Here is a 144,179-nt window from a genome sequence, read left to right as displayed (position 1 = left end):
ACCTCAGAGTTAGCTGGCACATACAAATAAGTTTAATGTACTCGATAGAGATATACTGACCTCAGTCCTATGTAAAATCTATAGTGCATATTATTCCAATTCGCAGAGCCTATTAGGGATATAGTAACTACACTACATGGCGCCCAACGTTTGGTAGGGCACTCATTTAACGCTAGATACTGAAGTATCGCAGTCGTGCTTTTCTCAGAGACCCCCTACTCATAATACTCCAATAGATGTCTGGAGTGGGTAAGGGATAATATCCGCCATAGCTGAGTAGGACAAAAACTCAAATGTTTTTTTGGTTGTTCAACGTTGAAGGATACAGTGTTCCAAAATATTGTGCACCGTATTTTTGTTCCCTTGAAACTTGCTCTGCAGTTTTCATTAAACAAAAAAAAAGATGTCTCTAAAGAGGGATAACAACACCAAAGCCGATGGAGCTACAGGCGACAATACCAAAGCAGCTCTTAACATCACAGGTTTCTAAGAAACCGATGCAAATGCTGTAATAATTCCTCAAAATTTAAGGAAAGCCATCACTATAAAACTTATAAAACATGGTCTAACATCAAGAGGTGGTATGGCAGTTTTTGTGAAAGAGGCACATGAATATCACCAGACAGAGGTATTCTATTCATGGATAATCTTCCCTGAAGCAAATCCAGTAACACATATGGTTCACTTCTACAAAGAAGATGATCCACTGGATGAATATATTCCTTTTGAGGATATTGAAATTCCACTCACATACCAGGAGCATAAGCTCTGGTTTAAAGGTGCCCTAAAACATTTAAATCACATAACCAAGCTCGCTTCACTAGGTAGACCAGGAGCTACATGGCCGGTTTTAGCAGGTTACACACCTCATCCTGAAATCGAAGGCATGATGGATGTAGAGTTACTTGCTCAGCTCAAAGAGTTAATCACAATCTACAGACAATTGGTCCAATACGTCATGCAGACTCTTACAGTCAAACCTACAACAGTTATTCGACAACAAAACTCTCACCAAGGGAATACACAAAAAATGACACCACTGACTTTACAAGCAGTCATGGGTAAATTACCCACAAAACGTGAACAAATCCTATTCCGGACAAACAACAAGCAAATAGAGAGGCAGCAGTAGAAGTAATTGTACAATGCTTCAATACACCAAAACGAGACACGTGTCCTTCAATAATGTGAAAAAAATCCTTTTTAATATGTCCTCTTGGTACAAGATGTTAACACAAACAGCCAGTATTCTTTGTACAGGATGATCAAAGAGACAGCCAACACGTTTCGCCTGTTTTGGGCTTCCTCAGGGCAGATCTTCAGGTTAACTGTAATAGCACTGGTTTCCCAATGTAAAAGTAGACAGATGTATAAGCTTATTAATAAAGGTATCCAGTGCATCTGACAACGAAACGGAAAAGGGGAACGTAAGATGGACACAATGTAAATCCAAAGAAGTTATTTTACCAACGTGATTCTGTTCAAGTCTTCCTTATCTTTCCACTGCGAATAATCGGCTAGGCAATATGGGTGTATGCTATGATATGCAACACTCCAATATAATCACATATTTCTCAGAACGCCCCCATGTTGTACTGGGTCTCTCGACTCACCAGTCTGTCAGGTCAAATTTCGCGCGAAACACTGTTTGTGTTAACATCTTGTACCAAGAGGACATATTAAAAAAGGACTTTTTTCACATTATTGAAGGGCAAGTGTCTCGTTTTGATGTATTGAAGCATTGTACAATTACTTCTATTGCTGCCTCTCTATTTGCTTGTTGTTTGTTTATATGTGTATGGTCCTGTGGCAGTGGACCAGAGAGGTGGGCAGCATTTGCAGAGCAACCTACAGCAATTTCTGTTTATAACTAGGTGGTGCAACAAAAAAATCCCTTAGTGCCATTCCTTGCTGTTTTGTTAAATTCCATTCTGGATAGCTCAAAAATTTACTCAGATTGAAGCAGTATTTCCTAATACTAGCCCTCATGAGAAACACAGAATTTTAACAATCTGTCTACCAATGGGGATAACACCACATCTGGAGTACTGCACCACTCGGGGTACAGTCTTTGCTGCAATCTACACTAAAACACATGGTGTTCCGTCTATGGCGGTAATATCTGATGTCCTGAAACAGACTCAAAATGGATATGGGTCAGAGCCTGCTCTAAATTCAGGTATGAAACTACTGAAAGATTTCAAACAGGTCTCTACAATAATATTGTCTAATATTAAAGGAGAAGCAGGATCAGTGGTGATCTGCCATAAGTTGAGGGAATTTGATGTAACAGAGCAACCACAAGAACTAGCCAGAATAATTAAAAAATCTTATGAAGAATTAGGTAGAGACAGTTTGGGTGGGAAACCAGTGAAACCACAACTGTCTGAAAGTCCTGCAAAGTCTTTTCTAAAAACACTCCTACATCTTCTAAAAAGAAGTGGGAAAATAGCAAACAACCTTCCAAAGGGAAGCGTTCTCATTCCAGAGGTAGGTCTCCTCAAAAGGAGCCCTCTGAAAGGAGGTAAAATCTCAGGAATAGGGATAATTTGACAAAACCTGATAGATATCAAGATACTGATACACGTTCCTCTCGGACCTTTCAGACTTTGTCACAGAAATCCGAACGGAGAGGACGGTCAGAAAACAAGGAAGAAAGTGTGAAGTCCAAAGACGATTAACATGTTCAGAAAAACAAAAAAACTCAATTCACCAAGAAGAAGGTAGCAGGTCTAAAAATCTGACATGCCGAGGATCTTGAGGACACCACTCAAGAACGGAGAATGGGCTCAGACAATGTTGGTCAGCGCAGCAGAAGTAACAATAGCTCAAAAGAACCTGAGGGGACTTTTGGAGACAGTGGACTTGAATGAAGACATTCAAGTTGAGACTGCAGACACCAGGGTTAGCTCTCCACATAGGTTATATGAAATAACACTCTGGATGGAGGGAGACATACCAAGAAAAGTTAAAGCACTCTTTTGGGAGCGACTTTCCAAAAGTTATAATATACTTCTAGCTGAACAAGACTGGCCACCAGAATTTGTCAGGGAGTGCCCACATGGCGAAGACATCATCATGCCAGCCTTATCTAACAACATTCCAAAACATTAAAAAAAACGTATACCAGGAAATGGGCAGTTGCCCAAGCCCCAGCATTATACAAAAATCATGTAGGGTGGGATGAGGATTCTCCTCACCATAAAATCCAGTTAAAAAATCCACCAACTGCACAAAGGCAGTACCCAGTTAAGCAAGAAGCTAAAAAACAGGTCAGGGAGATCTTAGATCAACTTGAATATCAAAGGGTGATTGAAACATGCACCTCATCAATAAACAATCCTTTGTTTCCTGTCTCCAAACCAGACAATACATATCGTCTAGTATTGGATTACAGACATCTAAACTCTTGTTGAAAAACATTTGCTGTGCAAAATGCACACAGGTCAGCATTAATGAATAACATTGTGCGTAAAAAACTATAAAACCACATTAGACATTTCTAACGGTTTCTTTTGTCAAAAAATTGCACCTGAAAGTAGGTATTTAACCCCTTTCTCAATAATGGGGACACAGCTTCACTTCTGACGTCTCCCTCAAGGATTCAAGAATAGTCCTGGGTTATTCTCAGCAAAGGTAACAGAGTTACTACAAACTTATGATGATGAGGCATTGTTATATGTCGACAATATTTATCTGAAAGACGATGACTTAGATAGGCACTTGAGCAGGGTGAACACCATTATACTGGGCTTCGCCTCTGAAGGGTAAAAAATCAATTTAAAAAATAGAGAATTGCCCATCCAGACGTCATTTTTCTAGGATATGAATTATCAAGTGAAGGCAAAAGCCTGGCAGCCAACTTTTTAGAAAAGTGTGCGCTGCTCCAACATCCAAAAACGCTGAAGAATTTACAGTCAATTCTAGGCTTCCTAAATTTCGGAAGAACTTACATTCTAAACTATGCAGAAAGGGTAAAACTCTACGAATTAATCAAACCTGATTTTAAAATCATTCATTGGAAAAAAGAACACACAGAAATTTTGCGCTCACTCCTAACAGACATGTTAGCAACCAAACATTTACAAACACACGTAAATGTATGCAACTTAGTGATCCGAATCATTCCGGGTCAATGCGGATTCAGCTACTTAACTATTAGCGAAGGTGAAAAAGTACCAATAGCATACAAATGCTGATTGTTGTGGAAGGTGTTGGGTGTGTGCTCACTCTCACGATCGATCGCAGCTGACGGGGCTCGGTGGGGGCGGAGCTCTGACGGTCACGTGACCTAGAGCTTCCCTCTACTTTAGTCAATGCCATTTCTCACGCGCAGCGGACGCGCACAGAACCAGGATCTGTGACTTCTTACGTGAGTTTTACTTGCGGGGCTTTCTTAGTGTTCTCGCCATCTTTTAATCAAAATTGAGACTTTCCTCACGTTTCTAAAAACGTACTTCATGTTAAGAATTTGCTTTTGATCTCTGCACCAGCACTTTGCTTCTACTCCGCACTCTCACCTCGGTCCACCTCAGGGCTACTACCCTGATTGTTATGGAAGGTGTTGGGTGTGTACTCACTCTTACGATCGATTGCAGCTGGCGGGGCTCGGTGGGGTCGGCGCTCTGACGGTCACATGACCTAGAGCTTCCATCTACTTTAGTCAATGCCATTTTTTACGCGTAGCGGACGCGCGCAGCTGGCGCGCCAAAGGCAAGGCCGTCTGCATGACCACTGGTCAAAAACACTTAAAACTGATTGTATTTACTTCCGATCAACTCCTAGCCCTTCGCCCCCTAATTTAACAAGATTGCACTCGGCTTTCAGCTGATAGCACAACCTTTGAAGCATGCCCCTACTGCAACTTTTCCCCGTCACCTCCCAGCCTGCTTCCCTTCCACGTCAATGATTAGACCCAACCCTCTTTCGTCAGCCCAGTCCACTAAAGACTTCACCTTGCTCAGTCTTAACTGCTGCTCACTACCTAAACACAAAAGGGACGTATTTGACCTTCTCTCAGATGAACAACCAGATGCCCTATTCCTTACAGAGACCTGGCTTTATGAGAGTGCGGGCCCGGATGTTGTAGCAGCTTTACCTCTCAACTATGCCATTGTCAGGAAGGACAGAGGTATTAAAACAGGGGGAGGTATAGCTATCATTTTTAAAAACCATATCTAATGCAAATTTAATCCGTTAGTACTTGATAATTGTGAAGCCGCCCTATTTAAATTATCCCTTAACACCAATTTCACATTCTCTGGTCTTTTAGTTTACCGCCCGCCAGGACCCCCCCTACTGGGCCACATCTTTTCCCTAAGCAAATAACCCCCTTTCTTATGAGCTCCAAAAATTTCTCAGTCCTAGGTGACCTAAATCTTCACCTCGATGATCCCCTTAACGCTACTTGCAGTAACTTCATCTCTTACTTAGCAGCTATGAATATCAACCTATTTAATTTGGGCCCTACTCACATAGCTGGACATCTCCTTGACCCTATTTTTTTTAACCTTCCTCAGGTCCACTGTACCCCTGCAGTGACCATAGACTGGTCTGATCATTTTTTATCTAAATTCAGTTTAGCTCCTCCTTCTGCCCCCACCCTGTCCTTCCCGTCCATCAAAATTGCAAAAAGAGACTGGAAAAAATTGGATCTGAACGCTTTTAATAAACTCTTATACTCACATGTACCCTCATAAGATTCAAGTGTCGATGTGCTGACAGGAAATGTACATGATTGGCTCTCAGGCGCTATAAACTCATGTCTCCCTCTCACTAATAAAAAACGTAATAACCATCGCCCCCTGGTTTAATGAAACCTTAAAAGCCGAGAAATCTAAATGTGAAGCCTTAGAATGGAGATGGAGGAAAGACTATGCACCTGACTCCAAAGACAATTACAAGAGAGCAAAAAAACTTTACCACAATCTCTGCAATTCTGCTAAGACCAGCTTTGTCTCCAAAACCATCTCTGATGCTACAAATTGTTCTAGAACTCTCTTTGGACTAGCTTGCCGGCTCTGAGACAATTGAAAAACCGCCCCCCCTAAACAAAAGTACGTGCGGAGAGCTTGCACAATTCTTCACACATAAAATTGAGAAAATTTACCAAGAAATCGCTAACCCAACTATTAACAGGACTACACTGTCACAATCAAACACCCCGCCTCCCACCACACCACACCACACCTGCCCCTTTCCCAACTGTTTCACCCCACATCAGTTCACACCTGGACTCTTGGCCCCTCTTCAACCTGAATTCTCTGAAAGCCATCTTAGAGAAAGTAAAGTCTGGTTCTCCGAAGGATCCCCTCCCAATCCAAATACTAAAACAGCTTGACAGCCCTCATCTATTTGTCATTCTAAATGTTCTCAACTCCTCCCTGCTTGAATCCACAGTCCCTGCACATTGGAAGCACGCCATGGTAAACCCTCTCCTGAAAAAGCCCACTGCCATCCCAGGTGTTCTCTCCAACTATCGTCCAATCTCCCTTCTGCCAGCTTTCTCCGAAATCCCTGAGAGACAGAGCCACTCCCATCTTTCCCAGTTCATCGAATCTAACAAAATCCTTCACCCCTCTCAATCCGGCTTTAGAACCGGTTTTCCTACCACTGCTGGGGGTTACTGAGAAGCTGCGACATCATCTCGATAGAGGTGACAGAGTTGCGCTCATATTGCTTGACCTCAGCGCGGCGTTCGACACAATCTCCCATGCCATAATCATCAACAGACTGAGTTCTCTGGGCATTTGTGGCCCATCATTGGACTGGATCTCTTCCTTCCTGGCCAACCGCGCCTTTCAAATTTTCTCTGCCATGGCTAATTCCAACATTCATTTTTCAACTTACAGTGTACCCCAGGGCTCAATCCGTAGCCCTCTGCTTTTTAATTTATGCGTCAGGCCTCTAGCACACCTAGCCAAACAAGCAGGACTGACTCTATTTTCTTACCCTGATGATTCCCAGATCACCTTTTCCCTTTCTAGCACTGACCCAGGCTCAACATCTCTTCTTCAGACAGGCCTAGGGAAAATCGCTACATGGATGAACTCCAACCTCCTTAAATTGAATAGTGATAAGACTGAGGTCCCGATTCTGGGTAAAAAGAAAGATCTGTGGGGCCTGTTACACTGGCCTGCCGAGATGGGTGCCATCCCCCTGCCCTCCAGCCATGTCCGTAACCTAGGGGTCATTATTGATGACTCCCTAACCATGCACCATCAGGCAGTCAAGATCTCAGGTGTCTGTTTTTCCATCCTGAAATGGCTTAGGACAATCATTTTGATGCTGCCAGGTGACACCCAGAAAATCAGTGGTCCATGCCCTTATCACCTCTCGGCTGGACTACGATAATGTCCTTTATCTGGGTGCGAACAAGGCAGTGACCAGAAGACTTCAGCTGGTACAGAACTCTGCAGCAAGACTACTGTGTAAGATTCCGAAAGCAACCCCTATCTCTGGCTACCTCCGTGACCTACATTGGCTAAGGGTTGAGAGCCGTATTAAGTTCAAAACCCGGAGCTATATGTATAAAATCAAAATGGGCACGGCTCCACAGTATTTACAATCTCTTGTTTGTTCCTATGCGCCCACGCGCCACTTACGGTCTGCAACTCAAGGAAACTTCACTATACCTAGGTTCAAACTAGCCAGGATGGGAGGTAGATCTTTTTCCTATCTCGGACCATCATTTTGGAATTCTCTTTCCCCCGACATCCACAAAGAAACTATCTACACACGGTTCCGCAGATCCCTCAAGACCTGGCTATTTAACCAGTAACGCAGTTTCTGTATATATATGCTACAACCTGCACTTAGTCCGTCCGGTGCCGGGAAACCCTTTTTGGGTAGCTGCTGCACCTTACAAGTTCAATAAATAAAATAATAAATACAAATCACATTTGTACACACAAGCAGAAATGAAATTCACTTCTGCAGAAAAAATTCTGACAGCTGTTCAAACAGCTGTAGCAAAAGAAAGAGCCCTAGCACAGGGGAAAAGCATAATGAGCATAACTCCTGTACCTGCCTTAGAGGCAGTGACAAAAGAGAGCATTACGACTGCTAAAGCTTTACATCCAAGATGGGTACAATGGGTTAAATCTCTTGTTGCAACTGATGTTGAATACGTTTTTGATCCTTATTTAAAAACACAAGCATTACTGCAATATGAACAAGAATGTCCTCAGCTTAATGAAATTCTAGCTCTAGAAGAGTATGAATGTATAATTTATACTGACAGATCAGCACAACCCGCTACAGGGGGTGAACAAGCTGCATGCGCTATCGTTAAAGGTCATATGCGCGATGGCAAATTCAGACCTATGGTCACAAAAACGCAATCTCTAGGAGATTGTATAGCTCAGCGAGCAGAACCACAAGCATTCAATGTGGCACTTTAAAATACGGATCGCGAAGTCCCCACACTCATAGTGTGCGATTCTTTCTATTGAGTCCAATCTTATAATGAATATTTACAGAATTGGCTTCAAAACGGGTTCAAAGATGCAAAACGTGGCACAATCAAACATAAAACGCTTTGGGAACAAGTAGTTCAGTTACAAACGCTGAGTCATCAACGTGATGGCGTTCACGTTGAAGGTAATTCATTGGCTGATGAAGCAGCGAAGGCAGCTGTGCAAACGGCTTCTGTGGCTGCAATCACTCATTCAAAAACGAAAATGGACAGTGAAATAATGCTGGCTGTCAATGCTACAAGCAAAGGCAGCGGGGCAGTGTTACCCAAAGGGTTTCCACTCAAATGCTCATACATAACTGATACAAATAATGTTCGGTTTGCTCGAAACCCAGGAGTGGGGGATAGGGTAATTCCAAACATGGAACATAGATTAGGACTAATCTTAGCAGCCCATGAAGGGCTCGCCTCTGCTCATGCAGGTGTTTCTGCCACATTATCATTATTAAAACAGAGTTATTGGTGGCCAGGTATTAGGAAACAAACTCAAAACTATGTTTTGGATTGTGAAATATGCCAGAAGATGAAAGTCTTGACTGTGAAACGACCTGCACAAACACCCCCGTTGATCTCAGATAAACCATTAGCGTGTGTTTACCTTGACCACTGCGGTCCCTTACAAAGGGATTATAACTATAAATATATCATGGTCGCAGTGGATTCATGTTTAAGGTTCCTTTGAATGTGGCCTCAGCGCTCGGCTGACGCTCGAACTGTTATAAAAGATTTGCGAGTCTTTATCGGCACATACGCAAATGGCATGCTACATTCTGACTAGAGTCCTGTGTTTAGCTCTCGAGCTTATAAACAGGCCATGGCCAGTTTGGGCATTGCATTGTGGTATTCTAGTCCATTCCATCCTGAAGGAAATTCGGTTGTGGAGAGAAAAAAACGGGACATAAAGCAATCTATAACAGCTAGGGTATTAGGTTCGGGTGACGGGTGGGTCAAACATCTAATAAGTGTCAACGTAGTCTTAATAACTTGCCAAGATGTTCTCTAAGTGGTATCACTCCATATGAGGTCCTTTTTAGGACAAGAATGTTCGTATCGGATCTTGGTTGTCGCACATCTGTGGTGGAACAAAAGAAATTTGATATCAAAGATCGTTTGGCTGTTTTACAGGACTTAAATGAACTAAGAACGAAACAGAGCAACGTGTTCCTGAAGCCAACCACCACTTGGTGATCTAGTCAGAAAAAAGATCGTGGACAAGAAGGACTTTGGGCACTCTTACAGACAACCAGTACCTGTCCTATCAATCCACGGATCAAGAACAGTTTTGCTGCTTCCCCCTTGCCGGTAAAAAGGAGAACTGCTTCGTATCTATCGACCTGATCAAACCACACTATGTGGTCGATACTAAGCAGTAGGCCAAGTGGACTCCGACAATGTAGCTGACGCACTCCTCTAGCTACAATCCAAGAGGTTCAAACTGAGCAACTCGTCACCATTGAAGAATCTGCAGTGAGAAAAGATGGACTAAGCAACAAAGCTATGGAACTCGTTCCTCTTGAGACTCAAATAACAGTTCGTCATGAAACACCTGTCTACAATGAAGTAGTGGTTCCAGCGATTTCAACAAATCCTGATGCAATTCCAACCATTGACAGAAATGCCTCTGGCTATTTCATTAACTTTGATAAGTTTTGTGAGGATCTCAGCGAACCTGAAACGACACCAGCAAAAAGAACTTTCAAAGAACAAGCAACTGACTTTTTTCATCACCTGGAAAAGACTTATCTGGTTTCACCATGGATTGAACTTTGGATTGTGTTGGGAATATTTTTTCTTCTACTTTGGTTAGGTATAGTAAAAACTCTGGGTATGCTGATGAATGGAAGATATGTCAAAATCGACACAGCAAGTAAGAAAGTCAACTTACTCCTCAAACCACACAAATCATCCCATCGTGAACAATGAGACTTGTCGTCAGTGGACATCACAGCAGTTCCTGTACCTGATGGTATAGCTTGGGACAAAACAGAATGTGACAATTTTGGCCCGTCGGAGCTGTTGAAGATTCCACACTTATTCAAGATTTCATTAAGTGACCTACCTTTTCTGATGATTGGACTTCAAGACTATTAATAATATGATGTCTGATCTAGAAATGGCAGCAGTATTCACAAATCATGAATACTTAGAAGGTTCATCAGAATAAGAACAAATGTATTGTTATAACCATAATGGTCATAATTTCTTGCACAAATCTGCAAGTCATAGAAATGTATTAATGTATAACCAATGGGAATATTTTCCCACGCCACCAAAGGAAGAAAATCCTAAGATGCATGGTATTTAGTATAGGGATTTTGGCGCCTCTTGGTGGAATTGCACAAAGTGTGATGTTTGAAAAAGTATATCAACGGTGCTCAAAGGTGAGGAGAACCACTAAACTCCACAAACACAAAGCCTAAGATCTATACAAAATGTACTTCACTCCCAAGCACAAGTTACGTGTTGTAAATGGTTTCCACGTTAAAGTAAAGACACATTCATTTTCAAAGAACAATTTCTTTTGGTCCTTTCTTTCAGGCTTTTATTCTTTTGGGTTCAGCCACAGCCAACACTTGTTTCATCGCAATTGGGGCATGATCCCACGATTTCATCAAGGCTATATCTTTCAAAGTGTTGATATTTGAAATGTGGTGATATTTCCAATCCACATTGGGGTTTCAAGTTGTGTCGCGTTATTCCAGATTATATGTCTAGATCCACATATCCTTTGCTATTCACGTAGTATTCTTTAAAGTTGCAGAGTACGGCACCTCATAACATCCTGTCGATTTAGATTCCGTATGAATTTTCCGATTCATGCCCTTATATAGGTACATTTCACATTGCCCTTAAATAGTCATAGAAATCCAGTCCTTATTTAGGCATAGTCCATACTACCCAAATACAGGCATGGCTACTTACATCTGTTCATCTACGTCACAAAGATGTCTTGGAAAACCAGACTCTTAAGCCGTTAGGGACATCCCCTTGCTTGAATATTGATTTCTCCAAGAAACTCATTATTATGCATGAACATCTATTCCCTAGAGGTTCTTTCATGACGTTCATATACCCGACTTTTACATCAATACTGGCATTCCAAAAACACCTTCAAGGTATAAATATACCTTCACTTGCTATGGAAAAGCATGGTGTGGTTCAGTGCAGTTCGACTACCTACTTGCATGGCGTAGCTCGGTACAGCAAGGACCGAAGGAAGTCAACTTTCCAGCTGATGCACTGACCAGACGCTGTCATTCTCCTGCCCAGAATCCAGCTCCAGTGTTTCTGACTCCCTTGCGGGGTGTTGGGAAATCGAGTCCCGAGAAAGAGATACCCACCTCTCTCATTCTAAAGTATGGAGCTGATTATAACCTAGAGAAACCTTTGGCAAATTCTTGGCAAAACTAAACCTATGCTAAAACAGCACCTACTTCTTTCCTCGTACTAGACCTATGTTACGTACACTGGGGTAGGATTATTTTAGAAGCACCAGTTGAGTATTTTAGCCTGTGTTATTTATTTATGTATTTTTATATATATCATAGCAACAGACAATGCTATTACAGTATTATTTTATATTACTGTTTACGCTGTACACATTATTCTTCGCATTCTGTCTAACGATTGTAACAGTTCATATCGCTTGCATGAGAAATAAGACTGTTCAATAAACCCCTTTTTATTGAAATGCCCTTCTCTCTATTTCTATGCAACTCTGTAGAAACGAAGCATACACGATTGACTGAGTGAAATAGTTATCTATTGTTTCCACAACTCTGAAGATATTGTTCCAACTCTAAGGCAAACAAAGTTGTCATGTTTATGTGGTTGTCAGAGACTTATCCCTTCTTGTTCATTTGAGAAAGTTAATAGTGACCTCTGAGTTAGCTGTAGGAATAGGGAAAGGGTCCCAGTACACATTTATTAAAAACAGGGAAAACAATTGGTGCAAGAATCAAGAAAAACATAAACAAAAGTCAGACAATCAAATAGGTACACTGTTGTTTAATCACAATGTGCCTTTGGATTCTGTTGATCAAAAAACATCACATAATTTATTCAGAAAACATTTGTGCCCCAATGGGAGAGGGAGGGGCCTTGGAGGGTGTCAGTGAAATTGAGTGAAAGGAATGGGATGGAATAACGTGTAGGTCAAGTGACCCTTATCAACAGAAAATGCTAATAACTAGCTTCAACACAGGGGCAAAATTCAATGCAAAAAATGTCCACAATTTCTACAAGGCCATGCTTGAAGAACCTTTTTGAATATCTTCTGGTTGCGGCAAAAGTTGGCAAGTATGCAGGTTGTCGATGTTTCGACCCCAAAATAGTTCTAGGTATCAATTAAACCTTACTGGGGGTCTTCCTCAGGACAAAGGTGAAGTGGGGGGCAGATTTCCTCGAGTGTGAGATAAAAACAAGGATTCAGTACTCAGGACACATGGATGTGAATTAAAAAAGGAGACGCATAGGGCAGAAGGATTACAGTGAAAGGTGAGTTAGTCATGGGTACATGGGCATGTAAGCTCTGTTTTAAGAGAATGGATGAGGCAACAAATTGGACCTGCAACAAACAAGAAATACAGGGCTAAGAAACCTCAGATCAGAGATACGCAGTGGGACGAAGCACAGACTACTGCTGTCACACTTTTTAGGGCTGGAAGAAATCCAACGTCCCTGTGGAGTGAATAATCACTGAATAGCCGCGAACATTGGTCAACTACATACGTTCTGAGAATACATAAAAGAAGGGACCCATCATTTGAAATGCCAAGCCCTACTAACTGCCAAAACGAGATGAAGCATGAAGACAGAAGCCGATCGGCTGCCGCGCTGTATATACCTGAGGGTGGTCTAATGTCAAATGTCCCGAGATTCCCAAAAGCCGTGATCATTCAGGGGCAGATATCCGTGTGTTGTGTGGGCCGGTTCATATGCCGAGAAAGCTATTGTATTCTGAGTTAGCTGGCACACACAATTAAGTTTAATGTACTCGATAGAGACATACTGACCTCAGTCCTATGTCAAATCTATAGTGTATATTATTCCAATGCGCAGAGTCTATTAGGGATAGAGGAACTACACTACAGCATCACTTTCAGCCAACTGAATTTCATTGGAATAGCTCTAGAATTAAATACCTAGGTTTATGGTTTACTCATTACATTTCAGACTGGATTAAAATAAATATGAAAGAAAGTCTTGATTGGATTTCCAAGATGATGGTCACTCCTATTATGTTATACATCTTTTCAATTATACCAGTCCACATTCCTTATATATATTTTTAAAAAAAACATGATTCCCTTCTTTCCAAATTTCTGTGGAGCAGTAAAAAATCCAGAGTTTCTTGATCTCATCTTAAAAATCCAAAATCTATCGGAGGTGTGAATTTTCCACATTTTAGATTGTATTATAAAGCCTTTTGTCTTAAACAAACTTCTTATTGGCTACATGTGGGCGTTTCCTCTTTCACCCCTTTATGGGTCAGTATTGAACACTGCTTATTTTCCCCTTTCTCTATACCGGAGATTCTCGCTTTTCCGGCCAAAGCTAGTGTAATAGTCTCAGTTTAACTCTATAGCTTTGCTTCATGTATTAGCTACCTATGATGTCATTGTCATGGTGATAGAACTCTGCAGTTTCAATCCCAGTGAGACTGGAGTCAGTTCCTGGAAGATGTGGAGACATACATTCAATAAAGTCTGTGTTCCTGTAACTACCTGTGTAGAGTGACTACTTCAAATTGGCGACGAGGACTGTCCCTGTCTCCACCCATGCATGTATGTGTAGAGCCTGCGTGTCAAGTTCCTGCTTTAAAATTCCAAAGATGAAGCATTTTCATAATTTATGGAAAAGTCTCTGAAGTTGGCAACTTTGTGACACCATCCAACCCGACGAGAGACTTGTGCTGGGCATTTCTATTTTATGGACTTAGCTGTGGACTTTAGTTGAGCAAGTTTTATTCCCTCCCTTTTGTCCTACACTTGTGTGGTCCATTGGAAGATAAAAAAAAGGGGAAAGCTTACCTGCACCTCTTGCATAAACAGACCGTTTCCCGCTTATCCTGATATGTTGTGAGCATCTAACCCATCGAGTGCAATTAGTGGCAGTTGAGCATAGTGACTATCTCCACAGTGACAGTTTAATTCTCCGTGCAGAGAGATCTTACCCATTTCGATTCCTCCGTTGAATGGTGATGTCATAGAATCTTCCGGAGGAGATGGCGCAGGGAAGACTATCATCACGTATTGTTTAAAGGTTCTACGGTAATCCTGCATTTGCTTGTGCGCATGCGTTAATATCCGGTAAAATGCACACCAAGGTGAGAGAGCATTGAACATGATCCTGCATTTGCTTGTACGCATGCGTTAATGTCCGGTGAAACGCACTACAAGGTGAGAAAGCATTCAACGTTCCTACGCTCTTGTTTTGTGCGCATGAGCAAATCAAAAGCCAACGATCTCTTTTCTGCGCATGAGCATACAGGTAGTTCTGTACAACGTGGAAAAAGTTGTGGATGTCCAGTGAAACGTGCAACAAGGTCAGAGAGCATTCTATGTGCCTCTGCTCTCGTTTTGTGCGCATGAGCTAATTGGAAGGTTTTTTTTACAACGAGGCAAGAGTTTCTTGGGAACTTGGCGAAGGAAGTATAGGATTTCAGCGCTACATCACAAAAGTAAGAAGTAGGAAGTTGGTCATTTTTTTTTTTTGTAAAGTTTTTTTTCGGGCACAGCTATCCAAGTCAGAGGCTTAGTCGACCAAGTCCGTTCAAGCCTCCAAGCGGCCCGGCCATAAGGAAGACAATACAGCAAGGCCGATCATGAAAAATCAAATGTCTTCATCTCCCTCCAGGAAAGAAAAACAAACCAAACCCCCCCCCCCCAGAGGCTCCAACCTCCCCGGTACTTCCCTCCCCCCGTTGGTGGCAGCCTGACAACAACCATTCACACAAGCTCAGTTCACACCTGAAACAGATGTAGGGCGCGTATGGTGGGAGGGCAAACCGCTGACAGCAACCCTCGGAGAGAAAGCAGACCAGTGGACCCCATCTGAAAGTAAAGTTCTTAAAGTTATTTCTGAAAATGTCCGCCATGCGCTCCACACTCAGCAACTTCCACAACCTAGCGAACCAAAGGGAAAGAGCTGGGGCCTCCCTCTTCTTCCATGCAGCAGCCAGAGTCAATTTGGCCGCACCCAAACAGAGCCAAAGGATGTGTTTGTCAGCCCTGGTCTGGTGCTCCAGAAGCGGGTCCCGAAGGCCCAGGAGCATGAAGCCAATGGAATCTGGAATCGGGTAGCCCAGGATCTCCCTAATATGAGACAGAATCTCCTCCCAATAGGGGCGTATGATGGGGCAATCCCACCAGATATGGCGAAAGTCCCCCAGGAGACCACAGCCCCGCCAACATCTGTCAGACGCAGAAGGAAAAATCTTTATCAACCGGGTCGGATACAGATACCAATCCAGCATGGTCTTCATATGGGCTTCTCGCAGATCGATAGAATGATTAAATTTGTGCAGATCTCGCCAAAGATGAGACCACTCTTCGTCGGAGATATCCCGCCCCAGGTGCTCCTCCCACAAACCCATGTATCTAGGGCGAGGTGAGATAGCAGTGGTTAATAGTAAATCATAGAGGAATGAAATCACCCCCTTCATAGATGATGTGCGTGTGATGTAAGATTCGAAATCCGTGGGAGGCCTCATCGCGGCATCCCGTACCTCAGGAGACAATGCCCAATGCAGCAGCTGGGCGTGCCGGTAGCGCTCAGTAGGTGGCACCCCATAGTCACGCATGCAATTTTGGAAGGTGAGCTGCTCATAGCCATGGAACAAATGTGTAAGTGCGTGGCAGCCCCCCGCCCTCCACCCATCAAAGGGCCCCTCAACAAGAGCCGGCGGAAACGCTGGGTTAAAGTGAATAGGCGTGAAGGGGGAGGGAAAGGAGGTCCATCTTTCATCACTAGAGACCGAATCCCAGACCTTCAGAGTAGTGCTCGTAGGGGTGCTAATGTATGCGTTGCGAGGCCGATCCCCCTTCACCTTCCAAACCAGGTCCCATATAGAACGACCCGCCACACTCCTATCCATATGGAGCCAGTGCTTCTCCGACTCCATTTGGGTCCATTCAGACAGCACCCGGAGTTGTGCCGCTTTGTAGTAAAGAAGCATGTCTGGAAGGCCAGCCCCGCCCTTCCTCAACGGCCGGCGAAGCGTAAGAAAGGAGAGTCTAGCACGGCCCCCCTGCCAGACGTAACGCAGAACCATAGACTTTAGACGTCGAAACCCCCCCCCGTCCAAGGCAATGGGGAGGGCTTGGAACAGATAAAGGAGCTTGGGGAGCAGCGTCATCTTGACGGCATGCACGCGTCCCAGCCAGGAGATAAACAGAGGCTTCCAGCGATTCAGCTCAGCCTGTATCTGAGTCAGCAGAGGAGGGAAGTTAGGTGCATACAAGGTGGCGACGGAGGAGGTCAGCCGGATCCCGAGATATTGTATGGAGGAGCTAGACCAGGACAGGGGCGTAAGCGGTCGAATGCGCGCTACCTCAGAGGGTGGCAGCGTGAGGTTGAGAATGTATGATTTGCCAGGATTCACCCGAAATCCCGCCACTGCTTCGAACTGGGATAGCACGTCCTGCACCCGCGGGAGGGAAGTCCCGGGGTCAGCTAGCGACAATAGGACATCGTCAGCAAACAGAGATATTTTGTGCTGTTCCCCCGAAAAGGGGAGGCCCACAATATCCGGGTCCTCTCGTACCCTAATGGCAAGAGGCTCAATGCTGAGCGCAAAAAGTAAGGGAGATAGGGGGCAGCCCTGCCTCGTGCCCCGGGAATGTGCAAAAAAGGGTGAGACATGACCATTCACCATAACCCTCGAGCGCGGGCCATGATAATTGGCCCGAAGCATATCTATAAATTTGGGAGAAAAGCCAAAGCTTGTAGAGTATTAAAGAGGAAGTCCCAGTCCACCCGATCAAACGCCTTTTCAGCGTCAAGGCCTAGCAGAACATCTGGAATCTTAAAGCGCTCAGCTTTCTCGATCAGATGGATTAGCCGTCTAGTGTTATCATGGGTCTGGCGACCCTTTATAAAGCCCGATTGATCCGGGTGGATGAGGGCAGGCATAAGGTCCTGGAGCCGGGTAGCTAAGATAGAGGAATACAATTTGGCATCAACGTTTAATAGGGCTATGGGCCGGTACGATTCGCATTTAGAGGGGTCCTTCCCCGCCTTGGGAATGATCGAGATCATAGCTTCCGCCATAGTGCCCGTAGTGTGGCCCACCTCCCTCATGCTGTTGAAAAGAGTCACCAAGTGGTCCCCCAACTCGGACGCGAACGTCTGATAGAAGGAAGCCGTATAGCCGTCCGGGCCCGGAGCCTTTTGCGGTTTAAGGGACCGAATGGCGGACAGCACCTCCTCCCTAGTAAAGGGGGCCTCCAAGAGTTCGTTCCATTCCTTGGAAACCTGTGGAAGCGACAGGGCTTCCAAGTATTCTCGCTGAGCGGCTGGCGCCAGGCGGTCTGCCGAGTATAAGGCGGCATAGAAGTCGCCGAAGAGCTCTGCCTTAACCGCATCCCTATGTTCCACGACGCCGGAGGGGGCCCGAATGCCACCCACATATTCCCTCTCACGTTTATCACGGAGCTGCCATGCCAGGTGCTTTCCCACTTTGTTGCCCTGAGCATAGGAGAGGCGCCGTAGGCGCAAGAGGGTATATTAAGCTTGATTAGTATAGTGCGCCCTAAGCTTCCCTCGCACCGCAGCAAGAGGGCGAAGGGTCTTTCTAGAAGGATTCTGCTTATGCGCAGTTTCCAACGCCGCCAGTTCCGCCTCCAGCGCCGCCCTCTCCTCGCGCCGAAGCTTGTTCAGGGCAGAGTTCAATGCAATGCACGTGCCCCGTATCGTCGCCTTGAAGGCGTCCTATTGGGTGAAGACCGAGGTGTCACCGATCTTGTTAAGCTCAAAGAACTCACCAATGGCCGCCCTAAGCTTTTTGCAGGATTCCTCATCCCGCGTAAGGGATGTCTGGAAATACCATTTGCGGTGAGGGGACGACTCTGGGGCCCAGATCAAGCATGTCGCCAAAAGGCTATGATCAGAAACCAAAAGTGGAAAAATGTTGCTATCGCGCAAGTCACCCTGTAGAGATTGATGTACAAAAATGTGGTGAAGACGGGAATATGTGTGGTGCACATGTGAATAGAACGTGTAGTCCCTAGTGCGGGGGTGGAGGGAGCGCCCGCTATCAATAAGGCCCAGACTCAACAAAGTATCGCGCAGCTCCGGGGAGAAGAGACCCGTCTCCGTCCTCTGTTGATGTGAACAATCAAGACATTTATCCCAAACCAAATTGAAATCCCCCATCACAATCAATGCTCCCTCCCCGAACTCCCCCACCACCCTCAGAAGAGCCTCAAGGAACCCATGTTGGCCCGTGTTTGGCGCATATACAACCACCCATGTGCAAAGCTTACCCATGAGCATCCCCTTCACCATCAACCACCGCCCCTCCTTGTCCCCCCGCACACCCACAGGCTGAAATTGAAGGGAAGAGCGGAACAAAAGCGCAACCCCTCGGTGCTTAGTAGCGGCTGAGGATTTATAAATCAGGGGATACTGCCTGTGCTTAAGTCTATATTCATCTTTACGGGCCAAATGAGTCTCCTGTAGGCCCACCACATCTAGCTGATGATCAAGAATATACTTCCACACTTTCTGACGCTTTTGAGGAGAATTAAGGCCTTTAACATTCCAGGAGCCTATTGTAACAGGCGACATTAAGTCCAACACCTCCCCCCATCGCTCCAATCAATGCAGCCCACAGCCAGATACAGACCAGACACACCACAGCCATACCAAGTCCCCAGCCACCACCACCGGGACCCATCCCCAGCAACCCTACCAAAACCCACAGGAGCCTCAAAAACAAAACTTAAAAAAGGAAAAGCGAGAACTAGAAAGAGAACAATGAAAGTCGGACATGACCATAAGGGTCGGGGGTAGAAGACCCTGGTAATGCCCCCCCCGAGTCCAGGGTCGGGGTAAACCTCCAGTGGAGAACTGTCCCACAGAGTACCTGAGATGGTAGAGCCCCCCCGGCTCCCACGGTCCGCTGTCGAGGGGGCCTAAGCCGCTGAGGAGCTGTCCACTCGGCTTGACTCAGTCACCTGGGCCACCGAGGCTAAAGCATCTCCCCTTTCAGTCTGGCTTGCCGATGGAGACGGACCCTCTGCTACGCCATGTCGGCCCACTCTCTGCCATGCTGGGGAGCGGGAACGGCGACGTCTTCTTGGGGAGGCGCTGGCGTCGGCCGACGCAGTTGTTTCCTCCATTCCGAGCAGCTCCCTGGCGGCTGCTAGAGTTCGCACTTGCACCAGTCTATTTTGCCACCTGAAGATAAGCCGAAAGGGGTGACCCCAAGAGTAGGATACCCCGTGCTCCCTCAGGAAGGCCGTGATCGGGCAGAAGTCCCGTCGCTTTTGCAAGGTGGAAGCCGCCAGGTCTTGAAAAAGTTGAGGGCTATGCCCACGAAAAAGCAGGTTGTTGGTGTCCCTTGCCTTCCGCAAGATCGTCTCCTTCAGCTGGAAGTCGTGGACACAAACCAAGATGTCGGGAGGCGGCGAGCGCGCGCCACGTGGCAGGCCCACCCGATGTACTCTGTCCATCTTGACCTCAGTGCGATCGTCCTCCGCCAAAATTAGCAAAAAGAGAGCCTCCACATATTCCCGTAGGTTCCCACCGTCTCCATCCCACGGCACCGCTCGTATTCGGATATTATTACGGCGGGACCGGTTTTCCAAGTCCTCGCAGTGGGTCTGGAGATCCAGATTTTGCTCGCGGAGCTAGAGCAAATCTTGCTGTAGCTGATGGACATCCCCACTGAGGCCCAAGTCGTGGTCCTCTAAGGTCGCTACACGCTCGCCGATGCCGTCCACATCTCGGTGGACCTCTCGGAGGTCGGAGGCTAGTTGTGCTTTCAGCTCCGTAATATCTTCCTTGATGGAGGAGAAAAGCTCTATCAGGAAGGCCTTCTTGACTGGGCCATCAGTGTCGTCCTTGGCCGGCGACTTGCTAGGGCCGGGGGGCGATCCAGACGCCCCCTTACCAGGACCATCCTTCCCCGGTTTATTCAGGCGATTCCTTGTCGACATGGTGCGACACCTCAGCTCAGATCCAGGCTCCTCACGACCTCCCAAAGCGTCCCGGAGAGCCAGCTATGTTCTTCCACCTTCAGCTAATTTCGCTCCGTAGACACCGGGGGACCGATGCGATCAGAGGGCAGCACTTGCCCCTTCGCCCCAAGTCCGTTGGGCCGTCTGATGGGTCGCCCCCAGGACACAGATGGTGAGAGGCAAGATGGCACCACCTCTCCTTCCGTTAGCCTTCTGCGCTGTCCAGCAACCTCCAGACAGGCCGGCGCCTCTTCGTCACCTCCGCTCGGCGACAACAGCCAGATAGGACGCCGGGATCACAGGCAGGCTCGCTACAATCCCAGTGGGGGTGACTCGTAAAGCAAGCGCTTCAATCGTTAGCTTGCTAGACTTCAGGGTCCCCTCGTGTGAAGAGCCGATGTCGCCCAGACGAAGCCCCGTAGGCCGCTCCGGTACTCGTGCGTCACCACACTAACACCTCGGCTAAGTCCGCCGTCCTAGGTCGTAGCTCGACGGGAGAAGGGGCAAACCAATTCAGGACACCTCAGCGACCCGAGGAGAGTCAAAGCCGAAGCAAAAATCGCCCCAGTGCAGCTAAACAAAGCTATGAAAGGCTCGGGGTGCCGGAGGAGCTCGCAGGCACGTCTTACTCTGTCGCCATCTTGGCCACGCCCCCGAAGTTGGTCAGTTTTACAAACTGGTTTATTAAATGTAGGTGTGAAACCTTTACTCCATGGAATTCTACTTGGATTTTTGAGTTTATGGTTGATATTTCTCAAGTACATTTTACGGAAAAAGTAATATTTTCACGGGCATCAAGTTTTTTTTGCTGATAGTTGCAAGTGACAGTTTAAGGAGCAAGTAGTATTATCACAAGCTTCTTTTTGTTTTTCTCAGAGCCCTAGAGTTTTAAGTGGATAAATACCAGTTTTAAATGGATAAATACCTGAATGAATAATTTTTTATGTACTGCAGCACAGTCCTGGATCATTCAAAGTTTTTTTTTTTTTTTTTTTGTAAATTGAATAGTATATATTTTTGCAGGTGTAATTTGTGTGGTTAACTAATTTAATTTTCCTTTTCAGGTATTTATTTATAAAACATACTATTTTGTGTAAACTATTTTGTATAAACTTGCAATATGCAAAATGTGCAAGCTCCTCCAGCGTCCTTACAGCTTCAAGGCGATCCTCCGGTGAAGTGGAAGGTTTGGCATAGAGCTTTTGAAAAGTAAATCGGGGCCATAGGGGGTTCAAGATTCAGTGCAGAAAGGAAACGTTTTATTTTTAGAACACAATTTGGGTTTTGAGGGCCAAGCTGTTTTAGAACACTTACCTCCTATTGTTACAGAAGCAGGGGAGGAAAAGCTGAATGTTTATGAAACAATTTGATGTTGAGAGTAGTCTCGTAGTTTCTAGGCACAGATTTTTCACAAGAAAACAGGCGTCTGATGAAAGCATAGTATTCTATGTTGCAGCTCTTAGAATTTCGACGTCTGAATGTGAGTTTCAACATTTTTGTTTGCAACTTATTCAGGATCAAATTGTTGTGCATTGTTAGGATAGTAAAGTTCAAGAAAAGCTTCTTACTTTAAAGAATCCCACTTTAGATGAAACAATTAGCATTGTAAAAAGCATTGAATTGTCGCAAAAATCCAAAAAAGAGCTTAAAACGGAAAAGAACACAATTGGTGTAGTCAAAGAACAGAAAGAATTGGTTGAGAAAAAAACGCACGGAGAAAAAGTCAAGTCTAATTTTGAACAAAAGAGTAATATGTTCTCCACCAATAGAATAGTGGGGAAGAGTAATCATCTTAAAAATGCGGATGTATGTCGATACGACGCATACCGTTACAACGCGGTATGTTACAACGTGATTTTAACAACGCAAGTCATTATGTCGACTTGCACTGGGGGGTGCTGGATTTAGGAATAGTGCAAATTACTATTCCAACTCCAGCCTACGTACAGTAGGGAAGGTGTTGGAATAGTAATTCACACTATTCCTTAGTCTAGAGCGCCCTCCAGTGCAAGTCGACATAATGACTTGCGTTGTTAAAACCACGTTGTTACATACCGCGTTGTAACGGTTGCGTGGTAAAGGATGTTTCCCTAAAAATGCATGCAATAAATGTGGTTTTCCAAAACATTTTCCATACTCAGAATTTGTCCAGCAAAATTTGCAGCATCCAGGAAATGTGGGAAACAAGGACATTTTGCAAAAATTTGTAACTCCCGTAGTGGTGTCAATGTTGTGTATTCTGATGAATCTAGGAATGATCGTGGATGTGAAGTAGTTCTCTTACTGACTTTGTAGTTGTAGTTAAGGATGAATTGGAAGAATGTGAAGATCCTATTATTGATATTCTGGTGCATGATATATGTCTACAACTATTGGTTGATTCAGGTGAGAGAATAACCAGGATTACAGAAGAACTATTTGGTAATACTTGGAGAAACAAGGTTCTTAGTCCTCCTGATAGAAGTCCAGTTTCTTATGAAGGTAGGCGTATTGAATTATCGGGATTTTTTTGAAGCTGTCTTAATTTTTAAGGAGAAATCTATTCAGGGAAAAATTTATGTTGCAAAAAAAGGACTTAATATTCTTGGCTGGTACCATCAAGGCCTATTTGGCATAACCCTCAGACCTGGTACTAAAGAACAGGTTTTGATTGTAAATGACCAACCGATGGAAGAATCTTTAGCTCATTGGTCAAGAAAATTTCCAAAAGTATTCGGAGAAATACTAGGGTGTATCACTGGTTTTAAACATTTGATAAAAGTTAAAGATGGAGCGTCACCAGTTAAACATAAACTAAGGAATGTGCCATATAGCATAAGAGATGATTTGTCATTAGAACTTAAAAAAATTGTGTGAAAGTGGAGTTAATGAACCCATTGAGTCATCTCTCTGCTTGAGTCCCTGGAGGAGAATTTGTGCGAATTAGCAGATTTCTTTTTTTTGCGTGTTCGCGCGTTTTTTTGCTTATTCGCGGACCGCTTGCAGTGCACCGACCCTGAGGTTGCCCATGCGGTCGTGTATGGGCGCGGCCATCTTGTTTGCATGACGTGTTTCTGTTTCCGGCCGCTAGTTGCATGCTCGCGTCGTATGCGGCGCGCGATTACATATTCGCAAGCGTTTTCGCGTGCTCGCAAGGGAAATATCGCGCAAACTCACCCACGCGGTCCTCAATGGGCGCGACCATATTGTTTTTCATTCATTGCTATGGTTCTGTGCATGCTTTCTAATCCTCCTTTCATCTGTGCAATCCTTTGTTTCTTTGGACTTTTTTTTAATCTTTACTACTCTATATCTATCCCTTTTTTTTTCTAGATCTATATTTTGTGTTTTCTTCAACTTTTCGTTACTTTTAAAGCTACTTTAAAAAAAAATACTTTACTTTTTCTCTATTCTTTCCCTTTTTTTTCTCTTCCTGCTGTACAGGACCACGGCAAAGGGAGCCAGGAAGGATAAGGGGAAGGGTCCCGCAGCCCGGACCCGGCTCCCATGCGGGCGATTGTGGGGGGAGAACGTCACAGTCCGGGAGATCTTTAGCGCGGAGGAGGTGGCTGTGCTGCTTTTTTATGTCCAGCGCCGCCTCCCCAAGACCATCGCGGCAGGCGGCAGGATCGCTGGTGGGTACGGGCTCCGGGAGCGTCGGAAGCGGTGGGAGAAGGTGTGCCGGGCCATGTATCAACACTCTCGGGTCTGGTGCACCTACAACCAGGCCACGCACCGGTGGTCCGACATCCTGGACCATGAACGCGACCTGCTCGACCAGCTAGGCAGCGAGATCCCCGGGCTTGGTGAGTAGTAGTAGCTATTTAACACCTTGGCTGCTAGGGGGTTTTCCCCTCCTGTGCTGGGTGACTTTGAATACCATTGTTTCATGACAAGGTCAGCTCGTCATAAGCACAGCTCAACCGTGCCTCATGATGAGCTGACCTTGTCATGAGCATGGATGGGGTTAATCACTACTCTGTTTTCTCCTGCTCTATGTGCTATCATATTGTATAAAATCTTTTGTTTCCGAAGAGCAATAATGCTGCCGATTATATTGTAGGTAAATTATGTTTCAAAATGTTCTGTGATTGCATTTTAGGTGCTAGACACCAAGGGGCAGATTTACAATTACTGATGCATCGCTGCAAACTAGCAGGGCTGTGCCAGTAATTGTGCGCCACGCCTCCACCACCCATGGTGCGCCGCATTTACAATGCGGCGCACCATGGGGCAAAAACGACACAGAAGCGTCATGCATCTGTGCCCTAAAGTCAGCGCATTGCTGGAGTTGCGTCACAACCACGACGCAGCTCCAGCAATGCTCTTGGGTGCCCTATCTCCCCAATGCTGCGTCAAGCCATACGTCTGCTTCAAGCAGCCGCAGGGTTTAGAGTGACGTAGCATTGGCCTAAAAGTGACTGAGTGAAATCTTGTAGATTTCACTCAGCCACTTTTAGGATGTGTTCCTGCGGAGGAACGCCCTCCCTTGCGCCGGAACGCCCCCTGATGGCGCAGGGCTTTACAACGTGATGCATCTCCCAAATGCGTCACGTTGTTAATATACCCCGCACCATAGCGCCTCTTTTGCGCTGCCGCTGCATCACAAAAGTCACGCAACGATGGAGCAAAAGAGCCGCAAGGGACTTGTAAATCTGCCCCTAGAGACTCAAGTCCAGTCCTTCCTTTGTACACCTGCCACTAATAAGAGTGGTGGTGGATTGATAGTTTGAGTATTTTAATGACTGGTTATGTAATAGGAAACTTACTTTTTAGCGTTCTCACTGGTCTGTAATCACGATGGACTTTGTCTGTCACTTCGCATGCTGCGGAGTGCTGCCTGCCAGTCCTAATTGAACCTTTTTGTAGTTGGTTTAGTGAGTTACATAACTTTCCAAGTCAACGGTCCACGAATCCCGCAAAACTAATATCCTAGTAGACCACACCAGATAGGTCAATAAATGTAGTGCAATTGTTGTCTATTTGCTATTTCCCCGTAATAATTTGTTATTGTTCTTTTAAAATGTTTGATTTGGTTGACAACAATCATCCATGTTTGGGTCTTTCTTTCATGTTGTACATCAGCTCCCCCCAGGGGCAAGAGGACAGAGGAGTATGAGGTAGCGGCGCCGGCGGACGAAGACCAAGAAGGCCAGGATCGGTCTGTCGAGGGCTCCTCTGCTGGCCCCAGTAAGTTTTCATGTTAATATTAATAATTATACCTCCCTACCTTTTAGAGTACCTATATTTTACTAACGTTCCTCATTCGATTTTTCCTACATCGTCTTTGATCTTCTTGTAGACTGTTTCTAAATTCTTATCCTGCCTCTACTATGACTCCCTTTGGTACTACTAGATTATTATTATTAGTCTGTCTGTGTAGCTAACTAAGCTTGCACAGTTGGCAAAAGGTGTTAAACGAAACTCCCATTCTATTCATCAATAGCTCTATGCACTGAGTGCAGTCCTCTGGGTTGCCATAATGTCTTTTGAAGTCTTCTAAATGTTTATGCTTTTAACAATTCCCAACAACAAACTGTCAATGACCACCAAGAAAGAATAAGATACTAGTTTACTTTTTGATTGGATAGGAGGACAATCCATACTACTATTGTTGCAGGGACAATTCTGCACAAACAGAACAATGGACACTAAATAGTGCATTGTTCATCAATTTATAATAGGCGCAGTTAGAGTTTCCACATACCTCAGTCATAACAGAATTTGAAACCCCCATCTCCTCACTGACTAGCTAGTGTGACTGAGTCATTTAGCTCCCTAATTCATCGATGATTGAGCCCCAATGATGATTATCCAACTCAGGACATTAGACTACGGAGTCAGAGTCCAGAACTGTCAGAGCCACAGACTCATGCTTGCAAATTGCAAACCCTTTCGCTCACTCACTCATGACTAAAAACCTCAGAGTCTATGTAAGTTTTAAAGCTTTATTAAAAGTAAAAACATTTATTAAAATCAAGTTCATCATACAACATAAACGGTGGATTGAAAATGGAAAAAGTGCTTAATGATTTCACACATTAATTGTGGGTGAGCCCTTACCTGATTGGAACTTCAAATCTTCTTTGTGGTGCTGAATCGTTGCTGACTCCGTCCTAGTGATGATGATCTGATGTTGCTCTTGTTCTTAGAAGAGAAGCTTCTGTTTGTTATGAGAAAAACGGTGCATGTTAAAAAGCAAGCATTCATCAGTTGTGCCAAAAACTGTAGCAAGACAAGCAACACCCTTCCCTGAAAAAAAGTGCAATTTTTAGTTTTGACTAGACAGTCACAAATTATTACATTTCTTTGTGTAGTTGTAGTGACATTTTTTTTATTCCTAGACAAAATACTAGGGAGTGGTGTATATGGCATCTAAGAATCTGAAATGTATTTTCTAGGCAGAAAATCGGCAGAACCATCCACCGGTGCCGGGGCCAGTGCGGAGGTGGGTACTCCTGGGGCGGAGGCGGTGCAACAGCCAGCGGAAGCTGCTGTGGGGGATGCCATGGTAGTAATATATTCCTTACTTATTGAGATATCAGACTGCAGAGTGTGCTCTCTGCACGGGTGTATATTGTACAGTACAAGTATACTATACTGTTAAGAAGACTTACAAATTTAGAAAAAGTTTTTATTAACCAGGTAGTAGCCTCCTCTAAATTGACTTCAACTCAGCTGTGAAAGTTTTTTAGAGAATCCAAGTCAGATCAGAGATGAACTTAATGGATGGGATGAACTAAAAGGGAAAGAAGGGTTGAAGTAAGTGTGGAAGGACGAGCAAGTTAAAAAGTAATGATGACTGGCAAAGAATGATACGTGTTTTTGAATGCTGCCCGAGGTGGCTGGGAAATGGGAATATGATGCATGGCCGGTTGAAGGATGAAGCAAGGATGGGTGGAAGGAGAAAGGAAAGAGGACTGCCTGGGTGGGTGAAACAGAAACTGTATGTGTGCGCAATATATCCTTTGGTTGAAATTCAAATGCACGTCAAGCACAGATGCATGGCTTGCGGTTTCCAAAATAAAATGAAAAAGTTGTTTTCCCGTGAGAAAAAGTAAGGTTTGTCCACTTGAGACATTAAGAAGAATGATTGACATTTACTTTGAATGGATGGATGCCTTTTTTCATGGTACTATCTGACTCATAGATAGCATATGTCTATGTAGAGAGAGTAGACGGTCACTGGTTGAACTAAGTGTTACTTTAAAGAGCTTGTAACACCGCACCCGCACGTCCGTTCCAGTGTAGGAAAGGCAAGAAAAAGAAGTTGTAATTTTTCCGAATACTACCATGAATAGTAGCAGTACTTTGTATTGCTAGCACAGCATATATCCGGCGAATACGGGAGCCACTCACTACCTCTGTTAATAATTTTAGTACAACTCTGTCATTCATGTGTGACCTATCAGTGTTCACTCAATAAAAAAGAAATCACCTAAAGTCATCCCATATGTAATCGAATACATATCCTGTGAAGGGATATATAATCATATTATTTATCTTCTTCATTTTCCTTTTCTAGTAGTCATTGGCACTGTAGGGTGAAAGTTAAATTAATTAAACAGTAGCCCTTGTAACAGAGTATTCTCAGTACCACCCGTAATAGAAAAGTAAGAGCTTCACCACCTGCATGTACTGGACTGGTACAGTAACGCAAGCCCGTGTCATCATGGCGTGCGTCTGTTTTTCTCGGGTGCAAGTTGACTGCGCTGGCATTATGCCGGACTCCAGAAGTTTACGTACCAATTTCGCGAAACAAGAGAGAAGAAGAAGAAGAAGACTGGTGTACTGTCATAGTCGACTCTAATGTAGTGAGTCCATAGTGCTCATAGAATTGATTCCTGAAACTCCCACTAATGTTAGAGCAAGGCTGAAGAAGTGGGAGGTTAGATAGATACAGGCCACAAATGTTATGTACTGGGCTTGCAAGTTGCTAGTCCTACCGTGACACAACTTTCTGCTGAATTATTTTGTGTTAATCTTAAAGAGCATTGGTTACAGACTATGGGGGCAGATTTATGAGGCCCTTGCGCCACGTTTACGCCGCTGTTGCGTCACGCAAGGCGGCGTAAACGTGGCGCATCCCTACGAACGATTTACAATGTGACGCATCTAGGCAGATGCGTCACGTTGTAAAGCCCTGTGCCGCTTGTGGGCGTTCCGGCGCAGGGTGGGCGTTCCGGGGCAGGGGCGCCTCGCAAAAGTGGCTGAGTGAAATCTATGAGATTTCACTCAGTCACTTTTAAGCCAATGCTTCGTCAAAAGCCTGCGCCTGCTCGAAGCAGGCGTAGGTCTTGACGCAGCATTGTTAAAATGGGGCACCCCCGAGCCTTGCTGGAGCTGCGTCGCACTTGCGACGCAACTCCAGCAATGCGACACATTTCCGGCACAGATGCGTCACGCATCTGTGCCGTTTTTGCACCATGGTGCGCCGCATTATAAATGCGATTTACAAAAGGGGGTGGTGATGAACAGAGTGTCTGAATTGAGCAGACCACTCTTACCCAGTCCAAAGATCAGGGCTTGATCCATCACCGTTATTTATCTCACTGCCCCATCCCAGCTCAGAACCTGGCTATATGCAAATCAGTCTGTCCCTGGCCCAGTGCATCATGGGAACAGGGCAGACTAAACTACCAAGCCAATTCTTTACCAGAAAGGAGACAAGCTACCGGGGACCGGTTTCTGGCATTTCAGCCTCTTCGGCCCGGCTTGCTTGAATCCTGATGGAGCAGTGAGAAAGGGACTCATGTCTGAGTATACCCTGCCACACCTATAGTGGCCAAAATCGATTTACAAAAGGGGGTGGTGATGAACAGAGTGTCTGAATTGAGCAGACCACTCTTACCCAGTCCAAAGATCAGGGCTTGATCCATCACCGTTATTTATCTCACTGCCCCATCCCAGCTCAGAACCTGGCTATATGCAAATCAGTCTGTCCCTGGCCCAGTGCATCATGGGAACAGGGCAGACTAAACTACCAAGCCAATTCTTTACCAGAAAGGAGACAAGCTACCGGGGACCGGTTTCTGGCATTTCAGCCTCTTCGGCCCGGCTTGCTTGAATCCTGATGGGGCAGTGAGAAAGGGACTCATGTCTGAGTATACCCTGCCACACCTATAGTGGCCAAAATCGATTTACAAAAGGGGGTGGTGATGATCCCTCACCACCCCTTGTTGTAAATATTTTTGTCCACCCTAAGCGTGGAAGGGTATTCTCAGATGTGAGACCCTTGCTCATTGCACCATCAGGATTCAAGCAAACCGGGCCGAAGACGGCTGTAATGCCAGAAACCGGTCCCCGGGAGCTTGTTTCCTTCCCAGTGTAAGAATTGGCTTTTGTAGTTTGGTTTGCCCTGTTCCCATCATGCACTGGGACAGGAACAGACTAATTTGCATACAGCCAGGTTCTGAAACTGGGATGGTGCAGTGAGCTAAAAAACGGTGTTGGATCTAGCCCTGATCTCTTGACTGGGTGAGAGCTTTCTGTTTAATTCAGAGACTCTGTCCCTCACCACCCCTTGTTGTAAATATTTTTGTCCACCCTAAGCGTGGAAGGGTATTCTCAGATGTGAGACCCTTGCTCATTGCACCATCAGGATTCAAGCAAACCGGGCCGAAGACGGCTGTAATGCCAGAAACCGGTCCCCGGGAGCTTGTTTCCTTCCCAGTGTAAGAATTGGCTTTTGTAGTTTGGTTTGCCCTGTTCCCATCATGCACTGGGACAGGAACAGACTAATTTGCATACAGCCAGGTTCTGAAACTGGGATGGTGCAGTGAGCTAAAAAACGGTGTTGGATCTAGCCCTGATCTCTTGACTGGGTGAGAGCTTTCTGTTTAATTCAGAGACTCTGTCCCTCACCACCCCTTGTTGTAAATAGCATTATAAATGCGGCGCACCATGGGTGGCGGAGCTGTGGCGCACTGTGGCGCATGTTAACTGGCGCATCCTTGGGGATGCGCCAGTTAACATAAATCTGCCCCATTGTTTTTCTTTCTTCATGTAGATGCTCCTTCCAAACTGTCACGGAAGGAGCTGGCTAGACGGGCCCGGCAAAGGAAACTGGAGGTGACTGTTGCCGAATATCGGCGGCCGGTGCCCCAGGAGGAGGAGGAAACGCAGTCGCAGACCACCACAACATCTACAGTGACAGCTGCATCCTCCTCCGTGCTCCCTGGGTCAGCCACTCAGCGCAGGCCTCCAGCGGTACGGAGCCGCGGTACCGCAGCCACCCGCCACCGCCAAGCAGCCAAAAAATCAGCTGCCCCCCACAGCAGGTGCAAGGCACGCGTGTACCGCCGAACACTCAGGGTGTCCTACCTTGAGCAGGAGCAGAAGAAGCTGAGAATCCTGCTCAAGAATCTCCGCAAGGAGCATGACCACCTGGCCCAGAAAGTACGCCGCCGGCGGCATTAGAGAAGGAGAGACTATCCCTTGCCCCTTTTTTAAAGACTTTTGGGGGGTGGAAATTGGGAGTTGGGTTTTTTGGACTTTGAGACTTTTTATTTGGCAGGCATTCTTTGGGGTTAGGGAGTGCGGGTGGGTCGGGTCTTGCAGGATAGTTTAGTTTTGTTAGGGATATAAATAATTATTACTTTCAATTTAAACATAGCATACATGTTTTTACTGCAGTTGAGGCTGGAGGGGGGGGGTTAACTGTAAGTTGGTTTTCCGGAAACTTAAGTGGCTTCTTGATTCAAATTGTGTAAGTAATTGCCCAAATGTTTACAAAAGTCAGTGCCTCTCACAGAGTTAGTGAATTCAATTGTCCTAGGACTTTACTAGTACTACTGCCAGTCTCTCATCTCTCATACTACTCCATTATTCTTGCTCCCCCCAAACGCTTATCTTACCTGTAATTTGTGTTTGAAATTAGGGCTAGGCACAGGGCTGGCTGCATGGTACTTGGCGATTAAGGTTGGCAATCCTTGGCGGTTGAAATGGCATCATTGCGGTGGTACTAGTGGTGGTACACAGTGGCAGTTGCAGCATATGAAAAAAAAGAATTTGAAACCTTGATTGGCCTTAGCGGAGCATTAGAACGGTACGATAGATACTATAGCACGTGACAGTACACTAGAACAGTGCCAAAATGTAGCCTTACAAATGCCAAAGTATTGAAAGTATAACTACTACTTGCGTGGAATTTGATATTCGCTACTACTACAAGAAATAGTACTGAAGGTGAAGGACACAGCAGCGTAATCATTTGCCACGTGTAGGAGGAGGATGTTCTTCATGATCAATCCATTTCATGGCACCCATGAAAATCTGCTTTGATTTGCCAATAGTCATGGGTCTGTGTCAAGCTGACTAAGATTATATCCTTCGATTCCTTCACCAGCCTTGAACTGTAATTCATTTTCAGTTGCTATGACCTTATCCTCCCCAGCAAGTGTGTGGAATTATTGCTGTCATTTACTCACACATCATTGAAAACCACACAGCCCGGGGGAAGAGGGTTAGGGTTTGGAAATTGGATGGGAATGGGGTTTTTTGGGAACTTTTTTTGTGAGAGAGGAAAAAAAAACACAGCATGGACAAACAACAAATGAAGATAAACAAACCTTTGGATACGAAGATATCCATACAGGGGCATAAAGGAAGTCCTTGTACTTCGGCAGGCATGAAGTTGATTGCTACATGGATGGTTAGGTTACTTTAACTAAGTAAAAATTTCTAATGAATGAAAGAATGCGACAGTACTGGGCTGCAGTAATTATGCATTTTCACTTGGTTATCTGCACTCGGAGCAACACTTTGTTCATTAAATTAGTTTGAAAAATAGCAAAGTAAAAGTAAACAATGGCTGGAGGGATGAATTTAGAAGCAGAGAGCAGAGAAATGCCGAGTCACACTCAAAGAAGTTCACAGCAATAACATTACTTAAAAGACAAGTAGAAATGAATGGATACTGTTACTGTATGTTGTTGTACTTGTCCTGTTGAATTTGGGAAGTTGCATGCATTAGGCCATTCCTCTTTTTTGCGGTACTCCACTGTTTCATCTGACGCTCCGTTGATCAATGTTGGTGACCAGAAGACACCCTGTCCACTGCCTGCCTGGCGGATGCTGAATTGCGGGTCGCTAATGTGAAGCCTGACTTCATCCTTTGTTCAATTGCACAGGGTGAAAGCCGCCCTGTAAATGTTGATGGAAAAACAAGAAGTGATATTAAAACACCACAGAGAAAAAAATATAAGGTACGTACGCTGTGTAGTTGAAAAAGTCATACTTTCAGTTTCAGAATCGACAGTACAATAGTTTCGAAAGGGCGTACTCTGAGTCTCCATTTGAAGGATAAATAAGTATGGGCGAATTTTGTGGATCTTTCCCTCAAGCTAGGTGTAGTGTAAACTAAGATTTTAGAACAAAATTAGACCTTCCCAGCAGTGCTCCCAGACCCTTAAACACAGACGCTAAAATGTAGAATACCCCCAATCAGACCCCAAAACCGTGCGATACTGCTACCTGTCTGAGGCCTAGTGGAAAATGGTGACAAAACGTACTTTGAAAGTAAAGTAGGCCCAAATCGGAAATCCCCCCTTTCCCACCATGGATGTTCTTCAAACCACTTGCAACCAAAATTAGACATTTCTCGACAAGTGCTCCGCCAAGAGTAGACTCCAGAACCCAGTGGCAAAATCTCGAACACCCCAAAACCCATGCAATACTGCTAACCCTAACTAGCCCTAAGTTAAAAATATTGTCAGACGCTTTCTTCAACTAGGCCCTAACTCCCCTTTGCCACCATGGATTTGCTTCAAACCTCTTGCAATCAAAGGTATCCATACCCAGCGTTGCTCCAAGACCCCAAAACCCACCCCCAAACACCAGGAACCCCACAAACAGCACGCCAAAGAGAAGCAAGTGAGAAAAAACGCAAACACTTTTTTTCTCCAAAACACTTTTATCCGGTATTAGACATTCCCAGCAATGGCCCCAGACCCTTCAACCCAGGCGGAAACAAGTAGAAGACACCCAAACAGCCAAAAAGCAAAAATACAAAAATGGGGACTTAGAAATTTGGAGGCAAATTTCCAAAATCACTCTGCGCGCGCTGTGCAGCTAGGCCCTAACTCCCCTTTGCCAGCATGGATTTGCTTCAAACCTCTTGCAATCAAAATTATCCATACCCAGCATTGCTCCAAGACCCCCAAACCCACCCCCAAACACCAGGAACCCCCCAAACAGGCCCCCAAAAACACAAAAGTGAGCGAAAACTCTAAAAAGTGAAAAACTTTTTCACCATGTATTTTATCCAAAACACTTTTATCCGGTATTAGACATTCCCAGCAATGGCCCCAGACCCGTCAACCCAGGAGGAAACAAGTAAAAGACCCTCAAACAGCCAAAAAGCAAAAATACAAAAATGGGGACTTAAAATTTTTGAGGCAAATTTCCAAAATCACTATGCGCGCGCTCTGCAGCTAGGCCCTAACTCCCCTTTGCCACCATGGATTTGCTTCAAACCTCTTGCAATCAAAAGTATCCATACCCAGCATTGCTCCAAGACCCCAAAACTCACCCCAAACACCAGGAACCCCCCCAAACAGGCCCCCAAAAACACGAAAGTTAGCGAAAACTCTAAATAGTGAAAAACTTTTTTACCATGCATTTTATCCAAAACACTTTTATCCAGTATTAGACATTCCCAGCAATGGCTCCAGACCCGTCAACCCAGGCAAAAAAAGTAGAAGACCCCCAAACAGGCAAAAAACGGAAAAACACACTTTGAAATAGCTAGGCCCTAACTCCCCTTTTCCACAATGGATTTCCTGAAAAACAAATGCAATCAACATTAGACTGTGCCAGCAGTGCTCCCAGACCCCAAAACCCACCCACAAAAACCTGGAAGCCCCCCAAACACATGCAAGTGAGCAAAAACGCAAAAAAGTCACCATGGATTTGGTCCAAAACACTTGATTCCAATATTAGACCTTCCGAGCTATGCCCCCAGACCCCTGCAGCCACCTGCAAAAAAGCAGAACACCCCCAAACAGGCAAAAAGCAAAAATGGGCCTACTACCTTCCATTAAGTCCAAATACGCTGTGCAGCTAGGCCCTAACTCCCCTTTTCCACCATGGATTTCCTGAAAAACAAATGCAATCAACATTAGACTGTGACAGCAGTGCTCCCAGACCCCAAAACCCACCCACAGAAACCCAGAAGCCCCCCAAACAGCACCCCAAACACAGGCAAGTGAGCAAAAACGCAAAAAACATTTCACCATGGATTTGGTCCAAAACACTTGATTCCGATATTAGACCTTTCGAGCTATGCCCCCAGACCCCTGCAGCCACCCGCAAAAAAGCAGAACACCCCCAAACAGGCAAAAAGCAAAAATGGGCCTACTACCTTCCATTCAGTCCAAATACGCTGTGCAGCTAGGCCCTAACTCCCCTTTTCCACCATGGATTTCCAGAAAAACAAATGCAATCAACATTAGACTGTGCCAGCAGTGCTTCGAGACCCCACGACCCAGCACAGCAAATCTAGAACACCCCAAAGAAACACCCAAAAACCTGCAATACTGGTATATTCAAAACATGGCAAATTACGCTGTTCACAAAAAACAAACAGCAATTGCTTTCAACAGAGACAGACAGCCATTGCTGTCCACTGCATGCCATCTTCTCCAGCCTCTCCTTTAAATTTCAGAAGTATGTCTGTCAACAATCAGAAAGCATGTAGTCAGTCAGTTATTTCAGTCCCACTTGAGGGGACTCGTCTACGAAGACAAAGTTTGTTTTTTCTCCATAATACATCCATCTGCCTTGAGGGAAATGGATAGGGGGAGTCTGGAGGAGGAGGATAGAGGAGCATGATTGAGTTGTGAACTTGTGAACATCTGAATGCAGACTGCGGCACCTTCAAATCAATAAGGAAAGTAAGATGAAGACAGTGCTGATGATGGACTTATCGTGATTAGCTGATTAGTGTCTTGTTGTGGTAAAAGTAGCAAAACAAAGAAAGACACACAGGAATAAAAGTGAATAAGTACGGAAAAAAAGGAAGTCATTTTCAGGCCTCGGTGTCAGGGAAGCAGAGCTCGTCCTCCAAGTCTACGAATTGAGACGGAAGTAGGTCTGGTGACCGAGAAGAACTTCCGTCGGCCTCACCTAAGTCGGTGTCCTCTTCTTCCTGCGTGCATTCACGTATTTTGTAATCGGGTGGTATGAAGTGCTGATTCATCTTGATTATTGTTAACCTCTCCACATTTTTGGGCAAAAGGCGGGTCCTTTTTGAAGTAACAATGGCACCAGCAGCACTGAAAACACGTTCAGAAGACACACTTGCGAGTGGGCAAGACAAATAATTTAGAGCCAGGTTGGTGATCAGTCGCCATACAGAGCTTTTCGTATACCAATATCCCAATGGGTTCTAATTATGACAGACCTCTGTTGGGTCATCCAGATAGGCCTGCACCACCGACTCAAGGCTCTCCAGGGTTGATCCACTTTGCGTACCATCTGCGACCTTTTCATCAGTGGACCGAGCTAACCCTTTCTGAGTTAGCCAATCCCCTTCCGGCAATATTTGTTTGCGGCCTGGTGCAGGTAAGGATGATCATATGGTTGCTGGTGTCGTTAACGGCTTCGAGGGAAAGTGACTCCTTTTGGCCACGGATTGAGAAGTGGAACTTAATGCCGGATAGCCTGCTGATTCAGTTGTACTTGTGCTGCCTCCTTGAAGGTTCTGCCGCTCTCTTTCGAACCGAGTGGCTGACACAGCTAGCCAATGTTTGTACTTTGAAACATCTGCTTCATCAAAAGGAATGCATGCTTTGCTAGCCACTGCCTTTTTGTACCGTGGATCAAGAATAGTGGCACAAATGTAATGTTGTTCTGTATGTATCATTTTAAGCCTTTCATTGTCAAGTAGGCACCTTAAAAACTTCTCCAGCAAATCATATGCTTCTCGCTTTTCACCATAATCTCGGAACGTTGAACACACCTCCTTCAGTTGGTGCTCTAGCATGCGCAACAATGGGATAGCTTTGCTCAAAGAACAGTCCTCCCGGCTGACTTCACGCGTTAAGAGCTCAAAAGGACTATTAGCTTCCATTCCTCCAACTCTAGCCTCATGTCTTTATGAGTAGAACCCAGTGTAAAGACATACTCATGTATTACCTCCCACTGCTCAGAAAGACGCTCAAGCATGTAAAAAGTTGAGTTCCAACGTGTTGCCACCTCCTGGATTAGTCCTTTGACAGGCAGTTTACGTTCATATTGAAGGTTCCTCAGCTGCTTCCGGGCCTTACAAGAATGGCTGAAATGTGTGCAGATTCTTCGGCAGATGGTCAGTAATTTGACGACTGGCGCTTCTGTTTTCAAGAAGGCTTGCACCACAATGTTAATACTGTGCGCCAAACACAGCACTCTGAAATAGCCACCGTGCTCCATGGCCTTAACTATATTACTGCCGTTATCCGTGGAAACATAACCAACTGTGCGATTTCTTGGATGCAGCCAATTCATTGACCTTCCTGCTAAACTCCTCCAAAAGGTTAGGTGCAGTGTGAGATTTCTCCATGCCAAACATGCCTACTGTTGCATGTTTGCGACTAGCTTGAAAAACTTCCTCCGTGTCAACATCTTTGTGTTTTAACTGTTTTTCGACCCCTGCAAAAGAGACCCAGTATGCAGTGATGCACATGTAATCAAGGGCTTGGCAACTGGTCCACATGTCTGTTGTCATGTGGATAGTGTGAACAGCACTCTTCAGAATAGCTGCGCCAATTACCTCCAGCACATCTTGATGTAGTGCTGGAACAGCAATCCTTGCAAAATAGGACCGACTAGGAACCTTCCATTTAGGGCAGACTGTTGCCACCAATTCACCCCTTCCACGAAAGAGAAAGGGAGAAGATCCAGCGCTAGCATTTTAGCCAGCTTGGCATTATACAGATGCACCGTTGGGTGGTTGCGTTCAAATGGTGGTTCCGACCAAAACATGCTGGTAATGGTGGGCTGGACCATTTTACGTGATGATGATGATGATGATGATGATGCAGACTTCAAACCAGTTAGGCTCAGTGATTTAGTTTTTGGCATTGGTGTTTGTCCCAGACTCTTAGTGTGCCTCATACATGTTGCAGGGGTAGAGAGTGTGGGTGCTACCACTGCAGTGCTGCTGCCAGGGGTACTGGGTGTACCAGAAAAATGGCTGTTGCTTCTTCACTTCCTCCCTGCACGATCAGCCTCTCATCATCATCAGATGCAATCTCAAGGGATACATTTGTATTTGTTTTGGCTTCCTCCATGTCACTTAGGTGCTTATACCACTGGATAGGGTGGTGTTGTTTGAGATGACCTCTCTGGCCTCCGGTACCATAGTTGGTACCAAGCTTACCCCGACTAACTAATACTTTACAAATCGAACAAACAACCATGTTTTCCGCCTTTTTGCTAACAGTAAAGAAGTCCCAAACTGGGGACTGGAGATGTCTGCTGGTGGTGGAGGAGCTACTTTGACTTTCAATGCCAGATGAAGTGGAGGATGGGTGTGGCTGAATTTGTTTCTGTAGTTGACTTACAGCACCACTACTTGAGGTAATGGAGGTCAAGCTGGATGGAGGTCCATGCCGGCCCTTCTGACAAGAAAATATGGAAGCTGTAGGTCGTTTTGGTGTTGTAGTTAACTGCGTTGGTGGTGTTACCAGTGCCACGCCGCCCACATGATCATCCCGCTCAGCAGCCATTCGGGATAGGGTGAAAATGTTAGAATGCTGCATGCCCGCTGGGGCTGGAGTGACGTCTGTGATGACTGGATCATCATCAGACTGTTCATCAGCAGCACAAGACACCACTTCTTGTTCGTTGTCATCACCCATAAGTGCAAGCCTTGCTGGAACTTTCCTTTTAGGCTTAGCTACCTTTGTCGGCTCATGGCGTGCCTCACTCTCAGACTGCATTTGTGGGTTCCAATCAAGATCAATGTCATCAGGATGAAGGGGGCTTGAAGAAGAACTTGTAGTAGTAGTAGCCCTCCTTGATCTTTTTCTTGCTGGGGATCTGGTAGACAATGGTGGATCATCATCAGGAGGAGTGACTTGCTCGGATGATACCTCCGCTTCAATATCAATTTCCTGATGTGCCCCTACTTCTGGAGGAACAAGCGTTGTAGGCAGTTGTGCCGCTCCATGAACTTCTACTTGCACCTCTCCATGCACTGCTACTTGCGCCTCTCCTTGTGCATGTACTTGCGCCTCTCCTTGCCCATGTACTTGCGCCTCTCCTTGCCCATGTACTTGCGCCTCTCCTTGCCCATGTACTTGCGCCTCTCCTTGCCCGTGTACTTGCGCCTCTCTTTGCCCATGTACTTGCGGTTGTACTAGTTGCACTTGTGGTTGTCGTTGCGGCTGTGGTTGTTGAACACTTGCCAGCTGAGTTGCACCCGGCGTTGATTGGATGATACTTTCTTGTGATGAGCCAACATCACTGGTCGATGGTGATTGAGAAAGTAAAGTGGCTGCCTCAGCAGCACTCATGGTGTTGGACCTAAGTTGGCGTGGTGGCACTGAGCCCAATGAAGCGGAGGTGCTGCTTCCAGCTTCGTCCCAGGCAGGCAACGCTGCTGCTGCAGGCGTAGTTTTTTCCCCCCAAAAAAGGTGTCGGTGGGCACACCAGTCTCCTTGGTAGGTGGTGCCACTTGCTTCTTCTGATCCGTCTTACTGGCAGTGGCACTGGCAAGTTTTTTCGCTGAGGCGCTATGGCCAACTTTCTTTGGGGCCATCTTCTTGGGATGTCAGAACAGCAGGCCGCAGTTGCACAAGTTGCAGATTTGTCTTGTCTGTGGCCACACGTGACGACACGTGACGCTGCACACACTGCAGCAGGACTTCTTCCTGGCACTGGTGGTTCTCTTGTACACCTAAAAGCAATGGAAGCCAGAGGAACATCAGTTATACACCCCAAAAAGTTGAAAAACACAAGAAAATCACCACAATCCCATGCCATCCATGCCCTCAATGATGTTTAAATTCAAGACACCCCGCAGAAAGTCTAGGCCCATGCACCACTGAGTACCCCTGGGCATAATGGTTAAAAGCAAGGAATACTGGGTGCAGGCCTGAGCACCCTGCCTGGCTTCAAAATGGCCCCTTGACCCCCTCCACATGGCCAGGCCCTGCCTGTACCAGTCCTCAAAATGGCCCCCACCCACATGGCCTGGCCCCAACAACACCCCAAAAAGTTGAAAAAAACTCATAAATCACCACAATCCAATGCCATCCATGCCCTCAATGATGTTTAAATTTAAGACACCCCACAGAAAGACTAGGCCCATGCACCACTGAGTACCCCTGGGCATATTGGATGAAAGCTAGGCAGACTGGGTGCAGGCCTGAGCACACTGCCTGCCTTCAAAATGGCCCCTTGACCCCCAGCACATGGCCAGGCCCTGCCTGTACCAGCCCTCAAAATGGCCCCCACCCACATGGCCAGTCCCAAACAACACCCCAAAAAATAAAAAAACACATAACATTCATCACAATCCCATGCCATCCATGCCCTCAATGATGTTTAAATTCAAGACACCCCACAGAAAGACGAGGCCCATGCACCACTGAATACCCCTGGGCATAATGGAGGAAAGCAAGGAAAACTGGGTGCCGGCCTGAGCACACTGCCTGCCTTCAAAATGGCCCCTTGAGCCCAGCACATGGCCGGGCCCTGCCTGTACAAGCCCTCAAAATGGCCCCCACCCACATGGCCAGTCCCCAACAACACCCCAAAAAATCGAAAAACACTCAAAAAACAACACAATCCCATGCCATCCATGCCCTCAATGATGTTTAAATTCAAGACACCCCACAGAAAGACTAGGCCCATGCACCACTCACTACACCTGGGCCTACTGGCTAGTGAGGCTTTACAGGCAACCCAAAATGTAAAAAAAAAATCAACATATAACAGTGAGCTAAAATTCCATGACATAAATGAGAATTAAGTTTAAAAAAATCACAGAAACAGTTGTATCATGCACCCATGACTAACCCTGGGCCTACTGGATGCTGTGGCTACCCACCACAATATATATTTTGTTAAAGTTGTGAAAAATGTTTAGAACTGTAGTTGCCTCAACTGCAATGCTCCAAACAAACAACACCAACTTACTTGTAAAATCTCAAGTCCAAAAGTGATCCAAACTAAGCATGGGCGAAAAATCCGTTCCGTTCGCGGATTTTGCCGATTTTCAGTAAATCCGAAATCCGCGAATTTACCGAAAATACGCAAATCCGCGAGCGGCTGATTTCATTGCTTACTCGCACTATTCGCGCAAGTTCGTGGCTTCCCAGTTCAATTTCGCACTTATTCGCGCCCCGCGAATAAGCGCTAAAATGCAGAAAAACGATTTTTGGAAAACTGAAACTACTTACCAGGTTCAAAATTTCAAGCTCATCATTAGTAGCCATTTCCTGTAGTGCTTCCTGAGGGGCCCCTCCAGAGTTCAGTTGCCTACTTGCAACTATTGTGTGACCCTGCTCTGACCCTCAGAATAGTTACACGTATGCCACAAAGGTCCTGAATTACAGATAAGGGAGACAAGCAGGAGCCAGGCTGGAAGTTTAAATTCAGTGACACATTAATCAGCCCCTAATTCAATAATGTCAGTTGGGGCAGGGCAGGTGTTGTAACTAATTTAGCAAAAATTAAAGCACTTAGCAGGTGCAAAAGTTCAAGCACACCATTAATCAGGAAGCACTAAGGAAGCAGATGCCAGCTAAAAAAATATTCTGTGACACATTAATCAGCCCCAAATTAATTCAGGTCACTTGAGGCAGCGAAGGTGTGCTTTGCTTTGCCACAATAATGTACACTGGTCAACCAGAGGGTGCTGTGATGAAACAGAGGGTGGCATGGGAGAGCCAGAGGGTGGCATGGGTGAACCAGAGAGTGGCAGTGGTGACAGAGGGTGGCAGTGATGAAGAAGAGGGTCGCAAACAGACTGGACAAGTAGAAACAACAAGTTCGCAACAATTGCGACCCGACAGGTAAGTTTGCGTTTGCGAAATTGTACAAAAACTCTTGTGAACTGGTAGAAACCCGTGCGAACACAAAAAAAAATCCGCAAATCCGTGGGAATTCGCGAATTTTTGCGGATCGCGAATCCGCAAAATCCACCTATGCTTAATCCAAACTCCAAAGTCCAAAAAGTACTCAAATACAAATCCAGCAGGAGCCACAGAAAAGTAATCCTTCCAGCTCAACAGCCAAATGAAAAGTGACCAGTACATGCACAAAGCACTGGGAGGAGCCCGCTGGACAGGAACAGTAAGTTGGAGACTCTGAGGCACTTCCTTCTTCCCACCCCACCCCAAAAAATGGATTCCTGCACCAAAAAGGGCAATCAAATATCAATCTGAGGAGTTATTCTGATCAAAATCATCATTTTCACAAGGTTTATGCTTCCTGCGGTGGATTTCTTGTGCAGAATTGCAATTTTTGCAATTTTGGGAACGCGAGCTGTTCAAACCTCCCGCCGGAAGTCAGCTGCCCGCCATCGCGGGCATCTATGACGTACTGGCGTTCGCCGTGCAAGATGGCAAGCCGCAATGACGTAATTGCGTTCGAAAAACTCTTGCGCGATCACGCAGCAAGATGGAAAATGGCGTAGCACACTCAAAACCGGGAGAAAAACAACTCGGCAGGCTCAGAGTCAACGCCGCGCGCGCGATATTGTATTTTTCAAGCGCGACCAAGCAAAATAATTTGTAGCTTGCGAATTTGCGAATTATTGGGTAAATTCGCGAGATTGGCAGATTGCGAAATCGTCAAAAATTCGCCCGCGAAACGGATTTTACGCCCACGCTTATTATATATGTGGAAACAAGGCTTATTTCAAGTTGCCAGATCACTGGTATGGAAGCTGTTATTTTGGAATTGTCTTCCCAAAAATATACCATGTGAATGAAGTCTCTGGAAGCAATGAAAACACTAATGGATTAGTGCGTAGTAAAAGAGAAAGTATAGGAGAAATAGTAGGTGATATATTTAGTGCATTGATACCTGCAGTGGGAGTGGCTGAATACACACAGAATTTGCAAATTGTCTACAGTGGTAGATCGGTTATCAACTGACACTGCTGCAGGTTTCCTGATGGTCAATACCGAAATGGTTGCGATCAGATCTATGGTTTTACAAAATAGACTTGCTCTTGACACTCTATTGGCAAAAGAGGTCGGCGTCTGTAGAATGTTGAAAGCGCAACATTGTTGCACTTACATTCCTGACAAAAGTGTTGAAATTAAGAAATATGCGAGAAACATAACAAATTTGGAAAAAGAGCTCAAACCGCTGGAGGTTGACAGTGCCTGGAAGAGACTAACTGATGGTCTCTTCTCTGTAGGTAATTGGTTTTGTAACCTAGGTAAAAGTCTTGTGAGTAAAATGCTGATGCCAATAGCGGGAATAGGCTTATTTGTGCTCATAATAATAATTTGCTGCAAATGTCGAAAACACAAAAAGAAGTATGCTGTGAATGAGAGAGGAATGAAACGGAATGTTGATGAACTTGAATTAGAAGAGCTGAAAAATCAGATTTATAAAAAAATGAAAAAATATCATCCAAATAAGGATGCAGAAAAAAGGCTGAACAAAAAGTTTGAAAAAATTGAATTGGGTGAAATGTGAAAAGTTGGCATCTGGTTCCATTAATAGTGATGATAGTAAATATCATCAAAGAGGGGATTGATGGACCAAGTATTCGCACATTACACGACTTGCTTGTATCAAGAACCTCAAATAACCTTAATAGACTAAATCAACCTGTTTGTGTTACTAATATTGCGCATTTAACACTACACGGGGTGTCCCAGAGACGCTTACCTATGTGTTTACTAAAATGTAATACGCGTGCCTCTAAAATGGCCGCTGCTTTGCCAGAATTTAGTCTGCGCATGCGTCGGTCATAACCATGTGATGTGACGTACTCGCAGTTCTGGTGGGAAAGTGTTTGCTCATGCGCAATACAGCTGACATGGCCGCTTTGTTTTCTCATATGCTCCGAGCTTGCATCGCCGCTTTCGCAAAGCTGTTTCTTCTGCACTTATCCTAATGCTATAGTTATTATGAAGTAAGGGGTGTAGTATAGCCATTCATGGTACACAGTGTAATCATTTTTTCTGTATTTCTAAATTGTTTTTGCTTGCTTTTCATGTATCGTATTCTTTGGGGCCTGGGAGGCGCTTGTTACCCCATCTTAAGAGCCCGTATGGTACCTGTCACGTGATGAGGGAAAAGAAAACCATGCAGCAGTGGAACTTAGCCAGCTGGCAGCCATAGCCAAGATGCTCCTGGGAATCAACCTACAACCCAGTCGAAGAAGCTGAACTGTACCTGAAATTGTTACATTTGTAATAACTGCTGTATACCCTATTGTTCACTGTACATCATATGTCATGGGAAGCTAGAATTTAAGGGGTGGATGCGAGAACTCAATATTAAGCCTGAGAAAGTCTAAATTTTAGGTGGTGTGATGACTTAACCTCCTCCTTTGTCCACTCAGAATTGGGGATCCTTACACTTGCAACATTGGGGGGTAGTACACTGACCCGAAAAATAGTATAACTAGCCTAGGTTTAGCTAGAGAATTTGTCTGACTTGTCCGAATAGCTGACCTGTCACTGACCCAACGAACTCCATAGGTGACTGATACAGAGAGCTGCGGAGCACTCTGTCCGTATTTTCCAGAGACCCACTCTGGGTTTTGGGGAACCTTAAGTGCTGGCGAAGCACTTTGCTGGGAGATTCGAGAACCCAATCGGGGTTATTGGCAGATTCCTTGCAGAGAGGGAGTAGCGCAGGCGTTGCAACCGAAGCTGCAGGTGTTGGTCGTACCCTTTGGTGAACCCGGTCCTGATCCAAATCCTGGGGTTATTATGTCCTGACTGTCCATGAGCTGTACCTGCTCGCCTACTGGCACCTAAGTCCTTGAGGGTTCGTTCCTGTCTTTCCAATCTGACCTGCTGCCAGGGTTAGACTTCACTCTATCCTAGGTAAATATAAGTCTGTGTGGGTGTTGATATTTTATTATTTTCTCTTTCCCTACCTGAATTTGCAAAGTTTGATTGCATATGTTCCTTTTCTTCCCCAACCCTTTTGTTTAATAAGACTTTCATGTTGCACTAATTATTAGAGTGAATATGACCCTATCCCAGAGCAACTCAACACAACACTCAAAAAATAGGATTTCTTGAGTGTACTGCACCTCACTATAGGCCTTGCGCCTGCCCGTCTCCGTTATCTATTTACTGCAGAGCTATTAGCTCATATGGTGTGCATTACCACTGCCCCCGTTGCTCCCAAGAGGCAATTATTTTGTCCAAGACAAATGAAAAATTCCACCCACTGTGGATTGCACCACCAAAGTTCAAATAATGTCAATATCTCTACACGGACACCCTTTCTTCGGGAGAGGACACCACTTTCTGCTCGGCACATTAGCCTTTGACACTGACCTGGATATACTCAATAGAAACAACGTGATGTGATGCCTGTGCATATTGGACACAGCCAGCACGCCCTGATGAAGTTCTGTTGGACGAAACGCGTTGGCTGCTTAAAAGAAAACTGAATAAAGAAGAAACAAAAGAAAGATATAACATTTCTGGACATTCTTTATTGATATTGACATTATTTGAACTTTGGTGGTGCAATCCACAGTGGGTGGAATAATTATTAGAGTGTTCCACTTTTTACCTACCTTTAGTCAAATGCAAATCTTTATTCTATAGTTTATGTTCTATTTTTACCTTCCCTATAGAGAATAAGCACATTTGGATAAATCAAATTCCATAAGTTTCATTTCCTTTGAACCGTTAGTGAATTTCGAAAGTCTACTTTGATTTAGCATGTTCCCTTTCTTTACTCACCTTTAGTGAAGTTGTGAACGTCTGTTCATCTAAAATAGCATGTTCCTTAATATTCCCTTCCCTTTATTTTTCAATTTCTAAATGATTAGTATTCTCAGCCTCATTCATAGCTATACGATATTTCTAATTCTCGTTATAGATAGTTTGATCTGTGTTAATCTGCTACTCATGGCATATGATGATGATGATGATTAGATAAAGGTTTTCAAAACTTCCAGAGTCTGTGGTTATTATGAAGAGTGAAACATTTATTAAAGTTCTATTGTATTTGTGATGACTACTTATCTTTCAGCTAGCTCCTTGATCCATTGTGATCTTAGGTACCTGTGACGAGGATTGGTAAGTCAGGTACATGGGAAATAAATAGAAAGGAACTGGGTTACTGGTAGAAGAGTGTAGGTTACCCGATTGAAAAGGTATATTAATTGAATTATATGGGCCCAAGTGTGCTTATGTTACAAATTGTTAGTTGGGTGACCTGCGCACTCTATCACTGCCTCCCCCCTTAAGCGCCCACAAGGGAGTCAGGTACGGGGTGCAGGACCCTTCCCCTTGATGTTCTTTCCGGCTCCCTTTGCCATGGTCCTGGACAAGAAAGGAAAATAAAATAGGAAAGAAAGAATAGGGAAAAGGTAAATAAAAATAAAGAGTTAAAAAAAGTAGTTTTAAGTAAGCAAAAGTAGAAAAAAACACAAAATATAGATGTAGAAAAATAAAGATATAGATAATGAGTAAAAAAAATTAAAACAAAGTTCAAAGAAACAAAGGATTGCAGAGATTAAAAGAGAGTGGAAAAAGCTTGCCCAGAACCATGGCAGTGAATGGAAAACAAGATAGCCGCGCCCATTGCGACAGCGTGGGTAAGTTTTGGCGATATTTCCCCCGCGAGCACGAAAAAACACATGCGGCCACGCAATCGCTCCCCGCACACAACGCGAGCATGTAACTAGCGCCCGGAAACGGAAATACGCAACATGAACAAGATGGCTGCGCCCATGTACAACCGCATGGGTAACTTCGCGGTCGGCGCACGAAAAAAAAACCCTGCGAACACGCAAAGCGCCCCGCGAACACGCAATCTGCAAATTCGCACAAATTCGTGGATTTTGTGGACCGCGACTTCGATTTCGCACAAATTTGCATACTTCGCCCATACTTAGTGGACAGGTACCCTCTTCCTCACATTCATGAGGTCCTTACCCTTATCAAAGTTGCGAGTTGTTTCAGTGTTCTTGACCTATCATCAGCCTACCACCAGGTAGAGCTCCACCCTGCCTCACACCACCTCACCTCATTTGTGACACCTCTAGGAGCATTCCAATTTTGCTGCGGCTGCATTCCAAAGAATCATGCAGCACGTTCTGAAGGACCTTCCCAAACCACTCTGTTTTGAAGATGACATACTCATCAACGGGAAGGACCTGGAGGAACATACCACCACCCTCAAGATGGTGTTGACCAACTTGGGAAAAGCTGATCTCACTCTCAAAAAGGAGAAATGTTGCATTGGAGTGAGATCAGTTGAGTACCTCGGGCACACTATCTAGCAAGATGATATTAAACACAAATTGGACCTGGTGGAGGCAATTCGCAACACTGCGGCCCCCAAGTGCGTTCAAACTCTTAAATGCTTTTTGGGCCTTTCTGAATATTATTCAAAGTTTGTCAGAAATGATGCCTCCAAAGTTGAACCCCTACAGAATTTGCGCAAATCAAGAACTCCTTTTGTGTGGTCTGATGACTGTCAAGATGCCTTTCAAACTGTAAAAGAAAGTATCATTGCTACCCCATCCCTGGGTAGATTTGACCCCAGCAAACCTACAATCCTTTGCACTGATGCCAGCAATAAAGGTCTGGGAGCCAGTTTCAGCCAAATTGTAGATGGAAAGGAACAGATTGTCGCATTTGCCTCCCAAACTCTTAAGGGGGCCAAATTCAACTATTCGGTGGTAGAGAAAGAGGCACTTGCTTGCTTTTCGGCAATCAAACACTTTTGTTTTTTTCTGTGGGGAATTCCATTTATGGTAAACACCGACCATAAACCATTAATATTTGCATTCAGCACTAAGGGGCAAATAAAACCACCCTCAGGATTGCCAGGTGGATTTTGGGACTCGACGGGTACAATTTCAGTGTAAAGTATGTGCCAAGTTCTTAAAACACTGTTGCTGATTTTCTATCACGATCTCCTTCTGTGGTGGAAAGCAGTTCTGTTTCTTGTGATTGTGACAATGTGATACTGCAACTTATTTGTTTGAACAAGGAGGAATGGGGCAATAATATGCAAGTAGATGCAGAAATGAGTTCCATCAAAGAACTCAACATAAGTGGTTGGCCTGTCAACAAAAGTAACATTCCAATAACCTTAGGCAAGTTCTGGGAAATAAGACTGGAATTAAACATACAAGAAGGATTGGTTTGCAGGGGGGGAAAAGTGATTCCACCAGAGAACTTAAGAGAGAAAATTATGGAGTTAGCACACATAGGACACTTAGCATGCAGTCTTACTAAGAACAAAATCCAGTTGGAATACTGGTAGCCAGGGATGAGTGCCATGATCGAGAATGTAGTGAAAAATTGTTTGAACTGTAGCTGCAGTGACAAAATTCACCAAACATGGAAGCCACCACTTTCTCCTGTTGAAGTTCCTGATCGGCCATGGTCAAAGTCAGCCTTGGACAATATAGGTCTACTTAACCTGAAAATATTGAATGAAAACTTTATTTTAGTACTAGTGGACTATCACACACATTGGGTGGTTTACAAATGTGTCCATCAAATCGACACAAGAGTTCTCACACAGTTCTTAGAAAGCGTGTTCTTTGAGGAGGGAATACCTGACACCCTGATAACAGACAATGGAGTGCTGTTCACTTCGGACAGTGTGAAAGTGTTTCTCTCTCACAGGGGCATCACTCAGCACAAATCTGCCTTGTATTGTCCCCGTGCAAATGGATTAGTGGAGCGGATCAACTGTTTGTTCAAAGAGTGTCTACAGAGGGCAGAAGTAATGGGGACACCAGCAAGTTCAGCTTTAATGGAGACTATTTGAGTCTATCGCACTGCTCCCAGTAGTGTAACTGGTTATTCCCCGTTCACTTCTCTCAAAGGGAGGATCCTGAAAACTAAACTTACCCCACCTGTATTGCCAAGGAATGACACATGTGTGGTAAATCATAACAAAATCTCTAGAAGAGTAGGAGAACATCAAGTCAAGTACAAGGCCAGATATGACCAGGCCAAACATGTCAAAAAACCAAATGTTCAAAGAAGGAGAATGGGTCCGTGTGGACTTAGCCAAAGCGCACAGGAAAGAAGTGTCCAGATTTTCGGATCCGTGCAGAATATCAAGGGTAGGGAAAAATGTAGTCCATATTGATAACGGTCAAACATTGAGCATGGACAGAATCATCCCTCATGAACAAGGTGGTGATCTCAGCAACGGTAGGAATCTAGAGACAGAGTCAGAGGCTCTCGGTCCAAGGAGATCTCTGAGAACAAGAAGCACACCCATGTGAACCAGAGACTATTGTGTTGAGTGAGAGCCACTGTTTCTTATTGTTTTCCTGCTTTCCCTTGCAGGCTTGGTTATTGTATTTGCATGGTTATTGAATTTGCATGCTTATGACCTCATCTCTGTTCTCCTGTTCCTGCTCTTCCTCGCTCTGCTCCCTCCTTTTTCTTCTCAGCTCTCTCTCCCTTCCTCCCTTGCCGCCCGTCTGTCTTCGCCTTATTCAAGGAGCTGTGTTGTAATCTATTCCACTTGGTACGTTCCGTCTCCCCCCTCCTACGCACCTCCTATTGGTCTTTTACCTTCAGTGTTTGTCAACATTCCACAGTGCCCTCCAGCTGACTGGAACCTGTGGTGGTGAGAAGACTAATAAAGAAGAGTTCCTTTCTTACCTGCTTTTTGTCTTCATTATAACAGTTTGCTTTATTTTTTACAGTATTTTCCGACTATTTCCAGATTGTATTTCTGTTCTATTCTTTTGTTTTTGTAATCATTTGTTTTGAAATTTCTTTTGGTGCACCAAATGTTTAGTGCTCCCACCTCCACTGGTAGGGCTGCCGGTATCTACCTACTAACTATTTGGATTGGCTTAGTAGGTTCGTTGGGCCAAACCTTCTGCTCTTCTATGGCAAGTGATACTACTCCTGGCAAGAACCTAAAAGAGACCCCATCTTCAAGATCTACAAAAAACAATTAGTCATCATATGTCCCTCAAATAGAGAATGGTAAAGTACAATAACATTTCTAACAAATGTATACTTGTGCTACCTCATATGTCACTAGTATATTTGTTGCTCCTTGGTGGACCAATGTGTAACCTGTGCATGCCATGGGCTGCTTCTCGGTTGCTCCTGGACACTGTATTTGGCATTAACCTTGGTTGGCTGTGATCATTGCATACCACAAGTGGTTCCGCTGTTGCTTCTGGGTGGACCGTAGCAAACAAAGTTAAAAATCTGCCTGGTTCTTTCAACTCTTGATGACAAAGGTCTGACTGGCATTTGCAAGCTGAGAATTAGGCTATAGCCTCTACTGTCCTCTTGCCTTCACTCATTCTCTTTTTCCCCCTAGCGGTGCCTCCACTAAACACATTCCATTCACTAAACACTAAACTCATTCCTTTTACAGGAACTACAAAATATCACTTCAGCCAAATACGGTGTATATATAATAATTTAGTACCTATCAGATTAAGCCACAGATCATCCACTAGTGTTTCGAAGTCTCACTTGAATAAATCTCAGGGCACCTCCTTGTGGCTTCTGAGTGTACCATGGACTAGGATTCTAAAGCTCATGGATTGATTCCGTATAGTTTTTCAAGAGGTTTAGTAGTTTTACCAGGGGCTGGTATTCTGTCACTCCTAGGCTTGCTTTATATTGCACTTCCTGGTGGATTAGGCGGTTTCAAGACTACAAGCAGGGAGTCTGTCACTTCTGCAATAAATACATCAAGTATTACCATTTTTGCCAGATAGTAGATAAACACGCCTGCTTGGCTGCTCTCATTATTGCTCACATGATCACTACATGAACACATGAACAATCACCTGAATGACCACCTACATGATTGCAAAACCTCTTAAGCACATACGACATGAAAGACTGCATCACAGTTTGAGGCAGGTTTATAAAAAAGATTTAGTGAAAAATGCATGGTAAACTGCTTGCAAACTCTGTGATAAAGATCATGAAAAATTGTAACAAAAAATCCATGAAATAGGCTCACATTTTTTAACTATGCCAATGAATAGCATGCTTTCCGTCCACAAAGCCCTTCAGCACCTCTGCAGCAGTAGAAAGCACTGTATAAACCAGTGGCAGCTGTTACGGAATGGGTGTAAAGGGGCTAGGAAGTGAAAGAAAATAAGGAACAATTACCTTCTCTGCACTGCCACTCTCTCTCTGTCTCTCCTCTGTCGTCTCTCCTCCCAAAACCAGGAGGGCAGACAGGCTTCCCTAAGCCATTCACGAAGCTGCTGTCAACAGCATACCACTGGATTCGAGGTCGCCTTGCTGATGAGGGGTAATACCCAGAAACAGGTCCCAGGATGCTTGTTTCCGGTCCAGGGAGGACCTGGCTTGGCAGTTCGGGCTGGTTTGTTCCCATGAGGAACAGGGTCACGACTGATTTGCATCTAGCTGGGTCTAAACTGGGGTGGCACGGTTGGAAAACGAATGATGAATTTAACCCAGATCTCTTGACAGGGGGTGAATGTATGATTTATTCAGCATTCTGTCCATCATTTGTTTGCATAGCACTTTTCACCCTAAGTGGCAAGAGTATGCCTAGACGTGGGCCCCTTACTCATTGTGCCACTGGATTCAAACTAGCCTGGCTGATGAGGGGTGATACACCGAAACCAGTCCCAGAATGCTTGTTTCCAGTCCATGGAGGACCTGTCTTGACAATTCGGGCTGGACGGTTTCCATGAGGAGCAGGGCCACGACTGATTTGCATATGGCTGAATCTAAACTGGGGTGGCACAGTTGGCAAAAGAATGATGGATTTAACCGAGATCTCTTGACTGGGGGTGAAAGTATGATTTATTCAGCATTCCGTCTATCATGTATTTGCATAGCACTTGTCATGAGCATGACAGCAGCGTCGTAATTGGTCTGAGCACCGTGGTTCAGGTTCAGACAAGGACTGGGAGCATGTGCATGTTCTCCAACCAGGGAATGGAATATAGCCCGGTGCAGAACATGCTAGGTGCGCATGACTATTTGGTCGGCTCAATTCTGGCAAGCCTTACCATCATGCGCACTAAGTGCATCAACCACTCCTCCCCCTGTTGGCTGTTACAACAGCCAAGTCCCGCACTGCCCCAAAACTGGCTTCAGCAAGAAAAAATAAAAAGATAATAACAATGTGTTATTATTTTATTTTTCCTTTTTTGCACTGCTGAAAAGCAGTGGGACGACTCTTTCTGCCTTAGCCGAGGAGCTGCCGCTGGTATAAATGCCCATACAGTAAAAAAACATCTAAAATAATTAAGAGAAAGGGATAAGGACCAGCGCTAGCATTTTAGCAAGTTTGACATTATACAGACGCACCGTTGTGTGGTTGCGTTCAAATGGCGGTTCCAACCAAAACATGCTGGTAATGGTGGGCTGTACCATTTTACGTGATGATGATGATGCTCAGTTAGGCTCAGTGATTTCGTTTTTGGCATTGGTGTCTGTCCCAGACTCTTAGTGTGCCTCATACATGTTGCAGGGGTAGAGGGTGTGGGCGCTACAACTGCAGTGCTGCTGCCAGGGGTACTGGGTGTACCAGAAAAAATGGCTGTTGCTTCTTCACTTCCTCCCTGCATGATCAGCCTCTCATCATCATCAGATCTCAAGGGATACATTTGGATTTGTTTTGGCTTCCACAATGTCACTTAGGTGCTTATACCACTGGATAGGGTGGTGTTGTTTGAGATGACCTCTCTGGCCTCCGGTACCATAGTTGGTACCAAGCTTACCCCGACTAACTAATAATTTACAAATCGAACAAACAACCATGTTTTCCGCCTTTTTGCTAACAGTAAAGAAGTCCCAAACTGGGGACTGGAGATGTCTGCTGGTGGTGGAGGAGCTACTTTGACTTTCAATGCCAGATGAAGTGGAGGATGGGCGTGGCTGAATTTGTTTCTGTAGTTGACTTACAGCACCACTACTTGAGGTAATGGAGGTCGAGCTGGATGGAGGTCCCTGCCGGCCCTTCTGACGAGAAAATATGGAAGCTGTAGGTCGTTTTGGTGTTGTAGTTAACTGAGTTGGTGGTGTTACCAGTGCCACGCCGCCCACATGATCATCCCGCTCAGCAGCCATTCGGGATAGGGTGAAAATGTTAGTCTGCTGCATGCCCACTGGGGCTAGAGTGACGTCTGTGATGACTGGGTCGTCATCAGACTGTTCATCAGCAGCACAAGACACCACTTCTTGTTCGTTGTCGTCACCCATAAGTGCAAGCCTTGCTGGAACTGTCCTTTTAGGCTTAGCTACCTTTGTCGGCTCATGGCGTGCCTCACTCTCAGACTGCATTTGTGGGTTCCAATCAAGATCAATGTCATCAGAATGAAGGGGGCTTGGTGAAGAACTTGTAGTAGTAGTAGCCCTCCTTGACCTTTTTCTTGCTGGGGATATGGTAGACAATGGTGGATCATCATTAGGAGGAGTGCCTTCCTCGGATGAAACCTCTGCTTCAATATCAATTTCCTGATGTGCCCCTACTTCTGGAGGAACAAGCGTTGTAAGCAGTTGTGCCGCTCCATGAACCTCTACTTGCACCTCTCCATGCACCGCTACTTGCGCCTCTCCTTGTGCATGTACTTGCGCCTCTCCTTGCCCATGTACTTGCGCCTCTCCTTGCCCATGTACTTGAGCCTCTCCTTGCCCATGTACTTGTGCCTCTCCTTGCCCATGTACTTGCGCCTCTCTTTGCCCATGTACTTGCGGTTGTACTAGTTGCACTTGTGGTTGTCATTGCGGCTGTGGTTGTTGAACACTTGCCAGCTGAGTTGCACCCGGCGTTGGTTGGATGTTACTTTCTTCTGATGAGCCAGCATCACTGGTCGATGGTGATTGAGAAAGTAAAGTGGACCTAAGTTGGCGTGGTGGCACTGAGCCCAATGAAGCGGAGGTGCTGCTTCCAGCTTCGTCCCAGGCAGGCAACGCTGCTGCTGCAGGCGTAGTTTTTTTCCCCCAAAAAAGGTGTCGGTGGGCACACCATTCTCCTTGGTAGGTGGTGCCACTTGCTTCTTCTGATCCTTCTTACTGGCAGTGGCACTGGCAAGTTTTTTCGCTGAGGCGCTATGGCCAACTTTCTTTGGGGCCATCTTCTTGAGATGTTAGAACAGCAGGCCGCAGTTGCACAAGTTGCAGATTTGACTTGTCTGTGGCCACACATGACGTCACGTGGCGTTGTGCTGCACACACCGCTGCAGGACTTCCTCCTGGCACTGGTGGTTCCCTTATGCACCTAAAAGCAATGGAAGCCAAAAAGTCAAAAAACACTCAAAAATCACCACAATCCCATGCCATCCATGCCCTCAATGATGTCTATTTTCAAGACACCCCACAAATAATCTAGGCCCATGCACCACTGAGTACCCCTGGGCATAATGGTTAAAAGCAAGGAAAACTGGGTGCAGGCCTGAGCACCCTGCCTGGCTTCAAAATGGCCCCTTGACCCCCACCACATGGTGAGGCCCTGCCTGTACCAGGCCTCAAAATGGCCCCCACCCACATGGCCAGGCCCAACAACACCCCAAAAAGTCGAAAAACACTCATAAATCACCGCAATCCAATGCCATCCATGCCCTCAATGATGTTTAAATTTAAGACACCCCACAGAAAGACTAGGCCCATGCACCACTGAGTACCCCTGGGCATAATGAATGAAAGCTAGGCAAACTGGGTGCAGGCCTGAGCACACTGCCTGCCTTCAAAATTGCCCCTTGACCCCCAGCACATGGCCAGGCCCTGCCTGTACCAGCCCTCAAAATGGCCCCCACCCACATGGCCAGTCCCCAACAACACTCCAAAAAATCAAAAAACACATAGAAATCACCACAATCCCATGCCATCCTTGCCCTCAATGATGTTTAAATTCAAGACACCCCACAGAAAGACTAGGCCCATGCACCACTGAGTACCCCTGGGCATAATGGAGAAAAGCAAGGAAAACTGGGTGCAGGCCTGAGCACACTGCCTGCCTTCAAAATGGCCCCTTGAGCCCAGCACATGGCCGGGCCCTGCCTGTACCAGCCCTCAAAATGGCCCCCACCCACATGGCCAGTCCCCAACAACACCCCAAAAAATCGAAAAACACTCAAAAATCACCACAATCCCATGCCATCCATGCCCTCAATGATGTTTCATTCAAGACATCCCACAGAAAGACTAGGCCCATGCACCACTCACTACACCTGGGCCTATTGGCTAGTGAGGCTTTACAGGCAACCCAAAATTAAAAGAAAAAAATCAACCTATAACAGTGAGCTAAAATTCCATGACATAAATGAGAATTAAGTTAAAAAAAATCACAGAAACAGTTGTATCATGCACCCATGACTAACCCTGGGCCTACTGGATGCTGTGGCTACCCACCACAATATATATTTTGTTAAAGTTGTGAACATTTTTTAGAACTGTAGTTGCCTCAACTGCAATGCTTAAACAAACAACACCAACTTACTTGTAAAATCTCAAGTCCAAAAGTGATCCAATTTCCAAATTCCAAAAAGTACTCAAATACAAATCCAGCAGCAGGCACAGAAAGTAATCCTTCCAGCTCAACAGCCAAATGAAAAGTGACCAGTACATGCACAAAGCACTGGGAGGAGCCTGCTGGACAGGAACAGGAAGTTGGAGACTCTGAGGCACTTCCTTCCTCCCACCCCACCCCAAAAAATGGACTCCTGCACCAAAAAGTGCAGTCAAATGTCAATCTGAGGAGTTATCCTGATCAAAAATCATCATTTTCACAAGGTTTATGCTTCCTGCGGTGGATTTCTTGTGCAGAATTGCAATTTTTGCAATTTCGGGAACACGAGCTGTTCAAACCTTCCGCCGGAAGTCAGCTGCGCGCCATCGCGGGCATTTATGATGTACTGGCGTTTGCCGTGCAAGATGGCAAGCCGCGATGATGCAATTGCGTTCGAAAAATTCTCGCGCGATCACGCAGCAAGATCGAAAATGGCGCAGCACACGCAAAACCGGGAGAAAAACAACTCGGCAGGCTCAGAGTCAACGACGCGCGCGCGATGTTGTATTTTTCAAGCGCGACCAAGCAAAATAATTTGTAGCTTGAGAATTTGCGAATTATTGGGTAAATTTGCGAGATTGGCGGATCACGAAATCGTCAAAAATTCGCACATTCGCCTGCGAAACGGATTTTACGCCCACGCGTATTATATATGTGGAAACAAGGCTTATTTCAAAATGCCAGATCACTGGCATGGAAGCTGTTATTTTGGAATTGTCTCCCCAAAAATATACCATGTGAATGAAGTCTCTGGAAGCAATGAAAACACTAATGGATTAGTGCGTAGTAAAAGAGAAAGTATAGGAGAAATAGTAGGTGATATATTTAGTGCATTGATACCTGCAGTGGGAGTGACTCTGAATACACACAGAATTTGCAAATTGTCTACAGTGGTAGATCGGTTATCAACTGACACTGCTGCAGGTTTCCTGATGGTCAATACCGAAATGGTTGCGATCAGATCTATGGTTTTACAAAATAGACTTGCTCTTGACACTCTATTGGCAAAAGAGGGCGGAGTCTGTAGAATGTTGAAAGCGCAACATTGTTGCACTTACATTCCTGTCAAAAGTGTTGAAATTAAGAAATATGTGAGAAACATAACAAATTTGGAAAAAGAGCTCAAACCACTGGAGGTTGACAGTGCCTGGAAGAGACTAACTGATGGTCTCTTCTCTGTAGGTAATTGGTTTTCTAACCTAGGTAAAAGTCTTGTGAGTAAAATACTGATGCCCATAGCGGGAATGGGCTTATTTGTGTTCATAATAATAATTTGCTGCAAATGTCGAAAACACAATAATAAGTATGCTGTGAATAAGAATGGATTGAAACAGAATGTTGATGAACTTGAATTAGAAGAGCTGAATAATCAGATTTATAAAAAATGAAAAATTATCATCCAAATAAGGATGCAGAAAAAAGGCTGAACAAAAAGCTTGAAAAAATTGAATTGGGTGAAATGTGAAAAGTTGGCATCTGGTTCCATTAACCCTTTCGATGCTGATGACGAACTCAGCTCGTCATGATGCACGGTTGAGCTGTGCTGATGACGAGCTGAGCTCGTCATGAACAATGGTGATCAAAGCTTTCCAGCACACGGGAAAAATATGCCTAGCAGCCAAGGTGTTAATAGTGATGATAGTAATGTAGTGTAGTTCCTAGTTTCCCACTAGGCCCTGCGCATTGGAATAACATAAACAGTAGTATCGACGTGGAACTGCGGATATTCCAGGCCTCCACTGACTATGCTAAACTTAATTGGGTTGTGTTACCAACTAGCTCAGAGGTCACTGGAAACTTTCTTCTCTGCATGGGAAGTGATCAGCTTCCCTGGCACAGACAAGAAGGGATTCAGCTTTCCAACAACTGTGCAACATGACAACTTTGCTCCTCAGATCAAGAGTCAATCTCTAAGGTCGTGTGAAACAATAGACATGTGTTTCACTCAGTCAGTCTAGTGCAGTTTACTTTCACGAGATGTAGAGAATAGAGAGACAGGCGTTTGTCAATAAAGGGTTAACATTTATTGAACAGTCTTTCTTCTTGTACAAGAGAAATGTATTGCCACAATTGCAAGACTTGTTATGATAAAAAGTACGTACAGTAAGATAAGGATTGCGAAATAGAACTGTAAAAGCATTGATATGGTTTCTTAGCCATACAATGGTTTAAAAGTAATAAAACATATATACAGTCATATATACATTAGGCTAAAATACTCAACTGGTGCTTCTAACTAAGCCTACCCCAGTGTGCCTGACCTAAGCCTAACACGTGGAAGGGGAGTAAGTAAGTAGCTTTAAGTTAAGTTGGTTTTGCCAAGGTTTGTTTCAATAATTCTCGTCTAAGGGTTTAGTCAACACCATACCTCTGAATAGAATGATGGAGGATTGGTATCTCCTTCAGGGGTCACTCTCGATATCCCAGTCACCCGCGAGGGCAGACCGGAAATGCTGGAGCTGGATTTCTCTGCAGGAGAAAGGCAGCGGCTCTTCTTCAGCGCGTTGAGGAAGGAGGGGGGACAGCGTCCGCGGGCAGCTGGAATCTGCTGGATGTCTTCGCAGAGGGACGGCTGTTCAGCTCCTAAGCGTACTGCACCATAGTTCGCGCTTTAGCAGCGATAATGGTATCAGCAGCTTCACCACCAAGGGGACAGCAGTCTGCAGCGACAGGGTGCTAGCTTCACCAACACGGGGTCTTGCAGACAGCTAGTATCAGCAACAGTAGCTCGCTGCTTAAGGCAACGTTGGTAATATTTATGCCTGACAGGTGCCGGGTTTGACGCAAGTTTGCTGGACATAAGACGTCAATTAAAGATGTCACTAGGAAGTGATAGTTATCAGTTGCTCATTAGAGTTCCATTACTAATCAAAACACAGCAAGCGGGGATTTCCAGGTTTGCTGAGTTTTTATCTTGTTGAAGAACTCGGAGTGTTAATCTAGGAATATCAGATAGTGGCTCCTGCCCTGTCATTGCACTAATTGGTCGCAAAGGAAGTGGCAGAGAGCTATGCTGGAATGTGGCTCTGTTCGTGTGAGGCCAGAGATGACTTCTCTGAAAATCGCACTTGAACGGTTATGCCAATATAGGGAATAAATGGATTTATAGCCGAATAGGGGCATAAGGTCACAGTATCGATCAGGAACCTAGATAAACACATAACACCCACTCCACGTATTCATGTCCATCAAAATTACTAAAACTAAAGCAATTAGATGCATGTGTACATTGGGTGCACAGACATAATATCGACTCCAAAATATCGTTTGGACAGAATATCGAGTTTTAAATATCGTTTGGACAAAATATCGACTAGACAGAATATCGACAGCCAAAATATCGTTTTTAAGGTAAGTGAAGTAATATCGACTGTAAATAATATAGACAGTGAAAATATCCAAGTATATAATCTAGATAGTAAAAAATATAGTTTTTAAAATAATATTTAATTATTTATAGTGTTTTTATGTAATAATATGTGTGAAAAGTGTCATTTTATTTTATAATTATTTTTAATTAATGATTTTTTTAATTATTGTGTCATTTTATTATGTAGCGGGTTGTGGGTTTATAGGGGAATAGGGTGGGAAGTAATTTAATTATAATTAATTAAATATGTAAATTCATTAATTGGTAGTAATAATTAATTAATTGGTAATTAAATAATATATGTTAATTATTTAAAATTTAATTGGTAATTAATTTAATTTAATTGATTAATTTCTAATTATGTAAATTAAAATAATGTCTTTTCTGTAGCGGGTTGTGGGTTTATAGGGGAATAGGGTGGGAAGTAATTTAATTATAATTAATTAAATATGTAAATTTATTAATTGGTAGTAATAATTAATTAATTGGTAATTAAATAATATATGGTATTTAATTAAAATGTAATTGGTAATTAATTTAATTTAATAGATTAATTGTTAATTATGTTAAATTAAAGGGGTATTTTTAGGGTTCAGGGTCAGTTTTTAGTTTTTGGGTAAAGGGGTATTTTTAGGGTTCAGGGTCAGTTTTCAGTTTTTGGGTAAAGGGGTATTTTTAGGGTTCAGGGTCAGTTTTCAGTTTTTGGGTAAAGGGGTATTTTTAGGGTTCAGGGTCAGTTTTCAGTTTTTGGGTAAAGGGGTATTTTTAGGGTTCAGGGTCAGTTTTCAGTTTTTGGGTAAAGGGGTATTTTTAGGGTTCAGGGTCAGTTTTTAGTTTTTGGGTAAAGGGGTATTTTTAGGGTTCAGGGTCAGTTTTCAGTTCATGGGTAAAGGGGTATTTTTAGGGTTCAGGGTCAGTTTTCAGTTCATGGGTAAAGGGGTATTTTTAGGGTTCAGGGTCAGTTTTCAGTTTTTGGGTAAAGGGGTATTTTTAGGGTTCAGGGTCAGTTTTTAGTTTTTGGGTAAAGGGGTATTTTTAGGGTTCAGGGTCAGTTTTTAGTTTTTGGGTAAAGGGGTATTTTTAGGGTTCAGGGTCAGTTTTGGGTTTTTGGGTAAAGGGGTATTTTTAGGGTTCAGGGTCAACAAATAAGATTTAAAAAAATTATTTTTATTATTTTCATTTATTATTTAATTATTATAATTTAATTTAAGTCGTTTTAAGTATATTTTAGTAATTAAAATTTAATATTAATTTAATTTAACACTGTTTTTAATAAAGTCGATATTTTTTACATCTATATTTTTGTTAACGATATTTTTAACTCGATATTTTTGTACTTACCTGTTTGTAGATACAAACTCGATATTTTGACTGTCGATATTTTGTCCACGATATTTTGGCAAGTCGATATTTTGTCAGTCGATATTATTTCAGTGATCCGTACATTGCCCACCCCAAAATACATAAATGCATTCGAAATAGGCGTACTTGTAATACATGAAATTTAGGTACTGTACGTTTTTTTAAAGCATATAAATCATTCAAAAAATTATTGCATATGAAATTAATGAACGATTATGCAAAAGGAATTACACATGAAATATCTCTGACAGAAGAAAGGCGAGATAAATCATCACATATAAATGCATTGTAATAACATGTGTGCTAGAGGCTGGTGTAACTTTGTTATGTCTCTAGATGTGATTAGAAATAGAAGTGTGAAGCTTCTGTTCTCTAAGAATAGTTTTTACGTTAAGCAAAGAATTGTTCGTGCCAAAAAAAAATCAATATTAAAAATATCCAATTCAAAAAGAATTAATGCTTGAACGGAGAAATAGAGTTCCAACACTTTCTGCAGTTTTTGTTGATCAAAACTGAAGGCCGAATTCAGAGTTCATGAGAACGCTGTGAGTCGGAAAGCTTCTCAAAAGTTATTGTTTCTGTACGGGTGAGAACATCGTGTCAGACAGGCTCTCAAAGAATTGGTCTACAAAATCAGGTGACAGTTCAACCAAATTAGATAGCGCTGTAACTTGGCAGGTGTGAGAATGATTGCTGTCATCGTATTCAGGAGCAGCAATGCTCACAGAAGGCCGTACCTGGGTGATGTTGCTTTTGTCACTCGCTCCACTGTTACCACCTAGTCGTAGTACAGGAGTCTCAACGAATGCTGTCATCAGGATTGGTAGCCGCTGGGGACAACACAATGCGTGAGCCGTTATTGGACTGAGCAAAGTATCGACGTCCGTTGGTACTGCTGATGGAAGTGAAAGACAGATGTCCAACACGCATTCATCGCCGCATAGCATACATCTTAGTACCGGTAAGATACAGTTCTGCCATATAGGTCTGAATGAAAGGAACCAGGTCATGTTTAGATCTCTCAGCCTGGCCAATCCAAGGACGTTAGTTATCCTGTCCCGGTAGCGCATTGCTAGGATTGTCTCTTCCATTCCCATGGGAGCTATGTCTGAGTTTCGGCTTGCCATAACGAAGCAGGAGGGTCAAAAATAAAATCCCTGCGACGAGTCCCAAAAATAAAGGTATGCCGCCAAAAACAGAGTGTACAAAATTAGGAACGATTCCCAAAATTGCCTGGAAGGGTGTTAGAAGTCCCGTAAAGACTGTCCTAAATATGCCTGGGATGCTTGTGGCACTAGACATGTTAAGGAGTTGGCTCAACATTTCTACGAAATGCACGGGGCAATTTGTTGATAAAAGGTCATGAACTTCAGTAGCTGTCCTTGCAACTAGAAGATCATACGTCTCTTTTGATGACGTTATAGGCACTGTTGTCTGTGAAAAGTACAGATTTCATTTTGCTTAATGTATCAATTCGTATAGAATAGAGATTCAGACGAGGCCAGATGGGAGTCACTGTGTCTGCAGGCCCACTCGGAAACAATGCTTGCATACAGCATTTGACCATGGATGTTACTTTCACTAGATAACTTTTCCCTGGCACGAGGCCACAACATCTGTGATCCGTTCTAAGAATGTAACTCCCGTTCGAAAGTTGCATAAAGAAGGGCTCTATCTGAGTTGCAGGTGTGACTAGCTGGTGGCATGAAAGGTTGTTAGAATTTCCATCACATGCTCCGTGTAAATTAATACCCTGACACAAAAGTATACCACTTAGTGAATATTTACAGTTGTCACCACTAAGAAATACATTTTTGTTGCTGTCACTATAGCAAGAATGAGTGTATGGTAATTTCCATTCAGATTTTACATATCCTTTACCCAATTGTTCATATTGGCCAGCAGGTATGTACTCAAGGCACTTTTTAAATCGGAAAGTTGTTATCGGAATGGTGATAATTCCGTGTATTATCCATTCAATGACAGGACTCTCTGACATTGTCAATGGTAATCTCTCGAGTTTTTCGATGCTCAGGATTGTATAGTCTGCTCCTTTCTGTGCCAAACTGATCTGTTTATCAGTAAGGTTAAAACTGGAAAATAATGACGTTGTTTTGATTAAACGCCAAGGCACATAGCCTGAACGAAGATTTTGCAGCGTCCAGCCTAATTCTATAATAGAACGTAATTGAGACTGGCCATGTTGTAACATCAGCAAGTCTCTGTCTATCACATCAAAGGCAGAGGATACAATATTGTCCAACGAATATATTCTGGAAGACAGAGTCATTAACCCATTGTCTACTACAGAAAGTGATTTTTCCAAATTAATACGATCAATTTCTCGTATTTTCTCAGCAGTTTCAATTTGCTTTACTTTCCAAGCCTCGTTGTAAGCAGCATAGATACTGGTCGCTATGAAACGCTTTTGACGCTGTTTGCGTGGTCCAAGGATGAAATCGCGCAAATCAGCACCATCTTTTAGTAAAGACAAGTGTTGCTTAATTTCAGCCAGTGTGGATGATGTTAGCCATTCAAGGCAGAGCTTCCCTACACTGTATGTTGTTATAATCCCTGGATGTTGTCTCTGGGAGTATCTTGAGTCTAATCTGGTCATTTTTAACCCCTGTGTTTTATTCAGGAATCTATTTTGACAGCTGTTTGTGTCTGTAGGCCAGATTAACCACTTTTTCCAATCAGGATGTGTTCTGTTAAAATGTAAAATTTGTGACACGTCTAACTCAATATCTGCGGTTGCATTCTCAGGTATTGGCTTTGGTATAGACGGTGTTTTAAGGTCTTTGATCTTAGCTAGGCCAAGACAAGATGTTTGGTGTATTGTGTCATTTAAAAACAACATTTGTTCTGGTATCATGCAGGTTCTAAATAGTGCTTCAATGCCTTGCACCTGCCAATCTTTTGTACCCCAAATTGTTTTCGTTTCAATATTATTTTTCCAATAATCAAAACCAAATGTCATCATTTTGTCATAAAATGCTTCTGAATATATCAATGTAGAATTTGTCAGCATTGTTTTCATTCCTGTTTTAGCTAACAGTTTGTAATAAAACGTTTCTGCATCACTGGTGTTAAACCCTGAGAAGTATTTGAATTTCTCAAAAAATGCTTTAGAACTGCTTTTAGGTAGTGTAGAACAATGTTCCCATTGATTATACATAAAAACATTTCTAGGCTGTGCAGATTTATGCAAGTAATGATCCCCATAGTGGGTGTAACAGAATAGCTGCTCATAACTAGATGAACCTTGTAAATAATCATGATCTGTGAATCTAGCTGACATTACTAAATCAGACATCATGTCATTAATACTGTTAAAGTCCCAATTATCTGAGAATGTACTAGGTTTTACAAAGTCACTTAAGGAAACCTTTAGTTGATGAGGATACTTCAGGATTTCGACCGGACCATATATCTCATAGTCTGTTTTCTCCCATACTACCCCACCAGGTATTGGAATTGCTGTGACATTTACTGTTGACAGTTCTCTTTTCTTCACGTGGGATGATCTGTGTGGTTTCAGGACTAGGTTGATGTTCTGACTTGCTGTGTCCATTCAATTGTAATGAACTTTCCTAAAATTAAAACTAAAATTAGGCATAGTAGGAGTATGAATACCCCTGAAATAATCCAATGCTCAATCAACGGTGAATCCAGATATAATTCTTTGATTTGTTGAAGGAGTCCTGTTGTATTTTCTTTAGAATACTTTTTTGTTTCTGGCATCACTTCGGGGTCGTTTTGATCTTCAGAGAAGTTGTCGAAGTTGATGAAATAACCAGAGGCAGTTCTGTCAATTGATGGGATTGTTCTTTCAATCTGTCTCTCGGTAGCACTTTCTGATGCTACATCATTGTAGACTGGTGTTGTTTCTTGACGAACTGTTTCAATCTGTGTTTCAAGAGGCACGAGTTCCATGGCATTATTGCATAGTCCTTCAGTGTGCACTGCAGGCTGATCGAATGTGATGAGTCTTTCAGTTTGAACCTCTTGGATTGTTGCAAGTTTGGGTAATCTGTTGTTTCTTGGGAGTCCACTGGGCCTACTGTTGATTATAGGCCACATGCTTGTGGTTTTACCAGATCGATGGACACGACTCTGTTCTCCTTTTTACCAGCAAGGGGCGGTAGCACAACTGATCTTGTTCCGGTGACTGCCAAGACAGGTACTGCTTTTCTGTAAGAAGGCCCAAATTCCTTCTTAACCACGATCTTTTCTCTGACTAGATCCCCAATCTTTGGAATCCAGACAGGCCTTGCTGGGGCTGTTGCTGGTGGTGCCTCGTCAGTGGTATTTGGCTGTTGCTTTAACTTTATGTTGCTTAAGGATTTTCTTGTTTCATTCAGTTCCTGTAAAACAGCCAAACGATCCTTTACATCAAAGTGCGTTGTTTCTTCTTGTACCACTGACATCTGACTATCGAGGTCCTGAATACGCATTCTAATTCCGAACAATAGTTCGTATGGGCTGAAACCTTTTAGAGAATTTCTTGGCATGTTGTTAAGACTAGTCTGGACACTTATTAAATGTTTGACCCACCCTGCGCCTGAACCTAATACCTTCGCTGTTATAGATTGCTTTATGTCACGGTTTTTTCTTTCTACCACACTGTTCCCTTCGGGGTGCGACGGACAAGAATACCGCAACCCAATTCCCATGCTAGCCATGGCCTCCTTATAAGCCCGAGAGCTAAAAGCAGGACCCTGGTCAGAATGGAACGTGGTAATTGCGTATATGCCGATATGGACTCGCAAATCTTTTATAACCGTTCTAGCGTCAGCCGAGCGCTGGAGGCCTCATTTTTTAAGTGCTTTTTGTCTTAATGGTGTACACTGGGACGCGCTTCTCTTCTTTGATTGCGCAGATATACCGCCTTATGCTGTCTAGTAGGGATCCTGAAACTACACTGGCCTGTTCATTACTGCGATCTCTGTTGCAGTTTTCACAATTTTGAGCAAAACCTTGAATATCTATACTCATTCCTGGCCACCAGTACTCTGATTGCAATTCTTTCAGAGAGGCTTTGATTGTTTGGTGTTTCAGACCCAACCCCATGTGTGCTTCCAGTAAGAGGAAGCCCCTCCTGCTCCTGTTTGGAATTACTCTGTCCCCCACTCCAGGGATTCGAGCAAAAGGAACGGAGTTTGCATCGATTATGTATGCATAATTGAGTGGATAGTTTACGGGTAGTGCTGCACAGTCGCCTTTTACGGTCGTTTTTACTGCCAGCATGGTTTCCCCGTCTATGTATTTTTCTGTACGCTTTTTTGTGGCTACGGAAGCCGGTTTAGTTGCTTCCGCTGTGGCTGTATTAGCCAATGAATTCCCTGCAACGCGAACGCCATCACGTTGAAGACTCTGTGCGTGAATCACGTGAGTCTTTTGTAGTTCTTTGTGTAAAAGAGCTACCTGTTTCCAGAGCAATTTATGCTTTATTGTGGCCCTTGTGTCATCTTTGTAGTCGTTTTCGATCCAACTCTGCAGTTTGTTATTGTAAGAGTTGACGCAAAAATGAGAATCGCACACGATAAGTGTCGGGAATTCACGTTCTGCATTTTCGAGCGCCATCTTTAAAGATCTGATTTCAGTTCTCTGAACCGAACAGTTTCTTACAGATTCAGTTTTTGTTACTTTCGGTCTGAATTTACCGCACAGCCAACGACCTTTAATGATCGCACATGCTGCATCGTAGGATTTTCTCTCTACGTTGAAATGCTGTACAAAGCTATCTGTATAGATTATACAGGCGTATTGTGGGAGAGGCAGAATTTCGATTGGCAGAGGATATTCTTCTTCATATTCTAAATCATTCAGTTCTTCAAATTGCGGGGCGAAATAGTATTTCACGTCTTCCGCTCCTAGAGAATCTATGCACTGTATCCATTTCGGATCCAGTGACACTGTAGGCAGGTTTACTGGGCTGAATAGCGCCTCGAAGGCGGATTCCGCTGTAAGGATATTAATCCGTTTGCCGTGTGCTAGTTCTCGTTCATTTGCTAATGCGATTTGCACTGCTTTCACAGTTCTTTCTGTGTGACTGAATGTTTTTTCTGCTTGTGTGTACAAGTGAGATTTAATTGAAATTGGTACCTTTTCTCCCTCATTAGAGGTTAGGTATGTGAATCCGCATCTTCCTGGGATGACTCGGATTACAAGATCGCGTGTGTTGTCACGTGTATCTAATTTTGTTTTTGCTAACATGTCTGTTTGCAGTGATCTCAAAATTTCTGTGTGTTTTTGAGTCCAACTGATTTGTTTAAAATCAGGTTTAATTAGCTCGTAGAGAGGTTTAACCCTTTCTGCGTAATTTAGGATGTAAGTTCTTCCGAAATTCAGAAAACCTAGAATGGATTGTAAATTCTTCAGCGTTTTTGGAGCTTGGAGTACAGCGCACTTCTCTAAGAAGTTGTCTGCTAGGCTTTTTCCTTCACTTGATAATTCGTACCCTAAAAATAGTACTGTCAGATGGGCAATGCGGGACTTTTTAAAGTTGAATTTGTAACCCTCTGCTGCGAACCCAAGTATAATGGTGTTCACTCTTTTCAAATGAGTATTCAAGTCGTCGTCTGTGAGATAGATATCATCTACGTAAGATAATGCCTCATCATCATAGATTTGTAGTAACTCTGTTACCCTAGCTGAGAATAGTCCTGGGCTGTTCTTGAACCCCTGTGGGAGTCGACAGAATTTTTTCTGCGACCCAAATGCGGAGAAAGCGGTCAAATATCTGCTTTCCGGTGCAATGTTTTGACAAAAGAAACCATTAGATATGTCTAATGTCGTTTTATATTTTTTCCTAACTATGTTATTCATTAGGGCTGCACTATGCGAGTTTTGTACTGCAAAAGTTTTGCAACATGTATTAAGGTGTCTGTAGTCCAAAACTAGACGATATGAATTGTCTGGCTTGGAGACAGGAAACAAAGGATTGTTCATTTGAGAGGTGCATGTTTCAATCACCCCCTGGTACTCAAGTTGATCTAAGATCTCCCTGACCTGTTTTTTAGCTTCTTGCTTTATGGGATACTGCCGTTGGGCAGTTGGTTCACTTTTTAATTGGATTTTGTGAGGAGGAGAGTCCTCATCCCATCCTACATGATTTTTATACAACGCCGGAGCCTGGGCTACTGCCCATTTCCTTGCATATGTATATTTTTTGTGAATCGGAATGTGATTCGAGAAGGCAGGCATAATCACTTCTTCGCCACGAGGGCACTCCCTGACAAACTCCGGGGGCCAATCTTTTTCAGCTAACAGAATATCGTAGCCTTTTGAGAGCTTATCCCAAAATAGACCCTTAATTTTCCTAGTTTTATCACCCTCTATACGCAATGTTATTTCGTATATTTTATGGGGCTCGCTAAGTCTGGTGTCGGCAGTTTCAACCTGAATGTATTCATTCGTGTCCACTGTCTCCAGATGACTCATCAAGATCTTGCGCGCTATACTGATTTCTGCTGCACTGTCCAACATTGTCAATGCCCACTCCCCGTTTTTCAACTGTGTCCTCAGTATTCTCAGCATGGTTGATTACTCTAATACTGGCTACCTTCTTTTTAGGAAATTTAGATTTCTTATTTTGAGCAGGTTCCTTGTCTTTGGACTTGGTGTGCTCTCCTGGGTCTGACCGTCCTCTTCTTTCCGAATTCTGTGGAAGAGATCGAGAGGGACGTGTATCAATACTTTGATATCTATCAGGTTTTTTCAGATTATCCCTATTTCTAAGGTTATATCTTTTCTCAGAGGGCTCCCTCTGGGGAGACTGGCGTTCTCGAGTCGGAGTTCTTTCCCTCCGTCGAGGAGACCTTCCTCTGGACTGGAAAACTTTTTCCTTGGGAGTGGATTGTTTATTTCCATCCCAGCTCTTTTTAGGAATGTTTAAATTATTTTTAATAAATAATTTTTCAGGATTTTCGAGCAGTTGGGGCTTTACCGGTTTCCCACCCAAGCTGTCTCTACCTAATTCTTCATAGCACTTTTCTATGATTTTTGCAAGCTCAACAGGATCTTTTATATCTGTTTCCCTCAACTTCTGGCGAATCGCCACAGATTCTGCTTCTCCTCTTATATTGGCTAATAATATAGCCGAGACCTGCTTGAAGTCTTTCAGTAATTTCATACCTAGATTTAAAGCGGGCTCTGGACCGAATTCATTTTGAATCTGTTTTAGCACTTCTGGTATTACCGCCATAGACGGAACACCGTGTGTTTACGTGTAAATGGAAGCAAAGACTGTACCCCAAGTGTCGCAGTCCTCTATGTGTGGTGCGATTCCCATAGGAAGGCAGATGGTCAAGATTCTGTGTTTCTCTATAGGGGTAGTATCAGGAAATACTGCCTCTATTTGAGTGATTTTCTGTGCTAACCAGAAAGGAATTTGTTCCCGTTTAACGGGTGTTTTACCCAGACATGACTGTATGTTCTGTGGTGTAATTTTATTTGTGTTCCCCTGATGAGGGGTCAGCTGTGGTGTATTAACAGCTGGTTGGACTGTTGCAGTCCGCATTACATATTGGACTAATTGCCTATGTATTTTTATTAATGTTTTTAGCTGTACTAACAGCTCTTCCTTAGACATTTTTACAATGTCTGGATGTGGTGTGTAGCTGGCTAGAACCGGCCACGTGGCTCCTGGTCTACCTAGTGGACCGAGCCTGGTAATGTGATCATTGTGTTTTAGGGCGCCATTAAACCAGAGCAGGTGCTCTTGAAATTTAAGTGGAATTTCAATCTCCTCGAAAGGAGCGTACTCTTCCGGAGGTTTCTCTATTTTGTAATAGTGAAACTCTTTTGTTCTAGCGTTTACCACTGGAAAGTTTATCCATGAATAGAATACCTCTGTCTGCCGATACTCGTGAGCCTCTATCACGGAAATTACTGTACCACCTTGAGGTGTCAGTCCGTTCTCTATAAGTTTTAAAGTTATAGATCTTCTTAAATGGACCGGGATGATAATTGCATCCGGGTCTGCTTCTACGAGAATCGAGTCTTCCTCTATTAGTTGGGCTGCAAGTCTAACTGCTTCCCTTTCTTCTTCACTGTCTGTAATTTTTTTATAAATGCAGGCTTTGCAGAGTAGGTCTCCAAGGAGACAAAGATTAGGTGCACAATATTTTGGAACACTGTATCCTTCAACGTTGAATAAACCAGAGCTTTACATAGGAATCTCTTCCTACTAAGGTCGGGCGGATTTTAACCTTTCACCCACTCCAGACGTCTATTGGAGTATTTACGGGAGAAAGGGGTCTGTGTGAAATATGCACGACTGAGTTACTCTAACGTCTTGCGTTAGTTTATCGCCTTACCAAACGTTGGGCGCCATGTAGTGTAGTTCCTAGTTTCCCACCAGGCCCTGCGCATTGGAATAACATAAACAGTAGTATCGACATGGAACTGCGGATATTCCAGGCCTCCACTGACTATGCTAAACTTAATTGGGTTGTGTTACCAACTAGCTCAGAGGTCACTGGAAACTTTCTTCTCTGCATGGGAAGTGATCAGCTTCCCTGGCACAGACAAGAAGGGATTCAGCTTTCCAACAACCGTGCAACATGACAACTTTGCTCCTCAGATCAAGAGTCAATCTCTAAGGTCGTGTGAAACAATAGACATGTGTTTCACTCAGTCAGTCTAGTGCAGTTTACTTTCACGATATGTAGAGAATAGAGAGACGGGCGTTTGTCAATAAAGGGTTAACATTTATTGAACAGTCTTTCTTCTCGTACAAGAGAAATGTATTGCCACAATTGCAAGACTTGTTATGATAAAAAGTACGTACAGTAAGATAAGGATTGCGAAATAGAACTGTAAAAGCATTGATATGGTTTCTTAGCCATACAATGGTTTAAAAGTAATAAAACATATATACAGTCATATATACATTAGGCTAAAATACTCAACTGGTGCTTCTAACTAAGCCTACCCCAGTGTGCCTGACCTAAGCCTAACACGTGGAAGGGGAGTAAGTAAGTAGCTTTAAGTTAAGTTGGTTTTGCCAAGGTTTGTTTCAATAATTCTCGTCTAAGGGTTTAGTCAACACCATACCTCTGAATAGAATGATGGAGGATTGGTATCTCCTTCAGGGGTCACTCTCGATATCCCAGTCACCCGCGAGGGCAGACCGGAAATGCTGGAGCTGGATTTCTCTGCAGGAGAAAGGCAGCGGCTCTTCTTCAGCGCGTTGAGGAAGGAGGGGGGACAGCGTCCGCGGGCAGCTGGAATCTGCTGGATGTCTTCGCAGAGGGACGGCTGTTCAGCTCCTAAGCGTACTGCACCATAGTTCGCGCTTTAGCAGCGATAATGGTATCAGCAGCTTCACCACCAAGGGGACAGCAGTCTGCAGCGACAGGGTGCTAGCTTCACCAACACGGGGTCTTGCAGACAGCTAGTATCAGCAACAGTAGCTCGCTGCTTAAGGCAACGTTGGTAATATTTATGCCTGACAGGTGCCGGGTTTGACGCAAGTTTGCTGGACATAAGACGTCAATTAAAGATGTCACTAGGAAGTGATAGTTATCAGTTGCTCATTAGAGTTCCATTACTAATCAAAACACAGCAAGCGGGGATTTCCAGGTTTGCTGAGTTTTTATCTTGTTGAAGAACTCGGAGTGTTAATCTAGGAATATCAGATAGTGGCTCCTGCCCTGTCATTGCACTAATTGGTCGCAAAGGAAGTGGCAGAGAGCTATGCTGGAATGTGGCTCTGTTCGTGTGAGGCCAGAGATGACTTCTCTGAAAATCGCACTTGAACGGTTATGCCAATATAGGGAATAAATGGATTTATAGCCGAATAGGGGCATAAGGTCACAGTATCGATCAGGAACCTAGATAAACACATAACACCCACTCCACGTATTCATGTCCATCAAAATTACTAAAACTAAAGCAATTAGATGCATGTGTACATTGGGTGCACAGACATAATATCGACTCCAAAATATCGTTTGGACAGAATATCGAGTTTTAAATATCGTTTGGACAAAATATCGACTAGACAGAATATCGACAGCCAAAATATCGTTTTTAAGGTAAGTGAAGTAATATCGACTGTAAATAATATAGACAGTGAAAATATCCAAGTATATAATCTAGATAGTAAAAAATATAGTTTTTAAAATAATATTTAATTATTTATAGTGTTTTTATGTAATAATATGTGTGAAAAGTGTCATTTTATTTTATAATTATTTTTAATTAATGATTTTTTTAATTATTGTGTCATTTTATTATGTAGCGGGTTGTGGGTTTATAGGGGAATAGGGTGGGAAGTAATTTAATTATAATTAATTAAATATGTAAATTCATTAATTGGTAGTAATAATTAATTAATTGGTAATTAAATAATATATGTTAATTATTTAAAATTTAATTGGTAATTAATTTAATTTAATTGATTAATTTCTAATTATGTAAATTAAAATAATGTCTTTTCTGTAGCGGGTTGTGGGTTTATAGGGGAATAGGGTGGGAAGTAATTTAATTATAATTAATTAAATATGTAAATTTATTAATTGGTAGTAATAATTAATTAATTGGTAATTAAATAATATATGGTATTTAATTAAAATGTAATTGGTAATTAATTTAATTTAATAGATTAATTGTTAATTATGTTAAATTAAAGGGGTATTTTTAGGGTTCAGGGTCAGTTTTTAGTTTTTGGGTAAAGGGGTATTTTTAGGGTTCAGGGTCAGTTTTCAGTTTTTGGGTAAAGGGGTATTTTTAGGGTTCAGGGTCAGTTTTCAGTTTTTGGGTAAAGGGGTATTTTTAGGGTTCAGGGTCAGTTTTTAGTTTTTGGGTAAAGGGGTATTTTTAGGGTTCAGGGTCAGTTTTCAGTTCATGGGTAAAGGGGTATTTTTAGGGTTCAGGGTCAGTTTTCAGTTCATGGGTAAAGGGGTATTTTTAGGGTTCAGGGTCAGTTTTCAGTTTTTGGGTAAAGGGGTATTTTTAGGGTTCAGGGTCAGTTTTTAGTTTTTGGGTAAAGGGGTATTTTTAGGGTTCAGGGTCAGTTTTGGGTTTTTGGGTAAAGGGGTATTTTTAGGGTTCAGGGTCAACAAATAAGATTTAAAAAAATTATTTTTATTATTTTCATTTATTATTTAATTATTATAATTTAATTTAAGTCGTTTTAAGTATATTTTAGTAATTAAAATTTAATATTAATTTAATTTAACACTGTTTTTAATAAAGTCGATATTTTTTACATCTATATTTTTGTTAACGATATTTTTAACTCGATATTTTTGTACTTACCTGTTTGTAGATACAAACTCGATATTTTGACTGTCGATATTTTGTCCACGATATTTTGTCAAGTCGATATTTTGTCAGTCGATATTATTTCAGTGATCCGTACATTGCCCACCCCAAAATACATAAATGCATTCGAAATAGGCGTACTTGTAATACATGAAATTTAGGTACTGTACGTTTTTTTAAAGCATATAAATCATTCAAAAAATTATTGCATATGAAATTAATGAACGATTATGCAAAAGGAATTACACATGAAATATCTCTGACAGAAGAAAGGCGAGATAAATCATCACATATAAATGCATTGTAATAACATGTGTGCTAGAGGCTGGTGTAACTTTGTTATGTCTCTAGATGTGATTAGAAATAGAAGTGTGAAGCTTCTGTTCTCTAAGAATAGTTTTTACGTTAAGCAAAGAATTGTTCGTGCCAAAAAAAAATCAATATTAAAAATATCCAATTCAAAAAGAATTAATGCTTGAACGGGGAAATAGAGTTCCAACACTTTCTGCAGTTTTTGTTGATCAAAACTGAAGGCCGAATTCAGAGTTCATGAGAACGCTGTGAGTCGGAAAGCTTCTCAAAAGTTATTGTTTCTGTACGGGTGAGAACATCGTGTCAGACAGGCTCTCAAAGAATTGGTCTACAAAATCAGGTGACAGTTCAACCAAATTAGATAGCGCTGTAACTTGGCAGGTGTGAGAATGATTGCTGTCATCGTATTCAGGAGCAGCAATGCTCACAGAAGGCCGTACCTGGGTGATGTTGCTTTTGTCACTCGCTCCACTGTTACCACCTAGTCGTAGTACAGGAGTCTCAACGAATGCTGTCATCAGGATTGGTAGCCGCTGGGGACAACACAATGCGTGAGCCGTTATTGGACTGAGCAAAGTATCGACGTCCGTTGGTACTGCTGATGGAAGTGAAAGACAGATGTCCAACACGCATTCATCGCCGCATAGCATACATCTTAGTACCGGTAAGATACAGTTCTGCCATATAGGTCTGAATGAAAGGAACCAGGTCATGTTTAGATCTCTCAGCCTGGCCAATCCAAGGACGTTAGTTATCCTGTCCCGGTAGCGCATTGCTAGGATTGTCTCTTCCATTCCCATGGGAGCTATGTCTGAGTTTCGGCTTGCCATAACGAAGCAGGAGGGTCAAAAATAAAATCCCTGCGACGAGTCCCAAAAATAAAGGTATGCCGCCAAAAACAGAGTGTACAAAATTAGGAACGATTCCCAAAATTGCCTGGAAGGGTGTTAGAAGTCCCGTAAAGACTGTCCTAAATATGCCTGGGATGCTTGTGGCACTAGACATGTTAAGGAGTTGGCTCAACATTTCTACGAAATGCACGGGGCAATTTGTTGATAAAAGGTCATGAACTTCAGTAGCTGTCCTTGCAACTAGAAGATCATACGTCTCTTTTGATGACGTTATAGGCACTGTTGTCTGTGAAAAGTACAGATTTCATTTTGCTTAATGTATCAATTCGTATAGAATAGAGATTCAGACGAGGCCAGATGGGAGTCACTGTGTCTGCAGGCCCACTCGGAAACAATGCTTGCATACAGCATTTGACCATGGATGTTACTTTCACTAGATAACTTTTCCCTGGCACGAGGCCACAACATCTGTGATCCGTTCTAAGAATGTAACTCCCGTTCGAAAGTTGCATAAAGAAGGGCTCTATCTGAGTTGCAGGTGTGACTAGCTGGTGGCATGAAAGGTTGTTAGAATTTCCATCACATGCTCCGTGTAAATTAATACCCTGACACAAAAGTATACCACTTAGTGAATATTTACAGTTGTCACCACTAAGAAATACATTTTTGTTGCTGTCACTATAGCAAGAATGAGTGTATGGTAATTTCCATTCAGATTTTACATATCCTTTACCCAATTGTTCATATTGGCCAGCAGGTATGTACTCAAGGCACTTTTTAAATCGGAAAGTTGTTATCGGAATGGTGATAATTCCGTGTATTATCCATTCAATGACAGGACTCTCTGACATTGTCAATGGTAATCTCTCGAGTTTTTCGATGCTCAGGATTGTATAGTCTGCTCCTTTCTGTGCCAAACTGATCTGTTTATCAGTAAGGTTAAAACTGGAAAATAATGACGTTGTTTTGATTAAACGGCAAGGCACATAGCCTGAACGAAGATTTTGCAGCGTCCAGCCTAATTCTATAATAGAACGTAATTGAGACTGGCCATGTTGTAACATCAGCAAGTCTCTGTCTATCACATCAAAGGCAGAGGATACAATATTGTCCAACGAATATATTCTGGAAGACAGAGTCATTAACCCATTGTCTACTACAGAAAGTGATTTTTCCAAATTAATACGATCAATTTCTCGTATTTTCTCAGCAGTTTCAATTTGCTTTACTTTCCAAGCCTCGTTGTAAGCAGCATAGATACTGGTCGCTATGAAACGCTTTTGACGCTGTTTGCGTGGTCCAAGGATGAAATCGCGCAAATCAGCACCATCTTTTAGTAAAGACAAGTGTTGCTTAATTTCAGCCAGTGTGGATGATGTTAGCCATTCAAGGCAGAGCTTCCCTACACTGTATGTTGTTATAATCCCTGGATGGTGTCTCTGGGAGTATCTTGAGTCTAATCTGGTCATTTTTAACCCCTGTGTTTTATTCAGGAATCTATTTTGACAGCTGTTTGTGTCTGTAGGCCAGATTAACCACTTTTTCCAATCAGGATGTGTTCTGTTAAAATGTAAAATTTGTGACACGTCTAACTCAATATCTGCGGTTGCATTCTCAGGTATTGGCTTTGGTATAGACGGTGTTTTAAGGTCTTTGATCTTAGCTAGGCCAAGACAAGATGTTTGGTGTATTGTGTCATTTAAAAACAACATTTGTTCTGGTATCATGCAGGTTCTAAATAGTGCTTCAATGCCTTGCACCTGCCAATCTTTTGTACCCCAAATTGTTTTCGTTTCAATATTATTTTTCCAATAATCAAAACCAAATGTCATCATTTTGTCATAAAATGCTTCTGAATATATCAATTTAGAATTTGTCAGCATTGTTTTCATTCCTGTTTTAGCTAACAGTTTGTAATAAAACGTTTCTGCATCACTGGTGTTAAACCCTGAGAAGTATTTGAATTTCTCAAAAAATGCTTTAGAACTGCTTTTAGGTAGTGTAGAACAATGTTCCCATTGATTATACATAAAAACATTTCTAGGCTGTGCAGATTTATGCAAGTAATGATCCCCATAGTGGGTGTAACAGAATAGCTGCTCATAACTAGATGAACCTTGTAAATAATCATGATCTGTGAATCTAGCTGACATTACTAAATCAGACATCATGTCATTAATACTGTTAAAGTCCCAATTATCTGAGAATGTACTAGGTTTTACAAAGTCACTTAAGGAAACCTTTAGTTGATGAGGATACTTCAGGATTTCGACCGGACCATATATCTCATAGTCTGTTTTCTCCCATACTACCCCACCAGGTATTGGAATTGCTGTGACATTTACTGTTGACAGTTCTCTTTTCTTCACGTGGGATGATCTGTGTGGTTTCAGGACTAGGTTGATGTTCTGACTTGCTGTGTCCATTCAATTGTAATGAACTTTCCTAAAATTAAAACTAAAATTAGGCATAGTAGGAGTATGAATACCCCTGAAATAATCCAATGCTCAATCAACGGTGAATCCAGATATAATTCTTTGATTTGTTGAAGGAGTCCTGTTGTATTTTCTTTAGAATACTTTTTTGTTTCTGGCATCACTTCGGGGTCGTTTTGATCTTCAGAGAAGTTGTCGAAGTTGATGAAATAACCAGAGGCAGTTCTGTCAATTGATGGGATTGTTCTTTCAATCTGTCTCTCGGTAGCACTTTCTGATGCTACATCATTGTAGACTGGTGTTGTTTCTTGACGAACTGTTTCAATCTGTGTTTCAAGAGGCACGAGTTCCATGGCATTATTGCATAGTCCTTCAGTGTGCACTGCAGGCTGATCGAATGTGATGAGTCTTTCAGTTTGAACCTCTTGGATTGTTGCAAGTTTGGGTAATCTGTTGTTTCTTGGGAGTCCACTGGGCCTACTGTTGATTATAGGCCACATGCTTGTGGTTTTACCAGATCGATGGACACGACTCTGTTCTCCTTTTTACCAGCAAGGGGCGGTAGCACAACTGATCTTGTTCCGGTGACTGCCAAGACAGGTACTGCTTTTCTGTAAGAAGGCCCAAATTCCTTCTTAACCACGATCTTTTCTCTGACTAGATCCCCAATCTTTGGAATCCAGACAGGCCTTGCTGGGGCTGTTGCTGGTGGTGCCTCGTCAGTGGTATTTGGCTGTTGCTTTAACTTTATGTTGCTTAAGGATTTTCTTGTTTCATTCAGTTCCTGTAAAACAGCCAAACGATCCTTTACATCAAAGTGCGTTGTTTCTTCTTGTACCACTGACATCTGACTATCGAGGTCCTGAATACGCATTCTAATTCCGAACAATAGTTCGTATGGGCTGAAACCTTTTAGAGAATTTCTTGGCATGTTGTTAAGACTAGTCTGGACACTTATTAAATGTTTGACCCACCCTGCGCCTGAACCTAATACCTTCGCTGTTATAGATTGCTTTATGTCACGGTTTTTTCTTTCTACCACACTGTTCCCTTCGGGGTGCGACGGACAAGAATACCGCAACCCAATTCCCATGCTAGCCATGGCCTCCTTATAAGCCCGAGAGCTAAAAGCAGGACCCTGGTCAGAATGGAACGTGGTAATTGCGTATATGCCGATATGGACTCGCAAATCTTTTATAACCGTTCTAGCGTCAGCCGAGCGCTGGAGAACTCATTTTTTAAGTGCTTTTTGTCTTAATGGTGTACACTGGGACGCGCTTCTCTTCTTTGATTGCGCAGATAGACCGCCTTATGCTGTCTAGTAGGGATCCTGAAACTACACTGGCCTGTTCATTACTGCGATCTCTGTTGCAGTTTTCACAATTTTGAGCAAAACCTTGAATATCTATACTCATTCCTGGCCACCAGTACTCTGATTGCAATTCTTTCAGAGAGGCTTTGATTGTTTGGTGTTTCAGACCCAACCCCATGTGTGCTTCCAGTAAGAGGAAGCCCCTCCTGCTCCTGTTTGGAATTACTCTGTCCCCCACTCCAGGGATTCGAGCAAAAGGAACGGAGTTTGCATCGATTATGTATGCATAATTGAGTGGATAGTTTACGGGTAGTGCTGCACAGTCGCCTTTTACGGTCGTTTTTACTGCCAGCATGGTTTCCCCGTCTATGTATTTTTCTGTACGCTTTTTTGTGGCTACGGAAGCCGGTTTAGTTGCTTCCGCTGTGGCTGTATTAGCCAATGAATTCCCTGCAACGCGAACGCCATCACGTTGAAGACTCTGTGCGTGAATCACGTGAGTCTTTTGTAGTTCTTTGTGTAAAAGAGCTACCTGTTTCCAGAGCAATTTATGCTTTATTGTGGCCCTTGTGTCATCTTTGTAGTCGTTTTCGATCCAACTCTGCAGTTTGTTATTGTAAGAGTTGACGCAAAAATGAGAATCGCACACGATAAGTGTCGGGAATTCACGTTCTGCATTTTCGAGCGCCATCTTTAAAGATCTGATTTCAGTTCTCTGAACCGAACAGTTTCTTACAGATTCAGTTTTTGTTACTTTCGGTCTGAATTTACCGCACAGCCAACGACCTTTAATGATCGCACATGCTGCATCGTAGGATTTTCTCTCTACGTTGAAATGCTGTACAAAGCTATCTGTATAGATTATACAGGCGTATTGTGGGAGAGGCAGAATTTCGATTGGCAGAGGATATTCTTCTTCATATTCTAAATCATTCAGTTCTTCAAATTGCGGGGCGAAATAGTATTTCACGTCTTCCGCTCCTAGAGAATCTATGCACTGTATCCATTTCGGATCCAGTGACACTGTAGGCAGGTTTACTGGGCTGAATAGCGCCTCGAAGGCGGATTCCGCTGTAAGGATATTAATCCGTTTGCCGTGTGCTAGTTCTCGTTCATTTGCTAATGCGATTTGCACTGCTTTCACAGTTCTTTCTGTGTGACTGAATGTTTTTTCTGCTTGTGTGTACAAGTGAGATTTAATTGAAATTGGTACCTTTTCTCCCTCATTAGAGGTTAGGTATGTGAATCCGCATCTTCCTGGGATGACTCGGATTACAAGATCGCGTGTGTTGTCACGTGTATCTAATTTTGTTTTTGCTAACATGTCTGTTTGCAGTGATCTCAAAATTTCTGTGTGTTTTTGAGTCCAACTGATTTGTTTAAAATCAGGTTTAATTAGCTCGTAGAGAGGTTTAACCCTTTCTGCGTAATTTAGGATGTAAGTTCTTCCGAAATTCAGAAAACCTAGAATGGATTGTAAATTCTTCAGCGTTTTTGGAGCTTGGAGTACAGCGCACTTCTCTAAGAAGTTGTCTGCTAGGCTTTTTCCTTCACTTGATAATTCGTACCCTAAAAATAGTACTGTCAGATGGGCAATTCGGGACTTTTTAAAGTTGAATTTGTAACCCTCTGCTGCGAACCCAAGTATAATGGTGTTCACTCTTTTCAAATGAGTATTCAAGTCGTCGTCTGTGAGATAGATATCATCTACGTAAGATAATGCCTCATCATCATAGATTTGTAGTAACTCTGTTACCCTAGCTGAGAATAGTCCTGGGCTGTTCTTGAACCCCTGTGGGAGTCGACAGAATTTTTTCTGCGACCCAAATGCGGAGAAAGCGGTCAAATATCTGCTTTCCGGTGCAATGTTTTGACAAAAGAAACCATTAGATATGTCTAATGTCGTTTTATATTTTTTCCTAACTATGTTATTCATTAGGGCTGCACTATGCGAGTTTTGTACTGCAAAAGTTTTGCAACATGTATTAAGGTGTCTGTAGTCCAAAACTAGACGATATGAATTGTCTGGCTTGGAGACAGGAAACAAAGGATTGTTCATTTGAGAGGTGCATGTTTCAATCACCCCCTGGTACTCAAGTTGATCTAAGATCTCCCTGACCTGTTTTTTAGCTTCTTGCTTTATGGGATACTGCCGTTGGGCAGTTGGTTCACTTTTTAATTGGATTTTGTGAGGAGGAGAGTCCTCATCCCATCCTACATGATTTTTATACAACGCCGGAGCCTGGGCTACTGCCCATTTCCTTGCATATGTATATTTTTTGTGAATCGGAATGTGATTCGAGAAGGCAGGCATAATCACTTCTTCGCCACGAGGGCACTCCCTGACAAACTCCGGGGGCCAATCTTTTTCAGCTAACAGAATATCGTAGCCTTTTGAGAGCTTATCCCAAAATAGACCCTTAATTTTCCTAGTCTTATCACCCTCTATACGCAATGTTATTTCGTATATTTTATGGGGCTCGCTAAGTCTGGTGTCGGCAGTTTCAACCTGAATGTATTCATTCGTGTCCACTGTCTCCAGATGACTCATCAAGATCTTGCGCGCTATACTGATTTCTGCTGCACTGTCCAACATTGTCAATGCCCACTCCCCGTTTTTCAACTGTGTCCTCAGTATTCTCAGCATGGTTGATTACTCTAATACTGGCTACCTTCTTTTTAGGAAATTTAGATTTCTTATTTTGAGCAGGTTCCTTGTCTTTGGACTTGGTGTGCTCTCCTGGGTCTGACCGTCCTCTTCTTTCCGAATTCTGTGGAAGAGATCGAGAGGGACGTGTATCAATACTTTGATATCTATCAGGTTTTTTCAGATTATCCCTATTTCTAAGGTTATATCTTTTCTCAGAGGGCTCCCTCTGGGGAGACTGGCGTTCTCGAGTCGGAGTTCTTTCCCTCCGTCGAGGAGACCTTCCTCTGGACTGGAAAACTTTTTCCTTGGGAGTGGATTGTTTATTTCCATCCCAGCTCTTTTTAGGAATGTTTAAATTATTTTTAATAAATAATTTTTCAGGATTTTCGAGCAGTTGGGGCTTTACCGGTTTCCCACCCAAGCTGTCTCTACCTAATTCTTCATAGCACTTTTCTATGATTTTTGCAAGCTCAACAGGATCTTTTATATCTGTTTCCCTCAACTTCTGGCGAATCGCCACAGATTCTGCTTCTCCTCTTATATTGGCTAATAATATAGCCGAGACCTGCTTGAAGTCTTTCAGTAATTTCATACCTAGATTTAAAGCGGGCTCTGGACCGAATTCATTTTGAATCTGTTTTAGCACTTCTGGTATTACCGCCATAGACGGAACACCGTGTGTTTACGTGTAAATGGAAGCAAAGACTGTACCCCAAGTGTCGCAGTCCTCTATGTGTGGTGCGATTCCCATAGGAAGGCAGATGGTCAAGATTCTGTGTTTCTCTATAGGGGTAGTATCAGGAAATACTGCCTCTATTTGAGTGATTTTCTGTGCTAACCAGAAAGGAATTTGTTCCCGTTTAACGGGTGTTTTACCCAGACATGACTGTATGTTCTGTGGTGTAATTTTATTTGTGTTCCCCTGATGAGGGGTCAGCTGTGGTGTATTAACAGCTGGTTGGACTGTTGCAGTCCGCATTACATATTGGACTAATTGCCTATGTATTTTTATTAATGTTTTTAGCTGTACTAACAGCTCTTCCTTAGACATTTTTACAATGTCTGGATGTGGTGTGTAGCTGGCTAGAACCGGCCACGTGGCTCCTGGTCTACCTAGTGGACCGAGCCTGGTAATGTGATCATTGTGTTTTAGGGCGCCATTAAACCAGAGCAGGTGCTCTTGAAATTTAAGTGGAATTTCAATCTCCTCGAAAGGAGCGTACTCTTCCGGAGGTTTCTCTATTTTGTAATAGTGAAACTCTTTTGTTCTAGCGTTTACCACTGGAAAGTTTATCCATGAATAGAATACCTCTGTCTGCCGATACTCGTGAGCCTCTATCACGAAAATTACTGTACCACCTTGAGGTGTCAGTCCGTTCTCTATAAGTTTTAAAGTTATAGATCTTCTTAAATGGACCGGGATGATAATTGCATCCGGGTCTGCTTCTACGAGAATCGAGTCTTCCTCTATTAGTTGGGCTGCAAGTCTAACTGCTTCCCTTTCTTCTTCACTGTCTGTAATTTTTTTATAAATGCAGGCTTTGCAGAGTAGGTCTCCAAGGAGACAAAGATTAGGTGCACAATATTTTGGAACACTGTATCCTTCAACGTTGAATAAACCAGAGCTTTACATAGGAATCTCTTCCTACTAAGGTCGGGCGGATTTTAACCTTTCACACACTCCAGACGTCTATTGGAGTATTTACGGGAGAAAGGGGTCTGTGTGAAATATGCACGACTGAGTTACTCTAACGTCTTGCGTTAGTTTATCGCCTTACCAAACGTTGGGCGCCATGTAGTGTAGTTCCTAGTTTCCCACCAGGCCCTGCGCATTGGAATAACATAAACAGTAGTATCGACATGGAACTGCGGATATTCCAGGCCTCCACTGACTATGCTAAACTTAATTGGGTTGTGTTACCAACTAGCTCAGAGGTCACTGGAAACTTTCTTCTCTGCATGGGAAGTGATCAGCTTCCCTGGCACAGACAAGAAGGGATTCAGCTTTCCAACAACCGTGCAACATGACAACTTTGCTCCTCAGATCAAGAGTCAATCTCTAAGGTCGTGTGAAACAATAGACATGTGTTTCACTCAGTCAGTCTAGTGCAGTTTACTTTCACGATATGTAGAGAATAGAGAGACGGGCGTTTGTCAATAAAGGGTTAACATTTATTGAACAGTCTTTCTTCTCGTACAAGAGAAATGTATTGCCACAATTGCAAGACTTGTTATGATAAAAAGTACGTACAGTAAGATAAGGATTGCGAAATAGAACTGTAAAAGCATTGATATGGTTTCTTAGCCATACAATGGTTTAAAAGTAATAAAACATATATACAGTCATATATACATTAGGCTAAAATACTCAACTGGTGCTTCTAACTAAGCCTACCCCAGTGTGCCTGACCTAAGCCTAACACGTGGAAGGGGAGTAAGTAAGTAGCTTTAAGTTAAGTTGGTTTTGCCAAGGTTTGTTTCAAGAATTCTCGTCTAAGGGTTTAGTCAACACCATACCTCTGAATAGAATGATGGAGGATTGGTATCTCCTTCAGGGGTCACTCTCGATATCCCAGTCACCCGCGAGGGCAGACCGGAAACGCTGGAGCTGGATTTCTCTGCAGGAGAAAGGCAGCGGCTCTTCTTCAGCGCGTCGAGGAAGGAGGGGGGACAGCGTCCGCGGGCAGCTGGAATCTGCTGGATGTCTTCGCAGAGGGACGGCTGTTCAGCTCCTAAGCGTACTGCACCATAGTTGGCGCTTTAGCAGCGATAATGGTATCAGCAGCTTCACCACCAAGGGGACAGCAGTCTGCAGCGACAGGGTGCTAGCTTCACCAACACGGGGTCTTGCAGACAGCTAGTATCAGCAACAGTAGCTCGCTGCTTAAGGCAACGTTGGTAATATTTATACCTGACAGGTGCCGGGTTTGACGCAAGTTTGCTGGACATAAGACGTCAATTAAAGATGTCACTAGGAAGTGATAGTTATCAGTTGCTCATTAGAGTTCCATTACTAATCAAAACACAGCAAGTGGGGATTTCCAGGTTTGCTGAGTTTTTATCTTGTTGAAGAACTCGGAGTGTTAATCTAGGAATATCAGATAGTGGCTCCTGCCCTGTCATTGCACTAATTGGTCACAAAGGAAGTGGCAGAGAGCTATGCTGGAATGTGGCTCTGTTCGTGTGAGGCCAGAGATGACTTCTCTGAAAATCGCACTTGAACGGTTATGCCAATATAGGGAATAAATGGATTTATAGCCGAATAGGGGCATAAGGTCACAGTATCGATCAGGAACCTAGATAAACACATAACAGTAAATATCATCAAAGAGGGGATTGATGGAGCAAGTATTCGCACATTACGCGACTTGCTTGTGTCAAGAACCTCAAATAACCTAAATAGACTAAATCTACCTGTTTGTGTTACTAATATTGCACATTTACACTACACGGGGTGTCCCAGAGACGCTTACCTATGTGTTTACTAAAACGTAATACGCTTGCCTCTAAAATGGCCGCTGCTTTGTGGGAATTTAGTCTGCGCATGCGTCGGTCATAACCATGTGATGTAACGTACTCGCAGTTCTGGTGGGAAAGTGTTTGCTCATGTGCAATAAAGCTGACATGGCCGCTTTGTTTTCTCATATGCTCCGAGCTTGCATCGCGGTTTTCGCAAAGCTGTTTCTTCTGCACTTATCCTAATGCTATAGTTATTATGAAGTAAGGGGTGTAGTATAGCCATATATGGTACACAGTGTAATAATTTTTTCTGTATTTCTAAATTGTTTTTGCTTGCTTTTCATGTATCGTATTCTTTGGGGCCTGGGAGGCGCTTGCTACCCCATCTTAAGAACCCGTATGGTACCTGTCATGTGATGAGGGTAAAGAAAACCATGCAGCAGTGGAACTTAGCCAGCTGGCAGCCGTAGGCAAGATGCTGCTGGGAATCAACCTACAACCCAGTCGAAGAAGCTGAGCTGTACCTGAAATTGTTACATTGTAATAACTGCTGTATACCCTATTGTTCACTGTACATGTCATGGGAAGCTAGAACTTAAGGGGTGGGTACGAGAACTGAATATTAAGCCTGAGAAAGTCTAAATTTTAGGTGGTGTGATGAATTAACCTCCTCCTTAGTCCACTCAGAATTGGGGATCTGCAACATTGGGGGGTGGTACACTGACCCGAAAAACAGTATAACTAGCCTAGGTTTAGCTAGAGAATTTGTCTGACTTGTCCGAATAGCTGACCTGTCACAGACCCAACGAACTCTATACGTGACTGATACAGAGAGCTGCGGAGCACTCTGTCCGTATTTTTCACAGACCCACTCGGGGTTTTGGGGAACCTTAAGTGCTGGCGAAGCACTTTGCTGGGAGATTCGAGAACCCAAGCGGGGTTATTGGCAGATTCCTTGCAGAGAGGGAGTAGCGCAGGCGTTGCAACCGAAGCTGCAGGTGTTGGTCGTACCCTTTGGTGAACCCGGTCCTGATCCAAATCCTGGGGTTATCCTGTCCTGACTGTCGATGAGCTGTACCTCCTCGCCTACTGGCACCTAAGTCCTTGAGGGTTCTTTCCTGTCTTTCCAATCTGACCCGTGGCCAGGGTTAGACTTCACTCTATCCGAGGTAAATATAAGTCTGTGTGGGTGTTGATATTTTATTCTTTTCTCTTTCCCTACCTGAATTTGCAAAGTTTGATTGCATATGTTACTTTTCTTCCCCAACCCTTTTGGTAAATAAGACTTTCATGTTGCACTAATTATTAGAGTGTTCCACTTTTTACCTACCTTTAGTCAAATGCAAATTCGTTATTCTATAGTTTATGTTCCATTTTTACCCTCCCTATAGAGAATAAGCACATTTGGATAAATCAAATTGCATAAGTTTCATTTCCTATGAACCGTTAGTGAATTTCAAAAGTCTACTTTGATTTAGCATGTTCCCTTTCTTTACCCGCCTTTAGTGAAGTTGTGAACGTCTGTTGATCTAAAATAGCATGTTCCTTATTTTTCCCTTCCCTTTATTTTTCAATTTCAAAATGATTAGTATTCTCAGCCTCATTCATAGCTATACGATATTTCTAATTCTCGTTATAGATAGTTTGATCTGTGTTAATCTGCAACTCATGGCATATGATGATGATGATGATGATTAGATAAAGGTTTTCAAAACTTCCAGAGTCTGTGGTTATTATAAAGAGTGAAACATTTATTAAAGTTCTATTGTATTTGTGATGACTACTTATCTTTTCAGCTAGCTCCTTGATCCATTGTGATCTTAGGTACCTGTGACGAGGATTGGTAAGTCAGGTACATGGGAAATAAATAGAAAGGAACTGGGTTACTGATAGTAGAGTATAGGTTACCCGATTGAAAAGGTATAAAAATTATATGGGCCCAAGTGTGCTTATGATAAAAATTGTTAGTTGGGTGACCTGCGCGCTCTATCACTGCCTCCCCCCTTAAGCGCCCACAAGGGAGTCGGGTACAGGATGCAGGACCCTTCCCCTTGATGTTCTTCCCGGCTCCCTTTGCCATGGTCCTGGACAGGAAAGGAAAATAAAATAGGAAAGAAAGAATAGGGAAAAGGTAAATAAATATAAAGAGTTAAAAAAAGTAGTTTTGAGTAACCAAAAGTAGGAAAAAACACAAAATATAGATGTAGAAAAATGAGGATATAGATAATGAGTAAAACCAATTAAAACAAAGTTCAAAGAAACAAAGGATTGCAGAGATTAAAAGAGGATGGAAGAAACATGCCCAGAACCATAGCAGTGAATGGAAAACAAGATGGCCGCGCCCATTGCGACCGCGTGGGTAAGTTTGCGCGATATTTCCCCCGCGAGCACGAAAAAACGCACGCCACCACTAGCTCCTTGATCTATTGTGATCTTAGGTACCTGTGACGAGGATTGGTAAGTCAGGTACATGGGAAATAAATAGAAAAGAACTGGGTTACTGGTAGTAGAGTGTAGGTTACCTGATTGAAAAGGTATAATAATTGAATTATATGGGCCCAAGTGTGCTTATGATAAAAATTGTTAGTTGGGTGACCTGCGCGCTCTATCACTGCCTCCCCCCTTAAGCGCCCACAAGGGAGTTCGGTATGGGGTGCAGTACCCTTCCCCTTGATGTTCCTCCCGGCTCCCTTTGCCATGGTCCTGGACAGGAAAGGAAAATAAAATAGGAAAGAAAGAATAGGGTAAAGGTAAATAAAAATAAAGGGTTAAAAAAAGTACTTTTAAGTAACCAAAAGTAGAAAAAAACACAAAATATAGATGTAGAAAAATAAAGATATAGATAATGAGTAAAAAAAATTAAAACAAAGTTCAAAGAAACAAAGGATTGCAGAGATTAAAAGAGGATTCACAAAGCATGCCCAGAACCATAGCAGTGAATGGAAAACAAGATGGCCGCGCCCATTGCGACCGCGTGGGTAAGTTTGCGCGATATTTCCCCTGCGAGCACGAAAAAACGCACGCAACCATGCAATCACTCCCCGCGCACAACACAAGCTTGTAACTAGCACACGGAAACGAAAATACGCAACGCGAACAAGATGGCCATGCCCATGTACGACCGCATGGGTAACTTCGCGGTCGGCGCGCAAAAAAACCCCCTGCGAACACGCAAAGTGCCCCGCGAACACGCAATCTGCAAATTCGCACAAATTCGTGGATTTTGCGGACCGCGACTTCGCTTTCGCACAAATTTGCATACTTCACCCATACTTAGTGGGCAGGTACCCTCTTCCTCGCATTCATGAGGTCCTTACCCTTATCAAAGGTGCGAGTTGTTTCAGTGTTCTTGACCTATCCTCAGCCTACCACCAGGTAGAGCTCCACCCTGCCTCACACCACCTCACCTCATTTGTGACACCTCTAGCAGCATTCCAATTCTGCTGCGGCTGCATTCCAGAGAAAAATAATGCAGTACGTTACGTGAAGGACCTTCCCAGACCACTCTGTTTTGAAGATGACATACTCATCTACGGGAAGTATATGGAGGAACATACTACCACCCTCAAGATGGTTGGTGTTGACCAACTTGGGAAAAGCTGATCTCACTCTCAAAAAGGAGAAATGTTGCATTGGAGTGAGATCGTTTGAGTACCTCGGGCACACTATCTAGCAAGATGATATTACACCCAAATTGGACCTGGTGGAGGCGATTCGCAACACTGCGGCCCCAAAGTGCGTTCAAGACCTTAAATGCTTTTTGGGCCTTTCTGAATATTATTCCAAGTTTGTCAGAAATTATGCCTCAAAAGTTGAACCTCTACGGAATTTGCGCAAATCAAGAACTCCTTTTGTGTGGTCTGATGACTGTCAAGATGCCTTTCAAACTGCAAAAGAAAGTATCATTGCTGCCCCATCCCTGGGTAGATTTGACCCCAGCAAACCTACAATCCTTTGCACTGATGCCAGCAATAAAGGTCTGGGAGCCAGTTTCAGCCAAATTGTAGATGGAAAGGAACAGATTGTCGCATTTGCCTCCCAAGCTCTAAAGGGGGCCAAATTCAACTATTCGGTGGTAGAGAAAGAGGCACTTGCTTGCTTTTCGGCAAACAAACACTTTCGTTTTTTTCTGTGGGGAATTCTATTTATGGTAAACACCGACCATGAACCATTAATATTTGCATTCTGCACTAAGGGGCAAATAAAACCACCCCCAGGATCGCCAGGTGGACTTTGGGACTCGAAGGGTACAATTTCAGTGTAAAGTATGTGCCAGGTTCTTAAAACACTGTTGCTAATTTTCTATCACGATCGCCTTCTGTGGTGGAAAGGAGTTCTGTTTCTTGTGATTGTGACAATGTGATACTGCAACTTACTTGTTTGAACAAGGAGAATGGGGCAATAATATGCAAGTAGATGCAGAAATTAGTTCCATCAAAGAACTCAACATAAGTGGTTGGCCTGTCCACAAAAGTAACATTCCAATAACCTTGGGCAGTTCTGGGAAATAAGACTGGAATTAAACATACAAGAAGGATTGGTTTGCAGGGGGGGGGAAATGATTCAACCAGAGAACTTAAGAGAAAAAATGGTGGAGTTAGCACACATAGGACACTTAGCATGCAGTCTTACTAAGAACAAAATCCAGTTGGAATACTGGTAGCCAGGGATGGGTGCCATAATCGAGAATGTAGTGAAAAATTGTTTGGACTGTGGCCGCAGTGACAAAATTCACCAAACATGGAAGCCACCACTTTCTCCTGTTGAAGTTCCTGATCGGCCATGGTCAAAGTTAGCCTTGGACAATATAGGTCTACTCAACCTGAAATTATTGAATGAAAACTTTATTTTAGTACTAGTGGACTATCACACACGATGGGTGGTTTACAAACGTGTCCATCAAATCGACACGAGAGTTCTCACACAGTTCTTAGAAAGCATGTTCTTTGAGGAGGGAATACCTGACACCCTCATAACAGACAATGGAGTGCTGTTCACTTCGGACAGCATGAGAGAGTTTCTCTCTCAAAGGGGCATCACTCAGCACAAATCTGCCTTGTATTGTCCCCGTGCAAATGGATTAGTGGAGCGGATCAACCGTTTGTTCAAAGAGTGTCTACAGAGGGCAGAAGTAATGGGGACACCAGCAAGTTCAGCTTTAATGGAGACTATTTGAGTCTATCGCACCGCTCCCAGTAGTGTAACTGGTAATTCCCCGTTCACGTCTCTCAAAGGGAGGATCCCGAAAACGAAACTTACCCCACCTGTATTGCCAAGGAATGACACATGTGTGGTAAATCATAACAAAATCTCTAGAAGAGTAGGAGAACATCAAGTCAAATAAAAGGTCAGATATGACCAAACCAAACATGTCAAAAAACCAAATGTTCAAAGAAGGAGAATGGGTCCGTGTGGACTTACCCAAAGCACGCAGGAAAGAAGCGTCCAGATTTTCGGATCCGTGCAGAATATCAAGGGTAGGGAAAAATGTAGTCCAGATTGATAACGGTCAAACATGGAGCATGGAGGAGAATCATCTCTCATGAACAAGGTGGTGATCTCGGCAACGGTAGGAGTCTAGAGACAGAGTCAGAGGCTCTCAGTCCAAGGAGATCTCTGAGAACAAGAAGCACACCCATGTGAACCAGAGACTATTGTGTTGAGTGAGAGCCACTGTTTCTTATTGTTTTCCTGCTTTCCCTTGCAGGCTTGGTTATTGTATTTGCGTGGTTATTGAATTTGCATGCTTATGACCTCATCTCTGTTCTCCTGTTCCTGCTCTTCCTCGCTCTGCTCCCTCCTTTTTCCTCTCACCTCTCTCCTCCTTCCTCCCTTGCCCCCGTCTGTTTTCGCCTTATGTAAGGTGCTGTGTTGTAATCTATTCCACTTGGTACGTTCCGTCTCCCCGCACCCACGCACCTCCTATTGGTCTTTCACCTTCAGTGTTTGTCAACATTCCACAGTGCCCTCCAGCTGACTGGAACCTGTGGTGGTGAGAAGACTAATAAAGAAGAGTTCCTTTCTTACCTGCTTTTTGTCTTCATTATAACAGTTTGCTTTATTTTTTACAGTATTTTCCGAGTATTTCCAGATTGTATTTCTGTTCTATTCTTTTGTTTATGTAATCATTTGTTTTGAAATTTCTTTTGGTGCACCAAATGTTTAGTGCTCCCACCTCCACTGGTAGGGCTGCCGGTATCTACCTACTAACTATTTGGAATGGCTTAGTAGGTTCGTTGGGCCAAACCCTCTGCTCTTCTATGGCAAGTGATACTACTCCTGGCAAGAACCTAAAAGAGACCCCATCTTCAAGATCTACAAAAAACAATTAGTCATCATATGTCCCTCAAATAGGGTATGGTAAAGTACAATAACATTTCTAACAAATGTATACTTGTGCTACCTCATATGTCACTAGTTTATCTGCTGCTCCTTGGTGGACCAATGTGTAATCTGTGCATGCCATGGGCTGCTTCTCGGTTGTTCCTGGACACTGTATTTGGCATTAACCTTGGTTGCCTGTGATCATTGCATACCACAAGTGGCTCCGCTGTTGCTTCTGGGTGGACCATAGCAAACAAAGTTAAAAATCTGCCTGGTTCTTTCAACTCTTGACGGCAAAGGTCTGACTGGCATTTGCAAGCTGAGAATTAGGCTATAGCCTCTACTGTCCTCTTGCCTTCATTCATTCTCTTTTTCCCCTAGCTGTGCCTCCACTAAACATATTCCATCCACTAAACACTAAACACATTCCTTTTACAGGAACTACAAAATATCACTTCAGCCAAATACGGTGTATATATAATAATTTAGTACCTTTTAGAGTAAGCCACAAATCATCCACTAGGGGTTCGAAGTCTCACTTGACTAAATCTCAGGGCACCTCCTTGTGGCTTCGAAGTGTACCATGGACTAGGATTCTAAAGCTCATGGATTGATTCTGTATTGTTTTTCTAGAGGTTTAGTAGTTTTACCAGGGGCTGGTATTCTGTCACTCCTAGGCTTGCTTTATATTGCACTTCCTGGTGGATTAGGCGGCTTCAAGACTGCAAGCAGGGAGTCAGTCACTTCTGCAATAAATACATCAAGTATTACCATTTTTGCCAGATAGTAGATAAACACGCCTGCTTGGCTGCTCTCATTATTGCTCACATGATCACTACATGAACACATGAACAATCACCTGAATGACCACCTACATGATTGCAAAACCTCTTAAGCACATATGACATGACAGACTGCATCACAGTTTGAGGCAGGTTTATAAAAAAGATTTAGTGAAAAATGCATGGTAAACTGCTGCAAACTCTGGGATAAAGATCATGAAAAATTGTAATAAAAAATCCATGAAATAGGCTCACATTTTTTAACTATGCCAATGAATAGCATGCTTTCCATCCACAAAGCCCTTCAGCACCTTTTCAGCAGTAGAAAGCACTGTATAAACCAGCGGCGGCTGTTACGGAATGGGTGTAAAGGGGCTAGCGAGTGAAAGAAAATAAGGAACAATTACCTTCTCTGCACTGCCACTCTCTCTCCGTCTCTCCTCTGTCGTCTCTCCTCCCAAAACCAGGAGGGCAGACAGGCTTCCCTAAGCCATTCACGACGCTGCTGTCAACAGCATACCACTGGATTCAAGCTAGCCTTGCTGATGAGGGGTAATACCCCGAAACAGGTCCCAGGATGCTAGTTTCCGGTCCAGGGAGGACCTGGCTTGGCAGTTCGGGCTAGACTGTTCCCATAAGGAACAGGGTCAAGACTGATTTGCATATGGCTGAGTCTAAAGTGGGGTGGCACGGTTTGAAAACAAATGATGAATTTAACCCAGATCTCTTGACAGGGGGTGAATGTATGATTTATTCAGCATTCTGTCCATCATTTGTTTGCATAGCACTTTTCGCCCTAAGTGGGAAGAGTATGCCTGAACGTGGGCCGCTTACTCATTGTGCCACTGGATTCAAACTAGCCTGGCTGATTAGGGGTGATACACCGAAACCAGTCCCAGAATGCTTGGTTCCAGTCCAGGGAGGACCTGTCTTGGCAATTCGGGCTGGACCGTTCCCATGAGGAACAGGGTCAAGACTGATTTGCATATGGCTGAGTCTAAACTGGGGTGGCACAATTGGCAAAAGAATGATGGATTTAACCCAGATCTCTTGACTGGGGGTGAATGTATGATTTAGTCAGCATTCCGTCTATCATGTATTTGATAAGCACTTGTCATAAGCATGACAGCAGCGTTGTAATTGGTCTGAGCACCGTGGTTCAGGTTCACACAAGGACTGGGAGCCTGTGCATGTTCTCCAACCAGGAAATGCAATATAGCCCGGTGCAGAACATGCTAGGTGCGCAGGACTATTTGGCCGGCTCAATTCTGGCAAGCCTTACCATCATGCGCACTAAGTGCATCAACCACTCCTCCCCCTGTTGGCTGTTACGACAGCCAAGTCCCGCACTGCCCTAAAACTGGCTTCAGCATGGAAAAATAAAATGATAATAACAATGTGTTAATTATTTTATTTTTCCTTTTTTTGCACTGCTGAAAAGCAGTGGGACGACTCTTTCTGCCTTAGCCGAGGAGCTGCCGCTGGTATAAATGCCCATACAGTAAAAAACATCTAAAATAATTCCCTATTGTAAGAAGTTGGGTTATTGGTTGAAGGGGGTAGAAGCCCAATTCAGGCAACAGCCACAAACCATGTCAGGGTAAACCAAAAAAAGTCACTAAATGAATTTGTACTGCACCCTCCAGTAGGTTGGCACAAATCAGTCAGGCTTAACATAGAAACAATGAGTAAAAAAATGAGTAATAGCATGAAAACACAATACAAAAACATCCCAGACCAATTTAGAAAAAAAGAGTGAATTTTAATAAATAAAATGACACAAAAACTAATTAAATTCAGTCATTTAAACTGGAATTATAAACTTTTAATGTTTGTAATTAAATCTAGTGGCTAAAAGATCAAAGCATGAGCAGTGGGTATTGGGTCTTGTGAGACCAGGTTAAAGTCAAAAAGGTTAAGGCCAACCGCGATGGAGTGTAGGTCAGCTACAAGGGGTGGGTTGGGCTCAGTCTTGGCTCACCTTTGGCCTTTTAAAAATTCTTGAAAAGTTCTTAGAGAAGGTAGAGTATGCATTGGGGCAAGGGAGCAGGCTTTGCCAGAAGAAGTCTACGTTTCGAGGAGCCACTGAATGAAGTTGTAGTGAAGAGTTTTAACTTTGGACTTAGACAATTTATTGAAGTTTTATTCTTCCAGTACAACAAGGCTCTAGCTGTAGAGGGCTCCACAAGGTCAGATACCTTCATGGAGAGGTCCCACGTCTGCTGGGGAGAAAAACAGACTGATAGCTACCGCGAAATCAGGTTCACCAACAATGCTTCTTGGGTGAATCAGCCTGCATGGAGGCCGGAATTTCTGTTGGCTGTCCACGGAGTTTTAAAACAAAATATTCACAGTCCCAGATTTTAGGGCTAGGCTGGAGCAGTAGCCTCAACCCAATTGCCATGAGTCTATGACCTGGGGGTGCCACTTGGGGGGTTATTTAGAACTTAGCAGCATGGTTCCATGCCCCAGGAGCATTTTTGATGTCCCTTTAGCTCACACTGGAGGCCAGCCAATCAGCCCTTGGAGTCACTCTGGTAGTCATGGGTTCAAGGAGCAGGTCCTGTCTTCCTTCCTCATGCAGCGGGCAGTTCTTCCAGCAGCAAGGGGGTAGGGAAGTTCTTCTGAGTCTTCCACAGCCCAAGAAGTGATCTGAAGAGTAGTTCTGAAGTTCCAATATTTATATCTGGTTAAAGTCTTTGTGTGTGGAGGGACATCCTGTCCAACCCACCATCTGGTTCTGAAAAGGCGTCCATTCACCTCTTAAGGCTCCAAACTGTCTGGGGTGACAAAAGGCTGATGTCAGGTTCCTTTTTGTGCTGATGACCAGCCCATTGGAGTGTAAGTGGGGCAGGTCACAGCTCTGCTCCAGCCACCCTTGCAGGTTGACCTATCCTGCCCACACCTCGTCCTCTTTGTGTCACTGTCTGAGAGTTATACACAAATACCAACAGCAGAGTGTTGTAATTAAAAGATGCCCTCTAGGTAAGCTGGAGTCAGGTAGCCAGTTCATGTAGAATAGCAAGTTGTAGGTTTGTTGAAGAGGTTATAGGCTAAGTTGCAGGATACAAGTTGAATTGTAAAGTAGAGGAGTAGAGGAGTAGAGGAGTAGAGGAGCAGCATCCTCTCTGCTCAGCCCACTCTGTCAAACTGCCCAGCAACTTACAGTCACTCACCAACATTCCATGACATCACACACTGCTGATCAGAGCAGGGAACAATGAAGGCATGCAGAGAGTCATCACAAGCATAACAGATATAACAGATCTCCTTCCTTTGGAAAATTATTTTACTAGTTGTGTGTAACCGGGATCCTGAGCTCCATTCTCATGACATTATTGATACTACTGTATACTGTTTGCTATCCACTTTTGTGATGAGTTAATTCATTATCGAATGTTGAAGCTAGATACATGTACCTTCATGGATGATATCTGAATGTACTTGTGAATTAACCCCTTACATCTTCAGACCTGCTCCTGTGTTTGCTTCACATATGCATCATTCTGTATTATTCTGTATTATTTTGTACTACTCTACCCTATCGTACACTATTGTAATGTATTATTTATGTTATTATTTGCTACTGAAACTCCCAATAAAAATATTTTGAAATGAAAAAAAAAATAACCAATGGTTATAACACAAAAACCTCCACTCTGGTATGCGACCTCTGACCCAAACACATTGCAGAAAACAAAGTACTCTACCCTGGTGAGTGACATCTCACCGGAATATCATGTCCTTTCTCTATTCTGAATGCTCCCAATCCATCATGGCTGCTGAATAATCCAACTCTCTTCCTGTATTTAGCCCCTAAGAGGATAGTCTCTTCTACATTCCAGTACTCCTGCAGTTCCTCCCAGGTAGCAGGCCCAAACTCCACTCCTCTCCAAGAAATTGGACCACACAGTAAGGATTCAACAGATTTTTCTGGGTGTTACACTGCGGGTTTAATGCTCCAATTCTCACAGTCTTAGGCTGAGTTGCGTGTGATTTAATATATGCGCTCCAGCACAACGTGCCCACTCAGCACTTGTTTACACTAGTTCCAGCGATGTGGGCCCTTCCACCTTTGGCAGCACAGGCAGACACAAGTTGGCCCAGCATGTCTTCTTCGCTCAACAGCGCCAGCTGCCATCAGCGCTGTTGCTAGGCTGTCACGTTCGCTTCACAACTACCAGGGTGCTTGTAACACCAGGTGCACTTACGCCTACAAGGGCTTCACTGAGGCTCAATACTTGCCTCCGACACCCATGTCCATCTGGCACACAGTGAGCAGCATGCTCCTCCAGATAACGGTACAACTTCAAAAGCAAACACTTTAGGCTTATCCACACGCTGCTAATGAGCTAGCACCAGGCACAGCAATTTGGCCAAAATCATATATTTCTCACCCCTTAGTCCATACCTGCTGTAACTTCTCAAGCAGGTCATCAAAAGTCATGGACACACTTTAAAATGGCATGCTTCTTCAAAATCACACGCTGGGTCCTTCAGTATCACACGCTGGGGCCCACCAACAAAGACCGTAAATGAAATACAGTACCTTTTTTCTCTGTGCATCCCTGAATTTAAGTTGTTTCAGCATGGAGTCTGTGCTAATCCCATTAGACTCCCAAAAATAGTGTCCGCCCATCAGCATTTTCCAGTCTATAGACACCATTCAGTATTTGATACTAGTTCAACTTGTGGCACTGGTAGATGCTGTTTAGATGATCATTGTTAATATCTGATATTCCATTTTCACTAATTCACCTGTCTACCCACAATGCTGCATTCTTTGTTTCTCTGTGAACTGTTAAGTAGACCACCTTATCAGCCTGCAGGCTGTCCGATGGGTTTACACACTTGTGGGGTTTAGGGCATCTACTTTTCCTCTTCTTGTATCTCTTCTCTGCTCCTGCACCTACAATATCACTTCACTTCCTTTATGTGATGAGTTTTCTTACATGTAGGTTTGTTTCTAGATCACCACCACTGTTCTAATCAAAAGATATCCTCAGGAGTTAGGTAGCCAGGTCATGTGGATTAACAAGTCGTAGTTTTATTGAAGAAGTTATAGCTTAGGTTACAGGTCACAAGTTACATGGTAAAGTCTCCACCAAGAGCAGCACCCTCTCTGCTCAGCCCACTCTATCAAATTGCAAAGCCATGTCCAGTCATTCACCAACATTAAATGACATCACACACTGCTGACCAGAGCAGGGAACAATGGAGGTGTGTACAGAATGCATCACAAACCTAGCAGATAACACAGAGCCTTTTACGTTCATGTGACCCAGGACATTGACAGAAGGCACAATTAGTTGTGACAAGAACATTCCAACTTTCAAAAAGTGGCAATTCAGAATTGAAAAGAGGGTTTTAAATTACAATTATTTTGAGTATAAATAGCATATCTCTATCTGCTCCTGCTAGAAACTGGGTTTCTATTTGGCAGAGGTTTGCACCCTGTCCAAGTAGGGACCACAATCCGAGTCAGGTTAAGTCAGATACACAACTGAAATTAACGTGTGCTAACCCTCTGGAAGCTTGGCACAGAGCAGTCAGGCTTAACGTAAGAGGCAATGAGTAAAGTATTTGTGTAGAACTTAAATTACAGTAACAAAGAGAAAACACTACAAAAAGACTCCACAAAGGTTTAGAAACATAGAGAATACTTATCTGAGTAAAAAAAGACGAAGCCGACAAAAATCCTGTTAGAACAACTCAAGTTATGAATTTTCAAAGATTAAACTGCAATATAGAGCTTTAAAGTCAACAGTGCTAAAAGATTACATGAGGTCATGCTGGACCGGGTGTAAATGCAAAGTTCAGGTCGACCATGACGGAGGGCAGGCCAGCTAAAGGACCCACACGGGCTGCTGAAAAAGTACCATGGACTTCGGCGTCGAAAACTCAATCCATTGGTTCCGATTTCATGCAGTTGGGGAAAGGCATTGTCATTGAGCCTCGCCTTGGTGTAGAACGATCAGCTCAGTGTCATCATCGAACCTCACAGTCGAGACCTCAGACTGGCACTGCATTGGCATCGAATCTCGCAGCCATGTCCTGCGTCCTCTGTGAGGTTCAGAGGGATTTCTACAGATCTGCCCTGCGGCGGTGTCAAAGGGCACTGCATCAGTTCCAATCGGTGCAGGGGTGACAATGTGTTGATTTTGGAGCAAAACAGCTGTAGGTCCCACTTCTGAGGTCCAGGACTGGAGGGCACCTCAGGCAAGGGAGGACTCACCGATGGCAGAATCCAGCTGCTGAAGCAGAGTTGAAGGAAGTCTTTGATTGCCCTGAGACGTCAAGAACAGGGAGCAAGACAACATCCTCATAACAAGGTAGCTGTTGTTCGGGCTGATCGGCTCACGTTTTTAGACATAACATAAATGCGTCTGCAGCCAACGTGATCCTGGCGCCTTTAATATCACACTGTAAGCATGATTTGAGGCACTTGGAAGAATCCTGTTTTTCCAGAGAGACAGAGAGCTTTTGCAGATCCTGATGTGATCCATTCCTGCTGATTCTAAAGGTATGGGGTCCCCTGTATAAGCCTAAGAGACCTTTTACATTTTATGAAACATAGTTCCTAGCTAGGGAGGGTGTTATACTAGGCACTATAAGACCTATTTTTACCATCATTGTAATATGATTTCTCCCTTTGTGTTTTATGGAATTGTAACAATGCTGATCATATTATTTCTAATCATATGTCTGCTTATGTTAGCAAAAATACTGCATCTTAGAGCACGTTGTTAAAATAAATATTTTAACCTTACCCGTGTCTCTTTTTTATTCATGTTGTGGACTGGTATGAGAGTATAACGAAAGAGGGTTCTTGCTTCCCACCATTCCTGAGTATAACCTAAGTCGCATGTTCTGGGTTGTCTAATCATTGATTCCTTTGCTATAGGACACAGATCTAATGTGACACTGATGCTAGCTGGTTAGGGTTTCTAGGCACTAAGGTGAGTTTTTTGGTACACCACAATTCACTGGGTCCTGGGTCTTTGTGCACAGTTCTGTGTAGGAACAGATTCCCTGTGACAGAAGAGCTGGTAGCAAAGTGGCAGTCCCTGCAACAGCACAGCAATCAGCAGACAATAGGCCAACAGAGCAAAGCATTTAGAAAGGTGGCAGTCCCTCCTACAGCCCAGCAGCTCTTCTACCTGGCAGAATGTCCTTGGTTACAGCAAAGGTCTGAGGTTCCGTGATTCTGAACCCAATCAATAAAGGTCGTCGTATCAAGACGAATTTGGTATCAGCGGACTGCAAATGACGAGTGCGGTATGTACGAGTGTTTTCGTCATGATCGATTGATGGATACACTGTACATTCAGGGATTTCGTTCGAACCTCCGGATTCCATTTTGTGTACGGCAGCCATTTTGTGGTTGCCCTCACATAGGCCGATAACTGCGGCCGAACGAGTCTTTGGGACACGTACACCTTTAGCTGACTTCTAGATGACCTGAGCGAACTGACTCCATTGCCCGAAGCTGACCTTGTTGAGCCAGTTCTAATTAGGCAGCTTGTCAGATAGAGATCAAAGAACAGGACATTGCTGAGTTTATGGTACACGCACACACCCTTCTATCTTGCTTCTCATCTGTTTCTGTTCCTTTTTTTATGGCCTATTTATGGTTTGGGTTGAGGTCCTTTTATTATGGGTTTATCCGGCCTGTCCGAGCAAGAATGTTGGATTTTGCCTTGTCATTTATGGTGGGCTGGACAACTGAAAGTGGGCTTGTCGTTATGCGATATCCTTTGAAATGTCACTGTGTGATTGGACAGTTCGTAAGTGATTGATGCTAGTCAGGAATGTGATTTTTAGCATAAAAGACGATGTCTCGCAATACGAAAATTGGACAGTCTCTGACGAACCACCCGTGTTGTGCTTCGTAGACCTCTGGACCTGGTTGCAGCCAATAAACTTGGTCTTTGACGTCACCGAGAAGTATCCCATGTCTCTGTATTCTAAGACAGGTGAACCCGAAGACTTTGGGCGTGCCCCTGGCGCCACTGTGTTCTAAAACCTGGTTCTTCAGTTGGCGCCCCACGTGGGGCGACTTCAGTGGTACTGGTCCAAGCCTGAAGATCGTGAGGAGCTTTGTGTGAAAATTCTGGAGGAAGGCCTGCCACTTCATCGTCCCCTGTATGTCGTCGTGGTCCGAAAGTCTTTGCTGCGAGGTTCCCCACTTTCCGGCGGCTACGAAGGACTGCTGCCCTGACTGTCGCCCTGTCTTGGAGCCGTTTGATGATTTGTAGAGAGAGACAATAGACGGGTCTTCTGGCGTCATCGATATTTCCGTTAAGTATGAGTGGAGCATCTCCCAGTCCTTTTGTTTTGGGTATCCCCTTGGGATCTTTGATTTGGGACTTGCAAGCTCCAAAGCCGAGGGACTTGTGTATTCACGAGGTTATCGTATTCGATATTCCCTTGAAGTTTGCAGCTAGACTAGTGAGCAAAGATGCCTGGTCTTAGCAGACTTGGAAAGATATTTTGTTGTGGTTGGATTCCCATTTGGAGGACTCGTGTCTGGTGCCTCCGATTGGAACTCCGACCTATGAGCTCTATTTAAAACATGGCGTGGGCCCTATCACGTATAATGAAGTATGGATTAGATATACTAGGAAGGATGGTGTCCTAAAGTGGCCCCAATATGGTAGTTATGACACGGAGATTTTAGATAATTTAGAAGTTAAACTCTTCAAGAAGAAAGCCCGGCCGGCGATGTTTGACTCTTTCCGCCTCTGGCGAAAGGAAGCCAAACAGAAAGAAATTAAGTTAGCGAAGAGAAATAAAAGAGAGAAAGGTATATCAATAATGCAAGCTGCTATACAGTTTAAAGATAACGAAGAAGAACAAGCGAGTGAGCAGTTGCACAGGCAACGTAAAATGGAGATTGATAAGTGTTATCCAGCTTTGCCACCTCATCAGCAAGGTGCAACTAAGGACCTTGAGAAAGATCCTTTGATGTCACATTTGTTGAGTTCGCCACCCCCTTATTTGCAGAGTGCTACAGCACCTCCGCAACCTTTAGTTGCGCAACCTCCGGTTGCTTTGCCTCCTGTTGTTCTACAGCCGCCAGCTCCTCTTCAGTTGGCTCCTATTCCTTTAGCTTAGCCTTCTCAAGGGCCGCCGACTTTGCTACCTGCTCCGTCTCCAACTCCTACGACTTTGTCTCCTGTACTTGCTACTACGTCTGCTACTGTTCCTACGTTGGTTTCCTCTCAGTCTGCTTTGTCTCCTGTCCTTCTGTCAACTTCTCCTTCTGTTCGACAGAGAATGACTGATACTGTTACTGGTCTCTTTTCTCCTCTCTTTGGGTCAATAGGTATGACCCCTGTTTCGGTGCGTACACAGTTGCGTAGCCAACTGCCTGGTCCCGATGAGCGGGGAGTATTGGATCATTTAGTGCGTAAATGGGTTACTATTCCTTTAAGATATGATTTAGAGTCTGTTATGGATGTCTTCCGTCAATAGGAAGCACCGAAGCAGTGATATGTTTTTGAGAAGATGTGTACTTTGCTTCGTGAAGAATGGGAAGATGGTGATTTGGGACAGACTCCACCTGAGTTGTTCCGTGTACAGTCCGAGTTTGCAAAGGGAACTATAGTGGGTTTCGAGGTTGAAAGAGCATTTGCGACATTGTTGTTGTTTAGGAGTGAGTCTCCTTCTCAGCCGTTGTTTGAGCCTGATCCTTCTGTTAGGAGAAAAGTGCGACAATATCCAATGAGAGAGGTTCCTCCGGTATGGAAAGGGGCAGTTCAGGCTGATGTCGCTAATGCTATTCAAGCTGTACCGGCTCATTTTCAGCGTGTTTGGGTACATGTTCCATGGAAGCGAGCTGAAGTTTTGGCCCTTAAGCAGACTTTGCCTGATCCACGTAAAAATCCTGCAGGGTACTATAAGGAATTATCACAGACTGCAGATTCATGTATTATGAATTTAGCCGATATAGACATGTTGTTTGGGAATGTAGTTCCACAGCCTTTATGGGGACTGATTCGTCATACGGATCATGTGCAAGAGTTAGGTGATACATGGGCTAATATTGGTGCTGCAGATGGCCGACAAGTTGGTGGTGCTAAACCTGAGCCTTTAGTTGCAGAACTCCCTGGTAGGATTATTAACTACATGAAGACGGTGATGCCTGCTATGTGAGTAAACTGGGACAAATTGTCTGCATGTAAGCAGAAGAAAGACGAAAGTGTTTCTGATTTCTTCACTAGGTTTGAAGAAACGTTTATCGACCATAGTGGTCAGGACATGAGTACGGAAGGTGGTCAACGGTTGTTTGTCGATAAGTTCATGCATAATTTGCTTCCAGATTTGTGCACTAAGTTGAAGGATTCTGAGAGTTCTTGGGCTGTTTCTTCGTCGGCACAGATTTTGGCTACTGCACAGTACTACGAGAATAGGGATAAGGATGAAAAAGATAGAGCCAACAAGAAGACCAAAGAGTTAAAGACGAAGGTTCTTTTGCAGCAAGCGTATCCGCCTTGTAATAATCAGCGCGACTAACAGCAACCTCAGCAGTATCAGAGAAACTCGCAAAGGTTTGAGTCTTCTCAACAGCGTTTTCCTGTAGGCCCTAATCAGTGTGCATATTGTAAAGAAGAGGGTCATTTCAAGAATAGTTGTCCGGTTCTGTTACAGCGCACGAATGGTGCTTCTGGTGTGAGAGGTCGAGGTATTCAGCAAGCTCCTAGAGGTAGAGGACGTGGTGTGTTTCCTCAGAATGTGCGTTCCTTGCCTCCACAGAATTCGATGAATAGTTTTGATCAGCAGAATGGTGCGTCTGGTAGGACGGCTCAGTACTATGCGGATGACTACTATGTAGAAGGTGAGAATATGAATGGTAATGTTTGCTAGAACAGCCAAAGACAAAGAGAGGGTGTTGTTTCAGTTCCAGTAGATCAGAGTGGACCTTATGTTGAAGTGATTGCATCAGGTGTGTCAGAGCCTTTTCTGTTGGATACTGGTGCTGCGAAGAGTTCTATTATGCACTCTAAACTCCCTGGCTCACCTTTGTCTGGCTTAACGAATGTTTCAGTAGGTTTTTCTGGCGCCTCAGTTAGTAATCCGATTTCTAGTCCTTTGTCTCTTTCTGTTGGATCTTGTGAATTTGAAGCACCCCATATTCTGACGACAGTGAGAACTTGTTGGGATTGGATTTGTTGAAAAGATTGTATGCAACGCTACATTGCTCTCCTTCAGGAGTACAGCTTACAATAGGTAAGAGAGTGATCTCTCCGATGTATTTATCTAAAGATAAACTTCCAGCTGAATTGTCTTCTCTTCCTGATTCTCTTTGGGCTACTGGTCCGAATGATGTGGGTCTTTTGGCGATTCCACCATATGTTGTGACGTTGAAAGCGAATGCTAGATTGCCACGTATTCCCCAATATCGAATCTCTAGTGATGGTGAAAGAGCACTTCTAGCGATTATCTATGATTTGATTGAGAAAGGTGTGATTGAAGAAATGAGAGGTAATGTGTGCAATAGTCCGGTTTTGCCTGTTTTGAAACGATCTTCGCGAGGTGAATAAGATTGTAGTTCCGCAATTTCCTGTTGTGCCAGATATCACTGCTTTACTGACTTTGATTCCAGCTTCTGCCACGTGGTTTTCGGTGATTGACTTGAAGAATGCTTTCTTCAGCATCCCGATTGCCGAGGAGAGTAAGGATATTTTTGGCTTCTCTTTAGGAGGCCGAAGTTTCCGGTTCAAGCGCGCTCCTCAAGGCTATTGTGAGAGTCCATCGATCTATAGTCAGGCTTTGAAAACACAACTTTATACGTTTGTTTTACCTGATGGTGCTGCTCTTATTCAGTATGTTGATGATTTGTTAGTTGCTGCTGACAATGAAGAGATTTGTAAAGAGGCTACTTTGTCGTTGTTGCGTCATTTGTCTGATTTCCATCATAAGGTGTCTCTTTCGAAGTTGCAGTATTGTCGACAAGAAGTGACCTACTTGGGTCACCTCTTATCGAAGGAGGGAAGAAGATTGACCCCAGAAAGAATTCAAGCGATTGTGAAAATGTGTGTGCCAACGACACAGAGAGAAGTGCGTGCTTTTCTGGGTATTACATCGTATTGTAGACAGTGGATTCCGAATTTTGCGCTTCTTGCGAAGCCTTTGATTGCCCTTACTGTCAAGGATACTCCGAATCCCATTCCTTGGACTGACGAATGTCAGAAGAGTTTTTCAGAATTGCGTGATGCAGTGTGTTCGGCTCCTGTGTTGGGTACTCCCGACTACAGTAAGCCTTTTACACTCCATGTCCACGAGAGAGAGGGATATGCATTGTCAGTGTTGACACAGCAGTTCGGCGATAATCAACGTCCAGGTGCGTATTTCTCGTCGACTTTGGATCCGGTAGCTAGAGAGTTGCCGAGTTGTTTGAGAGCTACAGCAGCAGCGGCTGCCTCTATTTGACAGTCTGCTGGCTTGGTGATGGATAATACGTTGTTTGTGATGGTTCCAAATGCAGTGGATACCTTGTTGAATAGGACAAAGACACAGCACTTAACTAGGGCTCGGTTGTCAGGTTACCAGTTGACACTCTTAGCAAGTCATGTGCATATAAAGAGATGCAATACGTTGAATCCAGCTATGTTTTTGTCGATTTCAGTTGAGGCAGATGTTTCTGAACAGCATGATTGCTTTCTTAGGACAGAGGAAGAAACAAAAGGGAGGATAGACCTTAGGGACACTCCTCTTCCAGAGTGTGATGGTACCTTATGGGTTGATGGTTCGTGTTTCAAGCTTCCGAATGGTGATACGACTGCGGCATATGCTGTTACGACTTTGCATACGATTGTTGAAGCTGCACGTATCCCACATAATTCAGCGCAAGCAGCAGAGTTGATTGCATTGACAAGAGCGTGTGTGTTGTCGAAAGGGAAACGAGTGACTGTGTACACTGATAGCCAGTATGCGTTTGGTGTGGCTCATAGTTTTGGTCATTTGTGGAAAGAGCGTGTGTTCCTGACTTCGCATGGAACTAAGATTCAGCATGGTCAGCTGGTGAATGAACTTCTTGAGTCACTTACTTTGCCGTTGCAAGTTGCGATTGTGAAATGCAGTGCACATAAGAACGTTACTGATGATGTTGGTCATGGTAATGCGTTTGCAGATGAAGTTGCGAAAGAAACGGCAAGACATGTGATGAGTCGAATGTATGTGGCGGTCTGGCGAGATGGATTCCAGGTAGAAGTATGTGTGAAGATACGATAGAGAGGGTGAAGTCCATTCAAGCTGAAGCTACAGAGAAAGAGTTGAATGAATGGAGAGAAAGTAAGGGTAGAATGGATTCGAATGGTTGTTGGGTTGAGTTGTCAGAGCATCAGCGATGGTTGTTACCCGATGCGTATGTGCTTCCAGTGGTTACGATGGCGCATGGAGTGGCTCATATCAGTGTGAAAGGGATTTGTAAGTTGTTAGCTCCAGTATGGCAAAATGTAGGAATTCCTAAGTGTGCAGAGAACTTGGTTAAGAATTGTATGGTTTGTCTGATGTACAATCCTGGTAAGGGATCTCCAACTCCAGCTGGTCATTTTGCGCCTCCGACGTATCCGTTCGAGGTTTTGCAGCTAGATTTCATCCACATGGAAAGGTGCAACAACTTAAAATATGTGCTCATGGTTGTTTGTGCCTTTTCAAGATGGGTACAAGCATACCCCCTGAAAGATAACACTGCTTAGTCCACAGCTAAAGCCCTTGTTAAGTAATTTTTCCCTAGATTCGGTTTGCCGAGAATGGTCTGGAATGACAATGGGAGTGAATTTGTGGGTCAAGTGATGAAGAGAGGGTGTGATGGTTTAGGAATCCATCAGAAATGTCATGCTGCAAATCACCCCCAATCAGCTGGGTTGGTAGAATGCTATAATGGCACCCTTAAGCTGAAACTGGCCAAGATTCAGGCGAGATCCGGTCTACAATGGCCCGATGCCTTGCCATTAGCACTTCTGTCAACAAGAACGACTGTGCATTCACGAATGGGACTTAGTCCCTATGAAGTCGTTTTTGGTCGCCCGGCAAATATATGGGGAGTGCCGCGGCCGACCAGATTTAGTGAAATAGAGCACCCTGTATTGCTTGATTACCTTTACGAATTGACGGCTAAATTGCGTGTTTTGCATCGACAGGTTCATGATACATTGCCACAAGCATCAGAAGATCCAGGACATGTTATCGAACCTGGATCCTGGATTTTGATAAAGAACTTCCAGCGGACTAAGAACGATCAGACCCGCTGGATTGGACCTTACTTGGTGCTACTGTCCACACGATCAGCAGTGCGAGTGCGCGGTAAAAAGAACTGGATCCACGGCGTACATTGTAAGAGGGCCCCTTTGCCTCTGCCGTACGACCATTGGGTCCAGAATGGTATTTCTGACTCTGAAACTGAAACCGTGCCTCGTTTTCTGCCTTTTAGCGATGCAAGTTTGATAGGGACGAACTCTGAACGAGAAAGCGACGATCTTCTGCAAGAAGCTGTGCCTCCATCAAATCGTTTGTACACTTCCGAACCTGAACTTTTGTTCCGTGATCAGACATTGCCTGGCAAAGGCCGTTATAATTTGTGACCAAGAGTCGTGGGACAAATAAAATGAAATTCTTTCTTTGCTATTTTTGAAATTGTGCTCTCTCCTCCGAGGAACTGTTTTGATTTTTGTTTTTCGAACCGCCATCCTGGTTCAGCTGTAAGGTCGCGGTGCAAAGAATGGGAGTGCAAGCTGAAGACACTAGGTCGACGGTTCTGGTTGGTCTTAGGGCATTCCCTGGACTGACAGACTCATTCCTTAGCACGGAAGACCCAACCGCCGTCAACAGCACGGTTAGAGGATGGAGTTTTTCGACATGGAGAGACCTGTTGAAAGAATGAGCTTCAAGAGCAAAATATGTACAGTGATGAGCAGAAAATGTTTTTTAATATTAGGTTTGTTGATGCTGTTTAGTTTAATGATGTTTTTGATGAGATATATAATATTCTCTTTTCAAGTGACGTTTGCACCCATTACACAACCTATGCCTCCTCCTACTTTTTCCTCGCATTCTTTTCACCCTCTGCCTGAACATGAGTCCATCAGGAGATTGGAATTCGTTAATAACTCCTTTGTTCAGCTTCTGCACCAACATCAGCTAGTAGTGAACAAAATTAATTGTTGGATGTGTGGTCTTATGCCTCATACTACTGATAAAGGTATTCCTTACCTGGTCCTGCCTTTTAGTTATAATGGTTCTGTGTGAGCATACAGAACGATGTTCATCTATGCTCGTGAAGTTTACCCCTTACGTTCTGTGAAGGATAGTTCAAAGAATAGTGCTCTAGTTAAGGGTATAGTCGATATGATTAGAGGAATTAGTTCCGATGAGACTATCCCGAGAGATGAGACACTAGTGTATATTGGATGGAACGTTACTGGATATGGAGTTAGTCTGAGTGAGAACCAGCGAGCGAAAAGATCCTCTCTGATTTGGATTGTACCCCATCAGGGCCATTATTGTCTGGAAGGTAATGGCAAGAATCCGAGAGATCAGTTAGGGAACAGTATTTGCACTGAGACGTATGTTTTTGCGTCCCAGACTTCCCCATCGTTTCTAGCAGCTAAGGGTACCTATTTCATTTGCTATGACAGAGCGTACACATGGTTGCCCCCTGATTTTTCGGGCACATGTTTTGTTTCGTTCCTGCTGCCTCCTACGTATACAGCTGCGGCAGATTACCACAAGACGAGATTTGTTAGAGCTCTCTTCAGTAAGGAAGATACTGCAGGACAAGAATTAGGATATTTCTTGAAGGGTTTTCTGACGTTTTGGGGACCTATGGCTAACAGCAGGAACATTCGACAGCTGACGAGAGCGGTTGAGTCCACCATAGTTGAGACTGCCGGTGCCCTTAGTAACTTGACTGCTGAGCTCCAGTCGGATCACCTTATGACTCTTCAGAACAGAGTTGCGTTAGATGTCATACTTGCAGATAGAGGAGGGGTATGCAAATTGATTCAATCGAGCTGCTGCGTTTTCATTCCAGAAAACGCTCCAACAGTTTTTCAAGCTATTTCCAAGCTACATAAGATCTCTGAGTCTGTACATGTGGACGAAGGAGATTGGTCGCTAATGGGATGGTTTCGGGCATTGTTATCCACCTGGGGATGGAAGATTCTGATGGTTATTGGGATGATCTTAGCTATCCTTTTCCTGTTCTGTCTTTGCGTACAGTGTGCGCCTGCTATATGTGGCCTTTGTGCTACTTCGTGTGCAAGGAGACCTGTCCAGAGAGAGCTACTAAGTAATAGGATGATGCTACAGCAACATCTTGATGATCTGATGAATATAGACCTGGATTCAGACTGACATGAGTTTGGGTTTATTGCCTATGTAAGGGCAAAAGGAGGGACTGAGGTTCTGTGATTCTGAACCCGTTCAATAAAGGTCGTCATATCAAGACGATTTTGGTATCAGTGGACCGCAAATGACGAGTGCGGTATGTACGAGTGTTTTCGTCATGATCGATTGATGGATACACTGTGTATTCAGGGATTTCGTTCGAACCTCCGGGTTCCATTTTGTGTACAGCAGCCATTTTATGGTTGCCCTCACATAGGCCGATGACTGCGGCCGAACGAGTCTTTGGGACACGTACACCTTTAGCTGACTTCTAGATGACCTGAGCGAACTGACTCCATTGCCCGAAACTGACCTTGTTGAGCCAGTTCCTTGTTAGGCAGCTGGTCAGCTAGAGATCAAAGAACAGGACATTGCTGAGTTTATGGTACACGCACACACCCTTCTATCTTGCTTCTCATCTGTTTCTGTTCCTTCTTTTATGGCCTATTCATGGTTTGGGTTGAGGTCCTTTTATTATGGGTTTGTCCGGCCTGTCCGAGCAAGAATGTTGGATTTTGCCTTGTCATTTATGGTGGGCTGGACAACTGAAAGTGGGCTTGTCGTTATGCGATATCCTTTGAAATGTCACTGTGTGATTGGAAAGTTCGTAAGTAATTGATGCTAGTCAGGAATGTGATTTTTAGCATAAAAGATGATGTCTCGCAATACGAAAATTGTACAGTCTCTGACGAACCACCCGAGTTGTGCTTCGTAGACCTCTGTTCCTGGTTGCAGCCAATAAACTTGGTCTTTGACATCACCGAGAAGTATCCTGTGTCGCCTTATTCTAAGACAGGTGAACCCGAAGACTTTGGGCGTGCGCCTGGCACCGCTGGGTTCTAAAACCCGGTTCTTCAGGTCGGATTTGGTGGTGTACGGGATCCATTACTTATACTCAAATGTGCCTTTGAAGTAGGGAAGACTTCAAATGGGCCTTTGAAGATCACAATGTCTCTGCCTTTCCTGCCCATGCCCAGACTCACTATAGAGGGGTATGCAGCTCTTTGTGTGGGGACAGGCACATCCTTATTCAGGTGCAAGTGTCAGCTCCTCCCTCCCAGTCTACCTCAGGAAGGCCCATCACCCTGGTGATGGGTCATCAGGATGCAAATGTCAAACCCCTTTTCTCTTTGTGTGACTGTCTAGAGCAGAGGTCTTCAAACTTTGTTGATACTGAGACACCCTGTCAAACTCTTTTAGTTGTAAGGAACCCCTCCAGACCACAATTTCTAGAAAATGGTACTCCTCATCATTGACAACTATTGACAACCATAAACGCCCCCAATTCCCATAGGAAATAATTTTTACATTGGGGAAATAATATTAAACTGTGTTTATCAAATCCAAGGTCAAGTGAGAGTGGGTGCGTGGTCAATGGTGTGGCTGAAAACAAAGGGCCTAATTTATCAGGAATTGGTGTAGGACAGCGCCGCAAGTCTTCTTGCCGTGCTGTCCTACTCCAATGTCTAAGGACAGGAATGCATTTTATTTATGAAATATCTTTAATCCTGTCCTTTCCCAATCCCGAGAGGGGTTTTCCACTTTCTATGTGAGCTGCAGAATGCAGCACACATGTAAAGAGGAAAAAACAAGGAGAAATTAAAACATTTCTTCTTGTTACACCTGCTGTGGGGAGGCATAAGGTTTTGGCACTGCTCTAGGTTTACATGGCTTTGAATTTTGGGGAAGCGTCACAATCCATGGGTGTTGCATGGGAAGACCCACCACCATGCCCATGGAATGCCTACTTGACAGAGTTAGACAACACAGGGTCTATTAGTTAATGCACTGAAGAGGTATGTGTGTAACCAGAGAGCCACAGATTTACATTTGGTTGGTGCAGTGGAGAATATTGACTTGTGTATTTTTAGTGCTACTATGTCACAGCCTGTGACAGAAAGCACTGTGAATGTGTAAGTCAATATTTTATACTTGCATTACACACATTATAAGATAGACTGCTACAAACTGTGCAAATAGTTTTAGGATAAAATGGAGCTTCCAAAATGTAGATTTATTAATACTAGACCATAAGTAATGCACTTTTTTTTGCATAACTGTCCATTCAACCTCCTCAGGGGTACTAAACGGGGTGTAAATGCAGTTACGATTAAAAGGATACACTTCACAGCTCCGTTGTTAACTCTTCTACTACCACTAAAAAAACAAATCTTTGCCATCACAGTGCTTGGAGTGATTCGAGCAATTAAAGCCAGAACCACTCCCAAGCACCCTTTACATTTGCAGATTAGCTCGCACATTTGCACTTCATCCGGCCAACAGGCACCCTGGCACGAAGGATTGTTTTACCTGTCTGCCCAGCCTTTCATTTCACAGCACAGGAGACTCAATCAACTTTGGCTTAAGCATTGAAGCATCACAGACAGTTGTCTTTTTCCTTTTTACATGTTTTAGGTTCCAGACAGAAGTGATGCTTTTAAATGCGCGACCCCCTTCCGAGGACTCCACGGCCCCCTGGGGGTCACGCCCTACAGATTGGAGCCCTCTGGTCTAGAGGGAATGCAAGAAGCCCAGCTGTCACCCAACCCAGATGTGTATTCAGACACAGGCAGAGGCAAAGAATGGTTAAATTAGGAAAATGGCAACTATCTAAAAGTAGCATTTTTAGTCCTAAAATGTAAAATCTGACTTCACCATGAGTTTTGATTTAAAATTGTGAGTCTAGAGACACCACACTCCTAATATCTATATTTTCCCATTTGGAAATCAGACTTAAAAGACCTTTTAAGTTGATCCTAATGTTAACCTATGGGAGAGATAGGCCTTGCAGTAGTTAGAGGGGTCCAGGAGGTTGTTCTGTTCCTGGTGTTCGGTGAGTTGCTGGTTGATTGCCTTTCCGAGATGCTTCGCTGGAATGGGGAGCACGGAGATGTGCTGGTAGTTCTTTAGTTCTACTGGGTTGGTGGATGATTTCTTCAGGAGTGGCCCTACTTCAGTGTGTTTCCAGTCCTCAGGGAAGGAGGCTGAGGTGATGGAAGTGTTCAGGACTTTCTTGAACGTGTTGCCAATTGTCTTGCTCCTGAGGTTGAAGATGTGTTGGGGACATGGCTTTCTGGGTGTTCCTGACTGCATAGAGTTCATGATGGAGATTGTGGCTTGAGCTGTGAGAGGGACCCAATAGGTGAGCAGGTGTTCGGGGTTTGGGTTCATGGGTGTAAGCAGTCTGATGCTGTTGGCAGTGGGGGGTTGGGGTTTGAAGTTTTTAATGTTGGCTAAGATCTTGTCATGGTAGAAGTGCGCCAGGGTGTCACATAGTTCTTGGGAGGGGTGATGCCATTCTCAGTGGTGATGGGGTTTGGAGAACTCCTTCACAATGTCGAAGAGATCTTCGCTGCAGTTTGTGCTAGCTTCTATGCAGTCTGCTAAGGCTGTTCTTCTTTGTTTCTTTCAGGAGGTGTGGTACAGGTTGAGTGCTGACCTGAAGGTGGTATGGTTTCCTGTCTCTTTGCTGGTGCTCCACTTACTTTGTAGTTGCCGGCAGTTGCGTTTGGTGGATTTCAGCTCTGTGGTGATACATCTGGATCTTCTGGCTGGTCCTTTGGATTTGGCTGTCTTGGAAGTGGGCGGTTGTGGCAGGCCATTCTGTGATCCACTGAACCTTCATAACCTGCTCTGGGTTGAATGTTGTGTCTGGGAGGTGGTCTTATTATATCTTTTTCCAGTTTCTGTGAGTGGAGCCTGGGGGGCATGGGGCCAGGGTTGCTAGGTCCTGAGATGGTGAAGTGGATGCTGTTGTGGTCTGTCTAGGTGAGCTGTGAGACATGGCTGTACTTGACTCTGTTGCTGGACGTGAGGTTCCGTGACAATTGTAAGTGGTGCTTTCGACTTGCACGAATATGGTCGAGTCTGGTATCTATGAACCGCAAATGACGAGTTTAGTAAGTGGGCACAGTCTCGCTGTGCTAACTTAAACCGTTCGTTTGTTATGTGGGTTTTTCATCTGTACCCACGGGTTCCATCTTAGATATGGCATCCATTTTGTCTCTTGCCCTCAAGTAGCCAGCGAACGGACGCTGTCCGCTTCGCGACCCTGGGACTCCCAAGATATGTGCGGAAGACACATGTCCTTTGTAAATGTCTTTATGACGAGGGGGATGTTACTGTAAGGCAGATGGCGCAGCTCAAGGCTCATCTTGCCGCACGGACTTATTGCCTCAGCCGTGCATCTCATTAGGCACGTCCCTTTGATGCCTGTATCTCGTGTTTCCTGATACCTCCCCTTTTACACCCTTTCCGATCTCCCCACTGTCTCCGTCTTCCTCTGCACCTGTCTTTGTTCCTACTTCAATCTGTTTTACTACCGATTGGAATGCACTAATGTTGGGAAGATGGGTTTTTACAGTTGGGAACCGCCAAATGTTTCCGCACTAATGTTCCGGACCTCATGTGTTTCAAAGTAACCAAAGCGACCCCTCTGGGGGATGATGGTGGGAACCGGGTTGTAAACCTTTGTGTATCATGTTGTCTTATGGGTAAAAACTGTATAAAAGGAGCGATCCACAGAACCAATTTGAAGCAGTCTCCCCAAGTTGCACGTGGTGTACTTGTCGTGACTTCTGTGTTCCCTGCAGCAAATAAACCTTGAATCTTTGACGCCGAAGGAAGTGTCCCGTGTCTCTGTGATTTGTACGCCGGAGCAGGTTACCCACGAAGGTTTCAGGTGTTGTGCCCTGGCACCGCTGGGTCTTAAAGAACCCAGTCCTTCAGTTGGCGCCCAACGTGGGGCTGCATCAGTGGTACCGGTCCAAGCCCGACGATCGTGAGGAACTTCGTGTGAAATCTCCGAGGGAAGGTGCACTCCGCTTCATCGATCCTGTTATCGAAATAAGTGGCCCGAAGACTTTTCCCGCGAAGATTCCCGCCTCCTGACGGCTGCGACGGACTGCTGCCCTGACTGTAGACCTGTTTTGGCGCCTGGCGTAGACCTTGGTATAGCGAGACGACTGACGGGCCTTCCTGGTGACGCCATCGATCTTTGAGTTAAGTATTTGTGGGTCGCTCCCAGAGTTCTTGGTTGTGGTTACTTAGTGGTTGCATGGTTCCATTGCATTTGTGGTTCTTGGTACTTTGTTGTGTTGTTTGACGACTGCAGCCGCCAAAAACCGAGGGTTTTGTTCTTTGCTGGGACTTGGTAAATCCCGTAACCCTTGAAGTTTGTGAAACTCGGCTAGCGTGCAAGATGCCTGGTCGTAGTACTTTGTTTAGTTGTTTCAGACCTTGTGGTGTGGATTCCCGACTGGAGGATTCGTGTCCGATACCTCCGGTTGGAACTCCTACTTATGACCTGTATAGCAAACATGGGCTAGGCCCGATTACTTTTAACGATTATTGGATTAAATATACAAAGAAGGACGGCGACCTTCGTTGGCCACCTCACGGTAGCTTCGAGGCGCCGATCTTAGATAATCTAGAAATTAAGTTGTTCGAACGAAAATCAAGGCCGGCCATGTTTGATGCCTTTCGGTTGTGGCGCAAAGAAGCCCGACAGAAAGAAATCAGACAGAATAAACGCAGTCAGCGAGATAATGTTGCTACCATAGTGAAGAAAGCAGAGCAGTTCCAGCGTGATAAGGAGGTTAAGGATAAGGAAGTGTTTGATAGATTACAGCGTATGACTATAGATAAATGTTATCCTGCTTTGCTTACGGAGTCGGAAAAGAAGGAAGAGGCAGTTGAGGATCCCTTAATGTCCTATCTTATGAAGTCGCCACCTCCGTACGTACAGGGTACCGCAGCCCCTGTGGTCCCTGCCGTACCTCTTCTTCCGCCTATTCCGCCTCCGCCTGTTCCTCAACCTGCACCCGCTCTTCCGACTGTTCCTGCTCCTTTGTCTGTTGCTATCCCTACTGCTCCTCCGCTTCCACATACTCCTGCTCCCGCTACTGCTCCTGTTTTGTTAACTCCTGCTGTTGCTACGGTCTCTACTCCTTCTCTTGTTAGTCCTGTGTCATATCTTTCTCCTTCTACTCGTAGTCGTAACTCTCCCCTTGCGGCTAGTTTCTTTCATTCGCTCGGACCTGTGCATGGGTCCGCTGGTTCTGATGGTCCTCAGAGACGTAGTCAGCTTCCTGGAAACAGAGAGCGTGTTGCGCTCTATAATATGGCGATGGGTTGGATGGTAAACCCTCTTAGAAATCCACCCCGTGTTGTCCTCGAGACATTTTGTCAATTTAATATACCAACACAGAGATATGTGTTTGACGAAATGTGTAAGTTCCTTCATGATCAGATAGCGGCCGATGCGCCTGACGAGGTGCTGACCGCCCTGTCCGAACTTCGGCTTCAGTTCGCAAATGGACTGATAGTAGATACTAACGTTCGACGTGCTATTGAGCGGTTGCTATCTCTTCGCCCCGCTCCGATACCTCATGCATTGTTTGTCGAGGATATTGAGAAACAACCAGATGAGTCTGGCCAATACCCCATGCGAGAAGTTCCACCGGTTTGGATACCACCTAATCCTAATGCTCAACCTCCGACAACAGTGGGGCATTTCCAGAGAGTATGGATACATCTCCCATGGAAACGCTCGGAAGTGTTACAGGTGAAGCAATCTTTGCCTGATCCGCGCAAAAATCCTACAGGGTATTACAAGGAATTATCGCAGCTCGTAGATGCTACGGTAATGAATCTTTCCGATATCGATATGTTGTTCGGTAATGTCGTACCGCAACCGGTATGGGCTAAGATTCGGCAGGAAGATCATCAGAATGAATTGGGTGGTGATTGGAATGCCATTGTAGCGGCAGACGCCGGACAAGTTGGGGGTGCTAAACCCGACCAGCTGATTACTGCTCTTCCCCAGCGAATAATTACGTTAATGAAGACTCTTATGCCAGCTATGAGGGTAAATTGGGACAAATTGTCAGCTTGCAAACAAAAGAAAGATGAGAGTGTTTCCGACTTCTTTACGAGGTTTGAGGAAGCATTCATTGACCATAGTGGACAGGATATGGGTACCGAGGGTGGACAAAGGTTGTTTGTGGATAAATTTGTTTCAAACTTAGTGCCCGATTTGAGCAACAAATTAAAGAATTCGGAAAGTGCATGGGCCGTTTCTACCTCAGCTCAGATATTGGCTACGGCACAATATTATGAAAACAGGGAGAAAGAGGAGAATGACCGTGCTGACAAAAAGACGAAAGAGCTGAAAACTAAAGTGTTGTTGCAACAAGCGTATCCGCCGCGTTCTAATCAGAATGCGCCCCAACAGAATAGATCGCAGTCGCAATCGAATCGGTCACAGCCGCGAAACGATTCCTCCTCCCAAAGATCATCGTTGGGGTACAATCAATGTGCTTATTGTAGACAGGAGGGACACATTAAATTCAATTGCCCTGTTTTAAACGAACGTAATAATGGTAATCCGTCTAGAGGAGGCCGTGGTGGTTCGCAGCAGGCATCACGTGGTAGGGGTCGTGGTGCTCAGAACGATCGCTCAGACAACTCATCTAATTCTAATAATTGTTTCGATCAACGTGGGTCGTCGCAAGGACGATCTGCGCAGTACAATGTGGACGATTACTACGTCGAGCAGGGAACTGACGACAGTAATTACTAGGATAGCCTAAGACAAGGAGAGGGAGTGGTATCAGTTCCGGTTGATCAGAGAGGGCCTTACGTCGCAGTTGCTACATCGGGCGTCGTTGAGCCTTTTCTGTTGGACACTGGTGCAGCGAAAAGTTCTATCATGCATTCGAAACTCCCTGGCGCACCTTTGTCTGGCTTAACAAATGTTTCCGTGGGATTCTCTGGCGCCCCCGTTAGCAATCCAGTTTCGCGCCCTTTGCCCCTTAAAATTGGGCCACGTGAGCTCCAAGCTCCGTTGATTTTGACTACTGGTTGTGGTGAAAATCTTTTGGGTCTGGATTTGCTTAAACGTTTGTATGCAACTTTGTATTGTTCTCCTGCGGGTGTAAAGCTTACGTTAGGAGAGAGGGTTGTCTCTCCTATGTATTTGTCTCTCGATAGGCTTCCACCGGAATTGAGTTCTCTTCCTGCGTCTTTGTGGGCGACAGGTCCAAATGACGTGGGCCTACTGGATATCTCTCCCTATGTTGTTCAGTTGAAAGCTAATGTGCGATTGCCACGTATTCCCCAGTATCGTATCTCTCTTGATGGTGAACGAGCATTGTTAGCGATCATTTATGATCTGATTGAGAAAGATGTTATTGAAGAGACTCGGGGAAACGTGTGCAACAGCCCTGTGCTGCCCATTCTTAAACGTACTGATCCTTCGAAACCGCCTGTTTATCGTTTTGTTATCGATTTACGGGAGGTGAATAAAATTGTGGTTCCTCAATTTCCCGTCGTGCCTGACATCACGGCGCTACTGACTCTGATTCCAGCTTCTGCATCGTGGTTTTCGGTGATTGACTTGAAAAATGCGTTTTTCAGCATCCCGATTGCCGAAGAGAGCAGGGACCTTTTCGGTTTCTCTCTCGGTGGACGTAGCTTCCGGTTCAAACGCGCTCCTCAGGGCTACTGTGAAAGTCCATCGATTTACAGTCAAGCCTTGAAGGGTCAACTGGATGCGTTTAGGTTGCCGGTCGGTGCGGCCTTGATCCAATACGTCGACGACTTATTGGTGGCTGCCGATACTCAGGGCATTTGCAAAATTACTACGGTGTCGTTGCTGCAACATCTCTGTGAGTTGAATCACAAGGTGTCACCTACTAAACTCCAATATTGTTGTCAAGAAGTAACCTATCTAGGTCACTTATTGTCAAAGGAGGGAAGGAGGTTGACCCCAGAGAGAATTGCAGCGATTGCACGAATGGTTGTGCCAAAAACCCAAAGAGATGTGCGTGCCTTTCTAGGTATCACGTCGTACTGCAGGCAATGGATTCCTAATTTTTCATTGCTAGCGAAACCATTGGTGGCTCTTACGTGCAAGGATGTTTCAACTCCTTTACCATGGACGGAAGAATGTCAGAGAAGTTTTTCTGAACTGCGTGATTCATTGTGTTCGGCACCTGTGTTAGGTACCCCTGACTACAGTAAGCCGTTTACATTATATTTTCACGAGAGGGAAGGTTGTGCTTTGAGTGTCTTGACGCAACCTTTTGGTGGTAAGCAGCGTCCATGCGCATATTTTTCCTCGACCTTGGACCCAGTAGCTAGAGCATTGCCGAGTTGTTTGAGAGCAACTGCGGCAGCTGCGGTCTCCATCCGACAATCAGCAGGATTGGTCATGGATAATATGCTTACGGTGATGGTTCCGCATGCAGTCGATACTCTTTTGAATCGTACGAAAACTCAGCACTTGACGAGTGCGAGGTTGTCTGGGTACGAGTTGACACTGCTGGCAAGCCACATTCAGATAAAACGTTGTAACGTTCTGAACCCGGCAACTTTGTTACCGATTAGCACAGAGTCAGATGAAGTAGCAGAACATGATTGCTACTTGAGGACTGAAGAGGAAACGAAAGGTCGAGTGGACCTTAAAAACACCCCATTGGAAGACCCGGATGGTACTTTGTATGTGGATGGGTCATGTTTTAAGTTGCCGAATGGTGATGTAACTACTGCTTATGCTGTTGTAACGTTGAATACTGTTGTTGAGACTGCAAGATTGAATCAGAATTCTGCCCAAGCTGCAGAATTGATTGCTCTTACTAGAGCATGTGTGTTAGCGAAAGGGAAACGTGTGAATGTGTTCACCGACAGCCAATACGCTTTTGGCGTCGCGCACAGTTTTGGACGATTGTGGCGAGAGAAGGGTTTCTTGACGTCGCACGGTACGAAGATTCAGCATGGCCAGTTGGTGAATGATCTTTTGGATGCATTGACTTTGCCTACGCAAGTTGCGATTGTTAAATGTAGTGCACATCGTAAGGTGACGGATGATGTTGGTCGTGGTAACGCGTTTGCGGATGAGGTTGCTAAGGAGACTGCACGGAACCTTAGCACTCGAATGTATGTGACGAGTTCGGTTAGGTGGCCTACGGAGTCGAGTATGTGTGAAGACACTATTGAAAGTGTGAAAGCAATTCAGAATGAGGCCACTGAGACTGAAAAAGCGAAGTGGAAAGAAAGTACGGGAAAGTTGGATGCGAATGGTTGTTGGATTGATTTGTCAGATCAGAAAAGATGGTTGTTGCCCGATGCGTATGTGCTGGCCGTCGTGACAATGGCACATGGGTTAGCACATATCAGCGTGAAAGGCATTTGTAAATTGTTGGCGCCTGTGTGGAAGAATGATGGCATTACGAAATGTGCTGAACGTTTGGTGAAGAATTGTATGGTGTGTATGATGTACAATCCTGGCAAAGGAACCCCAACTCCTCCTGGCAGTTTTGCTCCCCCTTCGTATCCCTTTGAGGTGATTCAATTGGACTTCATCCATATGGAGCGATGCAATAACCTGAAATACGTTTTAGTTGTGGTTTGTGCATTCTCCCGATGGATCGAGGCCTATCCTCTCAAAGACAATACTGCTTTGTCGACTGCGAAAATCCTACTGAAGGAATATTTTCCTCGGTATGGAATGCCTAGAGTCGTGTGGTCAGATAACGGAAGTGAGTTTGTTGGAAGTGTGATGAAGAGTGTGTGCAAGGGCCTTGGAATTAATCAGAAATTCCACAGCGCCAATCATCCCCAGTCAGCTGGATTAGTTGAGGGGTATAACGGCACCCTTAAACTAAAGCTAGCAAAGATTCAGGCTACGACTGGTCTTTCGTGGCCTGACGCTTTACCTTTAGCATTACTGTCAACTAGGGCGACTGTACACTCCCGAGTAGGGCTTAGTCCCTATGAAATAGTGTTCGGCCGTCCTGCAAATGTGTGGGGGGTTCCTAGGCCAGGAATGTTTTCTGATCTTGAGTACCCAATGTTGATTGACTATTTACATGACTTGACTGCTAAACTGAGGTTAATTCACCAACAGGTTTACGACGCATTGCCGACGCAGACGGAGGGTCCAGGCCACCAGCTCCAGCCCGGAGACTGGGTGGTGACAAGAAACTTTTCACGTAAAAACAATCTGGACCCGAGGTTCACCGGACCTTACCAAGTGCTCCTGGCCACGAGGACTGCCGTTCGTCTTGAGGGGCGTAAAAATTGGGTGCACGCCACCCACACTAAACGAGTCCCCATTCCTTTGCCGGCAGACCCGTGGGTAAGGAGAGGCATTGCGTCTACAGAAACAGAAACATTGCCGGCGTTCGTACCTTTCAGCGACGCACAGCCTGTTGGAGAATCCTCAGCGCAGCAGAAAGGCACTGTTGAACAATTGTCATCAAAAGACTCAAGACCAGAACAATCAACTGATCAGCAGGACGCTGTCTCTCCAACGGATCCTTTGTTTGACGAGCAGACGCGTCCTGGGAAACACCGATACTTTTTGCGATCTCGCACTAAGGACAAATAAAATATTTTGCTTTGCTGAATTGACAACTGCATTATCCCGTTTTCCGTGATCAGTTTTGAACATTCGTATTACTGTAATTATTCCTGTATGTATATATATTGAGCTTCCTTCCTTGTATCTTTTTGCTTTCACAGCTGAGAGACTTTGTGCTTGCATATACATATTGTGTATTGAAGGCCGTAGGGCCGCGCGCGTACTTCCTTCTGGATAGTAGGTCTTGACGCTAGGTTAAAGGCCGTCGGTTCCTGGGAACTCCTAGGGATTGACTATTGCTACACAGAACGAAGTGCGTCAAGAAACGTTGCGGACGGTCGTAGGGAATGGCATTCTCGAAGCTGAATGATTTGGAGGGAGCTCAGGTTCATCGATTCAAGCTGCAGCAACTTAGTCGTACCAAATGTTTTATATTCCAACTGTTTGTATTGTTTTTGACTGCTTCTGCATTATTGGCGGGTGGGGTGTATTACACGATGTCTTACTTCTTACCTGCTACACCTACTCCTACTCCTTACCCTAATCTTACCTCTACTGCTTCTCCTCATTCCTTTCACATGTTACCGGAACACGAACAGGCTAGACGTGTAGAATTCCGCAACAATTCCTTTATTCAGCTCCTTCATCAGCATCAGTTAGTGGTTAACACTACTAATTGTTGGGTGTGTGGGTTGATGCCACATACCACGGATAAGGGAATTCCATATCTGGTGTTACCGTATAGTTCCCAAGGGTCAGCTCGAGCATTCCAAACAATGTTTCGAAGCGCACTGGGTTTCCACCCCATTCGAGAACCACGTTCCCCCTACTCTGGTCCTACCTCGTATCAGAAGCCTTTGTCGATAGCAATAGAGGATTTAGATAGCGATATCTATGATCCCTCGCTTATTCCCGAAGAAGAGGTACAAGCCTATAGAGTCCTAAGTAGAGGTGAATATAGTGTGTTCAGCAGCGAAAAACAGCTTAAAAACTCGCCTCCAATATGGGTCGTACCCCACACCGGTAATTTTTATCTTATGGGTCGTGGCCGAAGATCGCAAGCCCGACTTGGAGCAAGTGCTTGCACTGAAAATTACATTCTGCCGATGTCCTCGTCCCCTGTGTTTCTGGCTGCCAAGGGTACCTACTTTATCTGCTATGATCGTGCATATGCATGGTTGCCCGCTGACTTCATGGGCTCATGTTTCATTGCAAATCTGTTGCCTCCGACGTTCACTGTAGATGCCGATTATCATAAGACTAGAGTTGTACGAGGCGTAATTAGCGAAGAGGATACTGCCGGTCAAGAGGCAGGAGACTTTTTCAAGGGTTTCCTCCCGTTTTGGGGTCCTATGGTCAATAGTAGGAACCTGAGACAGTTGACTCGAGTGGTAGAATCGACAGCTAATATTACAGCCAGTGCCCTTGGTAATATCACCACAGAACTGCAGGCGGAGAGACTTATGACGTTACAAAACCGTATGGTTTTAGATGTCATTTTAGCAGATCGCGGTGGGGTATGTAAGGTGATCCATTCGAGTTGCTGCATTTTTATTCCAGATAATGCTCCAACTGTCTATCAAGCCATCTCGAGGTTGCATAAGATCTCCGAATCCATACACGTGGAAGTAGGGGATTGGACGCTGCTAGGATGGTTTTGGGGCCTGATGTCGACTTGGGGTTGGAAAATTCTGATGATCATCGGAGTCGTTGTAGTGTTCCTGTCCACGTGTTGCCTTTGTGTGCAGTGTGGTCCTGCCTTATGTGGCCTCTGTGCTACAACGTGTATGAGGCAGCCGCCTGTTACCAATGGGACTCGATTGGACAGAGCTATGCTACAGCAACATCTCGATGGTCTGATGAATATCGAATATGATTCCGACTAGTGCTTGCCTACATGAGGGCAAAAGGAGCGTCTGAGGTTCCGTGACAATTGTAAGTGGTGCTTTCGACTCGCACGAATATGGTCGAGTCTGGTATCTATGAACCGCAAATGACGAGTTTAGTAAGTGGGCACAGTCTCGCTGTGCTAACTTAAACCGTTCGTTTGTTATGTGGGTTTTTCATCTGTACCCACGGGTTCCATCTTAGATATGGCATCCATTTTGTCTCTTGCCCTCAAGTAGCCAGCGAACGGACGCTGTCCGCTTCGCGACCCTGGGACTCCCAAGATATGTGCGGAAGACACATGTCCTTTGTAAATGTCTTTATGACGAGGGGGATGTTACTGTAAGGCAGATGGCGCAGCTCAAGGCTCATCTTGCCGCACGGACTTATTGCCTCAGCCGTGCATCTCATTAGGCACGTCCCTTTGATGCCTGTATCTCGTGTTTCCTGATACCTCCCCTTTTACACCCTTTCCGATCTCCCCACTGTCTCCGTCTTCCTCTGCACCTGTCTTTGTTCCTACTTCAATCTGTTTTACTACCGATTGGAATGCACTAATGTTGGGAAGATGGGTTTTTACAGTTGGGAACCGCCAAATGTTTCCGCACTAATGTTCCGGACCTCATGTGTTTCAAAGTAACCAAAGCGACCCCTCTGGGGGATGATGGTGGGAACCGGGTTGTAAACCTTTGTGTATCATGTTGTCTTATGGGTAAAAACTGTATAAAAGGAGCGATCCACAGAACCAATTTGAAGCAGTCTCCCCAAGTTGCACGTGGTGTACTTGTCGTGACTTCTGTGTTCCCTGCAGCAAATAAACCTTGAATCTTTGACGCCGAAGGAAGTGTCCCGTGTCTCTGTGATTTGTACGCCGGAGCAGGTTACCCACGAAGGTTTCAGGTGTTGTGCCCTGGCACCGCTGGGTCTTAAAGAACCCAGTCCTTCAGACGTGAAGACGAGGTGAAACGTTTGTCCTGCCATATGGGTAGGGCCGGTGACAAGTTGTTTAAGGCCAATGTTTCTCATGTTTTCCAAGAGGTCGGTTGTGTTGGTGGTGTTGTCGAGGTGAAAACTGAGATGAAGTGCTCAGAGTCAATGGCGATCAGGGTGATGAGGTCAGGGGTGGCACTGCGGAAGCTGGGGCATGGTCCTTGTGGTCTGTAGGCGCGGGCTCCTCTAATGGTGCTTTTTCAGTCTGTGTGAAGTTGGAAATTGAGTTGCTCCATTATCAGGATCAAGTTGTCTGAGTAGGCCATGCAGCAGATGGTATCTTTGCAGATGATGGCAATTCCACCACTGTGATTTTTGCTTCAGTGACAGTGTGCTATCTTGTAGCCATCGGAGCCGTGTTCGAGGGGTAGGAGGCCAAATGGGTCCTGTCAAACCGTCGCCATATTGAGCTGGAAGACAACCCCCAGTACAACGCTAAGGCTCATGAGGCCATCTAGCCTAATCTGTGAAGTCTGACCATATCAACGCCAATTGGGCGCAACAGACTGATACATAGAAACACGATTAGGAACATTACACTAATAGTTTAATTTTGTATTCATTTTTATGTTTTTGTAGAGCACACTTTTACATTAACACTACATGTGAGTAAGGTGAGGGTAGTAGTGCATATCCTCATCCTGAAGAAGGGGTCCTTGTACCCCGAAACATGTTGATGCACTTTCTGAGGTTACTGTACCTCAATATACAGTAAACAACCTCACACTGCACCCTTTTAACAATACCAGCCGAGGGCTTAATACATATTTTTTTCCACACCCTACGAGCCAGATATTTTTTAAACTATCACATTTTCACCACCTCACCACTCACACTTAACCACTCTCCACACACCGACACATAATACATCTGAAGTGCTCCTACGCAGCCGTTAGTCGTAGCACGCCACATTCCGTAGAGGGGTGCGAAGACCCCAATGATGGTAGAATGACACCAAGGGGCCTGTTGGCGTGTGAGGGGTATTCTAACAACACGCTGTGCTCCCCACCACTGTAGGGAACAGCACCACTACCAGATTGGATTCTATTTTGTTTATGCAAATGTTCGACAGTTGCTGCCTGGTCCCGGTTGTTAGACTTGGCATCTTTTGGCATGTTTTTCCTGTCTTTTTACTTTCTGACCTCCCCGGTTTTGACTTTTCTCTGGTTTAGTGTCTCTGCGCATTTTCTCACTGCTGTTCAGTGTTAAAGTGAAAGTGCTTCTATTGTAAATTATGTTTTGGATTGGTTTTTCCATAATTGGCATGTTTGATTTACTGGTGAGGCCCTAGAAAAGTGCACTGAGAGTGTCAAGGCTGGTAAATCAAATGCTACTAGTGGGCTTGCAGCACTGGTTGTGTCACCCACAGAAGTAGCCCTGAAAAGGTTACTCAGACCTGCCACTGCAGTCTGTGTGCAGTTTGTAAGTGCCATGTTGACCTGGAAAGTGCACCCACTTTCCAGGCCCCAACCTTCCCTTTTTCTACATGCCAGTTACCCCTAAGGTAGGCCCAAGGTACCCCTGTGGGAAGGGTGCTGTGTTTGTTAGAGGTAGGACATGTCCTGCTGTGTGTGAAATGTCCTGGTGGTGAATTACAGTGTATTTCGTTTTTCACCATTGCAAGGCTGCCTGTTCCCATAGGACAGAATGGGGAGTTTGTTTATAACATCTTATAAATATAGCCGGCCCAGAGAACAAGGTAGGAATATAAACTTTAGTATGCCTGAACTCAGAATGTGGAAATGCATATTTTAGTGAGGGTGATTTTTACATTCTGTTTTTGAAAATACCACTTTTAGAAAGTCAGTATTTTCTTGCCTAGTCATCCAGTGTGCCTCTTCTAGGTTTGTGTATTGCATGTCTAGCTTTTGGATGACAGGGGCTGGAGAGAGGCAGCGGCTCCAGAAGCCGGAAGGGTCAGGGATGGGCTGAATAGACCTGCGTTGCATTTAGAGTAGTGGGAGGAGATTCCCTGCACCTGAATGGGCCTGGTCTGCCTTGCACAATGCTGTCTCCACCACCTGCCAGGAAGCTGCACTAGTAAGGACAGAACTGGGTTTGGCTGGGTACAGACACTCTCTGCCTTCAGAGAACAAATGATTTGGTGGTATAAAAATTGAGGCCCAGACCCCAGAACTTTAGAACTCTTCTGGACCAAGAAGACTGCCAAGAAGAAGAGCTGGAGAAGCTGTGAGGAGGAACTACCACTTTGCTGTGTGCTTTGCTGTGTTGGCCTGCAGTGGCTGCTTTTGTCTTAGGCAGTGAAAGGACTGGACTGAACTTTCTGCAATCTCTTTTTGTAAGTTTCTCCAGGGCTTGAGGTAGAGCTTGCCCCCTGTTTAAGAAGTCTCAGGAACAGCAAATACTTCACGTTCTTCTGCCCTCAGCACTGGGGACTGTGTGTTTTGTGCTGCAACAGAAGAAAAATCAATCCAATGCCATCTACGATGCCACTGCTGACTCCATGTCCTGAAGGCACCGCAGAGGGCAACGCTGCAACGCCGCACTGCAACACTGGTCTCACCAACGCCCCCTGCTGATGCCGCCACCGAGCCGCTTCTTGCACCGCAACATGTGGGCACTGCACTCAGCACCGCCTTGCTTCACGATGCCGCCTTGGTATCTCCGCCGCCGCCACTCCACGCAGTGATTCGAGGGCGCCACTTTTAAAGTTACACAACACACTGCCCTCATCCTGCATCGCAGCCTTGGCCTTCCGATGCCGGCGCCATTGACTCTAGTTCTTCAGCCGACGACCGTGCTTCTTAATGACGATGCTGCTGCTTGCACAGTGACCTGCCAGCACAGCAACGAGCACCGCATCACTTCACACCCCAACCCTTGTCTCACCGACAACTCCATCTGATGCCATCACTGAGCCTCTGCTTGCACGCATACTGAGTGCATCGCATGCTGCACTGCTGAACTTCGCATCGTAGCACCCGACGTATGCAGACACAACCCCTCCGGACTTCAACTACGAGAAGTTCAATCTCCATCTTGTGTGACTTCAAGGGCCCGACGACTCCTGCATGATCTCTGTAACCAACGCCTGGGGACACCATGCTTTGGGAAGCTCAATGAGAGGTCGCAGATTCCCTGCACTTCTGAAGGTACTGTTTGCAGGTCTTCCCGACACCATAGTTGACCCGCGACACCACAGTCAGACAAAACTGTTTGGAGTTGTTTGTTCACAATGCCGTGATAACCCCAGAGGGAGCTATTGACTTCAATAAAATGTTTTTCAAGGTTATTTTGATAACTGAGGATTTCTAAGTACTCATTGTGGACTTTTTAAATCATTTTTAGTCTTGGCTTAAGTACATAAAAATATTGGATATTTTTCTAAACTGGTGTAGTGCTTACACTGTATTACTGTTGGTTATGTGCAAATGCTTACACATTTCCTGTAAGATAAGCCTGACTGCTCATGCCAAGCTACCAAGGGAGTGAGCAGGGGTTATGTTAGCAGTGTAACTCCCATATCTTGACTAGAAGGAAGGGTCCCTACTTGGACAAGGAGAAAACCATTGCATACTAGAGACCCCCATTTGTAACACCAGTGTTGTTGATTGAATAAAACTTACCTGCATTACCAGCTGACTCCTTTTCAGTGAAGACGAGCGACAACGTTGAAGAACCTGCATGTGATAGACTTTTACACCCCTTCTGGTGCTGGGGGCTGAGGCTGTTTCCACAATAACTACTATGGGGAAAATGTCAAAATAGCCAGAGAATATGGTGAGTTGTGATTCAGGCGTGGGAGCAAAACATGTGTGCAGAGGGAAGTTTTATCCTACCAATGTGTGTGCTTCAAGTGTAGAAAAAAGGGCCATTTTGCCTGAGTGTGTAGGTCCTATAAAGGTCATGGTCAGAAAGGGTGAAGTTGCACAAGGGTAGTAAAGTCCACTGAGGAAGATATGTCAGATGAGGACGAAAGTGTAGAATTGATGTTGTCCCCATCTCACGAAGGTGAGATCGAACAAGTGTCATCTATGCATAGTGTGAGGAAAAGGAAACCTCCCGTTTGTGACATCACCATTCACAATGAGAAAGTGAGAGTGACTCTGGTTCACCATTTTCGTAGGTTGGTGAAACTGATTTTGCCAGGTTAAGTGTTCCAGGTTTGAGTGAGTTACGGGTTAAAATGTTTGCGTATGGGGGTAAAAAGGTGGAGGTATTGGGTCAATTTGAAGCTATCTTGAGTTTTGATGGGCAAACAGCCATGGGCACTGTGTTTGTGTTTGTAGCGAAGGAGGGTTCGAAACCGTTGAAGTGGAATGAGCAATGTGATATTTATAATTCAAAATCCCATCCATCCGGAATCAGTTTTGTCTATACAAGGTTTATCAGAATTATGTAACAGTGAGGTGTGCACTGTGGATGAATGCAGATGCAGATGAGTGTCTAAAAATCCTGTAGTTTATACTGACATGCTTGGTAAGTAGAAAGGATTTAGGCATCATATTGTGCTGAGGGAATACCAAAAGTGCATAAAGTCAGGCGTGCACCTATCAATTTGAGGGGACAGCTGAAGTAAGAGTTGGACAAGTTATGCAAGTTCAATATTGTTGGAGAGGTTAGCCCCAGTTGTTTAGCACTCAAATCGGATAAGTCCTTGTGTTTGTGCATCAATTTACGTGATTTGACTCGAATATCTGGGTCGAACACCAACCACTCCCCAATATTAATGTAGTATTTTTCACATTGAAGAGTGCCGCTATATTTACCACATTAGACATGCTGGCGGCTTATCGCCAAGTGGAGTTGCGTGAGGAGCCAAGAGACCTAACGTCTTTCGTGACAGCGAATGAGCTTTTTGTTACAAACGTATGCCATTTGGGTTAGCTTCAGCATCATCCTTATTTCAGAGGTTAATGAACAACTTGCTTAAGTATGTATCCGGATGATATTTTAGTTTATGGAAAGGATGGGTGTGAACATGATGAGAAGGTATAGAAGATTCTTGACGTGTCTGGTTTGACTTTGAAAAGAGATAAGTGCAAATGTTGTTGTGATGGGGTGAATTACTTGGGACATCATGTGTCAAGTAAGGGGATTTTGCAGAAGATGAGGATTCTGAAAGCTATTGAGAAGGCGCCTGCGCCTTTTAATAAAGATCAGCTTCAGTCTTTCCTAGGTTTGGTCAAGTACTATTCCAAATATGTGAAGAATTTTACTGGTAAAACTGCACATTTGCATGACTTATTGAAGAAGAATGTACAATTCATGTGGACTGGAGAGGGTAAGGTGGTTTTTGATGTGATTAAAAAGAAATTGTTTCTGCAAGCCCCTCAAACCATTTGACAAGCATGACTCGTGCATCATCTCTACAGATGCCAGTAACCATGATTTAGGTGCTGTGTTCATGCAAAACAGAGGAGAAGCTAAAGAGGACATTGCTGCTTTTGTGTCTATGGCACTTCGTGGAGCTGAACCGGCTTACTCTAACATCGAGAAAGTAATTTCGTGAGGGGCAACTAGTTCATCTTCGACACTAATCACAAACTGCTGGTTGACTTATTCAATGTTGGCAATCTTGTTAGGGCAACCCAGCATGTTGCTAAGTTTCAAAACCGCATGCAGGAGTATCAGTTAGAGTTTGTTCCTGGTATTCGCAATTTTGCAGCTGACTTTTTGTCATGATTACCGATGGAGGTTGACCTGGATGTGGATATAGATGGTGACAATGGTTTGGAATTTGTGCACCATTATTGTTATAACTGATGGGGCATTATCAGAAGTCGAGTGGCACCCAGCTGGAGAGGAGGATAAGGTTTTACAAGAGGTCATCAAGTGTGTGACTGGTGCATTGATTCCTATTTGGTGGTTTGTTAGTGAGTTATCCATTGTTAAAGGGATCTTATTGAGAGGTGAATGTTTGATAGCACCTGAGAGTATGAGACCAAGATTCTTGAATGTACTCAGGAAGGGCATATTGGCATGCGAACTATGAAGGACAAGGTCAGAGAGGTTTTTTGATGGCCGAATGTGGATAGGTTGCTGGAACATTTTGTGAGAGGGTCCAATGCATGTGTTCTAAGTGACAATTCACAGGTTACAGGGCCTCGTCCTGTAACAGCTGTCGTCAGTAATCGGGTACCATGGCATACATTGTCATTTGATATGATTGGACCTTTTGGTGTTCTAGGGAACACACCCAAATATGCCCTAGTGTTAATTGAGTTGGAGTTTGTCAGCAGTGTTAATTCTGATGTGATCATAAATTTTTTTCAATGAATTTTCGTTAGGGAAGTTTTTCTAGAAGTATTGGTGACAGATAATGGGACCCAATTCGTATCCAGAGAAGTTAATGATTTTTTAGAGGTTAATGCCATCAAGCATGTAAGGACTTCTCTGTGTCATCCCTGTAGCCATTGTCTTGTGAATAGGGTCAACCGAGTAATTAAGGACCAGGGCCAATTAGCGGTAATCAACAGAATGTATTGGGAAAAGTTTATTCAGGACATGTTGCGGGCTATGGGAACTACTTCCCATATTAGTACAGGTATGGCTCCCTATTCCTTGTTGAGGGGCGGGATTGCAAGTATGTGTTTAAACAGGAAATGGATGGGAAGGAAAACTCTGGATTGTGAGGAAGTGTTGGATGTGCGAAGTCAAGTACAGGAGAAGTATGGTCCTACATCTGATGTTGGCTCCAGAAGGGAGATTGATGTTTGTGTTGGTGATTTTGTCAGAGTTTTAATTTCTCCCTACGTTTGGAAGGGCCATTCGAGATTTTCGTCTACCATGTTGGTGCAAGAGGTAAAGGATCATGTGGTGGTCCTGGAGAATGGGAAAGTATGGAACAAAAGAAGGGTTGTTGTGGTGACAGGCTTTAAAGCACGTTATGTATATGAAAAGATGGGGACGGATGTCTCCAGGAGTTCCATGGAACCTATGAACACAGGTGATAGTCATCCTACGTCAGTGGGGAAAAAATATGTACCAAAAAAGTTTGGTGATTTTGTGATGTACAAGTAGGTATCTGTGCCGATGACATTTTATGGATTGCGTGCCTGCATTACAGATCTGTCTGTGTGGAATGCTGGCATGGAGTGGATGTTAAACCTTTTAGGGTTCGGCAGTTGCTATCTGTTCCCAGTTTTGCCAGATGAATAAAGGTTACCTGGATTACCAGCTGAATCCTTTTCACAGTGTTTCCGGCATTGTTCGTTGTTTAAGTATTGCAGGTGAATCAGCACCTCTGGCAGGAGAATAGTCCTCTGGTGGTGCATGGATATGTGTGGCAGCAGTTGTTGTTGTTGATGAGCCCCGGATCCAGGGCTCAGAGTTCTGGGGTGGAGTATCTGTGGGTGGCAGAAGAGCCAGGGGGGCAGATTTACAAGCCCCATGCACCACTTTTGCTTCACTTTTCTCATTGTTAAAAGTGACACAAAAGTGGTGCAAGGGGCTTGTGAATAAGCCCCAGGTTTTTTTTTAAAGAGGGGCGCAGTCCAGGCATGGACAGGTGTAAACAGGCTTGCCTTTGGCACGGCTGTGGCACGCTTGCCGCGCGGTCGCCAGGAGAGGGAGACACTCTTTAAGATACTGTACAGATTACACCATCAAACAGCACAACTGCAAATAATGGATAACACCCAATTCAAAGACTGCTGGAGAGGATGCGAGGAACAGGTGCCGCATACAACATATTGTGGACTTGCCCTCATTTAAGTCAGGTTTGAGAGGACATCCTGCCTACTGTAGTCGGCATAGAGGGTAGACCCTTGATCAATGCCCCAGTATCGATCCTTGACGGTCACCCAAAGGGAATGGTTACCCCTTTCACTCCCCAAAGAGGAAAATAATCTCTAGCCTTCTCCTGGCAGCAAAGTAGACCATGCTGAGCTTCTGGAGGAACTATCTAGTTCCTAACAATAAAATATAGCTGCACAAAATTTGCCAGCTCCTATATGATAAGCAAGGTGGTGTGTGGGGGTGGTGCCTGGATGGAAGTTGGAAGGGGTTGAATTCGTTCTTTGTTAGAGATACCTTAGAGTTATATAGGTGGGTATGCCCACTTCTTGCTGTATATGAAAACAATAAAAAGCAATTGAAATTAAAACATCACTACAGGCTGCAGGTGGAGGCCTAATACATGTTTTAAAGTGCTACTTTAATGAGTGACACAATGACTGCTGCAGGCGAGGCCCATGAGTAGCATTACATTTACCGGCCCTGGGTAGAGATAGTACTGTACACTGGGTATTTACAATTAAATTAAATGTGCCAATCAGGTGTAAGCCAATCTGAACAGGTTTTCAGTGAGAGAGCACAAGCACTTTATCACTTGTTAGCAGTGGTAGAGTGCACAGAGTTCAAATGCCAACAAATAAGCGGTCAGAAGGCAGCAATCAAGGGGTGAGCTGATCTAGAGGGCTAGATTCAACACCCGCGCCTTCCAATAAACAGTGCCAAATCACTGTTCAACACCCTGGTCACCAGTCATCCTAACCATTTCTCGTCAGCCTTTTCCAGTTCTCCTTAGGAAAATCATCAACTTGTGTGCCAATATTCTCTTTAGTTGCTCTATACGCACACACACACACATGTACACCAAACACACAGGAACACACATGCACACCACACATAAACAAAATGTGTGCACTTTCTACAGCTCTCTGAGAAGATATTTTTCTCTGTCATTACCTCAGAGGAAGAAACACCATCTATATTAGAGCAAGCAGATCCAACTTCATAATAATAGGGTTTGCTCTGGACTATAAAAGCAGAGCAAGCATGAGAGATAGCCCCCGCTCACCAATCCACTTATTAATTGTAGCCCAATTAGCAGCTGGAAGGCACTTAGCCTTGATTGCCACACTTAGCATGCCATCACGGTAAACATAGATTCACACCTTAGCCAAGTGATGATCTAACCTTCCGCATACTCTACTCTCTCCTTTCTGTACTTCATCTTTTCCCTTTTCCTGCTTGTGTAAAATGCAAAGAAAACCATTGCATATGTTTAGGAAGGAGGCTGGTCGCTCAGTTTTGAACAAATGAACTACATTATGCTAAAACTGTGGATGTAGAAGGAATGCCAGACGTCAACATAGATTGGATTCAGATGATGCAAAACCACCTGCACAGTGTTGGTCACTCAAAAGGAATGCATAATCATTGTCAGCAAATATTTGCTCTTACCTCAGTGAACACAAAGGAAGTCAAAGAGGAGTTTGAGAGGTCTCTTTTATCCAAAAGGTGTCAGTAGGATGATTTACTTCAGTATGCCAAAGTATCCCACTGCTCCTCTCCTAGTCCAGATTCAATGGGGAAAGGGCTTGTCATGTGAAGGCCATGCAATGAATTAAAATTCCTCTTTCAAACTAATGGCTTCATCATGAAGGCGTAGGATGGCGTCCGACCGCAAACGCCTTGGGCATGTGTCTTACGGACTATATGTCGGCAGTTCCATTTACCCAATTACAAAGTGACGCCGTGCAGGCAGTCAGAAAACTGCTCTTTTCCATTGTGGCTTGTGTTGCAGCCCTAGAATAGGGCAGCAGCAAAAGCCATAGTGGAAAAGGGTAATTCTCAAACAACCATGCACCAAGTGCCAGGCACCATGCGGTACCCGGCACATGGTGCATGGATGTTTGGAGTTTCATCACATGTGCCCCTGGGCCCATAGCAGAGGCCCACGGGGCCCCTCAAAGTCCCATTACATCTGCCTTTACATTGCACATTACCACCAAGCACTCAAATGTAATTGAAAAGTCCAAAAAGTAAAGTTGAAATCCGTGTATTTCACTCTTCTTCTTTATTACTTCATAAAGGTTTCCACAGTAGTTCATGAACACAGCCAACACGTGTTTCGTCTTGTCAGTGTATGACAATTGACTTCTTCAGGGCAACAAAAACTTCAAGTAGATCAATAAATTTACTTCTTTCCACAATAGCGTATAACTAAACACTGTCCTCATATGCAACAATAGCGTGTAGCTTGGCAGCTTAGAATGCGGTTCAGCAGGTTACTGTCCGCTGTCATTCACCTAGTCTGGCAACAAAGTATCGACGATATGCGCAGTCCAATTCGCGTATCAGCTTGGACCCGTCCTCTATGATTCCGGCGTGTTGCACACAGCGGACAGTAACCTGCTGAACCGCATTCTAAGCTGCCAAGCTACACGCTATGTGTTCATGAACTACTGTGGAAACCTTTATGAAGTAATAAAGAAGAAGAGTGAAATACACCGATTTCAACTTTACTTTTTGGACTTTTCAATTGCATTTGAGTGCTTGGTGGTAATGCGCATTGTCTTGTAGCCTGTTGGCTATATATAAGGGTCTTGGTAACGGACTCTTGCCCGCTTTGAGCACCACCCTGACTTTCGCAATAAGACTGCTTATACACGCTGTGCGCTCCTGTATAACCGTTACCATTGTTTTCTTATCTGCCTTTACATGGCAGTCGGCCAGTCATGTACAGGTAGAGGGAAGAGGTTTATCGTACTCCCTACTGTGGTAGGATTATGCTCCAACCGATGACCCGAATGGCTTCTTGAGCCTGTCGGAGACATCATAACACCTCCAAGAAAATAGGGTCCAAGGGATATTTAAAGACCTGCCCTGGTTCATATCCCCAAACATCAAGTAATAATACTTATAGAAAACCGGGGGTCTTATCCAAAAGCCAAATGTACTAAACTTTAGAGCAGGCAGAACTGTTACCAAATCAGTCAAGGATACAGAATTCTTATGAAGCCTATATATGAAGAACATAACAGTGAACCATAATCAAGAAGACAGGTGAGTATTAGTGAGACGCAGAGAAAATATCTGTGTAAATAATGGATTCCCATCAAATGTCATGCAATGATCTATATTCTCATTTGGTCATCCAGAGTCTTGGGGTGATCTGTCTCTAGATCATTGAGACATCAGTCAGTCCCTCCACCTTCTGCACTCTGACCGACCGAATCATTATGCTTCGGTCGGACGGCAGTCTGAGATGTCGGATGGACCGCCACCGAAGGCCTGTGGGTGGCTATCCGGTCGACATCATAATCGCACCCGAAATGTGCTTACTGTTTATGAATTTATCTGCCAAGAAATATGTAAGTGATCTTCTGGGTCCCAACAGGCATTATACGAGTACAGCTTGATTACGTGTTCTTTTGCCACCCTGATCAGTATAACTGGTGAAAGCATTATCGGTATTTTTACAGCAGAAGTGTGTGAGGTTGAGGTGTGTTTATGATTATATGGGCTGCTACTGCTCACCTACAACCTTTACTCAGTAACTTACAAGTCAAATGAACTAACGCTTCACAGTGCCTTAACCTGTAACACAAGGCCACTTCACCCTTCCCCTCTTCTCCTCTTTCCTGTCACAATGCTCCCTGCCTAAGCCCATCTACACAGATGTACTACGTTGTTGCTATGTACTGATGTTCAGCTAGAAATGGTTAATTCACATGTTCATACAAACAATTGCACATTAATTTATGAATGAATTTACTCAGATATTGTTGCTAGATTCAGATTAGTTGAGCAAGAGGTAGATTTAAATTAAGGCAAAATAGTAGAAAGCTGTGAACAATGAGTCTAGGACTGCCTAAAATGATAAATTAATAATTTGATGTCTAATAACGAATTCAAAATTTAAATTCACCCTGAGTCAAAGTAATAGTTTCAATTTAAATATATATTCATATTTGTGCGGCTAATAATAGAATGCTTAGATAGCAACATGGGAGTATATTTTGAGCTGCTTGGAAAAGGGAATTAAAGTAGCTACTTGGAAGTGGAACATGAGTCAGATAATAGGCCAAATTAATTTCTGTACCATAAATCGATCTGTCCTTCGCAAAACCTTAAGTAGTACAAATTAGATTTTCACATGAAATCTACTATTTCTCTACTTTGTGAGTCTTTTGTACGATCCATTAAGAGACTACGGGGAATCTTTAGTGACGCTCTGGTGGCGATATCCCCTTCTCCTTATTTACAAAGTGGCATTAAGCTTCACTTAGTGACAGGGGCATGTAATGGGTGTTGCAGTGGGTGTTCCGCCACAACACTCATTGCTTTTTGACACTGTCCCATATAAGGCTGGGGCAGCACCAAAAATTAAGACCAGGGAATACCCAATCTTAGACTTGCGATGCGAGGAGAAATTGTTAATTTCCTTCTTTTTTTGCAAACCGCCTCTCAGGATTGCTTATGTGGAGGAAGGTGTCCCTTCCTGCACGTGAACAATTGCCCCTGCCACCCTTGCAACATGGCTAGGCAGCTTTATTAGCACCAGTGAAAAGGGAAACACAGGGGTGCACTGTATTATTGTAAATAAGGGTCAATCCTATGTCATAAATCTTTAGAAATCGGCGTTACCAATTTTGGCGTAACACTGCGCTCCAACATTTTGTTGAAAATATCCTTATGCCTTTAAAAAGAGAAAAGTGTGTGGGACTGTGCTAATTTTAACAAATATGGTGAATCGTGGGACGCATGGCAATTTGCAGGTTTGAAAATTAATTTTGACTGATTCTGAATAGTTTGGGTTGTCCATTACCACAATATATACTGATAGTAACAGAAGAAGAACTAGATACTGATCAGCTCAGTCAGGTGGAATGAAGACCACAGAACATACAAGGGGGGGAATATAGTAGATAGGATATTGTAATTATTTTGGAAATTTTGTAGAAGGCAGATTACTGTGGATGTTAAATGTTAAAATTCTAATTTTGCTGCTGCCTTTGGAGTCATACATTCATTTTCAAATGGTCACTACAGGTGGGTCTCAACCTCGCATGGACACAATGTGGCCAATGGATAATGTGTCCAAACGCTCTCCATGGGAAGCACCTGATCACTGCATGTGCTAAGTCATAATTGGCTATGTGTTCTTAACTCATGTGGTATCTAACTTTTTATGTTTTTTTAGGGTGCGCTTACCCTCTCTGACCATGTCTGCTTTATTGACGCAGTCTCCCCTGACCTTAATGTCGCTGCACCTATCTGTGGGATTGATCAAGAGTTTCCTGCCTGTGTGTTTGTCTGCCAGCTCCGCGCCCTCCTACCTATGACCTATCAATCAGTAATCCCAGGCCTAGGTCTCAGGCCATAATTGACTACAATCGAGGTTGATGTGGAGTTCAGAACGAGCAATTATATTAATAAGGACAAGATTACATTTTTATTCATGAATTCATCGATTTCTATATTAACATTCCCCCTCTAATAAATTTTTCAGCTGCACTATCTACCTGATGCATTTGTATAGTTACTTTGTTTGGGGCCTTTTGCTCCTTATGCTCACTTTTGACTACAACTATCTTCCTGATTGCTTGCATTCTTCCCAGTTCGAGAACTGCGTTTTTACAGCAGGTGATCCCCAATTATATAACCCTTCATACCAATAGCAACGTATTGATAACTGGCAACAGTGATTTACATAAACCGGATAACCATCGCGGGAGCCAGACGAACCAATTAGAAAACCACTCCTGCTCAGGGGCACCTCCCTCTTCATGCATGCTTCTATGTAGATTGTGCAATGCTTGAATGGCAAACATCAGTATTCCATTGTCCATGTCATTCACTGGAATGAATTTGCAGCAGGCCGCGCCAATCTTGGCTTCGACCCCTTCCTCCACTGTAGTCATCAGTGGCAGATGGTGACATTTGAAAGTGGTGGGGCATAAACATTGGGCATGAGGTATATACAGCGAGTAACGTGAACGGGTTTACTGGACAAACCTGGGAACCATGGTGGGTCCCTCTCCCGAGAAATAAATTTAAAAAAAGATTGCCAAATGGTATATTTCAAAGCAAATGAATGTAGCGCTAAACCAAGGCTTATAAAGCAGTGGGAAAGTATAGTCTATAAATATTAAAACATTAAAAACTGACCCATATTTTACTGCATTAATATGTTGAACAGTTAATGTAATGTGTAAATTGTACAGTGAGTCAACTTTTGCACTTTTAAATGTATGCGTTTGGGGCATGGCCAAGATGGCGACCGGGACGGAGGTGTTGTTACAGAGCTCCTCGCCCCAATCCCCTGTAACCCCCACAATAGCCCTAAAATTAGCCAATTGGACCCCCTCGCGCACTGCACGACACGGCGCGGACTCACAGCCCCGGTGTGCGGACCGGAAGAGGTGAAATCGCCCTCGCCCGCCACCACCGCCAACTAGAGCTGGAAGGAGCCGAAGAACGAGCCTAGCGCTGGTCGGGCCTGCCGCAGTCCTGAGGCCGACTAGCCCGCACGACAGGGCCGCTACTGCCGACCGGAGCCGACCCTCGGCATCGGAAGCACCCCCGAGGCACAGGGGGGCCACCTGGAGAGAGCCGACGCCTCGCGCCTGAGGTACACCGCGGCCCGGACAGACCCCAAATTTGGTCCCCGGCTTGAGCCTACACGGACTCCGGAGCTGGTGGAGGGAAGACACAGAGGCCCCAGACTGATCTAACCCGTACTGCCGGAGCGGGGACACATCAGAAGCCAGCGTGGGGCTGCCGCCCTCTTCAGCAACGCGGCTGGGTCGCAGACATTGAAGCCTGCACTCGCGCGCCCGAGGCGGACTGCGGCCCGGGTGCACTGTATGCCAGACCCCGGCTTGGGCCTACACTGCGGCGGGGGCCGGCCGGCGAACAGCACAGGCAGAGCGTTGGGCACAACGGGGGTGAGTCCTCACTACCCCTTCTTTCGGGAGGACCCCTGACACTGCGCAGGGCCCCACATCAAGGCGCCTGCTCAAAGCCCCGGCCTAGGCCTATGGGACACAGCCGCAAGTAGGAGAGAGGCCTAAGATAGGGGAACCCGCCTCGGTGTGGCTGCCAGGGGCATCTGAGGTCCGCCCCGAACTGAGGTGCCGGAGCCCATGCCCGGCCGTGTGGGACCCCTTGAGAGAGGCCTACAACCCGCCTGACAACGTGGACGATCTGGGGCACAGCAACATTGGAGGTGAGGAGTGGGGGGTGCTCGGGGGGCCTTGTGATTGTGCCCCTGGCGGGAGGAGAGCTGTCGCCTGTCCATTGCTGGACCCCCCTTCCAGACTCACTAGGAACTGCTCAAGGAGGCCAGGCGGGCGAAGGCCGGACCCGGGTAGCGCCGAAAGCACATGCTGCGGGACCCCGTGGCTGACCCCGGTGACGGTGCCTTGCCCTTACCTACGCTGCTCCCTGACACTCAGGGGGCGCAAGTCGAGCCTCCGGTGGAGCTAGGACATACTCAAAGCTCGCTTGCACCTCGAAGCATACTACCAGGGCGGACTAGAGACTGTGACTACCTTGGGGGTCCCCGTGGGTCGGGATCTCTAGGCCCAAATCTGATAACGCACACCTAATCTACTGGGAACAAAGCTGGTCCTCATCTCACACCACAATGTCCAATACCAATCGCAGAGGGGGCCGACCGATGAATGAACTACTCATGAAAATGTCCACCAAAAACGAGAAATCCCAAACACCTACATCACCATCGGCCTCGGCGGCCGCTCCAACCAGAGACGCTGAAGACGCCCCTATCACGAAGTCATTTCTGGAAACCCTCTTCAATACGCTACATGAAGACTTCCAGACTTTAAAACAGGAACTGGTGAGTGAACAGAGGGAACTGCGCCGGGACCTGGACGGACTGGGGGAAAGAGTAGTGGCGGTGGAAGAATCTAACCATGCACGCTGTGAAGATCTGGTACACCTCCAGCAAGAAGTTCTCCGTCTTCAAGAGCAGCAGGTGGGCCTCCAGGCTCACGCGGAGGACCTTGAAAACCGCTCTTGGCGAAACAACATACGGGTTAGGGGAGTGCCATCGAAAGCGGAGGGGAACAGCGTTACGGAATATCTCCAAGACCTCTTCCGAGAGATCCTCAACGAACCTGCTGACTTTCCCATTCGCATTGACCGAGCGCACCGAGTGGGACTGCCCCGCCGGGCTCCCGCCCCCCCACCGGGACATCTTAGCGTTCCTCCCAGACTTTCCCCTGAAAGAGAGGATACTAAGGGAAGCACATCGGATAAAACCCATCCGCTTCCGAGGCAGCCCTGTTGAACTCTTCCAAGATCTCTCAGCTATCACACTTCAGAAGCGCAAGGACTTCAAAGTAGTCACCATGTTCCTAAAGGACAAAGGGGTGCCCTACTCCTGGGGTCACCCGTTTCGCCTGATCTTCAAATGGGAAGGTACCCTACATCAACTCCGCTCGCTTCAAGACACATGTGCCCTGCTGGGCCTTGAGCTGCCAGACGACACATCAGACGGAGACTCCACTCCGGGGTCTTCCCAGGCTAATCGGACACAACCCTCTGGAAATGGCTGGCAACAAGAACGGAGACGCCGCACACCTAAAAATCACCTCCGCCCAGATCCGGGGACGATTGCCAAAGACAGAGCCGTAGCCATCGAAGTAGTCGTTAAAGACACCGCCACTAAATCCTAAGCTTGTCTCGGACAGGGAGGGGGGCCACACGGGTCGCCACTGCCACGGTTTCCTTTACCTTTTCAACCTACGGGCCTGAATTGACTCTGGATAGGCCTGGGACTATGAATTTGGTTTGGGAGCCACAAGTTGGGGTTAGGGTAGGAAAGGGAGGGAAGTGTTGTTGGGTGGGGGGGACAGGGACTGCTCTGGGTTGGCGGGAGGACGGACAGTGTACCGCCTGGGGTGTTGTTCAGGATTGGGATGGGGATCAGTTTTGCGGGGGGACAAGGGTGGGAGTGAGGGAGGGGACCAGTATGCCAAGGGACATCAACAGGTTTCATGTACTGACGAATGTTCACTGCACACATTGATGGGTGTGTTGCCACGCTTTGCCGAACCCGTACCACTCCAAGATGTCTGATACACTTAAGGTATTGTCTCTCAATGTAAAAGGCCTCAACAATCCAATTAAAAGAAGAGCTGTAGTTGCGTATCTGGAACACTCGGGGCAGACATCTGCGTATTGCAGGAGACTCACCTCTTACCTAAAGACTGGCACAGGATGCGCTCCAGAGCCTTCCCTCAACAATCTTTTTCATCACTCCCAACTAAAAAAGCGGGAGTGGCCATGCTCGTGTCCCGACGCTTTCGGGGCCGCGTAGGGGTCAAGGTGGGAGAAATTAAGGGCCGCCTCGTGGCATACACCCCTCTCATAGGGAATAGTACAATAACGATCGGCTCCATTTACGCTCCAAACACTGGCCAGTAAACTACCTCGCCACTAATGATGACTCCGTAACCTCAATATCGGCCCTCTGGGGAGTCCTGAAAGCTGTAGTTAGGGGGGAACTGATTACAATAGCAGCGGCAGACGCCAAAATTCGCAAAGAAAAAAGAGACGATCTCACAACACAAGTTGTCGAGTTGAAAAGGGTTCACAGCCGCAATGGCGCTCCGAGACTCTGGCGACAGTTGAAGGCCGCTAGGGCCCAACTGGCCAGCCTTGATACCGACAGAGTGGAGTTCGCCGCCCTCTGACTCCACCATTTTTACTACATAGGAGGCAACCGCACCGGGCGCCTTCTAGCTAGTGCCATAAAAGCCAAGACCCAGCGCTCCAAAATCACCACCCTCCTGGGCGACTCCGGGGAGGCCCTCACCGAAGAGGTGCAGGTTGCGGAAGCCTTCCGCTCGTATTACGCTTCCCTATATAGCGAAGACAAAGTGCCGCCCGCCAACATCGACGCATACTTGCAATCGGCGGATATCACACCGCTGTCTAAAACGAACGCAGAGGCCTTAGACGCTCCTATTGGCCTGGACGTAGTCCTAGCCGCTATCTCCCGCCTGCGCCCGCTCAAATCACCGGGTCCTGATGGCTTTTCATCAGGCTTCTATAAGCTCTTCGGCCAACTCTTAGCACTGGTACTCATGAGATTATTTAACTCGTTCGAAGGCCTGAACTCCATACCCCCAAATATGCTTGCGGCAGAGATAGTGGTGCTGCCTAAACCGGGCAAAAGCCCAACACACTGCTCAGCGTTCCGTACCATCTCGTTACTTAATCTGGACTTAAAACTGTTCCCAGGGGTACTAGCAGCCCGCCTAGGCCCCTGTCTTCTGTGAATCCTCGAACCGGATCAATCGGGCTTTGTTCCGAACCGCCAATGCAGCGATAACACTAAACGGCTCCTGCACCTTGTCGATAAGGCCCACTTCCAAGACTCGAACTCAGCGCTGTTGGCTATCGACGCAGAGAAAGCATTTGACCGAGTTGACTGGACCTACTTGCAAAAGGTACTACAACGATACCAACTGGGCAATCGCTTTCAAACCTGGATAGCGAGCCGTTACTACCACCCTCAAGCTAGAGTTTGTTTGGGAAGTCTTAAGTCAGACCCCTTCGAGATACAACGAGGTACGCGTCAATGGTGCCCTCTCTCACCCCTCCTATTCGCCCTTTACATGGAGCCGCTTGCACAGAAAATCCGAGATAATCCTCGTATCTGTGGTATTACTTTCGGCCATGAACCTCACGTGGTGGGACTGTATGCCGATGATATCATTGCTGCCCTTGATAAACCATCCCACTCTATACCTGCCTTCCTGGAGGAACTGGAGAGCTTTGGGGCAGTGTCTGGCTTCAGGGGAAATCCTTGATTCTGCCTCTGGGCAGTAATGCCCACCCTCGCACTCCGGCACCTGACTTCGGATGCGATTTACACACGTCTGCACAGCTCCCATATTTGGGAATCACTCTCACCTCCACCACTGACGCAACAGCATCCCTTAACTATAAAACACTCACCTCACAGATCCGAGCCGATCTTGCACGCTGGTCGAAACAACCCCTCTCCTTACTGGCCCGCATAGCGGCAGTGAAAATGTCAGCCTTACCTAAGATTCTGTATGTCTTCCAGACTCTCCCGATCCCGCCGCCACCTGGTGTATTGCCGGACTTACAAGCCGCCCTCCACCAGTTCATCTGGGAAAAGAAACGCGCGCGCCTGCATAAACAAATAGGGCACAGAGCTGTAGATGAGGGTGGTCTAGGAGTCCCCAACCTCCTGCAATATTTCCAGGCCTCACAACTCCGCTATTTGGTGGAATGGTATTGGCCAGAATCCGAGAAGAGGTGGTTGTTCCAGGACAGGGCGATGGCCCAAACATCACTATGGAAGACACCATTCCTCGCTCGCCAACACAGACCTCAATATCTTCTTCGGTCCCCCATCATGCGCACCATTATGAAAACTTGGGACACGGTGGCGGTCAAAAGAGGCTTAACAACTTTCCCCTCCCCACTCACTCCGATCCTAGATAATCCGGAATTCCCACCGGGCAACGACCCTCGTGCCTTTCCACAATGGCGTGGAACGGACTGCCGCTCCGCTGGCTATTTCTTTGACTTGGAGGGCTTTCTCCCCCTCAACGACATTGTACAGGACTATGGGGTGACCAAACCTCACTTGTTCCAGTACTTCCAACTCCGCCACTGGCTTTCGAGTCCAGCATGCACTCCCCTAGTAAGTTGCCAGCTGACGCCATTCGAGAAGTGGCTGATTAGGAAAGATTCGGACCGGCACCTTATCTCGGACCTTTACAAGATGCTATCACCCGCGGTTGGCCCAGGTAAAACGGCGGGGCAGAGGCGTTGGGAGTCGGAACTCGGCAGGGCATTGTCACCCAAGGAATGGGGGTTTATATACTACAGAGCGGCACACACCACTCGTAATACTAATGCCAGAGAAGCGGCAGTGAAATTGGCCATATACTGGCACCTTACCCCGGTCAGACTCAATCGAGGCATTCCACTTCGAAGCGCATTGTGTTGGAGGGGATGCAGCGAGAAGGGCACTTTGACCCACCTCCTGTGGGATTGCTGCGCAATCCGAGATTATTGGAAGGCGGTCCTAGATGAGATTGACTCCACCTTTCAAACTGAAATTCCACGCTTCCCCGCGTATGCCATCTTAAATTATGGTTCACGCTAGGCAAGGAGCGTATCCAAGCCACACTGACACACACCACAGACTCCTTCCAGAAAACCTGGCAGCCGCTTGTATCCCTTCTGTCCAAAGAATTTCATGAAATCACTTGCCCAAAATATCTTCGCATCCTACGGCACACAGGGCCACCACAGGATCCCCCATAAGCTCGAATACCCTGCAGCATGCAGCTCTAACCGCGTCATACCACAGGTCCCGAGTAGAAGGCATACTGGTCGGGGTGGAGGGAGGGAAGGGATGTTGGGAAGAGGGAGGGGGGTTTGGTTCTTTTTCTTGTTCTGGTCGGTTGACCCTTTTACACGGCACCTTAGTTGCAGCACTGGCTCTACATATCTGTGTTGGCATATTGTTTTTGCTTCCTTGATGACATTTAGAGAACGTGCCTGTCTGTCTCGCTCGCTATATATGCCTGCTTCTTAATTGCTGTATTGAAATGCCTTCTTTCGCTCTTAAAACCAATAAAACAAATTTGAAATTAAAATGTATGCTTTCCCAACTGTCTTGCACTGCATGCAGCATTAGCTTTGTAAACAAATGGTCTAACCACCAGGCTTTGGGATGCACCCACAGCTGCTGTCTGCAACCAGTCATATAGAAATATGTGCAGACAGGTCTTTAATTGGGATGAAAAAAGCATGGGCTCTCTATAAAGAAACATGTCAAATACATTTCTACGATTTCCATAGTGTGCCAATCTGCCAGTATTTTGGCTTATTGGTTTCTCTCTGATATGTAATTGTATCAAGATAAATGACATAACAACTGATCTACACCTAAAACCTTGCAGTATGATTGGCCTCATCAAAAGGTGCTAGCTGTGTAAAATAAATGAGTAACAACAATGATTTGTTATAAATAATTAACATTGGAAGTGTTTCAATTCTGAAATGGTGAGTCTGTGAATTAAATAGCATTGAGGCCTGTGGAAGGAGTTTTGGCCTTCAGTTATATGTCCTTTATGTTGGATATCTATCCTCTTTTTCTCTGCATATCTTGTCCACCTCTCTTTTCTCTTCAACATCCTCTTTTCACTCTTCACTGAATGCACTGCCTTGCAGCTCTGTCACTTCACTGCCCCCTGCACTAACTAAAAGTTAAGCACTTTGGGCCAGATTTAGGTGGCTAAATACCGGTCGGTAATGCTGAAATTCAGTAAATTTCAGCGTTACCAACTGTTTTAGCCATGTGCGATGTAGTTATTACCGAACGGCATCGGTAATAAGGAATCAGTAAAAATAAGGGAAACCAGTTACCAATTCCTTATTTACTGATTGGTAGACAAAAATACCGAATCAATAAAAAATCGCAAATGCAATGTACCAAAAATCGGTAATTCTAATTAGCTAAAAATCGGTATTTAAGAATCGGTAATTAGCACTGACTCAAAACAGGTGGTAATCAGGTGCACTGCATATAAACAGCCCCAAAATGCAACAATGTGAACACAATGGCGGCCCTCTACGTGATAGCAAGGCGTCTACGTTTGCGAGCAGCAGGACTGATGATCTGGAGACGAGAGGAGCGCATGTACAGACTGTGCATTACACTGTTCCAACTGACTGAGGCTGAAATCCATGAGAGGTACAGGCTACATCCAAACACCATCCTGGACCTGATATGGGGCCTGCACCCATACCTGGAGCATCAGACACCAAGGGTGCACGCCATACCAACACATGTGTAGGTGCTCTGTAGCCTGCAGCTACTCGCATCAGGAAGTTACCAGGGTGTGATAGCATTGGCAGGTGGTGTGTCACAGAGTTGCTTGTCCCGTTTCTTCAACTCCTTTTTGGATGCCATGATCCTGAGAATGCATCACCACATATGCTTTCCAAGCACACAGGCGGAACTGCAGAAGACAAAGCTGGATTTCTACCAAAAGGCACAGTGCCCACATGTAATAGGGTGCATTGATGGGACACACATTCCAATCTGCCCACCTGCAGCTACAGAATACATATACCGCAACCCCAAATCCACGCATTCCATCAACGTGCAGGTGATATGTGATGCAGACTACATCATTACTGACATTGTGGCCAAATTTCCAGGGAGTACCCATGACTCCTACATATTCAGGAACAGTGGGATCTACAAACCTCTGGCTGCTGGTGAATTTGAGAAGGATACCTGCTAGGTAAATCAATGTGACACACCCTGAAGTATACCTTGGATGAATGTATTGGTGACTTAAATTAATGGCACTTTCTTTCCCATTTAGGTGGCAGCGCATATGTCGTGCGGTCATTTATCCTAACTCCATACCGCAACCCATCCACCCCAACTGAGAGGAGATACAATGTGGCACATAAAAGCACGCGCAACGTTGTGGAGCGCACCTTTGGACTACTAAAAAGCAGGTTCTGTTGCCTCTACTTTAAAAAACTCCACAGGTTTTAGTTCAGAGAAGGGCTTGACTGCCTGCTGGAGCAGTGCACCCACGCACTTTTCCTCTCCTCCTTGAGGGCCATGGGTGTTAAGCAGGCCCCTGGCTGAGGGCTTGTGTTTTTTTCCTCCTTCCATTTGCACAAGTTCAGCCATGTCATTTTTCCCTTGGGTCGTGGGGGTTGATGACAAGTTGGTGTTGGTACACTTGGTTGTCCTTGCGTTTACCTGTTTTAAAAGAACTTGGTTGACTGTTAATTCAGTTAGTTTCATGCACTCCGTTATTAACAGTTTTGAAGAACCTGTATTTTACCCCAGGTTGTGACACCATCAACCTACCAGTCGCAATCTGGTGATGAATTGGAAGGTGACCCCAGTTGGATAAACCTTTCGGTGATTAGAGGAGTAAGGGTTATTACTATAACATTATTTACAAGACAGATCTTATTTATATATGCCATTGAGCACCCCCAATACTACTAGGGAGTTTTTGGACCTTCTCTGACAATTTGGGTCTGGGTGAGCAGATTGGTGTGTGTTAGGTATTTACATGAAGTGGTATCGTGAGCACAGGGTGGGATAGAATTGTGGCTTCAGCAGCGATTCTATGGGTGTCACTAGTTTTACCAAAGGCGCCTCGTCCAGTGAGTGCATAAGAATGCCGTTGCTGTGTGATTTCTTCACAAAACTATTTTCCTGTTGGGGGATACCTGTTTTTGATGTTACCCCCAGTTGCGCTTGCTATGAGTTGTGTATTTCAGTCCTTACATGATCACTCTATGTGTGTGAAAATGTGGGAAAAGGGGACACTTTGTCATTTGGTGTTGTTGGAGCTTGCCACGTCCCCCATGA

Source organism: Lissotriton vulgaris, chromosome 4_1, assembly GCF_964263255.1.
Source record: "Lissotriton vulgaris chromosome 4_1, aLisVul1.2, whole genome shotgun sequence".
In the NCBI taxonomy this organism is placed as follows: domain Eukaryota; kingdom Metazoa; phylum Chordata; class Amphibia; order Caudata; family Salamandridae; genus Lissotriton; species Lissotriton vulgaris.
This window is presented reverse-complemented; position numbering follows the sequence as displayed.